The sequence below is a fragment of the Opisthocomus hoazin genome, chromosome 3, assembly GCF_030867145.1.
Source record: "Opisthocomus hoazin isolate bOpiHoa1 chromosome 3, bOpiHoa1.hap1, whole genome shotgun sequence".
In the NCBI taxonomy this organism is placed as follows: Eukaryota; Metazoa; Chordata; class Aves; order Opisthocomiformes; family Opisthocomidae; genus Opisthocomus; species Opisthocomus hoazin.
This window is the reverse complement of record NC_134416.1, coordinates 27,489,375-27,602,811: the sequence shown is the minus strand read 5'-3', so window position 1 is coordinate 27,602,811 and position 113,437 is coordinate 27,489,375. Positions and strand designations below refer to the sequence as shown.

At 45.4% G+C, this 113,437-nt stretch overlaps 1 protein-coding gene and 1 long non-coding RNA gene across 3 annotated transcripts; both read left to right on the top strand.

Annotated features, from left to right (window-relative positions):
* Positions 1-22,957: 22,957 nt before the first annotated feature.
* LOC142360832 (uncharacterized) lies at positions 22,958-34,955 on the top strand. The gene is made up of 3 exons (XR_012763404.1): positions 22,958-23,092; positions 29,735-30,430; positions 31,970-34,955. It is a non-coding gene; the product is annotated as an uncharacterized LOC142360832 (long non-coding RNA).
* Positions 34,956-50,326: 15,371 nt separating this feature from the next.
* SDC2 (syndecan 2) lies at positions 50,327-112,122 on the top strand. Of its 2 annotated transcripts, none has more exons than XM_075415816.1 (5): positions 50,327-50,462; positions 100,462-100,573; positions 107,549-107,682; positions 108,447-108,582; positions 109,848-112,122. In XM_075415816.1, exons 1-5 carry the CDS (start codon positions 50,403-50,405, stop codon positions 110,009-110,011), a joined length of 606 nt encoding a protein of 201 aa, XP_075271931.1. In that variant the 5' UTR covers positions 50,327-50,402; the 3' UTR covers positions 110,012-112,122. The 2 variants fall into 2 exon arrangements, with proteins under 2 accessions (XP_075271931.1, XP_075271930.1); XM_075415815.1 differs by lacking the exon at positions 50,327-50,462 and adding an exon at positions 52,895-52,957.
* The last annotated feature ends 1,315 nt before the right edge of the window (positions 112,123-113,437 follow it).

The window sequence follows — 113,437 nt, the reverse complement described above, 5'->3', positions numbered from 1 at the left end:
AGCCCACTACAAAAAGGAGACGAAGGGACCCATGGCTGCATGAACGTGTCCTTCACCCGCTTTCTTCCAGGACCCGCTAAATCTGAGGCTGTTTTCCTGCTAATATGGTAACCGATATTCAGCATGGGAAAAGATAAGAGACAAACCTTTCTTTCTTTCTTCTCTTGACTGTCCCAAGCTGTAATTCATCTTCCCCAGCTTCTTTCTTCAGGAGCTGGCTGCAGCTGTGAGAAGAGGGTTAAACAATTGCGCGAGGAAGCAGAGAACTTTATCATAGCTAAGAAGGATTAAGGCACTCGTAATCCCCTTACAAAGCCGCTTGCCTTGCAACTCCAGTGCATAAAAATAAAAAAAGGATTGGATCAATGTTATTTTTCTCATATCTAATTCGAGAACAATAGAGCACATTAAGTAATTAAAATGTTCACCTTTAAGGTGCTTAAAAGCAAGGCTGCTGGCAGATATATAATTAGCTCCAGTTAGCTGCTTCTTGTTTACTTCCGTTAATTTACTTAGTGTGGGGTCTTTGGGCTTGGAGCTTGATTTAGAAAATATTTTGTTATTGCATAAGGTAATGCTGTGGATAGGCAGGGACCGAAGACAGTAAAATAGAAAAAATATAATTTACTGAGCCAACATACTAATATAGGACATTTCAGGTCCTCTTTGTTATGCCACCTGCAGATGCTGGTAATGTATCTTCTGTCAGAAGTATAATTCTTATTAGGTTGGGTAAAATCACCCTGAACATGACTATTTTTCACGTAGTTTTTCTTCTGCAGAGGACCCAGACTGCTCTGTCTGTCTCTGCACTTAACACACAAAGCAGTGGCGTTTCTGCTTTCTCTAACAGAAGGGTGACTTACAGGCATGCAGAGCTGCACACACCCAGACCACTGGGCTGCTTTGGAGAGAGGGAACGTATCTGGGCTACTACGTGCACCACTGGATAAAAACCAGCCTTGAACTACGAGGGTTCACTGACTGTTTGTGTTTGGTCCCGTCTGGTTTGTGCACGTGCAGGAGGATGCGTGTGACAGGGTGAAGAGCAGGATTTCGGCCTGGTTTCACACGTCACCTCTGCCAGCCCGCTGCCTGCCTGAAAGCCAGAGGTGCGGGTTGGCAAACTGTGTAGGACAGACAGACAGACTCCTGAGCGGACAGAACGGGAGAGGAGAGAATGGCAGATAGAATCTGCAGGGCCACAAAAATGATCAGAGGGCTGGACACTTCTTCTGTGAGATGAGTTGGGGCTGTTCAGCCTGGAGAAGAGAAGTCTGCGGGGAGACCTTGGAGCAGCCTTCCAGCTCTTAAAGGGGGCTTATAACAAAGATGGGGACAGGCTTTTTAGCAGGGCCTGTTGTGACATGACAAGGGGCAACAGTTTTAAACTAAAAAAGAGTAGATTTAGACTGGATGTCAGGCAGAAATTTTTTATGATGAGGGTGGTGAAGCACTGGAACAGGTTGCCCAGCGAGGTGGTAGATGCCTCACGCCTGCAAACATTCAAGGTCAGGTTGGACAGGGCTCTGAGCGATCTGGTCTAGTTGAAGATGTCCCTGCTCGCTGCAGGGGAGTTGGACTAGATGACTTTTCAAGGTCCCTTCCAGCCCAAACTATTCTATAATGATCAGCTCCCTCACCACGAGCCATAGGCATCGCTGCCCATGGATCAGGACCATTCATTTTGTGTGGGTTTTTTTGAGGTGTCTGAAAAAAGCTAATAGCACTGGGAAAACAAACCATGGGAATGATTTGCAGTTATTTATTGTTCTGATATTACATGTGAATGGGTAAGTCTGCAGAAAAGCCCACAAACCGTTAGCGGTTATGATCTGAATAAGACACATGGAAGGCTGGAGGATAATGACTGACACCGGGGAGGAGGGGGAAATCTCATTATACTGACGTTGTGTGAGCACTGTAGAGGAAGTGAGCCTTTAAAGTGTGAAACCTCCAGCACTTGAAATGATAAGCAGTGCCTACAGAAATCAGCTTGTGCGATCTGTTTCTCCTGCTAAGCTGCCTTTTACAGGTTGGGGGTTTGTTTTGCTTTCAGTTCCCTGGGCGATGAAGTTTTCCCGCCTTTCTAGCCCTGCCCGCTGATCGGAGCTACAGCCCCAGAACTGCAGGCATCTGTATTCCCGTGGCAGGCTATGATAAAGCCCAGTGGTTTTTTTGCATGGTATAAATGATTGAGCTTCCCTGCAGGTCTCGAGTTCAACAGCCACAGCAGACTCAGCCTGTCAGCAAATGAGCCCTTCATGGCTTCTGCTTTCTTACTGAAGTGTTGGTTTCATGGCTCCTGACAAGTGCATCTCAATATGAAAATAATGTGTGCAAGCTGACTTTTCTTCCCTTTTTTTTTCTGTGGAAAATTTTTCTTTGCCTACCTGTGTTTACACTCCTACTTAGAGACCGAGGACTAAACACCTGCCTTGCAGGTCCCTTGCCAGACCCAGGGCTCCACCTTCCCTCCAGAAACTGCACATACTTTCAGCGACCAGTTGATGTTCAAGTGGCCTTGGATGGACTAAAGATCCTGAGAAGCTCCTCCATTCCAGCCTGCTTCAGCCCTTCCCACTGCCACCAAGCTGGAATGAAGTGCGAGAAGCTGCCAGTCGCAGATAAGACCACCAAAGCTGAGGGAGTTTTATGACAGACGGATCCGTGCATCCATTTAAGTGAATCTAAGGCCAAGTTACTCAGGTCACCTATTTACAGCCATGATTTACTAGACAACAACTGAGAACATTGGCTTGTACTGGAGAAAGTCTGGCTACCCATCCCTCTTAAACCTCCATTTCTTACTGGGGGGAGCTGCTTAATGCAAGTCTGACACCTGGACCCTGTGACAGTCGACTGATATCGCAGCTCAGTACCTCCAGCAGTATCAAACCTACCAGCTCAACAGGGATGGCTAAATCAGCTCCCCCAGACTACAGCCCCAGAAATGTCTTTTTCTTGCAGAGCAGCTACTGCCCTCTTAATCCAGCCTGAAAGAGGTGCTTGCCCGGCACATGTACGGAACCTTTAAACTCAACTTGGGAAACAGGCACGGGGGTGGAAAGAGGACAAATTCCAGACATACAGCATTCCCCCTCTTTTCTATCGCCTAATCTTTCCTCCGGTGGCCTGTGTATGACCGCTAGTGAGTCCACATCAGGTAATCAGCTCTCACAGTGTGCCCTGAGTATCTCCAGCGGGTCCCCACCAAACGACAAAGGAAGTTGCAGAGCTTGGACCTCATCAGAGGGACCTCTGGGCTCCTCTTGGCTTCCCTGCGAGCGGAGGGTGGCAGCGAGCAGCACGCTGAGCTGCTCTTGCAGGCAGACATGGTCTACCAAGCCCAGCACATACAGCACCACGTCAGCGATGGGAAGTCCCACTGGGGAGCCCCAGACCAGGCTGGAGTTATTCTCCAAATCTGCCGGAGGCTGCCGGAAAAAGACAGGGTATTGCGTCCACCAAGAAACAGGGTCTTGTGTCCATGAAGCACAGAGCCAGAGACCTCCAGGGATGGGCAGTGATTCTGGGAGTGCTGGATAAGCACAGCTAAGAGCAGCCAAAGAGGACACCAGCTCCAGCAAGGAATGCTTCCGTGAACAGTCAGAACGGAGCAGGAACTTTAAGCCACATCTCCAGACGAGAAACTACAGACCTTGAGAGACTGACTCGGAAATGGGACAAAAGTTAGCAATTGTGTTTGTTTATCATTGTAAAGATCTGCCTCACCCTCTGACTTCACCCTTCCTGTTTCAAATGGGTCACCCTGACCTAATTTTCAGACAACATTTTTGGATTTCACAGAGCCACAATGAAGACTACATAAGGAAGAGCACGGAGGGCTTTCCTGGTAGGTTTGCAAATGCAGATGGGCTTGGATTCAGGTCTAGAGAACAATGTGGTGGAAAAAGTCCCTTTCTCTTGGTCTTGGAGTACAGTGTTTTCTTTACAAACCCCTCCATTTCGGAGGTGGCCAGTGGCAGGTTGCAGTGGTGTGACCAAAAGGGCCAGTACAGGACTGCATGGGGCTGCGGCTGGAGAAATCTGACCAGGGGGTTCCCATTTAAGCTACATCTTTCCCCCCCCAGCAGGGATAAATGTTAACTCTGCCATGCAAACTAACTTATATTCAGCCGCACGTGGCTGTAAACTGTGCTTTTCGTTCCTGACAAATATGAATATGGTGTTTGCTCTGAAAATTCAATGTTTCTCATGCAAACTATTTCCCCTTGTTGTTTCTCTCCAAGATGTTGACAGTGCAGGAGGGTGGCCTTGCAGTGTTGGAAAGCGAGAGTGCCTGAAATACGGGGTATCCTCTTTTCCTCTGAACTGTTGTGCAAGTTTTACTCATTTAATATAGTGAAATGAAAATTAAAAAAAAAAAAACCAAACCAAAAACATTCTTCCAAAGTGCTGAGCGCAAAGGGAAGTCATCCTCCAGTGAAAGGATAGACAGGACTGTGGTGGATACAGCCAGTGACAGAAAACTTGTTTCCAGTCATTTTCCAGCCCGCAGATTGGATTTAAATAAGGGAGCTGTCAGGACTCAGACCTGTTATTCAAAGGCGTAGTGTGTTTTTTCAGCTGCCATTGCTGTGTCTTTGCTCTGGAGGTAAGGGCCTGGCATACAGATTTTCCTAACTAACTGGAAGGAAGGACCCACCTTCACTCGACTGATGGTTGTTACCAAAGAGCACCCATCATGACCAGGGTGTCAGAGGACTCATCGTACAGTTTTTGGTAACATTAAGGGAGGTGTATCAGACACATCTCTCAGTTACTCAGACAACTTTGCCACAGCGTGACAAAGCTAGTTGAAATGGGTCTGTCTCAGTCTGGAAGTCACTCAAAGAAGAATTTTTCAAGGATTTGAAAATTTAGTTTTTAAAAGCTTCCCACTCTCTCCCAAAATCGGCAGGCTCTGGCACCTTCTTTTTCTGGAATCATCATGTCTATCCTGTAAAAACTATGAAATGACCTACATAGTGTCAGTCAGACAAACTGTTCTAAGAACTTTCTGCTTGAGCTTGGGAAATAGTGGAAAAATTCTCCATGTGAATATTTTATGTTGCAATGTCAGAAAATGTAGATGTATATATGTACGTGTGTGTGTATATCTTTGTATGTGAACATTTGCAAATCATTTTCCTTGCTCTGTGAGCTGAGAAAACAACGAAGAAAAACTATTAGATAATATTATGCTGCTGGCCACAGAGCTGTTTTGAGGTTATTAGCCAGCCTATTGCCCTCGGCACAGAAGAGCTGAATTTATGTTCTGCTGTTCCTTAACAAGTCGTGTTAACACTGCACCACAGGCGCAGAACTGAGGCGCAGGGAAGAAATGGAAAAGCCATTCAAGAAACTGGCAGCTGAAAACGGGATCTTGAAAAATTATTTCCTTGATTTCAACAGAATGTCTTCTTCCCTCGCTCCAGACAGGGCTCTGCTAGGAGAAGGCTTGGTCCACTGTGGTTGAGCCAGATGTTGAAATCTCAGCCAGCTTCTGAGTGAGTGAAAAACTAATCAGAAGCTGCCTTCAGCAAGCTCTGCTTTCCTGAGCCCTGCCACCTCCTTGGCCAGACAACGTGCTGCCCATCACCAAACCAATAAGCAGCTTATTCCTGCTTGGGCCTCGAGCAGATGTCTCTGCCTCCTGGCCCCATGCTATGCCCTGATTGCCAGGCCCCTCCACCCCCCCTCACTCAGCACCACACCCATGCCTCCAAAAGTCGTTGTCCCTTAGTGGGAGGACCTTACCACACTGGTAGAATCACACCTACTAGTTTGATAAACCCTATGTGAGATGAGATGATCGAGGGATGTTGGGGGTTTTGTATCAGCATTGTATCAGACTTCAGCAGGTCAACCCTCAAGTTTCTGTTGCAGTGGAGCATCTTTAGGACACACGTCAGGGCTAGACAAAGCACCACAGATATGAGGGGCTCAGCTGGAAAGATGGAGGAGAAGTCTAACCTGAGGGTGCCTCTCCAGGAGTACCTGTATTCAGCCAGGGAAGCTCTCCTGGTGTTGGTACAGCTCTGTTGGAAAAGCTCAGTGGTCTTCTAGGCTAGGAACATGAATGTGAGCCAAGTCATCTACATCAGGGAAACGTTTCTGATGTTCCTTGGTTTACCCACTAGATTTCTGCCAGCACAACACTACTGATCTAGGACATCAACAGCACATCTTTGGCCAAGAGACGAAGGGGCCAGGAGGCAGATCCACCTGCTCCAGGCTTTGATTTGATGTTGGGCAGGGTACTGCCTGGGCAAGGAGCTGGCAGGGCTCAGGAAAGCAGAGGTTGCTGAAGGCAGCTTCTGGTTAGTTTTTAGCTCATTCAGGAGCTGGCTGGGATTTCAAAAGTAGGTTACAAAATCTGTTCAGTAGACCTCAATTCTGCCCACTCCTTTGCCTTAGTGTCAAGTATGGCTGCACACCCCGAAGACCAGCGCAAGCCCCAAGGCAGCCCTGGGTTCAAAGGCTGAGGCAGAATTCAAGCTCTTGAAGCATGGGCTGTCACTCTCATTAGCACTTTCTGGCAATCCATTTCCTGTGTCCTCCTCCTTAATCAAATGTAGGACACTTCAAGGCACTGGGATGACAACGCGTGTTCCCTCTCTGTGCCATTGCTTGCAAGACTGATCTGGATTAAAAGGGACTGGTGTTTTCCTGGTCAGCTGCCCACCCTGGCTCACTGCATGGATGTCCCCACCGTGGTTTTACGCTGAAGTCCTGGCTCTGACATAGCACCCGACATGAGGACACCTGCGGCTGGCACCTCCAGGGTCCTCCTGCCGCAGAGGTGGCCCCAGTTGCAGCCCTGCAGTGGTCCTTCTCACTCACATGTGTTGCAAACTCTTCTCCGATGATTAGATAAGAGGACTTGCCCGTTTACTTTCATTTCAGTTGTGCGTGACTGGATCAAAGAATGTATGCTCTCTTTTCTTCAGTTACGCATTTTGGTCTAATGTAGTCCAGATGGCTATTTCATCTCAGTCTTTATATTTATTCATGGCTTTTCTATTTAACTTTCCTAAAGCAAACACTCACTCATAGGCATATATTAATCCAGGGACAAGAACTGCCTCAATCAATATGTTGAGGTTAAGTTTCTGTACCACAATAGGTCCCATGTACATAATTTCTATTTTTATTACCCCACTGATAGTCTCAAATATATGAGTGATTTCTTTAAAGAGTTTACTTCGGCTTTTTCCTAAATTTAAACAAATTACCTCTTCCATGGTTATTAGATTTACAATATGCAGATGTTCTTTCATTGACCTTTCAGTTAAACCCATCTGCAAACTTCAGCTGAATATTAGTAAAGTTACAAAAATACCAAGAAGCCCAAATATTTGCCAACATGACATTGCACTGCCTCTGACTATGGTTCACACGTCCAGCAGAGGAGAAAATTTGTTGTTGAACTTAAGTGCAATCCTGCAACCAATGTGTGAACGTAAAGAGTGGAATAGCGCAAGAGACCAGCAAGACAAAACACTGAGACTTTTCAGCTTGCATCTACATCGTCTTTTAAACTGGAGCTGAGGGTTGGGTGCTGTGAATCGAGAAGACATGGCTGGTGGGGAGCTGAAGGCAGCGCCCGGCTGGAGGTGTCCAAGGAGGCGCAGCGCCCGGCTCGGGGCTTAGCAGGGAGACGGGCACGCGTGCTGGAGGTGACACAGGAAGTCACTGTTTAATCGGTCCAGCATTTGATTTGGGCTCTTGGTCCTTGTTTAGATAACGAGATTGCAATTCCTCTCGGTACACTTAATAATAAGAACATCTGAAACTCGGCCGCAGCCAGGCAACAGACTTTTATGTCAGGTAATCTGATTTTAGTTTTGGTGATTAGCTGCTCCATTGTCAATGGCCAAATCTAATTGTCATTGTAGTTTCTCTTCTGGAGCCAACACGTCTGTATGTGCTAACATCTTACAAGCAGGATTTTGCTTCACGCCTTCTCTCCTCAAGTAATGTCTCCCAAGGCATTTGCAGACAGAGTGAAGGTAATTTCAGACCTGAGCGTGAGGAAGCTGGTAGCAATCACTGGTCAGTTTTTCTGTTGCATAAAATGGACGCAGTGAGCCACCTTTTAGCATTCTGAGCATTAATATTGGCCTGAAAATCTTATATATATAAAACGATGTATATATTTAACACCCCTAATATAAACATACTTTTCGTCACATATGTTAGATGAAGTTCTCCAGAATCAGATTTTCTGCAGTATTTTACACCCATATGTATGTGTGTGAGTGACTGCTCCAGAAACCAGTGTGAAACTGGGACTAGATGGTCTCCAAGTTTTGCTGGATTTTTTTTTTTTTTTGTAAAACAGTTTCCTCCAGAATTTGTTTGATTTAAAAAAAAAAAACAAAAAAGGGTGAGGAAACAAATTATGACAGCTTTTCCCTCCCCCGCCAATCCTGTTAAATCAAAAAGCCAGTTAGTTAGAAATTTAGAGTTAAATTAGATACAAATCCTTAGCCTGGGAGGAAAAGCAGACAGCAGTGATAGTATCCGGACAAGTTTCTTCTAATGCCACTTTCCTTTGGGTTGTACTTCTGCACTGAAGGAAGCTTTAGGTTTAGATCTGTAGCCCGGCCCCCAGGCCCACTGGCAGCTACTAGGAGAAACTATTCCAGTCTTTTCCTTGGCTAAAAGCAGAAATAAAATACTGTGATGGCTTGGAAGGGAAGATGAAAGACAGCCTGCTCTGTTGCGTGTGGTGGGATAACATTGCGAATGCCACATCTGTACAAAACAGCATCCATACAGCACTGCTCAAGAGCCTTTGGACTCTCTGCCCGTGGAGCTCCCTTTGGGAAACCCTTAAAAGCTGGTTAAAAGTCACTCCCAGTCCGAGCTTCAAAGAAAACCCCGAAAACCCATATGTGAGAAAGCATGCATTTTCCAATGAAATGGCATTGGACTAACTGGAAAAGCGGGAACAGTACGCAATCAGCTACAAGACAGTGGCACAAGAGGTTGCCTCCACAAATTAAAGTCCATCCATCTGTCAATATTTCCTCAGTTTCTAGGCCACCAGCGTACTGGCTTATCCCCAGCTCTGAGCTTTGCCAGATGCCGCAGGCCAGCACACGATGGACAGGGACGGAGGGAGACAGAACCTGCTGGGCTGGGCACCGTCTCCACCAGCCCACTGAAGTTTCTAGGTGGCTGAACCGCTCCTACTCCACCGTTAACGAACCTGAACCATCTTGTTTGTTTATAACGGCATGGGTAGGGCTGCGGCTGCCTCAGGAGCTTGGACCTGGGCAATATTTCCCCAGTCAGCTGGGGACTGCTCCGCTCGGTCCTATTGGTCTCCCATCAGAACTGGCTGCCATGGGCAAGGGACCACCAGTCTTGGTGGCAGCATGTGCAGAGACAGTGTGGGAACAAGAGGGGAAAGAGGAGAGGATATGAGATTTTGAGGGCTTATGAGATAGTCTTTCCAAAAGAAGGACAGGGAGGCTGTTTCACTCCAAAACCCCCATTGGCAAAGGACTCGGTGAACAGCCTTGGCTAGAAATGCAAACTATAGCTTGCCTTCAGAGTCAGTGTGCATATCCTGGCCAGCACAAATACTTTCAGTTGCCGTGGCTATAAGAAGAACTGTTAATTAGTCAATTTTCTGGGTAAACAATAAATACACGTTACGCTAAAATCTGGCCACAAATTTGCTGGTTAGAATTTCAGTCCCTTAAATAATATCTTTGTGAATATGTTTCCCAAATCCCTTCCCAGACTTACCCACACCAAACCACCCGGTACTTTGGAGGGCGTAGGCTCGTGCAGGGCCAGCAGCGCAGGAGGACAGCACGGTGCTTTGGGTTACTCTTACCAGTCCCTTCATTAACAGCTGAAACCTTCTGCAAGAACTGGGATTATAACTATCTGGTGAATCCTGCATACACACCTGTAATGATCCAGTGGAAATTTAATAACTGTTAATGTGCTGGAAAGAGGATCTGGGTTTCTTACTGTTTGCTGTTATGCATATTATCTCAGATTCACTTTCCTTTATTGCTGTGATTTTCTTTCCTCTGTTTTAACTCTGCCCCATGGGCTATCTTTAGCCAGACTACTGACAACTGATTTAATTGGTGTTATAGGGATGAGTTCCGAGAGGGCCTGATGGTAGAACGTGAGCTACCTGGAGCTGGCAAATAGTTGTAATGTACCTCACTTTATTGTCCTTTTTTACTTATTTCCATTTTCCATTGTGTTGAGTGATGATGCTCTTCTTCCTAAGTGGATTGTTTTTGGACAGCAACAGGATGCTACAGAGTTTTGAGAGTTTGTTATTGTTGTTAGTGAACGTCACTGCAGGGCCAGATGGGAATTTAACTCATGGTTGGAAGTCAAGAGGCCGTCAGTCCTACACTCAGCTTGGCTGGACAGGCCAAGTCAATTCTTCTTTTTGGCACCCCTCTGTGGAATAAGAGTGCGAGCACAGTGCTAAGGAGCTGGAGGCAAAGCAGGTCGTTAGGAGCCGTGTGTCGGGTGCTGGGGAGTGGGTTTTGTGCCGGGCAAGCTTGCACCCACGGGCAGGTTTGACTCCTTCTGGCAAGGTGTTGGCTGGGGACAGAGATGTATGCGGGTGGTGCTGAGCCCGTGGTATCACTGGCTCTTCTGGCACGATGTTAGTGTCTAGGAAGCATTAATTTTAGCAACAGAAAGTATCTTTGTGTCAAGAGGAAGTACATAGAGAGTTTTGAGTAAAAGGCATGTGACTACAAAGGAGAGTGATTACTTCCAAATTGTGAAATAAATGAAAGTGTCTTATGTACTGTCTTTCTTCGGTGGTACTTACACACAGCAGTTGTACAGCAGCACTTGAGTTTCCTCTCTGGAAATACACTGCAGACCACAGGAAATGGCTAAGTCTAAATAAACGGGCTTATTAACTAAATAGGAAAGCTACCAAGTCCAGAATCCTTGTGATCACATTTCCCATTACATTCTGGTAACTGTTTGAAACTTGGGCAAAAATACTGAAACTCCAAATAGCTGGAGCCACGTGGACTGTCCCTGACTTCAGCACAGCTGCACAAGGACGTGAAGAGGGACTGAAGCGTTGAGTCACGCAGCCTTACTAATAGATATCTCGCCCAACCTTTGCAGTGTGGGAGCTCAGATGGCTCTGACTAGCCGAAATTTTGGATCACAACTCTTCCATTTCCTTGCCATTTTCTCACTTCCCTTACCTTGTTGTGGAGGCTAACTTCACACTGCGGAGCTAATTGCTGCTGGCAAGCCAGAATGTGGTACTTGTCATGTGCCAGAAATTACTGCAGCCGAGCATGCCTGCTTCTGAGATCCCACCAAAATGACTTGACTCACCTTGGAAACACTGCAGGTAAAGGCAAGAAAGTAATAACTTAATGCTGCCATGAAGGGAAAAACGAATCATAGGGAGGCAGGCACGAGAGGCTGGTAATAGCAACTGCTGCCCACAAGACATATTGGAAAAATATCATGCTGAAAAAATGTTGGTTTAAAGCCATTTGATTCATTGGTTTCCTCCTTGGAAATGGAAAAGAAGTGGAGAAAAATACCCTAGAAATAGAACAGAACTAGGCAATACTCACGTTCGGGAAGAAGGAATCTTTTGCTGCTATAGTTCAGGCAATGATTGACTAAATGACATCATCAAAGGTTAATATCTGAAAACAGCACTGGCCAGCATTCCTGTAGCTCTGCGCCACACGGCTGGAGTCATCTGTTTGATGCTGCCAGCGGTCCTCTGGGAGCACGGCTGGTACTGAGTGGGTGGAAAAACACAGAGTCTATAGCTTCCTAGGAACTTGGGGCTCCCACGTCACTGAGAAGTGCTCCAGCAACTCATTAAAGTCCTTTACAAAATGGATCAATCTCCATCTTAAATCTCGTCGGCTTCTTTTGTCCCCTCTGCCTGGAAGCTGACCCAGAGCCTCCGTGTCCTTGGATGGCTAGAAAAGGACTTACAGACAGCAGTTGCCCAGGCCTTGCTTTGGTAGGCTGGAAGAGACAGCCCCACGCGGTCCTGCCTAGTAAGAGGTGACTGGGGCAGCCAGAAAGCCAGAGGGGTGGGAATGCTCTTCAGGAAGCTCTGAGGTCTCATTCCCCTCTTTAGCCAGCTCAAGGAGCTGCCCAGACCATGCTCCCGGGTTTCACTCCTCCAAAACCCATGGCAGGGACAGGAGGGGTGCATGCTGCCAGCTTCTGCTTTGTGACCAGTTGGGATGCACCTGGCACGTGCATTGAGGCCCAGGAACTGAAGTCCTCCTGGTTTGGACAAGTTAGATGTGGCCTGCTGCTCTTTCCCTGCTCTTTTTCCAGGCTTAGTTCATCCTTTATGACTGCTGGTAGTCAGAATCGAGCACATACCTCTGGGTTACATCCTACCAGAGGCTTGAAAAATAGTATCGACAATTCCCATTTCTACTGGAAAAGTCTCACTACTTACTGCACTGTCTGTCACATTGCCTTGGTGATTTGTAGCCTGACAATGACTGAGGCACTTACATCTTTCCCTTCCTCTGTTCCTTTTAATTCCTGGTTTATTGTAGGAATCCTCATTTCTTATTCCTGAAATCCTCAATTCCCACTTTTCGTTACACTTCTTGAAGTCCCATCTGTTATCTGTGCCTTCAGAAGAGTCACCTTGTTCTCCCCATGCAATATCCCTTCCCTACCTGTCAATATTCTGGAGCTCTGTGTCACAACCAGACTTTTTACAGCAACTTTTGTGTTTTGTGTCAAGTCTATTTGAAGATATAAAAAAAATCAGTTCCCAGTCTAATCTCTTAATTCACCATTCATCCTTTTCCATTACCTATTTCTTTTTCTTTCTCATCGAGATTTATAATTGAGATCCTCCCTTCCCCATTTTAACACGCAATTCCCCTCGTGTCCTCCCATCAGCCGTTTCACTCAAGTCCAGACAGATGAGATCTGTGATCCATAAAACTTCCATCATCCATATGGTCAGCTGCTTATTAAAGAAAAATCTCTATGTCTATGATTTTATCCCATTTTCCTGTTAGCTGCATGCTTGTAAATACCTTTCCCCACAAAATGTGTTTCAAATTGTGCAAAGCCTCCCAGAACTGGACCTCATGGGGTTTAGGGAAATTGTTTTTCCCTAAACCCAGATTGTTTTCCTCTCTGCTCCCTTTTTAAATATAGGGCTTTCATTCTCTTAATTTTCGAGCTGTCCAGCCCTGTTCCTGATGTGAGGGATTTACTACAACTCATCACTATCAAATCTTTGCTTTCGCAGAGCAGGTCTTCGAGGAAAACTTGAGCAGACTGAACTCTCCGAGTATTGCTTCTCCCCTGATAAATCAATATATTTGACAATAACATGGGTGGCTAAATGATGCGAAAGGTGGATTGACTGAGCATCTTGGCGGGGAAGTCTACACCCTGCAGGGAGAAGACAAGGCACAGAGCGGGTGGGAAAGGGCATGGCTCTGTCGGGATGGCAGGGAACCAGCTGAGAGGTTGTCCCAGGTTGCCTTCAAGCATCCACTGCTGCTGCTCATCATTCCAGGCTGAGCTGTGCTGCAGACTGACATGCCCCGCTCTGTGCCGTCCCATGCAGCACATGGCCGTGGAGGGCAGAGCCAAGCCCCGTGTCGCCAGACGAGAGCACTTCTCTGGCTCTGCCAGGGAGGAAATGAGTTCAGGCCTTAAAGACGATAGTGGCAGGTCACTCTTCCTTCACTGAATGGGGCTTTGATGCGCAGCTATCTCTCTGTCCAATTAAGAAGCAAGGCTAACGAGGGAGGTCCTGCCAGAAGGCTGTTGGCCATCGCCCGAGCCGTTGCAGAGTCCCGAAGCGCAGCTCTGGGGAAGACCCCTATGGGACTTGGCTGATGTTCACCTGAACATCCCGTAAACTCCTCTGGAGCTAGCCTCACCAGCAAGAGAGAGCTGGATCTTGACATCATTGATTTCAAAGGCAGTTTGAATCACTTGCAATTTTGTAGTACGGCCATGTTATGCTTGAAGGCAGAAGTGTCCACGAGCATTGTACAAATGCTATTTTTGCTTCTGCAAACAAAGAAGCCCTTGATACCAAATGAGTGACTATATCCTCCAAGTATGCTGGCCTGTCTAAATATGGAGATATTAGTAAGCATTTATTTTCATTGTCCGAAAAAGGAGGAATTACTGTTTCCATTTGTTTCCTAAATTTTAATTGGAAGAGGAAAAAAAAGCCTTTTGGACAAGGACACTTTTTTATTTTCCCAAGAAAAAATACTTCTCTGTGTGCAATATTGGTCTTGTTTCTGCAACAAAAATATTCTTTCAGGATATTTTGATTATGTCTCCTGGGGGGACATCATCATCAGCTGTTTTCCAGATGTTTTAGTCTTTCTTAATCATACTTTCTCACTAGCCACGAGATCTCACTCAAAGCCAAAGAACGTCATTCCATCCGGCACAGCTCTTCTGAGTCCCCAGGAAGTGTTTGGTTTTTGCAGCTTACAGACATGAATTTAATTAAAAGATAAGCTGAAATAAATCTATTTACAGTGTAGTCATACATACAACATGCCATTGGCAGTCTAGAGCTACCAGCATTGCCACTAGGAGATAGATGTTCAGGTGTTTCTCTCATGTATTTTATGCATAGGGCTGAAATTCATAGCTCTGCCCTGGGGAATCCAGGGTGCCTTGCTATCCTGAATACTTGCTACCATCAGAAAATGTTCTCACCTTCCTGCCCACCTTTTGGTCTAGGTCATTTGCAAGTCTATTGAGCAGCAGGTCCCAGCAGAAATTGCAAAAGTCTCTTGGTGACATTCCTCCACTGCAAAAAGCTATGTTTTGTTTCCTCGCTTGTAACCAAGCTTGCAGTTTCCTCAGGGCGCTGGTGAGGAGTTTTGCCAGAAGCCTTTGCTCAAGGAGCTCTGGCAAGGCAGTCTGATTCTCTGCATCTGCTGAGAGTCAGTGCGCAGCAGTTCCTCCAGCAGCTCTACAACACAGGGATCTGCCTTTACCCCAAACACCAGACTTTGGCTTTTACACTGAAGTTCTGCATCAGAAAGACTGTTCTCCCCATTGCCCCACTCTCTGAGTAGTCATTTATTGCTGCAAGTAATAGAGGTAAACTGCTCCTTAATCGAAAGCATCCCCTCCACATCCATTTCATACTGTATAATAACAACTACTCGTTTTATACTTCTGCTCTTAAAACTAAATTGGCTGCACATGTCTCAGGGAGTTTACACAGGGCCATGTTCGGTGGGGTCCAAGCTGTGAATGAGGCCCCTGGGATCCCCCTGAAAGCCTATCGTGCAGACGACAGCCCTTCTGTGTGACTTGGATCGCGTCTGCTGCACACATTGCCATCCTGACATTTTCCTTGCTCCATCGAGGGATGTAGCCCCCAACCAGTAAAACAAAATGTAGGAGATTTTTTGAAACATTGAGCTCTGACTATTTCTAGAAAAGCAGGCAGGGCATTTTATTGAAAAGTAGCTTTTTCCATTATTTTCTGTAAAAATTGAAATATTTTCTTTTCATTGTTCTTACATTATTGCACCAGGAATCTTTGTTTTGACACATAATGGGTTCAGTGAAATTCTGTTGTTTTTACTCATAAAGGACCAAGTCCTACAAACACCTGAGCACGGCAGAGATTTATGGGGAGCGGACACATGCAGCTTTGTACAAGCCCTTACTCTCTCTTAGCTTCCTAGAAACTTATAAGCCAACGTTTTTTTTTTTCTTTTAGAAGGGAGGAGAAAAAGAGATCCTGTTTACGTGGATGTTGAAAATAAATATTTTTTAAATGGATGCCAAATGTTAGGCTAACAACTTTGAGAGCTTGGTCATGCCTCCTAAAAATGCAGATGAAGAAAAAACTCTCAAAGAAGTTTCTTCTTATTTTATTCTGGACTTTCCCAGTTATGAAACTCCTGGGATTTGCAGTTTTGGGAAGAAGGATGTGGCGTGGCCCCTTAGCTTGGCAGAGCCTGAGAGCTCATGAGGTGTCCATTTGCCAGACTGAAGGCAGGATCTATCACCTCCTTCCCACTCCCCCACCCCCTCCGCTGGGCAGAAGACCGCAGAGCGATCAAAAGTCAGGCTGAGGTCATGATACCATCAGCATCCCGGGATAAGCCGAGAAACCCTGGCGCTGGCTGTAAGTACCCATGTGCCTAGGCTGGGGAACTGGCTGGGGAATGTGGTCCTGCTGGGCTGGTCTCAGCTGATGTCGTTGCTCATGTTTCTCTTCGTTTCCTGCACCACATGTAGATGCATGCAAATACCTTCCCAGGCTTGTTACCAGCCTGTTCTGAGCACACACATTGGCAAGGTTTCATCATCCCGGCCATCCCATTGTTTCTTTCTCTTCAAATATATGTTAGCAGCCGGGTGGGACAGCCGGTCTTGTTTGTGTGTCCATACCTCAGCATTTTGCTACCGCACGGGGGTTGTGACCGTACCCATTCTTGCCTTCTCCATGACAGACTCAGAAAGGAGAAAAGACCCCAAACATCATAATTCTCAAAAATAGAAAGGAGGATAATTTTTCTTCTGTCATTTGTTTTTGTTTCCAGTCTACCACTGCCTGGGAGAAGAAGCCCACAGGACTGGACAGCAGAGTAGGTGGATTATGCGAGCCTGCGCATAGTTTGCTTTACCACCGAGCCACCTCCGAGGGCTGCAGAGTCCCGCAGAGTTGCAAAGGGAAGTTTTCCTGACGTGGGAATGTCTGACATTGTTTGGGCACCTGCTCACATACTTCTACAAATCTTGGTTAGGGGCAGGAAGAACCACAAACCGCAGGAAGAAAGCATATATGTTGGAAAGTAAGAATTGCTGGGGTTTTCTTTTTGCTTTTGCAAAGGAAGCAGAGGCAGGTAAGTGAAGAAAGGAACACGGTTTCTAATTTCTTGACATTTGATTATTCAAGTGCATGAGACACAGAGCAAATAAACTAACCTGCAGCTCACCAGAGTGCAATACCATTATCCCATAGGAAGTACAGACCGTCTATTTCTGTGCTATCTCTTTCTGATTTATAACCCACATGTAAACTCTGTGCAGACTTTGAAGAGCAGGACTGTGGCAGGTTCAAGAATTAAGGTCTTTACTGTACAGTTACATTAAAACAAACCTCATATTTGCCAGGGGCAGTCTCCAGTTTGTTCTCATAAAGAGGAAGTGCAGAGAACTTCTTCATGGAGACTTCACTTATGATTTTCCTCATTTTATTTCCCCTTCGTCTTAAAATAGACCTTTTAGGCTGAAAGTTGATGATTCCACTTTGTACATGGAAAGCATAACAGAACAGTGTGAGATGAAATGTAGGAGCCAGTCCAGATGACGCAAGGAAGAATGCAGCTTCAGCTGCAAATGCTGAACCAGTCAGGATGTGAAAAATCATTTCTCTTCTTCAAGCTGGAACAAAAATGTAACTGAAAATATCATTTCTGGGTGGCATGAGCAATAGTCCCGGGATCAGTTGTAAAAAAAGGAAATTGTTTAAATATATGAAGTTTGTGTTAGGATCTGTTGGAGGGCAGGCGAGAAGAAATTATTTGCTAATCTTGCCATGCATTTTAGAGGTTCTCCTCATTTATTCTAGTCACATACATACACACTGTTTCTTTTACTATGAAGAGCTATTTAGCCCACAGAGAACCACATTTCAATGTGCATGCATTGTAAAACCACTATAGGAAGAGTGTTTAGTGAACAGTTAATGACTTCCTTAGAAGGATAATACAGTTAACAGTTGAGAGGATGTACAGCTAAATATGGCCCTTATAAAACTTAGCAGATTCCATTAAAAAACAGACGTGCAGGAAGTGTCTAGCTCCTATTAGAACTGATTGTACACAGTTGCATGGGAAGAAATAAATTTAGTGTACAGAATTTTACATCACATCCTTTGAAAGCACTGAAATTCTCTGGGGTCCCCAAATCTGTGCATCTGGTCCACATACACATACATAAACACACAAACTATGAACCGGCGTGCAGTTACTTTAAAGGAAAACGTGCATCTGAAAGTCAGAGCCTGCACATCCTGAAGCGAATGGCAATGTCCTACTGACTGCAGCAGTCCTGGTTGCACACGAATCTGTAAGTTTGGCTGTCCTCTTGTTGATACCACGCTCACCCGGGGGAACGCCATGTCTGAGCAAAGGAGAGGGAAATCCGTTCCTGTAATTTCTGTCTTAGAAAAGTCCTTCCATTCTCTTCTTTGATCTAATTTTCTGTTTTGGAAATTAAAACGGAGCTAATCCTAAAACTTCCTTAATTAGATTGGTCATTTCTTATGAACAGCAACATTCAGTCTTACTAAAGTTAACCAATTTTGTGGGATTCTGCATGTTTATTTCAAAGGAATTTTCAAGAAAAAGATCTGGAGCCAGAATCACCCAGCACTGAAAGGTTCACGGGAGCCTGAAAAACCTTTCTCAACTGTATTTAAAATGATTTTTTAATTCATTTACAAGGACATCAGAGAATCAATTTGCCTCTAGCCACAGCTCTGACGCCAGCGTGTAAATGACCCAGAGAGCATTCAGACAAATCCCTGATAAAATCCAAGACAAAATTGCCCACCAGCAACCTAAAGAACTGGACTCAGAGGATGTTCATAGACCCAAACCCAAGATTTTTATTCCCCAGAGAAGACTCGCTTCCCATCGACACTCAGCGAAGCTTTGAGCCTGTGCTGTGAGGATGCCCGAGCTGGGCTCAGGACCTTAGAAGGAGGGAGGTTTGAGGCATTTGGGCTGCCTGCAGATGGTGCGGACTTTCACCTTTGAGTGGTCACTTGGGCTGCTCTGCGAGTTGCATGAGGCTTCCTTGCTCCTCACGCCGCCCCGTGGCCTGGGAGCTGAGTCGTCATCAAGGAAAGAAATATTTAAAACCAAATATCCTTGAAGCCTCTTACTCTGCAATATCCAAAACATTCCCCTTCCTTTGGTGCCCAGTCCATCACAGAGAAAGAGGTTAAAAATTCAGATTGACAGAAGAAAGCAGCAGTCATTGTGCTATGGAAAAGTCCTTCTTTGGTAGGCTGATAATGATGTATCTCTGGTAGTGGTTTTTTTTTCCTATTCTAAGAAGCAAATTAGACCAATGTGGCAGACCCATCTGGGCTCGCAGTACCAGTAGTGAGGAGTATCACTATTGCAAAGAAGAAGGTTTAAAAAATGAAAAGAAGAGCACTTTTTCATTGTGAGTTCTGGGGTTTATGTTGTTTTTTTATTACTACAGATGGTTTTGTGTGGAATATGATTGCTATCCTGCTGTGTTGGAAGAATTATGTTCAGTTTAAAAGTCTGAATTTCCAGCCTACAGGTTTTGCAGAAAATAAATAAACAGTTTCACACAGGAAACGAGCAGAAGTCTCTCTGCAGCACACAGCATTTACAAATCATTGATTTGTCGTCTGATATTTAATGGACTACCTTGCATCAAGAATATGGAGACAAAAGTGAAATTAGGTGAATGACACTGTCCAGTACCTGTTGCCAGGGCAGAATTAGGCTTTGCTCTGACCAGAGGTGTCTGTTCCAGCCATACCTTGGCAGTTCCAAAGTCCATTAGCTGGCACACGGAGTTGTTGCCGTTGGCATCTGCTGGCTTTGGTACCAGCCTGCACAGCAAAGCCTCCATGCATGGCACTAGCAGGCATTTCTTTAAAATGATGCTATTTCAAAACTCTGGGAGCATACTATGTTATGGGAACTCAAAGCAGCAGCAGACTATTATTGAACAGCATGCCTAACTCATTGCTTTTACCATGTGGTAAATGTTAAATATTAATAATAAATATTATTATTTACTATGGATTTCAAGGGCCCCTAAGAACCACAGGAAAAGAGTTGTAGCAAGTTTTTTGATGTTATTCCTAACCATTTCCTTACAAAGCCAAAACAATTATCCTGTTTATTACTACCCAGGCAACAGAAATGTTTAGCAACAGGAGTATGTATCATTTTGTAGTGTTGCTTAGAGGACTCCTCAGCTGAGTTTATCAGGCAAGGGCAGGATTTTGCCATGTTGAAAGCATGACCTCCCTACATCAGCTGATCCGCATCGCTTCTTGGGACATTAGTAAATTGGAAAGAAATTTTAGTTTTACCCGTTAACAGCAGCATCAAGCTTTCAAGGAGCAAGCTTGTCTTCACAAACAGCACCAACAACCAGCTTCCTAAGCGCCTGTGCAAAATGAGCGGTGGCCCCAGCATCTCTTGTCACACCCCGTTTCCAACTCTGTGGGAGCGCTTGGGCTAGCAGCCACTCTGCCTGCGACTTTTTCACAGCTTGCCCAGAGCTGGAGTGATACATTTACAAGTTTACACGTATAAAAATACAGGCAGGTTGTAGAGATGTTCTTTAGAAACCTCTTTCAGCAACGGAATAGACAGAGATCTGCTTCTGCTGAGTCTGAGTCGTAACTGCTTAGCATGGGCAGACACAAGCTGCTGCACAAGACAGCAGCTCTTTCTGTGTGTGACTCTTGTAGGCTTCCCAGCCTAACAAAAAGGCCACCAACATTGCTGTTAGCACAACAGAAGTCCTAGCACATATGAAAAACTGTATAATTTGCCATGTTTGCCCAAGCTGTCAGTGCAGGCTGAGGAGTTTCTCGCCTCTTCCTCCCCAACATTGGCATTTCTGGTGTGATTCAGGCTCCTGATCCGAAGGCAGGAGTCACCTGCGAGAGAGGTTTCCCCAGTGTCACAGGGAAGGAGTTTGTTAGCTCTGTTCTGTAACGTCACGTCACATCATGTTCCCAGGTACACGAGTGGCCACGGCTGTCTCTGAAGCCTTCTCAGAGTGGTTGTCTCAGCAGCATTTCCATGCCCTCTCAGGATCTGGAGATGTTGACACTTTGCCCCCCCAATGTGCCATCCTCATGCAGTTTTAGCAAGGTCCCCCAAGCGCTTTCTCCATCGTGGTGGGCTGACCCTGTCTGGATGCCAGGTGCCCACCAGGCCACTCTATTACTCCCCTTCTCAGCATGAGAGTAGGGGGAGAAAATAAGATGGAAAAAACCGTGTGGGTCAAGCTAAAAGCAATTTAATAAAGCAAAAACAAAGGCAGCGCATGGAAGCAAAGGAAAATGTAAGATTTGTTCTCCACTTCCCATTAACAGGCAACGTCCAGCCACTTTCGGGGAAGCAGGGCTTCAGTATGCATAATGGATGCTCCAGAAGACAAATGTCGTAAGAACAAATGCCCCCCTCCTCCTCCTTTATCTTAGGTTTTATTGCTAAGCAGACTTCATATGATATAGAATATCATCTCTTAAGAACAAATCCTTGAGCTGACAGCCTGAATGATCCTTAGGCAAGGTTTAGGATAACCCAAGTGATGTAGTCCTAGGGATATATCAAGCATATCTTCAGGGGAAGGGTATTCTCCAGCAGCCCCAGTAGGTAGCATGGGTGACCACCCCTTTCCCAGACTAATCCACCAAGATTTTGCTGAATCCTCCTGCAACTCACCTGGAGATTGAGGCCACTACCTTATATTTTCAGCATGCCACCACCTGTAGCAGGATTCTTTTACTTGTGGAGATGGGCTATACTTTCTCAGTTATTAATTTGACAAAGATGTGGGACCACAAAACACCTTCCAGAGAGCTATTTTCCTAAGAGAGACTCCAGCAAAGGAAAGACACAGCCAGCCCTCAGCCAGGCTCAGGACACCTATACCCAGCTGGCAGATGCTAGGTGGTAGGCAGGACTGGGAGGGCTTGTAATCATGCCTGGGACCTCCTTGGAACCAACCACAGTCAGTGAAGGTGTTGACTAAAGCAGTTATTGCAAAGCCAACATAAAGTAAACTGCCTCTCTGAGAATACCTGTGAAATGGGACAAGAAGTAGAAGGTGCCAGCCACTGGTGGTGGTTTGTACAGCAGTGGCTGTCCCAGAAGCCCAAGCTCTGGGGCTTGGCTAAGGAGAGGCTGGTAGTGAACCAGAGCCTTTTTGTGTTCCCTGAGGAGCTCCAGGAGGAGGAGAAGAGCAATGTCTGAGGTCTCCCCCAGAGACAGTATCCAAGAGCCAGACCTACATGCCACTATGAGTCTCCACTGGCAGTTTAGTTGAGAAGGAGGTTGGAAACATGGTGCAGCAACAGACCCTGACCCCAGTGGCAGATATGCTGATGGTGCATAAAGTGCGGTCATCTCTGCTGTCTTCATCTTACTTTTATATTCACTCTCTCGATGATAATCCCCGAACAGAGCCAACCTTTGCTAGACTGGGAATATAAACACATATTTTTATGCATATAAATTCAAGGCCAAAGCATGTGGCCATGAAATTTGAGACAAACAGGCCAAACCATCTGAACCAAAGAGATGGGACCCCCACTCAGCTTGTCAGAGGCCACTGGCTCTGGAGGGGACTAATTAGCGGGAGGTGGCACATCCCTCAAGCCACCCTCCGGACGGGCCCCAGGACCAGCAGCAGCAGCAGCCCTCTCCCCAGGGTGGCCGAGGCTCCTCTCTTCGCAGGTGTCTTCAGCCCTGTGCATCCAGCTCCTTGCACCTGAGCGCAGGCAGCAGGAGAAACACTTTGCCTGCATACTTCAGAGCCCAGGCACACACAGGGTGGTGAGGGTCTCCCTCAGGGAACCGCTAACGACAGTAACAGGTGTCTCCATGCAGAAAATAGCTGCAGCAATGCAAATGAGAGGCGGATCTGTCGCTCAGGTGCTGCAGCTGCACCTCCGGGGCTTGTCACCCACAAGGAGTCCCCAGGGAGCACGTCAGCTGCAGTCCTGGTTAATTACTGGTGACATGTGCACTTAACATGGGTCAAGCCCTAGCCCTGCCTTTCTCAAAACAAGCTTAATAATTATTAACTTCAGGCTGGACAAGGAGAAAACAAATGTTAACTAATAACCTTGATTTCCTAAGTATACACAAAACCAGTTGTTTTTTTTAATGCTGGCTCTGCTTGACTTTCTGTTTTCCTGGGAAACGCCGATCTGATGCTTTGACCTCTTCCTGTGGTTTTATACTGAGGGAAGGGCAGAATATCTGGAGTGATGAATCAACGACGCAAAGTGAAGTTGGAGACATGCCCGAATTAGCAGGTACGCGGCCGTGCTGACAGAACCAGGGCTTCTTTTCTTCCCCTTACCTTATGAATTAATTTGTCATCGTGTCAGTTCAATTGTAACTAAGCCAGCTTCTTTTCTTCCTTTTTTTTTTTTTATGATGCACTCTGCAGTGCTTCGTGTAGCCTGAGGGTCTCAAATGGCATGTAAATGGATATTGCCCTGCAAGCTGCATTCTGCCATACAATCGCCACCATCTCCTAAGACTTAAAAGCCAGAGCATGATGTGAATCATAGGCTTTTCTTCTCCATGTGGGGCTCACGCTTATAGTCCTAAATTACGTTTTGTCAGCCTGTTAACAAAGCAAGATAGAAGACCATTAAAAATAAGCTGCAGTTATGTAAGTGTTCATGAGTGTCTAAATATTAATGTCAGGACTCTGCATAATGGAAGTGCTCTAAATAATCCTTTTGAGCCTTAGTAGTTTAATCTTTATTCATATTTTATCCATTAGTTACCTTTAAATAGCATGGTTCTTTTGATAAGTAAGAGGCTGTGAATAACATTCACTGAAATTTCAACATTCTTGTCTTTCACTGCTGCAGTCGAAAATGACTGTGTTCCTGGGGTTGTTTGGTCTTTGGCATTTTAATTGCAAATGAACTACACAACCTGCAGCAGTTTAAACAAAAAAAAAAAAAAAAAAAAGCAAACATCCCAGTGCCCATCTCCTGCCTCTATCTACCGTCTGCAGAGGTATTTGAAATCTCAGCCCACTCACATTATCAGTGCTTAACTCACACTGCTTTTCTACGCGGTGTTATTTATCATCTTCCAAAGCTTACCAATAAAATGCTGCCTCAGTGATGTCAAGGTGATGAGATAAAATGATAAAAGGCAGCAATTAGAAGTTTCCATGCTGTGCCTAAATAGCTGCCAGTGTCCACAACTGATCTATTGTGTCAGTGAATTGCCGAGCTTGGCTGGAGGCCCCAGCGGTAGGCACCAGGTAGGCTGTAGCATCCAGCTGCGGAGAGGAGAGTTTCATTTATTTTATGTGCTTTCGGCACAGTACAATCCCTACCCTACCAAGGCTTTCACCAAAAAAAAAATACATGAGCAATACCTGAATGCAAGCAGTGTAGTATTTGCACATTAAAAAAAGGACGCGAAGTGGTAATTCACCATGTCACGGTAGCAGGCTGGACCTTGTGCATGGGCAGCCAACACACTTGCTTGAGCCCAACAGATCCTTCCCCTCCTGTCCTCCTTATCTGTCAGTACATCAATTTACCTTATGGTAGCTGCTCTGCCATGATGGGGGACATGTGCAGGCTTCATCCTGCTGCATGGGCAAAGCACGTGGCCATCAAAGAGGGTTCCCCCCTGCCCACCACCTGGTGCTCTCCACCACAGCACCCAGAGTCATGCCAAGACCCCTGCTGCTATGCGAGGGTTTCTGGCTTGAGGCTTGGCAGGGCGGATGCGTGGGAAGGAGCAGAGTCAGGACCTGGATGCAGCCAGGGGATGGGTCTAACGGGAGAAGAGCTGAATTTGGCTCACGGCCCCATTTGCAGCCCTTGCTTGCAGTCCCGCGTGGTGAGGACAGAGTCTGTGGGGCAGGGCTGTCCGCAAGTGGCATCAAGTACTCATAGTTTTGGTAAGACAAAACTAAATGCCATAAATATCCTAGCCCTCCATTTCTCAACAAATGCAGCAAGAATCTCATTGCTTCGATGTTTTGTAAATAACTGACTATATCAGTTGGTTACCAAGTTTTGAAATCTTTGTCCAAAATGCTCAGTAATTTGTTTGTTAATTTAGCTTGTACTTACTGAAAGAAAAATAGCCTAGCAAGAGGGATTGAAAAACTGCAAAAGGACTTCCAGCAGGAGAGCTGACACTGTTTAACTCAGTCCATCATCGCTGTTTAGGGCCATGGCCTTTCTTGGGTCCTCCCTGCACTCTGCCTTGTTCTGTTGAGGATTTTGGGCTGTTAACTGAGCCACGCAGCCAGCTGAGAAATAGCTGTCATTAAGGAATTCCTTGCCATTAGATTTATGGACAAGGATATCTTCTAGGATCAGACACAGTCTTGTGTCTGAAGAGCCTATTGTGAAATCTTTGCCATTACATTTGGGTTTCTAAGGAAGTTGTGAGAATGATATGGACTGATGAGAAAGCATTACACGCTGGTGCCGAATGATTCATGGTGTCACACTAGAGCCTGTTGCAGAAATAGCTACTGGTAGCAGAGAGCATCCCAAACTCTGGCCTACAAAGCAGATCCTACAGCGTGAATCACATGGGAGTGATTCTCTCTACTCACTTCCAGCTGCTCAATTGCTTAAAATGTTGCTAAAAATACAACAATTGCTTAATATTACCCTTATATGTAGTCCTTCTGCAATATCATCTTGCAAGCCGTATGGGGAAATCCTCCCACCCATGTGACAAAAATATTTGATAACTCTTCAAAATCTAAATTTTCCAGTGGAGGCATTCACTTTCCCTATTTTAAACACATCCTTCCTAGTTTGGACAAATGAATGTGATCATTAGATCATCAATGAGAGAAAATGGAACTCTGAAAAGAAAACACATCCAAACCTTCGCTTTTTGTTAGCCCTGAAATGTGCTGGTGCAGGGAGGACTTGCAGGGAGGACTCACTGCCAAGCTTTGCTTTTCCACAGCCTTGAAATCCTGCTGGGCACTGGTGCTGCCCAGCCCTTGGTGGGAAGATAGAATCATACAATCATAGACTGGTTTGGGTTGGAAGAGACCTTATAGATCATCTAGTCTTAGGGCAGGGACACCTTCCACCAGACCAGGTTGCTCAAAGCCCCTTCCAGCCTGGACTTGAATACTTCCAGGGAGGGGGCAGCCACAGCTTCCCTGGGCAACCTGCTCCAGTGCCTCAACACCCTCATAGTAAAGATTTTCTTGCTTCTATCTAATATAAATCTATCATCTTTCAGCTTGAAGCCATTACCCCTTGTCCTATCACTCCTTGCCCTTGTAAAAAGTCCCTCTCCAGCTTCCTTGTAGGCCTCTTCAGGTACTGGAAGGCTGCTCTAAGGTCTCTCCGCAGCCTTCTGCAGGCTGAACAGTCCCAACTCTCTCAGCCTTTCCTCACAGGAGAGGTGCTCCATCCCTCACATCATTTTTGTGGCCCTGCTCTGGACCTGCTCGAACAGCTCCATGTCTCTCCTGTGCTGAGGGCTCCAGAGCTGGATGCAGGACTCCAGGTGAGGTCTCAACAGAGCAGAGTAGAGGGGCAGAATCACCTCTCTCGACCTGCTGGCCATGCTCCTCTTGATGCAGCCCAGGACACGGTTGGCCCTCTGGGCTGCCAGCGCACATTGCCAGTTCATGTCCAGCCTTTCGTCTATCAGTACCCCCAAGTCCCTCTCAGCAGAGCTGCTCTCGATCCTTTCATCCCCCAGCCTGTATTGGTACCGGGGATTACCCCGACCCAGGTGTAGGACCTTGCACTTGGCCTTGTTGAACCTCATGAGGTTCACACAGGCCCACCTCTCCAGCTTGTCCAGGTCCCTCTGGATGGCATCCCGTCCTGCTGGTGTCTCAACCGTACCACTCAGCTTGGTGTCATCTGCAGACTTGCTGAGGGTACACTCGATGTCGCTGTCCATGTCATTGATAAATATATTGAACAGCACTGGTCCCAGTACGGACCCCTGTGGGACTCCACTCATCACTGGTCTCCATCCGGACATTGAGCCGTTGACCACTACCCTTTGGCTGCGACCATCCAACCAATTCCTTATCCACCGAACGGTCCATCCATCAAATCCATGGCTCTCCAATTCAGAGAGAAGGATGTTGTGGGGGACCGTGTCAAAGGCTTTACAAAAATCCAGATAGATGACGTCCATTGATTTTCCCTTGTCCACCCTTGTTGTTACACCATCATAGAAAGCCACTAGGTTGGTGAGGCAGGACTTGCCCTTGGTGAAGCCATGCTGGCTGTCTCGAATCACGTCCCTGGCCTCCATGTGCCTTAGCATATCTTCTAGGAGGATCTGTTCCATGATCTTCCCAGGCACAGAGGTGAGGCTCACAGGTCGGTAGTTCCCAGGGTCCTCCTTTCTACCCTTTTTGAAAAGGGGCACAATGTTTCCCTTTTTCCAGTCACTGGGGACTTCCCCTGACTGCCATGACTTTTAAAATATCATGGAGAGTGGCTTGGCAACTATATCAGCCAGTTCCCTCAGGACTCTGGGATGCATCTCATCAGGTCCCATGGACTTCTGTACGTTTAGGTTCTTCAGGAGGTCCCGAACCTGGTCTTCACTTACAGCTGGAGGGATTTTACCCTCCTGGTCTCCTTCATGCCATTCATCGACTTGGGAGGGGTGAGGAGAGAGGTTGCCAGTGAAGACTGAGGCAAAAAAGTTGTTGAGTACCTCAGCTTTCTCCTCATCTGCTGTTGCCAGTTTGCCGGTCTCACTCGTGAGCGGGGGTACGCTTTCTTTGACCATCTTTTTCCGGCTGACTTACCTGTAGAAGCCCTTCTTGTTATTTTTTGCATCCCTTGCCAAGTTCAGCTCCAGCTGTGCCTTGGCCTTCCTGACCCCATCCCTACACAACCGGGCAGCTTCCCTATACTCTTCCCAGGAAGCCAGTCCCTGCTTCCACTGCCTGTGCAGTTCCCTCTTCTTCCTTAGTTTGACCAGCATCTCTTGCCTCAGCCATGCCGGTCTCTTCCCTTCTCTGCCCGACTTCTTACACTTGGGGATCGAGAGCTCTTGCGCTCTGTGGAATACATCCTTAAAGACCTGCCAGCTCTGTTCTGTTCCCCTGTCCCTGAGGACCGTTTCCCAGGGAGTCCTTCTGACTACCATCTCCTCGAAAAGCTGGAAATTTGCCCTCCTAAAATTTAGGGTCCTGACTATGCTCTTCGTTATTCCCATTTCCCTCAGTAGCGTTAGTAAAGCCTGTATCCTTCCATTCCAACACTCCAGTCATAGGAGCCATCCCACCATGTCTCTTTGATGCCAGTGAGATCATAGCCCTGCAGGTGTGTTTATGTCTCCAACTCCTCTTGTTTATTCCCTATGCTGTGTGCGTTTGCATAGAGTCCTTTCAGTTGGGCTCCCAATGAAGCTGACTTACTGTCTGGAGTTCCTTTGTGCTTCCCTTTAGGTGTTCTCCTGCAGACCTGTGACCCTTGTCCAGGCTCTGCGCATCTACTACTGGGTCCGGCATCAAACTGCTAGCAGTGGGATGGATTGAGGTTCCCCTTCCCCGGGGGAAGGGCAACAAGGCTGGTGAGGGGTCTAGAGAACAAGTCTTATGAGGAGCAGCTGAGGGAATTGGCCGTTTAGTCTGGAGAAGAGGAGGCTGAGGGAGGATCTTATTGCTCTCTACAACTGCCTGAAAGGAGGTTGTAGTGAGGCAGGTATTAGTCTCTTCTCCCAACTAATTAACGATAGGACAAGAGGCAATGGCCTCAAGTTGTGTCAGGGGAGGTTTAGAGTAGATATTAGGAAAAACTTCCTTCCTGAAAGAGTGGTCAGACATTGGAACAGGCTGCCCAGGGAGGTGGTAGAGTCACCATCCCTGGAGGTGTTCAAAAAACGTGTAGATGTGGCACTTTGGGATATAGTTTAGCAGGCATGGTGGTGTTGGGTGGATGGTTGGACTTGATGATCTTAGAGTTCTTTTACAACCTATGAGTCTATGATTCTATGATCTTTAGTTTATAGCCCTCCTCACCAGCTTGGCAAGCCTCTGACTGAAGATGCTTTTCCCTTTCCCTGACAGATGGACCCCATCAGCCCCCAGTAGACCAGTTTACTCAAAGCAAGTTCCATGGTCCAAGTAACTAAATCCCTGGCTGTGGCACCGGTCCCTTTCAAACCCCTTCCCTTTGACTGGGAGGGTTGATGAAAAAACTACCCGTGCTCCAGAGTCCCTCACCGCCACTCCCAGGACTCTGTAATCCTTCTTGATACTCAGGCTGCTCCTGGCTGTATCACTGGTGCCCATGAGAAACAACAGTAGTGGATAATAGCCAGTGGGCTGTACAAGGCTTGGTAGTCATGGAGCAGCGAGGGGGCACAGTGCATTGCTGCCCTGCCCCCAGAATACCTGCGATCAATATCACCCTTTTTTGGAAGTATCTCTGTGGATGGCTGGTTTTATGTTACATCGGGGATTCTGTTGACGGTAATAATTTTAAACGACAACATAAATTTTCACTCATTATCCAGGCTCTCCAGAGCACCCCAACGTCTTGAATTAAAGCACAAATAATTAGGTACCATCGCAGTGTCTGAATGTTATTTGATTTTGAACACCAACTTTGAGGAAATCAATGAGAAATAAAAAATCAGCACTCTGCCTTGTTCTGACAAGTATTTTGGGCTGCTAAAAGCACTAAATCAAGGCAGCATAAAGAGATTTTTTTACTTTAATGGGTGACATTAAACATTTCTTCAAACATTGTGGAAGGGTTGAAAAATTATATATTTTCACAGTAAAAGCCTAGAAACTACTTGTGCATACATTATTTGCAGAAGGTTAATGTTTTCTTTTAAAATTTGTGTCTCCGCATGTGCCCCTGCACACATGTGCACACGTATATGCACACATACAAGGCTAGTTGGTGAAAGAAATCTACATTTTTGATATATATTTTTTAATACCCTAGGTTCAGTTTGCTATGAATGGTGGAATTATCTTACTGACGTTTTCATAGTGTTTGGACCACTGTCAGTGCCTACAGAAATCCCACTGAAGTTTGGTGAACTGTAGAAGAAATGTGTCTTCGCAGCAGAAAGGCATTGTTTTCTGTCTGCCATTCTCGCCTCTTCTCTTTAAAATGCTTCAGCCATCTAATCCAGGATCAGAAATGACACTGTGTCGCTTAAATTGCCAGTCGCACAAAGCCAGTCCTCGACAGGGAGCGGCTGAAACAAAAAAAAGTTTGTGCACAACCCGTAATCTGTAAATCATCTGTCCAAGCAATTCAGTGACCGGTTATGAATAACAAATACATGTGAAGAAATTGGAGGAGGCTCACAAACCGACCTGCTCGCCACCGTCCAGGAAGAAGTATACACAACCCTCAGCAACAACCACTTTATTATCATGGAAAAATCAGAATCTGGTACCTAGGAAACACTTCTAGGCAAGTCTGCGGTGGCAAGGCTTTTGTAGTTATCTCCTACGAAGCTCTGATACCTCCTCGATGTGCCCCTCCTTTGGGCAGCAGGCCTGAGGGATAGAGGACTGCTAGCCATGTGCTTCAACGCAGCTGAAAGCAGAGGGATGACGATGCTCACCCCGTGCTTTTGGATGTTTCCAGCACTGGGAAGGAAGTTTTTCCGGGAAATGCTGGCAAAAGGTACCGGAGACATTTGCAGGTGGGATGGGGAGGGATGGTGAGGGAGGAGGGATGCAGAGAGAGGTTCAGTGGCACGGCTGTGCGAGTGACAGCTGTTGTCCAAGGAAGGGCTGAGCCACTTTGCCTTCCATGTGGCTCTAACCCACACCTCAGGGCAAGGAAACTTCTCCCTTTCTGATCATCGTGTCATACACATGGCCTGCAAAAAGCATACATGAACCAGCATGGAGTAGTTAGATTTTCATCAAGTGCTGTATGCATGCCAGAAACAGGCTTTAGTCCTTTGTTGGCTTCCAGTTCGTGTTAATAAAATACCGTGAAAGTTATTGCTGAGCAAAAGCAGAATGAGAGTGAGCCACAGAGGGCTGAGAGACAGAAGAATAAATGGCATCCCTACCCCGCTGCCCAGCGGGAGTGTGGGATGCATGGTACCGCTGGGATCCTAGCAAGTACAATCACTGACCAGGCATCACGTATTTTCCACCTCCCTAACTCAATAAAAAAAATTTTGCTATTTTCTCTTTCAAATTCTTGGAAACTCTGCTAGAATAAACTCTCTAATCCTGTTTGAACAAGTGTGATTTTATATTCTCAGTGTTTGCATTACAAACCCCCATAGCCACTCACTTGGAAAAATGCTTGTGGCTCAAGTAAGTTGAATAGCTAAAAACAAACACTGTTTACTCTTCTGATTGAATTAAAAGCATTTTATTTAAAGTGTTTACAAAATCTTCTACATGTAATAGGAATTCACTGCAAAGTCGGAACAGCGCTTTTAGGGCTTTTTGAAATTGCTGCCGAGTAATCATGCTAATTTGATTATGTTAGCAAGACTGTTTAAATATTCAGGAAATTGGGTCTCTATTCAGTAAAATGAAAATAGGTTGTAGGAAAGAGATACTCGGGCATTAAATGCTACAAGACATTCTGCTGTAAATTGCCAGATGTTCCCATGCAGCGTACTGAACGCAGTGAAGCGTTTTGATTGAGGATTGCAACACGCTGTAGGGAGTCATCAAACCGCCCTCGGGCAGTGGGATGAAACTCCTTGTACCCCGCTGGAAATATCCAGCGCAGCAAGTTCCTGTAATCTCCTGGCTCAGTGCATGGAAGCGGCTCACACAACCGACTCAGTGCACACGTTTAGAGTTTGTCACTTTGGGTTTCATCAGTCTGTGCATATGCTTGGCAATAGGTATCAGTTCTGGACAAACCCTGCTCGTTGGAAGTCTTGTTTATGTGACTGCATGCCCTGTGCCTGGAGTTCATCTTCTGTACCTGCCCTGCCTGTGTGCAGGAGCCGTTTAAAATTAAAATTGCTGCGAAATAAGTCCTGAGGAATTTGGATTTTATTGCATTTTTCACACTTGGGGTGTGTAAAACTGAGGTAGAATTCATCAGCTGGTAGCAACCATAGAACCACATTTCAGGCGCAGCAGCTCCGATGGCTCTGGACGCCTATTTCAGCTTGTTTAACGGTTGGAAGGAATTTTGGCAACATTGCTGGGGTTACACATTCTCTCTTCTTTTTTATTTAAGGAATACCACAGGATTGATCTTTGACCTGGAGGGCTACACAGAGGTGACCTCCACCTCTGACCTCCCTTCCTCCGAAGGACCCAGCTGCGTGATGGTCAGAGCAGCAGCCCGCCAGCCCTGGGCTGCTCTGCGAGTGCCTCCCTCAAGAACAGTGATCTTGGAGCAAATTTTCCCACTTGCCCACACTTCAGCTTTAGCAGCAGATATACTGACACAGGCCAGCCCTTTCTCCTGCAGCTGCCAGAGGTCCCCGGCAGTTTGATCAGGATGCAACAGAAGGATTTTTATGCAATGGGTACAGCTGGAGAAGGTACCCATCACTATGCCCACTGTGGTTTTGGCCACGTTTCCAGCTGGGATAAATAAGAGGGCTTCTGGGAATGCTCTGCGCCTGCGTGGTGTCTGGAGGGGCAGCACAAAGGGAAGGGCAATGTCCAATAGGAGGGATGCGGTGGTTCAGCTGCCCTCTTGAAGACACTCAGGGTCTGGTTTTGGGACTAGAGGGAAAGTGAGGACTACCTGAGCTGGAACACCACTGAAATCTAGAAATCACTAAAAAAAGGTCATTTTTCCCTGTGGCCATGTGCTATCCGGGTGTGCTTTGAATCCTCTTTGCTGGCATCCATTTCCATGGGAGGCTGAACCTTTCTCTCCCCTCAGGTGTACAGATTCCACGAACGTCTGCAGGCAACCCTCCGGTTTCCCTTAAGTCAGCATCCCATCACTTAAACCTTCCTCATGTCTGTCCACCATGCTGCAAGCAGGCGCTTCTGACTCCCAGTGATGCTCACCCACTCTCTCTAATCTCAGTTTCTATCTGTTTATCGCTCACTTTTGGGAAATTTATTGTGAAGCTGATACAAATGCAAACCTCCACCCACTAGGTCATAACTCTGATGAAAATCCCTACACCATTTATACCTCCCAAGGGTTTTTCTTCAAGCACTCTTGTCAGCAGCACATTTGGGTTCAGTTTCAGATTTAAAAGGCATACTTTAAAAAGGCATCCTCCTTGAATGTGAGTTGTCACTATTCAGTACATCTTTCTAATACTCTTCAAAGAGCAGGTCCAGACTTGAAATATGTAATTTTTGAACTATAGTATGTAGAATACCCTTCAACAAATTCACCAGCGAGTTGTATCATGGTGGGGTTACTTCTGTTTATTCCTTTTTGTTGCTGCTGCGACCATAAACCCCAGCAAACTATTGTGAGAGGTACAAAGGCAGGGAGGGCACCCCAGACAAGCAGGCTGGAAATCACCTTGACTGTTTGCATATTCTGCTGCACCATGGACCAAACAATGCCTGGGCATCAAAACCACAGCTACAGGGGCAGTAAAATGCATTTTACAGCAAGAATTTATGAAGATGAGTGCAGCTGCATGTTGCTATTGTAGAGAGCTGAGCTGGGCATGTAGGAAGCTGCTCTTGGACTTTGTTGTGGAGGAAAGCATCACCGTGTGGAGTTAGTGGAGTTCACCTGTCCGCTCTCCTGCCATTGACACCAACCATTCAGCAGGTATAAACTCAAGGTTTGGGAGTCTCTTTAGACAGAAAGGACCCGTAGTAGCCTATGGTGGAGAAGGACTCCCTGTAGAGACCTGCCTGGCCATTGCATGTCAAGTCGGATCCTCAGCCAGCTACAGGTGGAGGGACCTAGTCCATCTTGGTCTCCCTCCTTTCCTGTAGCCTAAACCCAACACTGATCCTGACAGCGACTCATTCTGCACAAAACTCTTCAGCTGCCAGTACCTGAGGGGGGTTGAAATCAGGCTAAAAGTGCTCATTCAGCCTTTTCTTCTCTAGGCAGGGCTGACTGCGGGGGTTGGAGTTGTGCACCGCCGTCGCCCAGCGCTGCGACATTAAGGACTTGGCACTTTACAAAGCCTTTTGAAGGCATCAGTTTTATGGAGCTCCTTGGCCACAGAGCGATGTGCACACAGCTTCTTATTGATGTGATACTGGAGCACCACAAGGCAGAAAATCGAATTTAGCCTCTTAGTAGCATTTATTTAGATTTGCTTTAGTAACAGGCAAGAATAAGGGCCTAAGAGCCCAGAAGACTATAATCCTTTCAGGTACTCATTTTATACACTCAAGCTCCCGAGCAGTGAGGTGAATCTCCAAATGTCATGTAAAAGTTGAGTGACTTGGGACTATGTCCCGACCATAGGAAATGCAGGGAAACCTGTTGCCTCTGAAGGAGGTGAGAGGTTTTTCTCTCCCGGCTTTTGGGTGCTACTAGGCTTAAGAACAGGGGTTACAAAGACAGAGGCTGAACTGATGTGAAAAAGCGAACTTTCTACATATCTCTAACATGCTGTCTCTTTTCCAAAAATTTTGTCAGAAGCAAGGGAAATTTTGCAAAATCCGCACCTTGACTATCAAGGGTAGAAGACGCAGTGCTTTAAGCTGCTGAAAAAGTATCAAACCCTTCAGCAATGGATTTATCAAAATGCTTAAGTGAACTCTTCATAATGTGGAGCTAGTGTCCTTAATAATATGGTTTCTTACCAAGTCAAATAATAAGGTAGCATTTTCGAAGCAAATCAACTCTTGGAGCCTACTACTGTCACTGTGTTTTTTCATCTCAGGAAATTCTGGGGACTGCAACTGGTGAAGATTTATTTCATTGTGTACTTCTGAAGAAAAATCCATGTTAAAAAACAAGGGCTGGAGCTGTGGCAGATGGTGCTTTTCTGGAGAAGAAATTAGTGTTTAATAAAGATTGTAATAGTGTGAACCAGATGTTCATCTCACATTTTATCTTTGAAAAGATTTGGGAGGATGCCAGATAGATACATATGAGCATCATAGATCTTGAAAAAATACACAACTGGATCCCCAGGGGCTCATTAAGGGAGGAGTAACTTTTTGTGAGCCATTAAACTCAACTGAAAAAGCAAGGTCTGTTTAAGCTGTGACTAAGTATCTCCTAGAAACTCCGTTTCACCTTTCACATGGACAGAGCAGCACTCCAGAAGAATAAGGGTAGCAGTAATCCGATTTTCCAAGGAAAATGGTGCCTCAAGTTTCATCATGTATTTTGGAAAATAATACTTAACTAAATAAGGAAAGCTCCTACTGAAACACTGCTCTTATCGGGCTTTGTCTAGCTCTCCATTGGGATGCAGAGGTGAGACCCTAGCAACGCAGCACAACATTTTCAAGTGCCCTGAGTATTGGGCCCTACAGCGAAGCCTGAGCATGGCTGTATTTACTGCATCTGCGTTGTTCCTGCCATGTGACAGCCTCCCGGTCTTCAGTGAGCTGATCCCAATTTCTTCCCGCGTGTTGGAGAAGTTCTCCCACCCCTGCTCTCTCTACCTGCAGCTGAGCTACCCAAAGGCAGAGCAGAGGCGTGAGGTCAGAGCTCCCAGTCTGGTGCTGAGGTCTTGGGACTAGACTATTTTAAACCTCGTGTGCCTGTTTCTCCCCTGCCTGGGCCATGCACACTCTCCCAGGGTGGCTCTTCCCCTCGGCTGCCTGCGAGCAGCAGGACTGTGCCTGTGCCTCTGCTCAGGTACGAGGGCCTCCCTCCACCCGTTCCCCAGGGCTGGCTGGTCTGAGAGTGACTTGGCTGGACGTGACTGTAGAAGATTAATTATCTCAGAAGATCAGTTATCTTGACCTTGTTTCTCTTTTGCACTTAAACAAGTCCTTGATTCCAATCAAGATCTCCTGCCTTACTATCTTCACTTAGCAAAAATATACCTTGCTGTAGTAAAGGAGCCCTGGATGGATAAAAGCCTACAAATGCCTCCCCACTCCATGACTGAGCCACTTGCAGTCCCAAGCCAATGACCTGCCATTGGAGTCTAGGCGTTGGAGGCGATCCCTTCACTTTAGGTGGAGGATCATTCCCAAAAGAACACGCGCAGTAAGTACTGATGATGGCAGCCCTGTTACTGCAGTCAGAGCAGGTGCCTCTCGTAGGATGTAACACTCGCTATCAGCTCCTCTTGTTACTGTAAAAGCTGCGAGTTCCACATGTATGTGTGAAAGGTGAGGTTAATCAATGACCTGTACGCTGGTTATTTAGCATTATCACCTCTGTGTGTGTATATGCGTCTACCTGTCTGGGAAAAATCCGGTTAAAAATGCAGGTGGCAAATATTTCAGCTGCATGCAGCGTTGCAGTGCTGGGAGCAGCATCCCGGGAGCAGGTGGCGGCGGGACAGAGGCACCGGCGCACCCTCTGAAGCGGAGCTACTGCTTTGGGTGGGCTGCAGCCTGGCTCCTCGTGGGGTGGGTGGTGGGTTGACCTTGGCTGGATGGCAGGTCCCCACAGGTGGGGATGATGCGGATGTGATGCCCTGCACCGGGGGCCCAGCAAAATTGGTTTGGGATCAGGCGGAGCCAGGAGCCCTGTGGGAAGAGGTTGCTCCTCCAGCAGCGGCTGCCTGACCGAGTTCCATCTTTCCTGCCGCAGCAGGAGCCATTCTCCATTCCCAGATTTTTTGAACAAGGATTTTGTCATAGCACTAAAATAATAACCGAGGTACTGAGTGTTTCAGTCAGGCCTGCTGTGATTTTTAGCCTCTTTCCTGCAAGCTGATGCAAGACAAAGTGGGCATGTGCAGGAGTGTCTCCACTGCGTTGAGAGAGAACCTCTGAGCTCCTCATGCCCTCCTTTAGCATCTGCAAGCCTTCCGCTGCATCCTTACAAACTCAGAAAGCAAGGATGCTCAAATTATGTGAGGCACATGGGAGTAACACATGGGAAATTCTCCTACCATAAGTCCATGGTGGACACAACTGTCAGGATCTTTTTTCTGGGCATGGCATTCGTACTTCTGGGTGTTGCTGGGGGATTCAACGCCATGGCCATTTTTGCTGTTAGAGCTCAAGATGTGCTATCTGAAGAACTTTGCAATATATTTTGTGTAAACACAAAAACTGCACTAGTTAATAGGATTTTAATTAAGAAGATGTGCTACTTTGTGCACACTTAAATTGCTTTAGAACTGATTTATATCAATTTCTTTGCTATTAGTCAGTTGTAAATCAAATATGTCCACACAGAGGACCTGACTGGCACAAAATGCGAGACAGATTCACAGATCGCCTGTACGTACATTCCAGTTCAAGGTCTCCTCGCAGTGGGGCCAGACAATATCCTGTAAACAACACGCTTATCATTTCCAGCTTATTGTTTTCTTGTGGGTCAGATACAAAACTGAACTACTGTCATTCAGCCGTGGAGGAAATGCTTTAGCTTAAAACTCTCCGGCCAGTGTTCATGCTGAGTTGCCTCACCTTGCAATTAGAGCAGGTGAGGAGTGCACATAGATGGTTATTGACATCTACAGGAGCTCAGCTGATGCAAGGTTACTTAGGTGTCTGCTGGAGCCCTTGAACTAAAATAAAGGTTATTGTCACTAACAACTTAGTGCAAGTAAAAGCACAGGAGAACTCATTAAGGACTTTTTAAAATTCTTAGGAGTCACACCAAACCCCCACTGATGCTAAATGTGTCCTGCCAGAGTTGGAAGCTAATGAATTTAAAATGTTGTTTCTTACAGAAAAGAAGAGGGAAAAATTGTAAGTGTCATCATCTAACTTTAATAAAGAATTTGGAAGGGAAATAAAAGATTTTTTTTTCATTGTCAAGATATTTGCAAGGTTATCCAGCTTTTCTGTGCTACTACAGAAGCATTGCAGCTTGCACTGCCAGTCCAGTCCTACTTCTGTGAAGAATTTCAGAAGAATATTAGGGTAAAAGCAGCTGCGCTCTCTGAAGCAAGGTTCACTTGAGAGAGAGCACACCAATAATCCGAGCCCTCCAGCACAGCTCGGGAACATGGGCTCATTGCCAACCAAGGCACAGCTAGCATTACACCTGGAAATCAGCAACACCATCTACCTAAACCATCTGCGTGTGGTTCTCCTTCTTCATGCCCGTTGCTAACTGTTAACATGGGAAAGTCATACCAGATTTAAACTAACTGTTCAGAACTGTAGAGACATCCCTCTCTGCTCGTTCTAGCCAGCTGCAGTTGTCCATTATCCTTGATCCTTGTTCATGCAATTTCTAAACAGGGAACCTTGTGGGACAGAAGCAACTATTTTCCTTGTGCCTGAAGAGCTGTTGTAGTATTTCAGGCAATGTCTAAGCAGATAATATGAATAGCATGTGTGTTTACAATTTTCTCAGCCACAGAAGACTTCTTCACCTTTGTCCCAGGTTCTGTCTTGCAGGACTCCAACACTGTCCAGTGTCCACTGCACATCAACAAGCTGGCAGGGCCACTTACTGCAAGCCAGCACGCAGAGGAAGTCACTCACAGAGCAATCTCAACAGCAGACACATGGGAATATTCAAGGGACTTCTGTTACTCATATGGGTTGCCGTTAACAAAACTGAGCCTTTATGATAAAGTTCATGACTGTGCCTACCGCCCCACATAAAGAATGGGGGAAGGAAGAAAGCACCCACTGCCTTTGTCAAGGTGCAGGAGAGAATTCCCACTCTAGTGCATGTTAGTCTTTTTTCTCCCCACTGCTTGCACCCTTCTCCCTCCCTCCTACCCTCCCATTTCCTTCCGCTACTACAAAGCCCTTCAAAGATCAAAGTCATCGTTGACCATGAGTTTGCACAATGTTTCTGCTTCGATACTGGCTGGGAGCCAGCTGGCATGTGTTAAAAACCATCATCAGAATCTGTTTAATTACTGTTCCCAATGCAGTATTTTAACAAAACACTGGAAAGGACACAGTCCCAGCAAGCTGATGCCTAGTGATGGGACACTGCAGCAGTGCAGCCATGACTTTGGTGCTGGCTGTTTTAATTCTTTTTTATTTCATAGTATTAATCTACTTCTTGGGTGGCTTTGAAAAGATGTCTTTGCAAACACAGTTAAAGCAGATCTCTAAGATTTTTCCTGATTTATTTACTAAAAGAAGTCCCCTGTAGATTTAGATTTAAAATAAAGTCTCACAAAAAGATGCTCTTTCTGCTAGGGCTCACCCATCTATGACCTACTGCTGCATAAAGACACTCTCCTGGCTAGCCTTGGAGCTGAGGGTTAGCACGATGACCGGCTGCTCCAGGCAGTGCCTACAATTAATCCAGCTGTTAATGAGATAAGCCCATTGCAACTGCTTCTAAACCTTTTCCTGACCTTTGATATATGTCTTGACTTCTGGTCCTGCCCAGAAGCATTGGGTGGTTCCTCTGGCTCACCCCTTCTCTGGATTCTTCCCCGATCCCTGACCACGTCTTCTTGCTGCCTCTGGGTGATTACACACAGCACAGGGCAGGTCAGATGTGCCCCAGGTAGCCAGCAGTGAAGGATGTCATGCTGTACATCTCTCTAGGCAATGGCACACTCTTCCCTGCCACCCACGGTCTCAACCCCCTGCAGTCAGCCAGCCCGGGCACGTGCCACCCTGGTGAGCAACACGGTCTGGCACAGGGGTGCTCACAGCTGCCGCTAGCGTTTTAACAGGACAGCCAAAACCTCTACCCTCCTCACACTGTGCAGCTCAACACCCTTCCGGTCATTCCCTGTTTTGTCTCTAAGACATCGCACCTCTGGTGAGTCTGCCCACACGCCTCTGTGGTCACAAGCACTTGATCAGACTTGATCTCCTTGACTGGAGGAGGAAAGATCAGAAAAACCTGCAGGTGTGTCGTCTGCACTGTTGCCAGAATTACACCACAGGATTGACAGCCACAACACTCCAACCAAGTGCAGCCAAGCCTTGGAAACACAGAGACTACATGGGGCAGGAGAAGACCAAGCTATCTGGTAGCAGAAGAGCATCCAGTCCGATGTGCAAGGGAGAGGCGATAGCCTTGATGTGCCACTCAAGCTGGAAATGCAGCACGATCGACTGAGACACAAGTTTGGGGAAGTTTCTGGCCAATGCACACATCGTCCCTGTTTTGAGGGGTGACGCTGTTATTGTGACCACTTTGACCACAGATAGATACATGTCAATCTTCTTGGCAACCAGGAATCTGAACTGCAAGTGCCCAGGGCTGGATGGGGATGACAAGGCAAGTCCTGCAACCCGAGGAAGTTGCTGTCCTGGTGGATGCATCCTACAGCCAAGGCCATTGCTGTCCTGGCAAAGACATCCTCCTGTGAGCCGGGGAACCACTCCTGCTGCTCTGCAGTGGATGGCCTCTTTGGCAGCTTGAAGGACTGTGAATAATCCTTTTGAGCTCCTGCCACCAGTCCCGAAGTGTGATCAGTACACAATGACGCCAATGACATAGTCTGAACCTTCTCCTGCTTCGAGTGGCTGGGTTTGAACAACAGCGACAAGAAAAAGCCAGGATGTAGGGGACATTCAAAAGAACTCTCCTCCACACAGACCCTGTGACAGGAATGCAGTCATGCCATCAGATCACAGGTCAGTGTTGCACACAAGTCATGTGTTAGGCACATATTGTCCTGGCATCCCCACCTTGCCCCTGGCTCATGTGACAAGTGCATCTTCTTGTCCTGCTTCCCACGTCCCATCACACAGCCTGACATGGACCTCAGCCCCGAGACGCCTGACTCCCGGTGTCTTGCTGCAGGGCTTTTGCCCACGCCCAAAGCAAAAGGCAGATGAGGCAATCGCTCATCCTGCTCATCACTGCTAAATCCTGGGGCAAAAATGTGCTTTCAGGATCTCCAGGATGCTGGACTGGAAGCCTCAGCATCCAGGGTCCCCCAGCAAAACACGGCACGTGCTGAGGCTGGGGCACACAGTACGGTGTCCTGTGACATGGTCCTGTTTTCAGTTCTCACCTGTAACTCCTCTGCTGTTTTTGCTTGTATATTAATAAGCTTCATCTCCTCCATGGTAGATTTAATGGAGGGTTACCTGCTCGGAGCTTTTATTCGAAAAGACATCAGAAGCTTCAAATACTTGGTCACTCTAGCTCAGCGACTGGGGTCTGCAAAACTAGCTGGGGATTGTCCTGAGGATGAGGGTAAAATCTTGCCTTTGGAGAGGTCAAATGAGAATGCTATCATAGATTTTACCACATCCCTGGGGTTGCGATTTACCCCAGTGAGATTTCTAGCACTTGAACTGGGTGTCCACTTAGAAAGACCGCACATGATGCTGTCAGACTGATGTTTAGCTTTTCTGCTTCCAAGCCTGGCTTGACCTAAGAGGAGAGCTGGGAGTGGAGGGGAGGAAGGGAGACAGGCTGGGCAGGAAACAGCATCCAGTGAACTTTTACAAACCTTAAACAACTGCAGTTGGCTGAGATTCAGTGTGCGAGATGGACCAAGGTTCAGGGTGATTTATTTTATCTGGAACTGTTTCACATCTCTGGACGTAACGTGTGGGGTTGGCTCCCCCTCCAAAAGAAAGTATGCCTTCCGAAGAAGGCTTTCAAAATGATCATCCATTTATCTGTAGTGCAGCATTCTCTTTCTCTGCATTCACAAATTTGGAACTAATTCCCTGTACGACGTAGCATTTAATGAGTTTGTCTCCTGAGTTCTGCAAAGCATTTAAAATCCTTTTGATGGCATTTTCTCTTTAGTAATTAATGTCTTATCAGTGAGTTTTGCAGAGAACAATGGCCTGATTCTCCTCCGATGCCATTTTACATCTCTGTAGCTTCACTGACTACAAACGAGTTACTCCTTCTTCGCACAGTGTGAGGGGAGAATTAAGACCTTAAGCCTACCACTATTTAATCACATGCTTTGAACTCATTTTCTCTCATTCAGAATTTGTCCTTTGCTTGCAGCCCTGCATAATTCCCATCTTACTATCATTAGGAAGCCAGTCATTATCGAGAATGCGTGTACTACCCTTTGATTTTGCGGAGAGGGACCTGGGTGTCCTGGTGGATGACAGGTTAACCATGAGCCAGCAGTGTGCCCTGGCTGCCAAGAAAGCCAATGGGATCCTGGGGTGCATCAAGAAGAGTGTGGCCAGCAGGACAAGGGAGGTTCTCCTTCCCCTCTACACTGCCCTGGTGAGGCCTCATCTGGAGTACTGTGTCCAGTTCTGGGCTCCCCAGTTCAAGAAGGATGAAGAGCTACTGGAGAGAATCCAGCGGAGGGCTACAAGGATGGTGAGGGGACTGGAGCATCTCCACTACGAGGAGAGGTTGAGGGAACTGGGCTTGTTCAGCCTGAAGAAGAGAAGGCTGCGAGGGGACCTTATAAATGCCTACAAATATCTGAAGGGTGGGTGTCAGGGGGATGGGGCCAAGCTCTTTTCAGTGGTGCCCAGTGACAGGACAAGGGGCAATGGGCACAAACTGAGGCACAGGAAGTTCCAGCTGAACATGAGGAGGAACTTCTTCTCTCTGAGGGTGACGGAGCACTGGAACAGGCTACCCAGGGAGGTTGTGGAGTCTCCTTCTCTGGAGATATTCAAGACCCGCCTGGACAAGATCCTGTGCAGCCTACTGTAGGTGACCCTGCTTCGGCAGGGGGGTTGGACTAGATGACCCACAGAGGTCCCTTCCAACCCCTACTATTCTGTGATTCTGTGATTTCAGAAACCCCAAGTGAGGGATGTTCCACCCAAGGGAAGCCCCACACCACATTGTTTTGTGGTGGTAGGTGGTGGCTCTTCTCCTTACCTGGGTGTCACCTCCCTCAGGGACTGCTCTACAAGCACTGAGGGACACTGGTCATTATTTCATTTCACCCCTAATAAGCAGCCTCTTCTACATACCTGATGAGTTTGCAATTACAGTCAAAAAAAAGAGAAGCTTGTAATATGAAAATGAAGTTTTTCTCTGGCAAGAAAAGTCCAGCTGCATTTTCTCTTTAGAAACAGTCAGACCACAGACTCTCCTTGTACTGCAGACTAATTTGTTTTGATGCTCACAGGATGTATATCCTGAGATTGAAATAAATATGCTGAAACATGCATGACCTGGACACATCTTTATTTTATTCTTTTGGCTCCAGATCCAGTTTCATCCTGAGAAGGTAAAAACACCACCAACAGAGAGAAAAGCAGAAATGCAAAAAACTCAGATAGCTGTGATAAGGCTTGACATAGACAGATGCTCACTTGCTGTTGGTATATATGTTTATTTTAAATACATTTATATATTTATATCTGAACAAAGTATGACCAGGCAAGAGGTAGCAGATACTGTTTTAAAATACTTTCATCAATCGTACACAGATCTGGACTAACTTTAGCATGCTCAGCATATTATGTGGGCAAGTCCTGCAGTATCTGTTTACTCTCATAAGTGAGGAGGTGATAAGTGGTGTCAATTAATTCCAGTGATTTTTTCATGTGTGCAGGCACTACTCGTATGGGTACAGATTTCCAGGGCCAAACAACAGAAATCAGTTAACGCAAGTGTGACATGTTGTGCATTATATTTTAAGAGTAACATTAAGAAAACCTTTGCCATAAAAACATTTAAGCTACAAAGCAAAGTGCTCAGAGTTGAGAAACATCAGAATAAGGAAAGAGGTCTACACGTTAGCTGTCCTTGCAGCTAATGCCTTATGATACCATCTTTACTTACAGTCGTCTTTGCCATTGTCTCTGCATCTTTCAACTTCTTCAACAAAACGCTGCATGGATCTTAGTGACAACATTATCTCTCACTACACAGCCTATTATTTATGCTGATCAGCCAGCATGGAGTGCTGGGGCAGACAGACATCTTCCCATTGCTGTTTGCTGACAGCAGGGGAAGATGGAGCCTTACGCCCAGCAGAGGTAATTTGGAGGTCTGGAGGACAACGCAGCTGCCCGATGATGGGCAATTATCACCTTGTCTTTGGCAGGACCGCCTCTCTCCCCTTCTTCTCGCGGCCACCCCAGGCACTGCCTTGCCCTACTGTCCTCTCTTGCTGCCCCTGTGGGTATCACATCCCGAGGGTGTGATGCCTGGCACTTGCCCCTCTGTGCCAACGCCTTCCTCCACTCTCACTCTTGTCCCTCTCCCACCGTGCTGCTCCCTCCCCATATCCCCCCTCTTCCTCCCCACTCTCCACCTCTTACAACCACTGCTCTTCTCTTTATTCCTCCACGAGTAAATCCCATTCCCTTCTCTTCACCCTCGCTGCGCAGGCGTGCACAGCAGACCTTGTCTTGCAAGGGCAGAGAGGACACCTACAGCCAGTCCTTTTCTGTGGAGACCAACCGCAGAGAGATTTCTGTGGCTCTGAGCTGGAACGTGCCCAGGCTAGAGGGGATTTTTAGGTGTCAGAATTTAACAAGTCTCTACCGAGCATATACAAACTGCAAAGACAGTAATATTTCGACATGGTCCAAATCTGGGAATAATTTCCCAAATGTGTTGAAGAGCAAATTTCTGGTGTTTGGTTGACTCTTTTTGCCAATTTTTTGCTTTTTGCTTCCATGCATGGAGGTAAAACATCTTCTCAGAGAAATGTTTGAAGGAATTTGGCTCACCATAGACAAAATAACATACTTTCTCCTAGCCTTGCTCTGGGATACAGATGCATCATTCTTGATAAAACTTGCAAAACAAAAATAAAATGAAACAAATAAAGTCAGCTGGAGGCTGATACCCAGCATAGGAAATTTCAGCTTGGTGCATTAAACTTTGGCAAATGTATAAGCAACTGACAACAAGATATAATAATGAAAAAGTGTTGGGCAATCTCTGCACCTATAATTCATAACTCCTACACATTTTAAGATAATGGAAATTACTCATGTTCATCAGGAATTGAATAGATGCCTCTGTTATTACTTGTATTATTCAGTTAGCAATGGCAGCCAAATGCATGTCTAACTGACTTTCATTAACTTCAGCAGTATACCTGGCAGAATTAAAATCTATTCCAATTCAACCCTTCCGTATATTTCTCCTGATGTACCGCATACAAACCTTAACCACGATACCATCTTTTGGGATAATAAACTAAATCAACAATGCATTTCATTTGCAGAGATCGTCACATAAGAGACGCTTCCAGGTATGCAAATGTCTCAGGCAAATATTGAGCCATGGCTCTAAATGAAACTTTCAGAGATAAAGAATTATCTTTTGTGTTTTAAAGGTACATTTTGTCTTGGCTAGAATGGCAGAATAGTAAATTTTACCCTATTCCAGAGGCCAGCCTGAAGTGACAAGGAAATTCTTACGGCAGTTAACATCCAGAGCCAAAGCTGGGAACAAAACGTTTCTTTGGCTAAGTTTCACAGTTTTTCGGTGGCCCTAGCTGTCAGTATTGCATCATTCACTTTGCTTTTGGTGCTTCGTAGCCATCTCCCCTGGAAAAGAGAGCCCCAAACCAGCAAGGCACTCGAGACACGTATTTTACATTTAAAAGTTTCAGCCACTTGCTGGACAGCAGAGAATGCGACCAGCTTTAGGAGCGCTGCCAAAGCCGGACTTTAATTCCGCATGTAAAGGCCATCTTTGAGTCTGGACGAGTGACTGGCCGAGACGTCCCCCTCCAGGCGGGGTCACGACCCTTTGAGCGTAACTCTTCTGGAAAGCTCGCCAACGCCATTCCCACTGAGCAGGAGCTAACTCCAGATGCCCCCCTGCCTACGGCATCCCCCTCTGCAGCCATCGCTGGAGCGAAGCCCCCAGCCCAAGTTATCTCTGTGTCCTTCTGCCTCGAGGCTCCTTTTATTCCACATTGACAAACACAAACGTGCTTCATCTCCAGGCTGCTCCTGGCCCACTCCACCCTGCCCACCATCTCCTACGAGGCTGTGCTCTGCGCGTAATGCCAGCCTTTCTCTTCCGTTTGATTTTCTTCCAGACCGTTCCTCATGCAGGGGAAGAACGTGTGGTCTTCACCATCCTTCACCTCCCTCCCTCCCACTGTTCTTTTCCACAGAAAAGGAACAAACATATTTTGTTTGCTGAAAGTTTTCTGCTGTCAGTTGCTGCCCAGCTAAGTTGCAGGCCAAGCTCAGACTTTCTGCTGCATTTGCATAAAGCCCAGCATTATAAACTACGTTCTAAGCCACACGGAGTCCACCCGTATGGCCCCGGCAGTGCCACAGCAGACACAACAAGCACTGGTTGCTTAATGGTGTCCTTAGCTCCTGCTCTGCTGTTGTTTCAGCTATCGGGGAGCGCCTGGTTATGTGCAGACATATTTTGTATTCCATATCTAACCAAAATAAACAGATGGAATAAAAAATAAATAACCTGGATAAGTGTGTAATTTAGAAGCTGCTTTGCAGAAGAGGTCTTTGAGTCACAGGAAAACAAAGATGTTCCCGGGTATTTTGGGGATGCTTAGAAGAGGTACCCTTGGAACAAGAGTCTTTTGAAGAAGGATACATGTTCATATAAATGCACTGTTAACAACTGGTGCAGAAAAGAATCATTCAGTGATGTGTTACCAAAAAGTGCTACCACCTCTCCTGTGGTTCAACGGTCCCTTGAGCAACAGCCCCATCCTACCACATCCCTGAATTCAGATAATTAGAATACAGAACTGAACACAACTACACTTCAGACTTCTTTACAAAAGAGATGGGTAATTGTATTGTTAAATTTCTAAATTAAAATTTGGGGATGTAGTAATAAATCTCACTGTGAACTGTCCTACCAACATATTTTAGCAAGTTTATTTCAGGTCATTGCTGGCACAGGTTCAAACAGATTTAATGTCAGCTGCTTTATTCCTTTTCACAGGTTCTGCTCCTCTTCGAATAAGTTATTCAGGAAAATTTGCCACCTCTTGTGAATTTTGAATGATGACACGCCAAGGGTATCCTGTCCTGGACAAAAATACAGCCACCAACCATTTATGCAACAAACGTCTGCTCCAGCCAACGCCGCCTCATCACCCACTTGACTGCAGCCAAGGGTTTTGCTGCATTCGCTGGTGCTTTGGGCCAAGCGTTCTCAATCACCCCTTGTACTATTGGCCAAATCTTAATGGAGAAACGGCATTATTAGGAGCTCTCCTCCCCATGTAGACCTCTTTCCTTAGCCCTGCTGGTTGTGCAAGTCACCTGAAGGACTTGGCCACGCAGAAACGAATGCTTGGGAAGCACTCGGGAACTTGTTAAGGACACTCCTCCTTAAGGGTGCCTTGGCAGCCATAGGCCTGAAATCTTTTTCCCAAGATTCCCAGACTTGCCTTCTGCATGGATCCCATCTCTTTCTAACCACGACTCTTCCCTAAAACTCCAGTAACTCCATGGCACATCCCACTGAAAGGGTCCTGCAAAGCCCCGTCTGTGCTCTTACTCCTGCCTTTAGAAAAGTTTGGGTTTGTGTGGAGTCCCTCAGCGCTTTGACTGCACAGTGCAAATGAGCCAGAGCCGAGAGCACAGGCCACAAATCCAGAAAGTTGATGTTCCCGTAGGAGAGACCCAGAGCTGAACTTTCAGATTTGGTGGACATTTGGGTTATAGTTGGGGCTTTTCTGTAGTTGCCATCACATTGCACACGCTACACGCGAGGTCCTTTTGCGTCCTTCTAGCACACAACGCACCTTGTAAAAAGTGGCCTTTGGTGGAGTTTGTCCTTTAATCGCACCCCAGCCCAGTTTGACTTGACTTGACTTTGACTTGGGGTTGCAATCGGGTGGCCAGTGCCCGTCGGAGGGCTGGGGGGACTCAGGGTGGCACAAAGGCAGCACGGTGATTGCTGCCTGACAGACCGCATCAGAAACACCCAGGCCTGCAGCTTCCTCCTGGTAGCTCTGTCTCACTGCCTGGCTCCAATTACCTACTCACTGCAGTTCTTATTACACAATTCCTTTGGGTTAAAAACATTTGGTTTCAGCTTCTTGCTGGGCTTTCTGCTTGCCTCTGTCCCTATAAAATCAGGGTGACAGGAGGAGCAGGTGCCGGAGCTCTTGGCTGCGATAAGGTAGCACAGCCGTTCTCCATGGGACCACACATGGAAATGCCGCCAGCCGGAGGGGTCACGAGTGTGGGGAGGCAGCAAGCTGGTCCCAACACAATCTTTTGTTATTTCTGTGACCTACAAGGGTTATTTTTTTTCTTGTCTTTCCTCCTCACGCTCATTTCTATCTTTCCGAATCATCTGCCTGGCTTCTGGTCTTCAGTTCTGCTCCTTCCAGTAGCAGTGCACGTGCTTATCTTCGTGCCTGGCATCAGAGATTGTCTCTGCCCAGGTTTAAGCATGTGTGTAGGCATTTGGAGGTTTTGCAGGTCTTAGCCCCGAGTCCTGCATAGGCAGTTCCCGTATGGACGTGCGTGGTCCATGAGGACTCCGTTAGCTGCTGTTGTCTTTGCCTCAGGAAGGCCTTCCCTTCGCTGGTTGCAGATGACATTTTGCTCTTTGACAGACTCTACCAAGTACATAAATCCCTGATAACTGTGGATTGTAACATGAAAGAAAAGGTGAGCTTGGTTTATTTATTAAAGACTTGCCTGCAAGGTCTGAATGCTAAAAAAATACCCTGCTGTAGTAAATCACCTGCCCCTTGGTGTCTGACAATCCTTAGGATGCTTCCTGTACTCAGCTTTTCTGTCTTCACATTTGCTCTTTTATGTTATTTGTTTCTAATGTGGCGTTCTGTTTTCCTGCTGTTAAGCATCCTGCCGGCGTAAGGAATGCTATTTCTGGTTTCCGCTTTGACTCAGGGCAAGTTGCAACCCCTTTATCTCTCCCATCCCCGCAGACGGGGCTGCCTGTAAGACCCTGTGCCTATGTGGGGTCCTACAGATTTGGCCCAACTGGAGTTTTCCTCCCTCGGCTTCACCGCGCTTCACTCACCCACATCAAACAGCGCTGAAACTGTTGCTTGGTTGGATTGCAACCCTGCTGCCTACCGAGGAAGAGCATACACAGAATTGGGTCCTAAGTATTCGCAACATACTTTGAAGGGGAAGGATTAAACAATCTGTTTAATATACGGAATATATTAAACAATCTGTCTGTGATGCCCACAAGGAGCAGACTACTGAAAAATCCGTTAAGATTTCAGTGGGGAATTGCAGCCTAAGAAATCAACGACGCAGCATGTCCAGAAGGTGGATCTAGAAATAGCAAGTGTGGTAACTGTCGAGAGGTATCACGTTCCTGGGACCGGGTCGCACGCAGCCAGAGTGCTCCAGGCACGGCCACCTACCCCTTTGGGGACAAGGCTCCTGCCGCTTCCCAGCGCCCAGCCAGCTGCTGCGCCCACGCAGCGCAGGGGTCTCCAGGGGTGCACGTCTGCCCAGGAGAGGCCCGGAAGGTGATGTGATTGTTTGTGCCAAATCAGCTTCATTTTACTTTTTTACATGGTGTTCCTGTTCTGATAGGAAGGCAACCAGAGTGGGAACCGAAGGTGGCTGGGATCTCACCACCACTGATCGGCCGAAGCGCTCCACAGAGCACACAGCAAGCAAGGCGAAGGGCATGGAAAAACATCTGCCTGGGAAGAACATCTGCCTGGGGAATCTCCCTGGGCTCTTCTTGCTCCCTCTGGGGCTGCAGGGAGTGGTGGTGGTGGTGGATTTTGCTAGAACAAGAGAGACCATTACAGTCCTTGTGACCATTTGGCTCGGGCTATAAAATGCTGCCTGCAGCCTTCCGAATCAAATCACAAGTGGCAGTTTGCAAGTGAGACGGATACATTTTGCTCTCTCGGTTATCGCTCCTTCCCCCGTGTCCGATGACCGAGGTAATATACGGACACGTTCAGGGGTGGAAACATGCTGGCGTAGGCGAGCGGCTCGGGCTGAGGCTCCTGAGCTCTGCAAACCCACCATTTTCCCCAGCTGAGAAGTACCACGGACTAGTCGCAGCCAGACTTCTTGCTCTGGCTTCTGGAGCACGCATTCTCGGGGCTGTCATTTCTTGCGATACCTATTTCGAAGTCACAGCTCCGGGTCCACAGGACTGGGCGCAGAGCGCAGCCCTCTCTCGCTTGCCACCCTCTCGCCCTAAAAAGTTTGCCGTCTTCTTGTCGACGGGGAAGAAAAAAAGAAAGAAAGTCGGAAAAATCGAACCGTGGAGCAGAAAGCCAAGCAGCCTTATCCACGTCCCGAATCCGAGGGAGGATTTTCACTTCCCCCCCATCCCCCGGTGACACCCGCTCGCTCGGGCCGCGGCGCTGCCCGCCTTTTCCACTGGGGGGGAGGACGAGCGAGGGGAGCCCGCGGCGGAGGAGGAGGAGGAGGAGGAGGAAGCAGGGCGGAGTGTGGTGGGGAGGGGGGGGGAAAGTTGCTTGAATTTGCGAGGGGCGAGAGCCGGCGCCGCGCCGCCTCCTTCCACTGGCTGGGGGAGCTGCCAATCCGTGCTGTAATCCTGCAGGAATTTCTGCGGGGTTTAACCGGGAGCCGCGCCGCCGCCGCCGCGCACTCCGGGCCGGCGGACGCAGGGCAGGGAAGGACGGGCAGGGCAGGAGGGCGGCGGAGCCCGCAGCAGCGGGGAGCGGAGCGGACGGCCCCCGCGGCCCTGCCCCGCGCCCCCCCGGGCGCTGCCCAACGCCGCCGCCGCCGCCTCTCTCCCCCCCCCCCCCCCCCCCCCGGCTTCTCCTTTGTGCCCGGCCCCAGGCGGCCGCCGCGCCGGCTCCTCGGGAATAATGCGGGGCGTGTGGCTAGCGCTCACCGTCAGCTTCGTGGCCTGCGCCTCCGGGCAGCCGGTGAGTGCCGGGGCGGGGGGGGGGACGGGGCGGGACTCCGCGGGTCCGCGTGCCGAGCGCGGCACCGCCGCCCGCCGGGGCAGCGAGCTGGGCCGTGGGGCATCCGCGTGTTCGTCTGCTGGTGGCTGAGCGCGCTGCAAACAGCAGAACACCCCCAAAAAAGGAGGACACCCCCCCCCCCCCCCCGCCAAAAAGCCCCGCGGAGCCGGGCGGAGCAGCCCGCCGCCCTCCAGCGAGCCTCACCCCAAGTTTGCCGCGACCACCCAGCCCCGGAGCCCGCTCCGGTGCCTCTTTCCCTGCCGCCCCGGGTGTGTGTGTGTGTGTGTGTGGGGCTGCCCTTCACTCCGCGGCTCAGGGACAACCTCCCCCCCCCCCAAAAAAAAAAAACAAAAACAAACCCTCCCGGCACGGCGCGCCTCCTGCGCGTCTTCTTGTGCGGGCGCGCTGCGCTGCGCGCCTCCCGGCCGGCCGCCTGCTCGTCCCGGTGCCGGCCCCGCGGAGCCCGGGCCTGCGGGCTGGCTCCGGTAACGCCACTGTAGCGTTCGCTGTGCCGGTGACCTCTGCGTCGCGCCGTGGGAGTGGGCTGCCGGGGCTGGAGCGGAGGAGAAGCCTCCCGCCGGGGCAGGGAGCCGGGGGGGGGGAGGGCGGCTTTAGGCTTTTCCTGAAATCGGGGGGTCCGAGACTGTCCCGAGGGGAGGGGGTGCGCGAATGGCACTGTGTTTGGGCAAATGTTAGGAGATCGTAAACTGAGGTTTGAGTGTGAAATTAAAAAAACCGTGACGATTTAATCCAATTAAAATGAGCTGCTCCGCTGAAGTAAGTCGTGTCGCTGGCTTGGGGTAACTTTTGAAGTTGTCTGGCTGTTGTGTAAATTCGCCCGGTCACAGCCTTCGCGAAAGCTGGCTCGAAGATCGGATACAACTGCAAAGCACTTTGCTTAAGGACTGATTGAAAAAGGGGCTGTGTAGAGCACCGACTCCTGTTTCCGCTACGCGTAACTGCGCTGCAGAAACACCCTTCGTCAATGAGGCAAAATATACTTTAATTCTGTAGAAACGCAGTTATCGCAAAGTTCTCTGATGGTGTAGTAACTGTGAAACTGCCACAGTAATTAGTAAAGTATTAAGCTTTGTGGGTTTTTTGCCGTGGGATGAACGCGCTGGGGCAGCATGAGGCGGCTTCTCAGGGTGTTCGGGGGGGCAGAGTGAGGCGGGGGGAGCCTGCCGGGTCCTGCTGCTACAGCCCCCTGGCCGCTGCCAGAAAGTTGTGGAGAGATGGAAAAGGAAGGTGGTTTTTTTTCCCTTTTTCTTTTTTTTTTTTTTTTTCCTTCACCCTTCCACTGTGTCTGGCAGCAGCTACGTGGTCCCCTAAGGTGGGATTTTGTAGATCGGTCTCTGGGAAAAGATAGCTGCCAAATCTGTTGTCTCTGCTCCAGAGGCTGTCCGTGGTCATAAGAGAAATTTTATATGGATGCTTGAAAAAGCCCTGCTGGCTCTCCTGAGCACTGTCGATCGGTTTTAGCTCTAAATTTCTCCCCCTTTGTTTGATTCTGCTATTTATTGTTAGTACCTAGGCAAAGCTGTGAGGTAGAAATCTTGTTTCTGATGAAGAAAATTATCCAGGAGTTTTTGAGCAGAGGAGGGGAAGGCAGCAGGGATTTTGTTTCCTAAAGCAACGAGTTCCCTGTGTTTTCTTCCCGTAACCAACAAACCTCTTTAGCTGGGTGGGCCAAGCAGATGTCAGAAAATATACTGGGAGGGAGAGCTGCCGCTGAACCTGGGAGTGGTTTGTCCGTGCTGGGTGCACACTTCGTGTCGCGCCACGGACGCACTCCGTGCCACCTCCTGTGTGGGGACGCGGTGGGGACGCCGGGGGGTGAGGGGGAGCCTGACATTTTGGTGCCAGCCTGCGTGTGGTGGCAAGCGTTGCCCGCACCAAAGCTGGTGGGTCGCAGCCAGGGCTCGCGGGGCGGTTTGCTGCCGTCAGCGCAGCGCGCGGCGAGACGTCAGGGTGGAGTGGGGTCTGGTAACCCTGGCAGGCTGGGAAGGACGTGGGGCATTCACCCAGGCTTGGCTGAATGACAAAAAAATGTGCTTTTTGGCTACCTTGAAGGTTTCCTGGTTTGCTTTTAGGAGAGGGAAAGCAAGCAACGTGAAACCGCTGGAAAGAAAAGGCAAACTCTGTGAGTGAGAGGCCTGATGTGCCCGTTAAAAGGTTGGGTCCGTTCCTGACGATAGCGGGAGGCAGCTCTTGCTGATTTTAATAGCACCAGAGAGCAGCGCCAAGTGTCCAGCCGTACTTGTCAGCTCCCATTCGGAAGAGGCAGATAAACCGTTCCATTTCATCCTGGTTCGCGGCAGCGGGACGAATGGTTTTCCAGAGCTGGTGCGATGGTCTCGCCCTCTCTGCGAGCCCAAGCGTGTGTTGGGAAACTTTGCTGGGCAGCGGGTTGTGGCATGGACCGCAGCGTTACAGCGCTGCTGTCCTGTCAGAAGGTCAGTCACGGCTCTCCTCTTGCTCAGTGAGGTTGCTGGAGACTTTGCTTCACATCAGCAGTGCATGTGTGTGGGGGGGTTGGTTTTTAGGCTTTTGGTGAAATAGAGCACTGGGGCATCAACATCAACTGGGTGGTCTTTCTGGTTGTCGTATAAGCATCAGAGCAGTGATTTTCTGGCATAAATGTAGTTATTGAAGGATGATCCAAGGGTAATATTTTGGTATTTTTTTCAGAAGTATTTAGTATTTTAGAACCATGATGTTATACTTTTCCTGCGTTTGCTTCTAATGGTTACTCTGCTTTTGGAATTTGGATAATTAATAGTGTGTTGGAGAGGAGGAATGCTGTTTTTTTGAAAAATGCAGCTAAGACTTTGGAGAAGGTAATTAGAGAAGAGAGAAGGGCTGAAGAGATAGGTGGCATTTCAGATTTATATACCCCGTGTGTCTCTCAAGCGTATTAAATCTGAATTGCCAAGTAAGTTCCAAAGAAAGGTAGGAAGCTTTTTTTAGTCTTGATTTATTTCCACCCTTCCCAACTCACGCGAGCTTTTTATTCTCACTGTAGACTTAATAAATACCCGTCCATTGCTTTCTGTGGCTTGGCAGCGCCTGGAATCAGCCAGCAGCGTCTGCTACAGCTGCTTCCCTCGCTCTGGCTGAACATCGGGGTGCTCCCATCCGGCTGATGCCTGCACTGCCGTGCACTGGAAATTCAGGGGAGCTCTGGTTTTTGCCGCCAGTCTTGGGCATCACGATTCTGGCGCTGCGATGAAGCTGCCCCTTAGCTGGATGTTCTCAGGAGCCACTTTTTGGGAATAGGATTCCCTTCCAGGTTAGCTTATCTTCTAAAAATTAAAGAACAGATGATTCTTGACCCAAGATCAAAAACTGAAACAGTTTCTCTTTTTAATATCTTAGCCCTGAGGTCTGCATTGGAACTGACTTAATATTCAGGCCTAAAGTGCAGAGAGATTTTCTCTGCATTTTTTTCTAGATCCTTATCGAGGGAGTAGATGAGAGCCTCGTCTTTAGGAGCAAGTCAGGACAAATATCTCGGGGTTTGAAGTTGGGTGCTGGGATTGTGGTTGTGGGCGGATGATACCTCTGTGGTAGGTTTGAGGCAATTGCTGCAGCTAATGGGATAAAGATGGTCGACTTTGGAGAATGAGCTGTGAGCCTTGGGTTTGCTTGAAGTTTTGATGAATCTAAGTCTCTGTGGTCCTTATCTTAAGTGTAATCTCAGGATGACCAGATCGAGGCCTAATTTCTTGACTAGCAGAGGTGCGAGTTATGAAAAGCCCCACTTCAAACACACAGCTACGATCCAGTGCCTCCAGAGAGGACGGTGGAGAGCTACCTGCCCTCCTTGGTGGGGAACATGGTATTTTGGCAGGGAATCCTGAGCCTGGAGAAGAGCTTGTTCCTCCCTGCAGTAGCTGAGCTCCCCCTGGAGCAGCCGGTCGTTTGCAGAGCGCTCCATTTGCCCTGCTCTTCATGGCCAATTGTCTTGATAAAACACCAAGTAGAGGCATATGGATGGCATTTATTAATTACATTATCTCACCAAATTGACCTTTGCCATTGAACAGTTTAAACATTTTCCTTATGGCAAAGAATTAGAGGCTTTAGTAAGGCTCAGTGGCTGAACAAAGGACTCTTGTCTGGTTACGGAAAAGTACTCTTTTGTCTTCTGAATAGATTTGACTGGCTATGAATTTTAACAGAAATGTTGTGTTTGAGGCTGGCAAGCTTATTCGAGGCCCTGTGTAAGACCCTACTTGAATGCAAGTCATAAAGATGCCCTCTGTGCTGCTGCGTTTGAGAGCGGACGGACAAGTCACGAGCAAGCAATTTGGTGCATGTTCAAGTTGCTGTGCTCTCTGTGCTGTAGCAAGCATGAGAGAATTACTGTAGGCTGTTCTGCGAACAGCTTGTTTGGTTATCTTCGGTTCATGCTTGCAAGACAATAATAAACTGCTATCTATAATCTCTTCAGGACTAGTAATTTATTCATAGGTTACATGGCACTATTCAGTGATTTGGGAACAAGATTTCTCTTGCTCACATTGAAGTATGATTTGTGGTCTCTGGAGTAAAGACTGCATTAGAGTTTGACCCTGTAATAATGACAGTTCTCTGTATGTATGTTGTTTTCTTGATTAGCTCAGCCCTGAGGGATGCTTTCAAAAGCTCACTAGATGTTTAGGCAGAAATACAAAATACATGTAATCCTCGAAAGTATTGGAAAACTGATTGCAGTAGGAGAAAAAATAGCGTTTAACAGCCGTTTGCAACATGTACTTTTGCACTGAACAAATGATTTTTGTTGACATCTCAAATAGGGGGTTCATTTAAAGTGAAATAATGACTAATGGGGCAGTGATGAGTCTGCAGAACTTGGCCTTGTCTGTAGATAGGCTATTAGTGTGTCACGTAAGCCATGCTTAACTGAAGCCTGAGCTGGACACTCTGTCCGAAATCACTGTTTTTAGTTTATATATAAACAACTTCTTCAGAAATCTCCTTTCAAAGTTAAATTGTTTTGTTCCAAAGGTGAATTGATTTGGGAAAGTTCAGATAAAAACCTGTTTGGCTGTGTTTGAGTTGTGAGTGTGAAGATAAATACATACTTTGTACTGTTTTTAAAGGTAAGAAGACAAAGGCTCTTGCAGAAGGTCAAACAGCCTGTGGTATACACAGGAACTGGATCAAAATGTTCTGAAACCAGCACTGTCATTAACAACCAGAATGTGTTGTTTGTATTTAAATATTATGTTGTCAGACATGTGTTGCTCCTGCTTGATTAACCATAGTAAAGCATATTTTTTCTCTAGTGGTGCTTCCACGCTAATGGAGGTCTCTTGTCACCTTTCAGACTGGTGTGAAGTGGCCCATCCTTATTTTTTGAACAGTATTTCAGAAGTGGGACTGTAGTGGTCTCGCAGAGCTGTGGAAAACAGTGCTGCTAAAGCAGTATAGCCTGGGAAGTGAAGTACGTCTTGGGGAGCAGTTGGGTGCATGACTGGTGTGGCCTCAAGACTGAGGATACTTTGAGAGAAGAAAAAATGTAATATCCTTGCTGCCACATGAGTGAATAACCTGACAGGGTCCTCCATCTCTCCTGCCTTCCCGAGGATCCTCTTAGGTATGGCCGCTCATGTGCCTCTGTTAGTTATACAAATAGAAGTAAGCTTCTCCCAACTAACTAGTGATAGGACGAGAGACAATGGCCTCAAGTTGCATCAGGGGAGGTTTAGATTAGATACTAGGAAAAATTTCTTTAATGAAAGAGTGGTCAGACATTGAAACAGGCTGCCCAGGGAAGTGGTGGAGTCACCATCCCTGGAGGTGTTTAAAAAACATGTAGATGTGGCACTTCAGGACATGGTTTAGCAGGCATGGTGGTGTTGGGGTGAAAGTTGGACTTGATAATCTTAGAGTTCTTTTACAACCTATGAGTCTATGATTCTTTCCTCTTTCTCTGGGTTGAGCTGCATCAATTCCAGCTGTGGTGACTCTGTGGTACGTGCAGGAACAGCTGGGTGGACACAGCAGCTGGAGGGCACAGGTGTGATCAGCCAAGCCCCACGCGCTGTGGCTTTAAGAGCTGAGTCTTGTTTGCTTTTTGGACTGGGGTCTGTAGGGTAAGGCTAATAACGGGTTTGAATACATGGCGTGTCTTGCAGCCTGCGGAGAGGAGAGATGTTGAGGAGACAGGTTATTCCTTTGCTGGGTTGTTTATCCGTGCTCGCTCTGGATATGGAGATGCCAGAATCAGTGTGTCACTTAAACTGATTACTAGGTGAAAGCCTCCACAAAGCCTTTCCTCTTAAATCCCTATCAATTGTGGTGCGGTTCCGCGTTCAAATATGCAGGCGCAGAGGTGTGACATTGGTGGTGTTCTTGTTATTTAAAATGGCAACCTGCAAGGAAAGCAAAGCGGAAAGGTGAAGATAGTTCAAAGTAGTGGAAATGCATCATCACTGGGACATCTGAAAATCGAGCTTCCGTTGAATATAAATTTCTGACGTTGCATAAATAAAAATAGCATTATCCCTATAAATAATAATACTGTATAATTCCTGCAGCAAGGATGGGCATAAAATAATGTTGCTGGGAAGCAAGATTCTGAGTTTTCTGTGGAAGGGGGGTTGCAGAACATCCAGGTCCCGTCCTGGCGGTGGGAATCCCAGTTTCTCCTCCCAGTTGGGAGCTCCGGCACTCGGTGCTTGCCACTGGTGGCAGTGCAAGCACGGTGAATGGAAGTGTGCATGCAGCAAGGAGAAGGAGCACACAGGGTGTGTGCAAGTGGGTGATGTTGGTGGCTGACTTGCGTAAGTCTCATTGTAGGAAGGTGAGAAGTTCTCAAGAACTCCTGTGGCAGCATACAATGTCAAGAGATTAATGCTTCAGGATCATTAGTGACTTAAGCATCTGTAGCATGTGTAACTCGCAAATCTCTTTCTCCATGGTAGAACAAGAAAGATGACTGGTACTGGAGATAGATAGGAAAAGTTACTAAAATGCCATGTACATCTTCTAAATTCTTGGTTTTGGTAGAGTTGCTTGCAATTTTCCAGTCACGTGCTTTTTGATTATTTCTCATCTGCAAAGGCTGATTTTTTTTGTTGAATGCAACATCTAAAGTGGTGTGAAACGAAACTTCTTGGAATATGTCTGAAATTAGGTATGCACAGAGACTGTCTTCCACAGAGCGTTTCAGCACTGAGCGCTCTGCAGCTTTTGCACTTCTACCTTGGAAGTTCCATGAAACTCTTTTGTGTGTTTTTCATATAGATCTTTATTCTGTACAGATCTCTGTTTTACATGTATTTTTGTGTTGTGTAGTTTTGTGTGTCTATGTTTCATGAAAGGCAGTGTGTCTTTCAAGTGTTAGGAGAAGAAAAGCCCCACAGAACGTGAGAAGGACTACAAGTTAAATAAACAGAACAGAATTGCTCGCAAAATTGTCTTAATAATTCTCTTGGCCTGAATTAGGGTGGGAAGAACAGCTTCTCTGACCCTACTTACAAGGAAAAAAAGGCTTAAACAGAAGGTGGTCTTTACAAATGGTTTTCCTCTTGTTTCTTCACCTGTGATTTAATAGAGCAATTTCATAACAGTTTTCCTCCCTAAGTGTGATTTGATCCTCCCTAGCTCCCACAGCTGCTTTTGGTTTGATTTTCCAGCACAGCATTCCATCTGCCCTCAAAGTCCTGGTAAGGGGACGGGCATCGTCATTGCTGCAAAATGTCAATGGGTTGGAAAAATTTTGTTCTAAAGAGAATAACTGGGAATAGTTAGCGTAGGTCTGTACCTGACCTGGCCAGCCTGGGAGGTCGCACCAGAGCTATTGTGACTCACATGGACTCCTGGCTCGCCTGAAATTATCTGTCCGTATTGCAGCTTGGGCAAACTGAATTTGCCTTTTCCTCCCTTTTTGACCAAAACGCTTTGGTGGACGTGTCTGCTGCGTGCAAATGTGCTGGAGGTCTCCAGAAGTTTCCAGGGAGTTTGGCAGTGAGCAGGAGGTGGGTGAGGAAGCCCTGTGGAAAACCATGAGATGGTTTCTGCTCTGCTGGTAGGAGCTGTGGTCCTCCCCGCAGAGTGGCACAGAGCATCTGTCGGGGTGCGGAGGGGAGCGATGACATGAGGGCATTGAAGAATCGGCAACTCTGAAAACTGACTATAGAAAGATACATTGATACCACCTAACAGCCTTATCTCCAACATTGAATAATGATTGGAAACCTCATTGCGGCTTGATAGCCTGGCTGTGCAGGGCTGGAGGAGTGAGGAAACTAAGTACCATGGCCACCTGTTAAAAACAGATTTACCTTCTTAAAGCACAGGTACAATGGTTACTGGAGAAGGCAGGACGTTGAGTGTGACTGAGTGGGTCTCGAGTTGTGTTGCGCATCAGAAATGCTTTTCTCTCTGGTGGCATTTAGCCCAAGCAGCCATGCCAAGTCGAAGAGTAGGGTTATGTTCTGCAAGGGGGGATCTCTGTGCCTTTGCCAAGGCTCAGGCTCAGTAATATTTCTGCTGGGGTGGGGAGGCAGAGGTGTGCCTGTGCCACCATGCTCGGGTTCCCTGGATGGAGGGAACTTCTGACCTCTGCGTAACGCAAGAGCGTGGGGTCTAAAATGGTTTGAGACAGTACTCTTAATAGCATTGCTGTGCTGAAAATGCCGCTTCTTGTCTGTTTTGTAACTGTGGGGCATTAGAAAGGGGAAGTGACTTTTCTTTCCTTTTGTTCCAGTTCTTACCGTGATTCAAATCCTGAAAAGCTTATTCTGTCCTCAGCTGGTTTGGGGTTTTGTGCTTTCACTAATGCTGCTTTCTTGACCTTATCTCTCCCGCTTAACCAAGATCTGGTGACTTGGTATCTTGATGGAGGTCTCTTCTGGTGGACATCTTTAATTGGTCTTCTACCTGGTGGCATAGATTGTCATATAACAAAAGCCAGATAAACTTAATAGTGGTGAAGCTTTTCTGACGGGGTTTTTTTGAGAACTGTGAATCTTGTCTGTGTGTTAAACAAGTCTTTTGGGCTTGTGAAGATTTAGTAATGCTACCAAGGTCATGTGCCTATCATTTTATTTTTTATTTTTCTGACCTTCTCTATGTGCACTGGAAGATTTAGGCAGCTTTGGGTTATGACAGAGAAAATCTTAGCTTGGGGTAAAAAATGTGGTGCTTCTATAATATACAATAGGAGTGTCTGTGATCCATTTTCACCATGTTCCTTCTTGCTGTCTCATATAACATTTGAGGAAGTTATCTCCACTGGTTTAAATGTGTAAAGCTGTTTGACTTGAGAAACCTGAGGAAGACTGAGGAGAAAACTTCTTCTGGCAGACGCTGTCAATCTCAGAAAAAAGTAGGTGGCATCCCTTGTCATGAAGGTTGTAGCTGTACGGGCAGTCAGGGCTGGCACAGTTCCACGTAGTAGAGTAGCTCACATGGCAGTTCGGTATTTGAGAACAGAGCTGAAGGGGTCCTAAGGGAGGACTAGCAAAAGTATTTTTTGGAATTGCTCTGTGGCTTCCTAAAGATGCACAGAAAAAGCTAATCTCTCTCTTTCTCTCTCTCTCTCTCATTATTTAATTCAGCTAACCTAATTGGAAAACCTCCTTAGAGCAGTCTCTGGCAGCTAGCTGTAGCAGCTGTACGATTAGTAGTGTCACCTAACGGGACAGCGAAACAAGGAGCAGTAGGAAACTGGAGGTGGATGTTTCTGTGTATCTTAACAACCCTCCCAACAGCCAAGCTTTCTAGAGTGAACTGGGCTGTGAATTTTAAGAGCTTGAAAAAAAAAGAAAACAAAAAGATAAGTCTGAATTTTTAAAGACTTCAAATTCTAGATGCCTCGATTTTTTTTTTCCGCCACTCTTGTCATGCTGTTAAGCTCCACAAAACTTGTATTTGACCCCAGAATTACTGTTTTGGCTCTGTAACCTCCTCTTACTTCTTGAAGCATTCAGTTTTGGAGTTTGGGCATTGTTGTAGTTAATTTACAGATTAATTTATTAATGAAATTTTACACAAACATGACTGGATGTGGGGGCTGGTGGGCTCTGTTGCCTGTTCCTTGGGGTATAAGCAGTCAACCTGGGTGGGGAAGAGGCATATAATTAACTGCTTTATATATCTGGGGACAGTTCTTCTGCCTTTGCCCTCCCAGTGTGGCTACGGGAGTGTGCTTTATTTGGAGATAGACCTGAAGCCCATTCCGAGCTGGAGCTGGTGTGGAGGAGAACATCAACCCCACGGCTGACTGTGCTGTAGCAGGGCAGGAGGTGACAGAGCCGGTGGCAGTGATGCTCCCTGGCCATGTGGTTCAGAGCTGTACGTAGGCACCGGAGGGCAGAGACAGGTTTGCATTTGAATCGCCAACTTGGCACTTTGCAGCTCCATAGCATCAATTACTGGGACACCGATGTCATTTAGCCACACATGTATATTCAAGGAGCGTTTAGTTTAGTTACGAGTATGTGTGAGGCAAGTCATAATTTCCCAATCTGTGCGGAGTTATGTGGTCGTCATGTTTGAAATGTGTGACTCATGGTTGTAAAGGATAGGTTTTGGAAGTGTTATTAGCTGAGCGGCATATGTCGGGGACTGGAAAATGTAGGCTATTTATAATTATCCACAGGTGGAGAGGGAAGCAGCAATGCACAGTACTAGTAATAATTATCAGCAGTGTAGAAGTTCATCTCTTGAGCCATTGGGTCTAATGCAGTAAAAAGTATTTGATCTGAAGTCTGGCACAGCCTTCGGCTGGAGCCGTTCAAAAGCGTCCTGACCTGATTTTGCAGCGGAAGTGTGTGAGCCTTCCTCATTCCCCTCATTTCTTGCAGAAGATTTTAATGCTAAAGTCTTCATCCCCTACAAGTGCATATATTTTACCGCAGAGCATTTGAATAAAAGCAGCCATTAGAAGCCAGGTGGTAAATATAGCATGCAGCTTAACAGAAATGACCTTCAATTAAGCAGAGGCGGGCCTTTCTCCTGCACTTTGCAGTTGTCAATTAGCTTTCCTGAAGCCTTTTTTTGTATTTGCTGGGTCCTTTTGTGACTAATTGCAAAGCCTGAAGTGCAGTGCTGGCTCTGAGTGTACGAGTAAAGACTTCGTGTTACACCGAACTCCTAATTCGGTGAGCATCTCAAAAATGTAAAGCGGCTTATAAATAGAAGTTTGCTGTCTTTTACAGTCAAATAAATCATTAAATTATAAAACATTGTCCACAGAGCTACGTGCATTTATAAGTTAAAGCATATGGCATAAGTGCTTTGACTTTCCTTTGGATAAATCAAAGCAGATGTAATGATATTATAATCTTAATGGGCTTTTGTCTTCAGAAGAAAATGAGGAAAAAAGGAGTCTTATTTTCCAGCGAGGGCACAATAGAGCGTACTGCAGGGATGGGTAATGCTCTGTGTTATTGTCTGTGTAGGTGTAGACTGTTTTTATCTTCTGATAAAAACAAACAAAGCAACCTGAACTGAGGGCTTTTAAGTTCTGTCTAAGCTGTCACTTGTACGTTTTCTCATGCCATTATCACCGCAGTGGTGGTGTACAACTGCTGGTTTCCTACCAGAAATGTGGCTTTTTGTTCAGTGTGGGGTTTTTTTGACTTCTGCTAATGGTATTTCTGAACAATACTGCACAGGGCATGGTAACTATAGTGCACTTAATTGTAATTTGTATCTTAAGTTCTTTATTTGCTCTTTTTCTCTGCGATCTCTTGTGCTTCCAACCTCATTAGACTGATTTTTTTTTTTCTTTTTTTTTTTTTTTTTTCTTCTGCTTTCCCCCTCCCTGCTGCTTTTGTGCTGTCAGGCAAGCCAGGTAACTGTTAGCATTGGCACCACTCTTCAGTCTTGTGTTGCAAGTCCAAGATCCAAGAGCAGAAGAAAAGGTGGATGAGGAACTGGGCCCGCTCTGGTCCTTTGCCCACCCTCAGAAATCCTTCTGCTCGCTCAGCTTGCAGCAGTGAAAAGGGGGGAGCAGGGAGGGGATGGTTGGGAGTGATCAATGTCCCGGCAGAGCTGTTGGCTGGGAGGGGATGCTGGGCTGCTGACACATCATGACCAGACCATAATTCAAGGAAAAACCTAGAGGTGACTGCTCTTGGGTGGAAAAGAGTTGCTGTATCAGGGGTACTGGCTCCATCTTTGACTTGTCAGCTGTGGCTGTGTGACAGTGCTGGAGCACGCGTACCAAGTGTTTAAGCAGACGTGGATGATTTGAGCACCACATCCCTCATCCCTATGGCTTTTTGGAAAGTGAGTGTGTGGAGCCAAACTTTGCAGCTTGGCATTTCTCTCTGCTCTTCAGGCTTTCTTGGAAGCCTTTGTATTCTCCTGTTGGTCTGGGGGAGGACAGGAGTGGTGGGTGCAAGGTACTGATGAAGCTGGTGCTCCTCCTCTGACCTACAGCATCACTTCAAAACTTGGTTTTGTGCAAATCACCGTCTGACTGTTTAAGTGATCAGTAACTGCTCGCTCAAATGGAGGGGGAGCCGGCCGAAGTCGGGATTAGTTGGAGAAGTATCAGGTTGCTGAGGGCACTGTAATCAAGGTGACAGCTGCTTTCCTTATGCTATACTGAAACAAAATATCCCAAACTGCTCGACAGAGCCTCACCAAATACATTAACCTCAGTGCTTTTACTCTTTCCACAAGTTGCTGGAATACTTGGCACTGTTGGCTAATGAAATCTCGGAGTGCTAATCTCTTTCCATGGATACCAGAGGGAAAATGTTGAGGATTGCTACCCTGAGAGCATAAGCGTATGCGTGTGCTGATGGACATTCTCAAGGCAGGCAGCGGAGGGGGGACGTAGTTTCTCCCCGGGGTGCTTTTGCACCCACTGCAGGTGCTGAGCGTGGCAGGGTGGGAAGACGAAGGGTGGGCTCCAGCATGCCCGGGGGGAATTATCTGGGGCTCGGCAGCTGCTAACTGGGTGCTCGCTTCTCCGTAGCCTGCATGGCGAGCAACCTGTTAATACAACCTTTTTTCCCTCCCACCCCTTCTGAGGTATTTACACTTGCCTTTAAATAACTATTTCTTTCTTTGGCTGCTTAAGCTGATATACTTTGCAAGATACTCGGGAGTGAAAACTGGGAGGTGCTACTTGAAATAGCCTTGATGCGCCGTTTGGGAGAAACGTGTTTGAGGAGCAGGCTGTGAGAGTCATCTCTGAGCTCTACTTATACCTCCCTTCCAATAACACTGGTTGATTTGATTTGATTTTTAAACAAAATCTTCTGTGGGTGTCTTAGCCACAGAAAAACACAGAAGTGCCTTGCTGGGTTTTGGGTGCAGTTTGTTTCCAATGATGAAGGACAAGCATGCATGGGGAAGAGGTTTATGTGAAAGAATGAGCTAAATGAAGACCACGAGAAATTAGTCGTCCTGGGCTTTATTGTGGGACCGTGAGTAAAGTTTTTGGAATTGTGGTCTGCCACAAAGTCTTTTCTTAATAGGATGCTCTTCAGAGAAAACTAGTCTTGAGCTTGGTTGTTTTGGATTGCCAGAGGCTTGCTCGCAGAGCAGTTGGAGGGCCGTAGGCCCTGGTTTCCTTCAAGGCAGAGGGATCCTTTCCCAGGCCACTGTGGAAGGGTCTGCTGCAACAGCCGGCATCCATAAAACGGAGGTTGGACTGGGAAGCCTGAATCTGTAAAGACAGCAGGGATGAGAGACTTAAAAATTGCGTTCAGGAAAGGCAAAAGTAATCTAATTGCTGAGCTTCACTGTATGGAAAGCGTAGCTTTAGCTGTTATGCGCTGACTGCCACATTCCCTTTCTGGTTAGGAAAGGTGAGAACAAGGAGTGAAAAGGCTCTGAGAAAATCCTCTGGATTAAACTGGACTCGCACAGGTCTGGTAAAACGCACAAGATGTTTCACTCGAGTGCGTTTTGAGGGTTGGCTGTGAAAGCCCGAGGCAGTGGGGCTGCGGCGGGAGGGAAGGTGGGCAGTCTGCGGCTGCGGGGTCTGCGGGAGCCCCCCTCCACACAGCCCTCCTGTTCCACCGGGCCACCAGTGCGACTGGAAACCTCCCCTTTCCCTGGCCACAGAGCCTTCTCTGGCTTATGGAACAGCACGTCTGTATCACTTCATTTGTGGTCAATGGCATGAAGTGTTTCCAGAGTTCAGAGTGTGCGTGGAGCAGCGCTGATACTCTGTCAGGGCAGAGAAATGGGGTGAGAACTAAGGTATTGGTAGAATATGGACTCCGTATTTCCTAGCTTGCGGTCGCTTGGTTATTTCAAAGCACAAAGTTTAGCCTTTTATCTTCTCCGAGTCGCACCTAACTGGGGCGAAGCCTGTGCTGTGCAGAGACTGTGTTGGAAGATGTGTGTTTTGAATTGGAGAAACTGCTCAATAGTGAGGAAGCATGAATATCTGACAAACAGCTTTAGCACCTCATGATTTTTACTCTTAGGAGGTCTGTGGAGCGCGAGGTGCCCCAATAACAAATCTCCCATGAGCAGAAGACAAAGCAGTGTAGGCCACGAGAGCCCCGGTTGCATCCAGGCTTTCCCAGGGGGACCAGTTAACCTAAACCCTTGCAGGAGGATGACTGGGCTGTGCCAAGTCCCCACTTGTGCAGCAAAGATGCTCCATGGCTCTATTTTCAAAATTCTTGAGGGTTTTTTTTTTTCCTTACAATGCAGTTAGAGGTTGAAGCTGTAAGGCTGACCTCTTGCATGAGGTGACAACTTCGTCCAAGGGAGACAAACAAACTCCAAGGAAATTAAAGGGAGAAGTGTTCCAACAAAATTTTTTAGGGCAATTTTGTTTTCTTTTTCCATAATTATTTTTAGTCTTCTCCTGCTGGCAGTGCAAGAGGCATCAGAAGAAGACAGTGTGTTCATTAGGTGTGGTGCAGGACCTGTGAAGCCTGACCAAAATGAACAGGCTTCATTGGATGGTCATTGACTACACGCTCTGGAAATAGCTCCTTCATTTTCTCTTGGGGTTTGGGAGATGAAGGGGGACTGTTCTTTCAGCCCTTCTACTTATTAAAATAATATGCTAGCATGCCAACCAGAGCAGGATTTATTTTTCCTGATGCTGGGAGAAGCAGCTCATGATTAAGAAACTCTGGCGGTTTGTGACTCTTAGTTTATTTTCTTGATTTTTTGATGCTTGTGTTTGTATGCTAAGGTGTTCACAAATGCATAAGACAGTGTATTTTTGGGAAAGTTGTGAAATGTATGACATTTTCCAAAAGCACAGTGTGTCTCTTTTGGCAGCGTCATGGTCAAACAAGTAAATATGTGTTTTGGTAAGGACCCTAATTTTGAAAACATCTATGGATCTGTCCCATCATACCCTCCTTAATGTGTCTGCAATTCCAGGCAGTCTTGGAAACACCACACATATAAAATCTAAGTATTTTGTTGTGGTTTTTTTTTGTTTTGGGTTGGTTTTTTCATATTTCATGAATTTAAAATTACTTTTTAATGGTATGATAAAGGTCTGGATTACTGCACAGTAAGTACATTGGATTTGTGGTATAATTAGCACAAGTTAGGGATGAAGTAGTCCAGAAGTCCAGTAGTAGTGTCTCAGCACTTTCTGTGGAGGAAAAGGTAGCTGAGTACCAACTTCTGTTTATTTTTTACCTCTCATCTGAAACCGTTGCTAACACAGTTTATTTGGACATTTGTATATCCGCTGTGAAGGGATCTGCCCTCAACTAATGAAAAGTGTCAAGCTTTCCTCTGTTGAGAATTTGGTGGAGGGGGATGGAGTAATGCTGCACTGCTGCTGCTGATTTCTTGTGGGTACGGAGGCCATAGGGAAAGTCAGATGGAGTGACACAGGGGAAGAAGAGAGAAGAGCCACAGTGTGACTTTGCATGCTGAAAATCCTCCTGTGATTGCTCACAACCAAGTAACACCATTCCAGAAACTTAAGCGTGCATTGGAAGTGGCTGCAGCAGTGCATGGGACAGAGGCAGCTTTCCCTGAAAAGGAGGAAAAAACCCAAGAAAACCCGCTTGCTGTAGCTTTTGATTCCTTCTACTTTTGTTTTTGTTGGTTTTTGGTTTTCTTTCGTTACAGCGAGGAACTGACTGTAGTCACATCCTCCATGAGAGACGAGGGCGAAGGTAATGGTGGATTTGTTTGTGGGACTCTGGGGAAGTGGAGGTGCTCTTGTGCAGCTCTTCTGAAAGCAGAGGACCACTTTCACTAGGACAACTGGGACAGAGTGGCAGGTTGGAACTGATTATTTGGGTGGAAAAAACCCAAATACCGCTTGTAGTATTTCACATCTGAACTGATGTGAAAATACACAAACTGATATGGCTGTTATGTCAATAATTCAGCATAATGTAAGAAATTTCTGCCGCCTACTGTGACACCAGCAAATCAGTTACTGCTTTCTTACTATCTTACGTATGAAGTAAAGTATCGGTATTTTATCAGTTTATCTTTGGAAATACGTATGATTCATGACTTTCAGCATATGAATTAACAAAGTTAAGGGTTATGCATCACAGTGCATATGGTTATAATGTTCTTACTTATATGATGAAAATTAGCTAATATTTTATATGAGCTATTAGAACTTATTTAGCTTTTACCTAATAAATATTTATTAGCTGTTAAATATCCGTCATTCATGCCTGATAAACGAGGTTCTCCAGGAGGCAGCTTCAGCTGGGAAGGCATCACTCTCTGGCCCTCTCTGCTCAGTTCTACATTAAGAGATGTCTTTCCCACCTGCCGCTTTTTGCCTGCAGTTGGAATGTCCCTTTTCAGTGCTTGTGACTGAGTCGGGATGGAGATGTGGGTATCTTGCACTTCTCTGCCCTCAGAAAGGGGCCAGTTCTCCAGGACAAATCCTCTTAGAGATGTGAACTGGTTTGCTTTGCAGGGAGGATTGAAATAGATCATCTACTCATGCGATGCTGTGATTTCTCCTTGGGAATTTAGGTAGATATTATGCGTGTCACACAGCTGAGTTTCTGAACACATTTTTCATTTTAAAATCTGCCTTTAAATGTCAATATACTTATGTCTTAAGCTTGAGCATCCAGAATTGACAGGTGTTTTTTTTAGGACTAGACAGTCTTTGTGGAGAGGCACGTGGGAAGGCAGTGCTAAAATAAAGCATTAGGCTATTTAGGATTGCTGGTTCAGCTTTAGCATCAGGGGATGACAAGTCTGGGTCTACTAAGGATGCCATTTTCCAGGACAAGGTGGGCCACGCCTGTAGAGTTTGGAGTGGAGGGGGCAGGATTTTCTACGGGACAGGAAAACAGTAATGCATCTGTATGTGTTATGGCTGCTTGATGGCGAGGGCAAATCTCTGCACATGAAAGCATTGTATGTTGCAAGGCAGGGGGAAAGGCAGGACAGGGGGTACTGAAAAAGAACTGGCCAGATTTGTATCGATTTGTTTGTTAAGAAGCGACAGACTAGCTGCAAACACACTGAAAGAAAAGATCCACCCCAAAGCTGAACTGATTTTACCACGATCAGTGACTGCCTAGCAGTCTAGCCTCAAGCACCAGTTTGGGATGTGCTGCTGGGTCTTTTCAAAAGAAATGATTGGTAAGTGGTATTTGTCCTACGCATTAAGTGGCAGTTTACTACAGAATTACCTTGGGGAGTCAAAACAAGTTAGGGACTTTACTTTTTCACATGTAAAGTTTCTGTTGTCTAGCAGTTCAGGGATTTCCACGCATCAGCATGATCTGCCTGGATTAGGGAGCTGGATTTAATTATATGCTTGTACTATTTGAAAAAGTCAACACTTTGTAGCAATTTTATATAAGGAACACTAGATTCTCTATTAATTTCCATTTTAGTCTCTGTGTTCTGTGTGAGGGTTGTTTTTTTGTTGTTTTTTGTGGTTTTTTTTAGAGTCACCACAGCATATGAAACTTTGAGGATTAAAAGTAACTTTCAAGGGTGTAATTACAACACAGTTGTTGCTGCATTACACTTGTTTTGTAAACTGTTGCTATGCTGCTGAATTTACCCTTTGAATGAAGCCTTATGTACCACCAGAGTTAATATTTAAACCAAACCACCCGCTTAAAATTGGCCACCCATTACCCCAGTTACATTAAATTAGAAACCCCGGTAACAAAGTGAAAAGATTCTTGTTTTATAGCATGATCCACTTTCCCACCCTCAGGCAGCAAACTTATTTTAAGTCTCTTGCTCTGAAGAAAATAGTGTTCAGTCCTCCAGCTGCACATGGCCGTCTCAGCGCCGTGAAAATAGAAACCGGTGCTATCCCCAGTGCATAAATCATCCTGTAGCTAGCAGGCGTTCATGCAATCCAGTAAATGGCGGTGGCTGCTTTGAGTGTGCCCCAGGCGAGCTGCGGTGCCTGCCCTCGCGTGCCCGTTCCCGGCTCGGCCTCTTCCGTCCCGCGCCCGGTGGGAAGGGTGCCCTTGGGGACGGCACAGGCAGCCTGGCAGCCTTGCCGGGGCACCTGGGGACCCTTCTGCTTTGGGTGAAGTAAAGGCTGACCTTGCAGCCACTTCAGCTGTGGGGAAGCTTAGCCTGATGTTGTTTCGATTGAATGAGAAGCAGAGAGCTGGAGAAATGAACAGGTCTCAACTTTGCTGGTATCCTTTGGATGAAAATATATTGCTTCAAGCCTTACAGAAAATTACTATGTTCTGAATTTGTGTAGGAAAAAGCAGTTTTGTAAACTATGTAACTGCTGTGTGGTGTATTTTTCTTCCTTTCTTCTCTCCCACAAACCAGTACTTGTTTCTTCCTCTCCATCACATCGTTATTTGTTACTGCCACCAAAAATGGAGAATTGGGGTCAAGATGTGTTCGCTGTTGGACATTCAAGAAGTACACCATGAAGTAGCTAGTGTTAATAGCAAACTTTTCCTTGTCTGCTTCTGAGCAAAATTTTCTAGAGCATTTCTTAATTTCCATTAAGTAATTTGAGATACTCTTGCTTTTGCTCTTGGTTGTATCTGAGCAAATGCCATTGACTTGAGTAAAGATTGTGTTGTAGCAGTTGGAGATCTTACTCCAGCATACAAAATAAGAAAAAAAAAAAAAGCTGTAGTTCTGGAGACACTGAAGGATGGAATAATTTCAGATAGAAAGGGGAATACAGACAGATGGTGTTGTTTTTCTTACAGAGTGAAAGCATGACAGAGATAGCTGACCTGCTACTTGTTTTGATAATAGATACATACACATCTATTTCTCTAGTACTTTGATTTTTAGAGAAATAAGCATTGAGCAATGAAAATAAATACAGTATGTCAGAGAAAGGTAGAAGTTTAGGTGGCTTCTCAGCAAAGAGAGGAAATGCTTTGAAGTCTGTTCTGTAAAGGTGCGGAGTGACAAGCACACAAAATTTCATTCATTATGACGCCTTTCAGAAGAGATTTTTTTTAATAGGCTCATGGCTTTCTTCACCCCTGTTCCAAGCCATTTTTGTTGCTGTATGTGTGTGCACGTGGGATGTAGATTTGGCAGAGCTTCATTTATCTGGGAAAGTACTTTGGTCATGCTAGGTGTCCATCAGTGACTCTGATGGATGCATAGAAGTGTTGACCATTTCACAGTTACGGCTTGAGGAAATTAATCCCCAAATTAAGTGGATGCTTGAACCTGTGGAAGAATGGCATTCAGAGAAGCGTGGCCTGCTTGATCTCCCAAGTATGTCGCGAGTGCCAGCAGTGGGGTAGGCAGCCCTGCTGCCTGAGCCCCGCTGCTGGCTCCCTGTGGGGCTGGTGTCCCAAGCCCCCCGTGGCACCTCTGCAGAGGTGGAGGAGGGCTGGGGTTGCTTGGAGGCTCCCTGGCTCTGCTCCCAGCTGTGTCCTTGCTGGGGAGCAGATGGGCTGGGCGCACAGCTGGGAGCCCCATGCTGGCCCACGGTCCCTGTTTGATTGCCCCACCGACCCTTTCCTCCTCCTGTGGCTGAGGGTCCGGGCTGCCCTGCCGTTGCTGCGTGATGGCCATGTGGGATGAGTGCTGCCGGGATCCAGGCCATGGCTTGGCCACGTGGCCTCACTACCTGAAGCCAAGCTATATCAGGAGGCTTGAGGATTTCAGTCATCAAGGGAGAGAGCTCAAGCTGGCAGCAATTCCTTGTTGCAGCAGTCAACATCTGTTAGTGCTGTGCTATGCTCTGCTCTCTGCTGGGTAATGGCCTTTTTTGTTCTTTTTTTTTTTTTTTTTTCTGGGATTTAGGACAACCTCAGTTTCTGCTTACGACTAGCTGGTGCTGCAGAAAGTGTTTTGGTTGCATAACACTAAATAGTGGTTGATCCATCGCCTCACTTGGCTCTCTCCAGCTTCTGGTGATTTTCACCCTGTAAATAAAACTTTGTGTGACTGCGATACAGTTTCTGTTGTAGCGGGCATACGCTGGGCTCCAGCTGGACCTCATGTGTTACATTTGTGCAATAGATGCTGTCTGGGGAGGCTGGTGGCAATGTTCAGGTTAGACGAATCCCACACGTTACTCTTTGTTTCTCTTGCATCTACCTCATTTTTTAGGACCTCTTAATTGTTAGTAGTGCCAAATAAAAAGATTGTAGGGGTTTAAAGTATAATCACATACTTGTATGGTGTCCTAAAGTATTTCAGAGTTGCGGATAAGTAAATAAAAGAAAACAATAGGAGAACTTTTATTTTCAGAGCAGTTCTTTACAGCATGAGTTTAAAAAAAAAAAAAAAAGAAAAAAACCAAATTGGATGCACTCCGCAGTTTAAGCATATGCTCAAAGTTAAGGACGCTGAGCAAGCCCCAGTGGCGTCCCTGGTGGGACTCCTCATAGTGCATGAAGTGAGGCATGCATGGGAGCATGCAGTGGAGGTTCAAGCTCAGAGTTGCAGGTTGTGGGCAAGCCCTAATCCAAAAGTGCTAGCAGGGCACCGGGCTAAAATTGACCCAGCGTGTTCCTTGGAGGGTTTGTTGGCTCTGTTGAAGTGCTTCACAAAGGGGTTTCATGCTTTTGGATTGGTCAAAGACAGGCCAGAGCATGCTCTTGTCTGCTGGAGATCTGCTTATTTATAAACTTACAAAATAATGTAGTCAATATTAGTGCCCTGGAGGGAGGAGAGAATGGTACAAAATTTGGTATAAGCATAAAGGCACCTATGCTTAGACTAACACTGCGCAGGTCGCTTTGTTCAGTAGCGTGCCTCAGTGAAAAGACTGTGAAGGAAGCAAACCCCAGCAACTGCGGTGTTGGGAGGAGCAGCCTGCGTAGCCCAGGCTGAGCTGGAGGAGCTGACAAATGCAGAGAAGAGGCAGCCGGCTGCTTTGCAAGTTTGTCCTAGGAACCGTTGCTTCTTTTAAAAAACAAAAAATGAATCAAATTATATATACCGAGGGCACTTTGTGTGCTGTGTTTGGCAATTGAAGTTAGGAATGCAGCTGAAAGGGGGATGCAGACCACTGCAGACAAGCGTGGAATTGTCTCAGTGGAAAAGATGAGTAACTCCAGAAGAGCCTCCTGTACAAGCAGCTCACTTATTTTGGTCAGCCCTTCAGAGAGGGAATTGAAATGACAGAATTCTGTGAGTCTTGACAAGTTTCCACCATGCTAACTGCAAGAAAGGATGTTTCTTCTGTGCCTCACGTGAAGGAAAACAGTGGTTGTCATTGCCTGTGTAATTCTATTACCCGTCGTTCCTAAGTGTGACTGAAGCACAACACGTGTGCGATGTCCTGCTTTCAGTTAAGTAATACTTTCCATCCCAGGCTGTTCTCGCAGACCTGTTTGTGAAGCACTCATTTTTCTTACTTGGTAATCGGGAGTTGCCTGCTCTTCTCTTCTTCCAAATCCTCACCCTGCCCAAACTCAAACTACTAAGCAGTGTAGGGGTAAACCCGTGGCATCTTGCCTGTCTCTGGAGCTGCAGCCCAGGCCTGGCTGAAGCCTCAGCTGTTGGAGCAAGGTGGTGACCATCCTGCTTGAGGATACTCTGCACGGCAGAAGCAGCGGAGATTTGCAAGGGCTGGAACAGCACTGCAGTGCCTGGGAATCTGCAGGTGTAGACTTTGGTCTAGTGTTGAGTTGGTCAACTCATACCAGGTGTAGGCACTGGTCTAGGTGAGGTTCTGCACGTGAACCTCAGCCACGTTGCAGAGTTGGGTCCTCCAGAGTTGATGCCACATGTCACACGTGAATTGAGGCTGTGAGTCTGTTCTTACATACGCAGCCATCCCTCGAAGTCATTTATATTTCTGATTCTGTTCTTTGTTTCCTGCCGGAGAAGCTTTGATGTTATGTCCCATATAGACCAGGCAGAGATGAGGTCTGGTTTGTTGGGGTACTTTGCTGGAAACTGCGCTCACTCCTGTGTCCCTCCGAAGCTGGTTGCTCTGCCCCTGGACTGGGGAACTGGCAGGATTTGTAGGCATGTACCCTGTGGTGAGTGCAGTAAGGTCGTACCTCCGAAGCCCTTAGTCAGTTCTGCTGCATTCCAGAGGGTTTTGCTTTGCCAAATCCTTCCCGCTCGGCCGTTAGGCCTGGCAGATAAATGTGATTAAAAATAGATCTGGCCGCTAACTGTTTGAATTCCCAGGTGGCTGAATTTCCGTGTAATAGGACTTTCGCCATAATTTGTCCGCTAGGGGTGTGTTAGCGATGAAAAGCCACCTTTCTGCGATCAGCTTTATTCATCATGTTTTGTTTCTGCAGTTGCTCAGCCTTTACATCACTTCTCTTTGCTAGTAGGTGGCTTTTGCTACTGTAAAATTTGACGTACTCTATTGAAGAGGAGCTATACTGGGAATTTACACCTTTCTACACCTGCCCTATAGATCCTTTCCTTCCTTTCTTTCTCTCTCCATCTTTCTCATACCTCTTCAGCCTCAGAGCTCAGCTGATGAGACCCTCTTTGCTCCCTGCTAGTGAGGCCTTCCTCCCATTTGAGGAGCAGCTGGCAGGCAGGGACCTGCACCTGGATGTTCGCACGTTGCATGGCAGACCCCAGCCTGGGTGTGCGAGGTGCTTGCTGTGGTGTCTGCTTCTCCCGTGGGCAGGTCTGTCTGGTGATGGACAGCTGGTCTCCTCTGGAGGCTGCCTCGCTCGCAGCCGAGGGAGGGTGGTGTCTTGGATAGTGGCAGAAACCGGTGTGGGCTGCATGGCAAAGTGGGTTTTCTTTTTGGTGGCTCTCTTATTTGACTGAAATTCCAGCAGCCGTGCATCGTGCGTGACCCCTGGGGAAGCGGGTTTCCAAAGCGTTTTGGTGCGGTGACTTGGCTGGTGCCAGCAGTCGATATGAGCTGCATTTGCCCCTCAAGGTGTGTGACACCTGCTTGTGTAATGTTGAGAAAAGTGAAATACGCAGAGGAAGTTTTTCCCCCTCCCCTTTTCCAAGTGAAGCTTCAGCTTTGGACCTCTCTGCTCTCAGATATGCCAAGGGAGTACACCTCAGAAAAGGTGTGGTGTGAGTTTGAAAGCACAGTACAATCTGCAGTGTGGGGTTTCTTCTAACACGTCACCTCACCCTGCTTCACTGGCCTTTTGAAAAACTTGACAAGGGAAGTATAATTTATAGTTCATGACATGTTTATACCGAATCTGTATTTTTCACTTTCTTCCCATAACTCACTTTAAACTGCTCAATTTTAGAAAAGTATGCATTAGAAAGTTATTTTTTCTGGTTTTATAACCTTGACGTGTGTTCTTTGGGAAGTTTTTATAAAAATACACTTTTTTTATGTCGTTAGCTTCCTATGTCATTTTCTTCAGTGTTGTGTGGTAGTGAATGAACATTCCTCTTGTTTCTTGAAGCATCTTGCCTTTGTTAGTGTACAATGTTTCTGCAATTCATTAAGCTTTACAAGAGTTTCTTCGTAGTGAATGAGAAGAATTGCAGGTATTTCAGGAATCTATGAATAGCTATTTCATAATAAAAGGCTAATAAGAGGGGAGCGTTTTTTTGCTGGTAATCTGAGTTTGAAGAGAGGTGAGTACTAAGAGTTGAGTGTTACAGCCTCCTTGCTAAAACTCGGTACTTCAGTTGTACAAAAGGAAGCTGTAGTCCTCAGTGAGATTGTGGAGAGATAAAAATACAGATCCATGCTGTGTCAGAGTATTTCTTGTCACAGCACTGAGCGAGCACTGAGGTCTCTTTATCTAAACCACAGATGACAGCAGTGTTGCCTTCAGCACGGCCGAGAGCTAAGGTAGAAGGAGGGTAACTGGATAACAAGTCCCATTTGAGCGCCTGTAAAAAGTAAATAACGAAATTACTTGCAAATTCTATAGTATGCTACAAGCCTGTCTGTGGTAAGGAGCATTCAATAATTCTGATTTGGAATGACATCTCGAGATGACCATTTTACCTGTTAGAAAAGTAATTCTGCTAATTTGCTTTGCTCTGTGTAGTGAATTGCGGTGGCTGCTGCGAGAGCCCTTCAACCTTAATGCCTTCCTTTTAGGAAGTGGTCTTGCTAATGGGAAGTTGTACAGATTAGGTTATATCAGTGCCTGGTTTCTATCAAACAGCTTGGCAGGAATTGCTGCATTCTCTGCTAATAGATTCGGTCCTCTAATGGTATATCTTTCTAAACGCGATCTCGGAAGAGATGCTGTAGTACGACTTTTGTTTCATGACTGTCGTTAAGAGCATTGCCTTTAAATCATGAAGGCTTATTGTGCTTCAGTTTACTTATCTTTAATTTTTAAGGAAAGATTCCCTTGAGCTAGGTACTCAGTTTTACTTAAGGCACCTGATAAGGTAAGTATCAGATATGGATGATTGTTTAACAGCCATGGATTTTCACAGTATAATTAAGGTTAATGTTTTCCTAAACTTATTTGGTTTTCTATCTTTTTCAATTAGTGTCCAATATAAAAGATAAGTTTGTAGGCTACCTCTGCTCTAACTGTTTTTTTCCTAATGTGATTTAATTATTTCTGAGGGGGGAAAAAACCTCTCTGGTTGGGCTGCAGTGTTTCAGCAATCTGTAATCTTAGAAGAATATGCTAAAGCCTGAATTTGGCTAAACTTTTCTTTCTCATAAGTAATGATCAGGAACAGGTTTCCATAGTTTAAGGCTGCTTCCAAGGGTGGTGATACTATCTGTGCTGTGGGTTCAGCCACACAAGGTGGCTTTCATTACAGGTGCTAAAGAGGCAACGTCTCTCAGTCAGGAGTTACAACAAAATAAATATCTTTTTTCCTGTTGTCAGAAGCAGCCTTAGGATTTTGCTACTGGGGAAAGTTACCCCAAAAGAAGTAAGCTGAAATTTACTCTTATGCTGTATCAATTTTGGAAATAATGCTTGTTCCTTCCAATAGTAAGAGACATTTGATTTACTACTACTGTTTCAAGGTATATTGTCTTTATCAGCAAAACACAGACAAATCCTGCCTGTGTATTTGAAAGGAGTAGAAACATTTAGATGGTGTCTCGCTTCACACAGGAAAAGATTTAGCCCCAGAAGATAGAGTTCATTGAGCAAGTTTAAACTAGGAATGTGTTTTCTGCTTTAGAAGTACAGAACATGTACAGGGTATGCAGCTTCCTAATGACTGCTGGTTAGCTGTGACTGTTGTTATTGCAGCAGCTATGCTTCATGTGAAAATCAAGGGAATTTAGAAGTATATGCAAGTTTTCTAAACCAGATAAAGATTAAAAAAAAAACCTCTCTGTCCCCCACAGGCCGTGTTCTGATCCTCAACCTGTCGTGAGGAGCTTGTGTATTGTTTTCTGTTCCTCACAAGAGGTACTTGTGTTTAACAGAAATTAAAAGTCCCTGTGGGAATGCCTGTTCTGTAGGAAGCTGTCAAGGCTTTCTAGTTATATATGCAGTAAAGCTTACGTGTTCTTTGCACAAAAGTTAATTGCTCCTGTGTTTAACTTAATCACAGACCTTGAGCATATGAAGGAATTAAAATCTGGGACTTGCCCTTCCTTGGTAGTGGCTGGATTTTGTGAGGGATTTTTGCGTGTGTATTATGTATAGAGCTTTATTTTTTTATAAAATTGTCCTTTTATCCCCTTTAGAATTATTACAGTAAAGCAAAATGACTATTTTTATTAGAAGTGAGTGCAGTATGGAGTACAGTCTTCCTTTTTTTTTGTGACTGCCTGTACAAATTGCATTCTACATACCATGCTGCAGTGTGTTAGTAGGCAGTCTAATTTATTTTTGAAGAAAAATACTTTTGCTAGTGTGTTTGAGAGCCTGAGAAGGAAGGAAATGCTTGGCCTTCAGTCAAGAGAACAAAACCCCTGTTGTTCGTTTATGAGGTTTTGGGGTGTGCCTACACCCTGAAAATGTTGTAATAGCATTTATTTTGGAAGCTTTATTTGGAGCTTTCATCAACACCTTGATGAGGAGGAGAGAGCTACCATCAACCCCCATGCCTGGCCAAATTGTGGCTTAATCCAGCCGAGAGGGAAACGATAATACATCAGCCTTGGCAAATCCTGCCTGGACCTGTCTTTATGGCCTTGAAGAAGGAATGAGATGTTCACCAAGATTTTTCTGCTAATCTCTATATAGATATTGCTGGTGATCTGTACAGTGAGGAACTCTGGAAGTAGAAGATCTACAGGTGTTTTAACAAAGCCAGCTGGTAGCGCTTCATTTTGTTGTCTTCAGCTGCCCATCTAATATAGGATCTGGTTCAGGATTGCAACCTGCAAGTCCTTTTTAAAGTCCTTTGAAGACTTGGCTTGGTTTTGTGAAGGGACCAGGTGGCTGTGAACTGATGAAAAGCTGCATGTAAATCTGTGCAAATCACCTTGTAGCTATGTGCACTGCAATGATAGTAAAGCTGGCTCCAAATCAGAATATATTCTCCAGATCTTATGCTATAAGTGCGACTAATGTGACATTTTTTGATGTCATGTCTGTGTCTACAGGCATAAGACTGAGAATGATTTTATGTGTAGTGGAGCCCAGGGCTGGTGAAAATGCTGACCTCTCACTGTGGAGCCAGGACAGCACAAGCCTCCTCTTTCCCACCGTGCCCTCATTAGCTTTTCACTGTGGCAAAGGAGAGAAGGATTGTTCCTTCCAAAGAAGCCATGGCTGCTGTGGCACCCTGTGGTCCCACAGCCTCTGCCATGGATGTGTCGGAGGCGGCAGGGGATGAGGGGAGCTTAGCGATCTGTAGGAGAGCTCAGCAGGGTGCTGCACAGCTTAGACGTGCTCCTTCACTGGTGCAGGAGCTATTGCTGGTTCTCAGGGGCTTTACCACAGCAGCAAGGGGAACCAGTTTAAGCAATTCTGAGTTGCGGTGAGGAAGGCAAAGATTTGGGTTCTTCGTTTTCTAGTTATTAGAAAAATTGTCTAATAGATTTGTGTTACAAGGACTTTAGTGTTCTTCTCACTTCTGTACACAACAGGTTATTTAAATTCGCTTTGAAGGTTTGGAAAATTTATTTTTCTGTGCTTGGAATTTTTTTAATTAAAAAAGGCAACCTGAGAGAAAAAATTCTTTAGTGTAGTTCTCCTATCCTGTATAATCATATTGCATACATGGGATATGGAAGTCTGCATTGACATCTGCTGTTGTGAGGAGCATCCGGGGGTTGGCCTGGACCTTGTAATCTGAGGAGTTTCTAGGTGGCATAAGTGGACTCCAAAAGACTTGTTGGGTGACACCCTGGAGCACCCTCCAAAGCTTGCCCTGATGTGTGGAATTACTGTCCCTGAAGGGTGGTAAGCCAGGCTTCGCTCATGTTGTATTCAATACCTGTGTATAGGGAGTGTGTGCTGGGGTTACAAAACTGAGTGTTCCAGAAGTGTTTCTGACGTCTGCGCAACCTTCATTCGGGGTCCTTTGTCTTGTATGCCACAGACCGGTCCCTGATTCAGAGACAGCCTCCTCCTCCTGCCTGCAACTCCTGCCCTCCCAGCGTGGGACAGAGAAGACAAATGATTTTTAACTTTTCGTGCCATTTGAGAGACCTTCTGGCAGTGGGAGGTCCGCACAGTCCTGGAAGGTGTGACGGGACCTGCAGGAGGCTGGTGTCCTTCTGGAGCAGGAGCTGGGGACCAGGCGGGTGCCTGGGGCATCCCAAGCGGTGTGATGTGCCTGTGTTTAGTGAGCTCTGCAGGGATCCCCTGGCTGCAGTGACTAGATTTCCATTGATTAAAATAGGATTTTGGACACTGAGCTCAAGGCAAATGCCTGCCTTAAAGTAGGTGTCTTTGCAGCTGAATCCCTTGCTTTAAGTCTGGCCCTCTGGGCCGTTGGGGCTCTCCAGGAATGGATTTTAAATTCTCCGTGCTTGTTTGTGCTTTTTCCTCTTTTCCTTTTCCCCTATCGCTGACAAACAGCGATGGTACTTCAGCTTGCGGCCAGGAAGCACGCCGATATCCTGTAATTGCCTCCCAGACATTAGCTGGGAAGTTGCTTTTGTATAATTGTCTTGTTTTGTTCTCGGCTTGTTTGTTCCCACAGCCTCCTATTACATTAGGACAACATGTCCCTCTCGGAAGGTTTTCTGCTCCACTGTAAGGTAATTTCATCTCGCTGACCAGGACACTATTGTCTGTAAGTGCATTATGTGCAGGTATCCTTAGGGGGTTTTCATTCTGTGTGGGCATTTATCAATAGCCTGGCTTGAAAGAGAAGAAGGTGACACAGGAATAGGAACTGGAGTGCTGTCTTATGCTGAGGGAGTAGGTCCTTATTGTCCATAGGTAGAATAGGTGTATAATTACCAGAAATTTCAAGCACTTTTTAACACAAGCACACCTCACATTTACAGGTTGGCCTTAGGTCAATTTTTCTGCTATTCTGTAATTGATAGGTATACAGAGCTCTTATCGAAAAGCATTACATATACTTATGGTCCATGAAGGATTTAGTAGGTAAAATGTTGCTAAAATGATAATCATCATGTTTAACAGCAGCAGTTTCCTGCCATGCAATTCAGGGTTGATTCTTTTCACCGCTAGCAAACTCCATTAGTTTCTCATTTCACACCTGGGAGATTTCTGACACTAACTGTGGCAGAATTTTGAGAGCCTGTCTCACTTGTGTCTGGATGCTGGTCTTACTGCCTCTGTTGATTTTAGGAATGAAACTAAATTTACATAGAAAAGAACTCTGAATTTTGAACTGGCTTGACTGGTTTCTGTGTCATTGCACGATTGACTGGGATGTTTAATTCTGAGCCTTAAGAGATTACACTTCATTCTCATTGTGCATGAGAAAATAAAGTAAAATATACAGTCTGCAGGTTTTACAAACCATTGCATCCTTGTGAGATACACAACTATTCAGGCTTGCGCTATCTTGTGGATTTTGATTACTGTATTGCAATGCAGGTGCTCCTTTGGTTTCCATTCCTCGAAGCGGCACACGGAAAATCTTATTTCTAAAGCTTTATGTTCAGTGTGCGTTTTCCTGTACACACTGGATGGCATTGAGAAAGGTTCTGATCTATGTTACCATTCATTTAATGACTGTACAGGGTAGAATGAACAACTAGAGGAGAGTTGCAACACTCCAAATGTGGACCAATATAACTTTCATGGCAGTCATCAAGCGACTATAAGCAGCATAAGAAGAGGTAAAAAGTTTACCTGGAAGAATTTTTTTGGCACATAGTGCTGTGCTAATTAGCCAGCAGAATTGTGTTGTGGTTTTTTTTTTTTTTATATAATCAGTTCCGCACGCTTGGTTGCATGGCAGTGATGTCTGGGTGCTTGTATACTGCAGAGCTGAAATAGCTGCTGTTGTACATGGCCAGAGAAATACAGGGGCTTCTTGCTGAAAGAACTCTGCAGTCAGGAATTGGGCTGTGGTTACTTTTTTTTTTTCCCCCCTTCCTTATAAAGCATCCAGAGAAATGAGTACCCGCTGTCCCAGTCCAGGGACGAGTCACCTACTTGGTTGGGTTACACTGTGTCATTACAGATAAACAGAGGTCTCTTATTGGAACCATCAGCTGCAAAAGTATGGGTCTGCAGCCTGAAGCATGGGGTTTGGGGTTTTTTTTTTTCAGCGCAGCTTATGGCAGCACCGAGATGCTGAGGTTTCTTTCCGAGTCTCGTAAATGGGCTGTTGTCACAGTAATTGCTCCCTTGGAAAATGCAGATCTGCTGGCTTTGCAATGTACCCCTCTACTGTTTTATTCCAAAACTCACTCAGACCTACTGGAACCTGACTTTATAGGTACCGTTTCAGTCAAGAGATTGACTCCCTTGCTTAACATGTGTTGGGAGGACTGTTCGGCTGTTAACTGTTAGCTGAGGAGTCTGAATTCAGATGCAGAGTATCAGGGCTGTGACCAGCCCTCTGGAGAATCATACGTCTCTCCATTGATCTGTAGAAGGACCTTTTGGTCCTAAATTTAGCTACTTGGAATTGAAGGAAAGTTAGGTGCCTTAAATACATTGTGACTTTCTGTCTTGCCATCTCTGTAGTCTCATCTGAGAGTGCCGCTCTATTAAAGCCCTGAATTGGATAATCCAGTGTGAGCCCTGTGGGTTAAAAATTGCAAGTGAAATCTATTTGTAGTGATTATGCTAATTGTGTAGAGATATTGAGAGGAGAGGAATGTGCACGTGACTCTTTGGGGACTCACTTTGATCCTTTGCCTCCCTGTGCCAAGCAGAGAGGGACACAAAGAATAGGAGTAGATGCAGATAATGTTGGAAAAATACTTTAGGTTTCATCCAAGGCTGATGTTGCATTTTAAGGCATTGCACTTTACATCAGGCCAGCTGAAAGTCCCAACCCATGGAGGAGGCACCGTCGAGGTTGGGTGGCTGCAGTTGGCAGCAGAGCTGAGCACCGATGCTGTGAGGAGCAGAGCCCAGTGCTGGGCTCCTTGTCCTGACCAGCTGCTGTGCCGAGAGCTTGCTGGAAACTCAGAATTTACTGATGAATAGACAAGTGGGGTGGGAGCTGCCTTTAATTAGTTGTCAGCTGAGAGGTGTGAGATCAGGGACTGATATCCCTGTTATGGTGAACTGATGTCACTTTTGCCACGTCTAAATTGAATGACATAACTTTTGCCTTTGTGAGACAGCCTGTCTGCCCACGCCAGATAAAGCAAGGGGCTCTGCCATGTGAAATCCTGGCGTTGGGGAGGGGATGAAGTGACAAACAGGTCATGGATGTTAGTCACATGCTTTATATACCGTGTCAGAGAGCACTGTGCAACAACCTATGCGCAACAGAATAAAGCAGCATGATTCAGCATTAATCCACTCTGGAAACCATCTGCAGCTGGGAGAAGTAGGGTAAGCCGGGTGTGACCCTATCACAAGGTGCACCGAGCCTCTGGGAGCTACCTGGCTTTAGCTCTGTTCTTGCTCCAACCGAAGTCCCATGGCTGGGCTGGAGTGCTGCATCTCCTCGGCCTTCCACGGCTTAAAGGGAAACAGCTTTAGTTTTCTTGAGTAGAGACATCAGCTGGAGGTGTGCGTAGCTTCTGCTGGCAGGGTTCACATAGCTCTGAGGGCGAGGGACACTTAGATCTCAACCAAAACGTGTCAACACAGATTACGTTGTTAAAAGAAGTAAGCCTTTGAATCCCCAACACGACAGTCGTAATCCCATAGTCATTACAACATCAAGCAACAAGTCTGAAAAAGACGTCGAGTTTGATGCTGTTGCTTGGGACGGCTTCAGGCTGGAGCAGCTGAGCTCCATGGGTGGCATGGGACCGCAGTTGCCTCCTGCGCTCTCGTCTGAGGTGCTGAGGCTTCAAAGAGCAGCAGGGTGAGGGCTCTCGGGGTATTTATGGCAATAACGCATTCAGAGGGGAAGTAACATGGCAAGTAGCTGCCATAACTGGAGGTTTCATGGAAACTTCTGTGCTTTGCTTTGGAAATATAAGCCTGAGTCTTGACGTGTTCCAGGATCACTGTGAATGCAGACTGAATCTGTGTTTAATTCCTCTCTAACGCTGGGATATAAACAAGGAGTATATGCTCTGGAAATTTTTCCAGCTGCTTGCAGAGAAGCAGTAATGGAAGCTCAGCATTGAGATTGATTGATTACTCACAGATTATGGAGCAGCAATTGCAGACAGTTTTACTGTTTAAACACTGCTTGGTATTAAACCACTTTTATAGCAGACTGGAAAGGCAGATGTCCATTTAATCTGTTTGGCTTCTTCAGCGCTGCATAATGTCGTGAATGACAACCTTTGTCAGCAAAATGGAAACCTTCAGCTGTGTGATCCAGTGGAGGAAGCTTGGAAGTGAGGGAGAAGCTTGTTCCTCTTACTGACTCCTTCGGTGAACGTTAGCTTTAACTTTCAGATGATAGGGCTGATTATAAATAGATAACAGGTTATGATATATCCTAGGACATATAGGATACTATATATCCTGTTTATAAATCAATGATAGGATATTAAGTTGATTTCCTAAGATAGTGTAAGGTGGAGAAGCGGTGTGAGGTATCCTAAACTGTCCCTTTATTTGAATCTTGTGTATTGGCTTAAAAAAGAAAAGACAAAAAAGCAGTACTATTGCAGCCTGTCCCTCAGCATACAGACTGTATGTGCTGAGGTTTTCTGGTCAAATCTTTAAGTGCCACTTTTATACTTTGCTTCAGCAAATGCCAGAGGACTGCAGTTGGCTGTTACAAACCCGAGCACTTTCCAGGCTGTGAATTGCAGCTGTAATAAGCACATAGAGGAGAATAGCACAACCCCCTTTTATCCCCGCAAAACGGGGTTTTGAAAAGCGGGGCCCTGCTGGGTAGTCGGCGCTAGCTGGGCTTGCTGCGGAGCTGGCACGAGGCGGGCTGGGGGGTTAATGTCCAGCAGGCACGTGCCTGGGGACGGCTTGCTGGAAACTTCTCCTCAGCTTTGTGGTGGCAAAATGAGGTTTTTCTCTCTGAATGCAAATGGTGTGCCACTCCAAACCGGCCCTACCGGGAAAGTAATGGAGACACCACCACGTTGCCTGTAAAGGCAAGCCGCGGCTTGCCCAGAGGGTCGCCTTTGGCTCCGGCAGCGTTTGCTGCCTGCCCGACGCCGGTGGCTGCCGAGCTGGTGCGTGTGGCGAGCGACAGCGTCACTGCCGAGCTGGTGCGTGTGGCGAGCCACAGCGTCACGGGCCCGGTGGCTGCTGCCACCATGGGCAACGGGGCCGGCGGGACAGAGCCGTCCCTCTCCCTGCCCCTCCACGACCCCTGCGGCAGAAGGTGGAGTGACGTCCAAAGCAGATTTAAAGAATATTAGACTTGCAGAGCGTGGCCTGGCCTTTCCTTTTAAAAACTGTGAACAGGCTCAAGAAGGAAATGTTGTTTGAGCAGAAAATAAAAAGTGAGTCCCGGCTTCTTGTCAGACTTCATGGCAGACAGGGCTCTTGGCAAAGCCTCCTGACTGCGCTCACCCCGGTCACTGAAAACTGAGGCGTTATCCCGCAGCTTTGCACTGTGTTTTGAGGGGTTTATGTCACTTTTTTGGTGTTCTTCCTCAGGACCGTTCATTTCTTTCCCCTTCAAACTCATTTTAAAAGAATGAAATGGAGACTTGTTAAGCCTCTCGGTTGCATAACGTGCTGTATCTGAGCTGTAAGCCAGCAGTAATCTGCTTGCCCAGCCTGTCGGAGGCTTCCCTGAGGGCCTGCGTGTGTGCACACGTCGTTAATGGAGGAAGGGCAGCCCCTGCCAGGAGCTGGACCGGGCCTTCCATCTCCAGGAGGGCCTGTCCTCTTCAGTGAGCAGTTTCAGCACAACAAACCCTTGGAGTGCCAGTTTATCTCAACAAGGCAATTTTTCTGCGAGTGAAGGGCAGCTGTGTGTTTCACTGGACAAGTGTCATTAATTTTCGTGGGATGTGCCTGTTATGAATTCATTTTTTTCTAAAGAAATTAAGTGAGCTGGTGACTGCTTTATCAAAATACCAGGAGCTGTTGCATTCTTCTACCTAATGGTCTTTGTTTATCGTGGTGTTATGAAGTCGAATGAACTTCTGAGTGACTTTTAAGAAGAGATGTCAGCTACTGACATGAACTGAGTTTCTCAAATGTTTCGTGGTCATTGTCTGCCTTCATACAGTTACTCTCCCCTAAAATGGCATTTCTTTCTAGAAAATCTATTCTGTCTCTTCAAAGTGAGTAATCAAATGCTGCTTGCTGTGTTGTAACATGTTGCAATTGCCTCCTTGCAGTTGTCTTCGCCAACACACCGCAAACAGCAGCCTCCATTTATATCATTTAAAGAATTGTATTTATCGACAAGTTCTTGATCTAATTTGCTCATGTATGTTTATCAGAAAACCTTATTTTGACACTTCATGCGTGCCTTGTGAAAAGAGGTTTATTCCTGATCAAAGTGTCTAATTTGAGAAGAACTTAACTACAATATTCTTGTGTGACACAAAGCTTCTCTACACTTTCTTTGAAAACCATGTTACAGGCGCATTGTTCTATCTAGCTGTATAGATGCATCAGTTAAAATGTTCCTTTGCGTTGCATTGTTCTCATTTGAAACACACTCCTTGACCACTCTATTTTCTATATACATGTGCAAGTGTACTATTAATGTTGCTAAAACTATTCTGTGTTGTCTTGCTGTGGCAGATGTGAATGTCTTGCCGTATGGTCTCCCTAAGCAAAGTCTTTATACCTCCCCTCTTTGTCCTCGGATTTTTTTTTTAAGCTTCCAGAACCTAGGGAGGTGAGCAGGTTTGTGAGAGGTCAGGTCTATTAAGCAGCCGACATCCGTAACACTTAGACTGATGAAACCCCCTTCTGCTTGTTCCATTTCCAAGTGCCGAGTGACCCTTTTACTGAAGCAAACAGAAACAAGAACTAAGAAGCTTTCTAATGCCATCAGTGTAGCAACCTTTTTTATTGCATGCAGAGAAAAACCTGTGGTTTGAATTAATCTTTTGTTATTAATCTGGGTTAGCCTTGTAAAGTGCAATTGCTTTGGGACATATCTGCAATGAAGCCTTAAGAGAATTTGTCCATTTGATTGACAGCTATATGGATCAGATTACGTGCTGTATTTTTGAAGCAGGGCTGTCGGAAATAAGGTGCAGATAATTGGAACACATTCGTGCTTTATCTAGCATATCTCAGGGTTGACAGGTTACTTATCCGTTGTGTCCAATATTTTTGCCATTTCTTAACCGTGTTAAGTAGCATATAGATGCAGGTGCTGAATTATTTGCTTCCGTAAAACATGACTTAAAAGGTGTTCTTGTGATACTTGAAAACTTTACCGAATTGATAATTTAGAAAATATCTGTTCTTTCCATTCACTCCACAAGGTACGGGTTTAACAAGGAAATAGGAAAGTTGATCTAACATCCAGAAATAAAACATCACTAGCAGAGATTCTGTGGAGTCAATTTATGTCAGTTTAAATCTCCTTCTCTCTGGGCAGCTTCCTCTGCATGTCTTTGCCCTCATCTGAGAGTCTAGTTATCAGGTGTGATAAGGAAGCTGGTATCAAATCTAAATTTCTCCGTGCTTGTGTAGGCTGTCAGTTGAGTACATTTTACAGCGTGCATTTGAATTAAAACAGGGTAGGTCTTAGTAGTTCTGATGACACCAAGGAGTAGTATGGGCCACTGGCCACACAAGCTTTCAAGATATGAAACTTCGAAGTAAAAGGACGAGCAAGAGTTGCACCCCATAAATATTTTTCATAAATAGGAAAGTAGAAGCAGCGTGGATGTGGCTGCTTGACTGTGGCTATTCATAAGTCACAATCCAAGGAAGACTGCTGTGCTGGTACTGGCCTTCTCAGTTGATACCTCCAGGCGTGAGCTTGCAGAAGACCATGAGATTGCTTTTTGGTGTGTGCTGATATGCGTCTGGTTGAAGTTTGCTTTTTCTGCCCTGCCACAGAAATATGGTCCTCAAGCTGGAGAACTTTATCTGATAAGGGATTTAAGAATAAAGCAGAGTGTTTGTGTTTTGAGTCTGAAGTATGAGAAATTTACCTTTCTTTTTTTTTTCTTCCCTTCCTCACCTACCTCCCAAGCCATATGATGTGTTTTCTTAACTCGGTAGGTAAACATAGTTACTAGCTTCTGTTTCTCTGTGAGATATATGTATATATATAAAAGTGTCAACAAGGCAGAGGAAAGTGTGCAAGTTAAATAACATGGCCCTGAGAATATGTGGATTTGTCTTTTTGTCTGCTGTGCATTCATGTTGCTCCCTCTCAGAAGGTGGCTTAGGTGTGTAGCCAGATTCCTGGCAGCAGGGCAGTGATCTGTAGGATATTAGAAGCATATCAGGAAAGTGGAGAAAAAAACAAAAAAGTGAAAAGTGAACTTGACAGACCCCTTTCTGGTTTCTGCTAAGTACCTCTCCGTTTTGTGCTGTATTGTAAACAGTGCTTTAGCAATAATACAGACAAAGGCTAACAAAGAGACTTGCTTGCTGGCAGAAAGTTGCTTAAAATAACTTACTGAGGATAAAGAGGCTGCCCAGGTCAATAATGCTGTGAAATCCTCAGTGTGTAACAGCTCCAGCAGGTTTTGTAGGCATATGGATTTTTAAAAGCTTTAGACCGTTGATGAGGCAGTAAAGATTGTAGAGTGCTGCTAACCTTGTATTGATGGTGCTGGGACAGTTTTATTAAGATTCGGAGTTTGGCTTTAGAAATACTGAAATCTTTGTTCCCTTCAGCAGAACTCTGATTTAAACTATGAATGCTGGAAAGAAAGGGTTGTTCTTTGTTAACAGACATTTAATACCATTAAGACTCTTTGTTGTATTTCACTCTTCAGTCAGATCTATGACTGTTAAAAATGCTGTCAAACACCTTAGCTGTCTTGCTTTCCTTTAAATCAAGAGAAGCTAATTTATCAAATACAGTGTAATTTATTCCTACCTTCATTATGAATGTAATTCTTTTGGTTCTAGTTTTGTGTAGCATTATTTTTAAAACATCAGCTGAAGGTAATCAGTATGAAGCTTATTTCAGTCAGGTAGCGACTCATGATAACTGGGAGAGACTATGTTATCAGTTCACTAATCCTTCAATTAAAGCAGCAGCTTTCTTGACCATGCTTTGAACCAAATAATTGCAACGTGATCTTTGAAAGTGGTCCCTTACATAATTCCAGTTGAAACTTTTATTTTGAGAAATTCCTACGTGCTCATCTTCAGAGCTGTGTGATCCATGTTCTGCCACATCCATGTGCACAGCTTGCAGGGAGGGAGTAGCACAGGGGAAGGAGGCAGGAGCAGGGGTTGCGGTGTGGAGAGGAATCTCTATAGAAAATCAGGTGTCAGCCTTTCCACTGCTTGTGGAGTAACTTTTATTTTAGTGTACCTTATACTATGCGGTTTCAGCTTGATGCTTTATATGTGTGTTTTGCGGTTTTGTTTTTTTTAAGAGCAGGTATATGGTCCTTCTCAGGAATATGAGTGCATGTTAATTGTTACAGTGTGTGGTAGTGTCTTACAGCAGGTATGGAGGGTCACAGCAGATAGCCTCACCAAGGCTCTGCTTCCTCTTCTCTTGCTATGCAGTCAGTATGGGGTCAGCCAGCTGCAAAACCGTGTGGGGAGAAATTCCTAACAATATAGTTCAAATTCTCTTTTAGCCGTTCTGCTCAGTATATCGGCCTAGTTTCTGAATGCAGTCCTGGGCTGTATTTGTCTTCAGAAGAAATTGTCCCCTTGGTTCACTTGCCCACTCCAAAGCCGCACTGCAAACCCAAATCAAAGATGAAGGAAGGGCAGGAGGGAAAATCCTTCCTTCTTGCCTCGGTCCCACCTGGCTGGGAACTTGGCTGGTGCTTGTACAGCCCCAGATCAAAGTGCTGCAAGCGGGACGCTGTGTGCCCCCCCAGCCCAACCTGTCTGTCGCCTTTGGCTGGGGAGTTGGGCGGGCTTGCGTTGGGGATGCACCGGTTCCCTCTGCCTGCTGGAGGGAGGGGAGTCATGCCTGAAGGGCAGCATACCAGACAGAAGGCTGCTCCTCAAGCAACGTAGCCTGCACAAGCTGCCGTATCTCTGATTTCACTCAACTTCTTTTATAGTAGAAGTTGTTAGAGTGATGTTTTATCCCATCTGAAGTAAACTCGTTTCTTATCCTCTTTGATGCATGTGAAGATATGAACATCAAGCCTTTGTAGCAAAAATTCAGTTAAGTAAGACGTGATCAGAGTGCCGAATCCAACTACTTAATCTTGTAGACCAGTGAGATGAGTGGGTGTTAGACTAGTTGGCACCTGGAAACAGCAGTAAAGCCATCTTTGTTGTCTTGCTGCTTGGGGATCTGGGATACGAAGAGGTATCTCACAAGCATGTACCTGGTCCCTCAGTGCTTTCAGTGTTGCTGTCTCTTGTCGGAGAAGTCTGTACTGGAGAGCAGCTCTGCGGAGAAGGACCTGGGTGTGCTGGTGGTTGACAAGTTGACCATGAGCCAGCAGTGTGCCCTTGTTGCCAAGAAGGCCAATGGGATCCTCGGTTGCATTAAGAGGAGTGTGGCCAGCAGGTCAAGGGAGGTTCTCCCCCCCTCTACTCTGCCCTAGTGAGGCCCCATCTGGAGTACTGCATCCAGTTCTGGGCTCCCCAGTTCAAGAAAGATGAGGAGCTACTGGAGAGAGTCCAGCAGAGAGCTACGAGAATGATGAGGGGACTGGAGCGTCCTATGAGGAAAGGCTGAGGGAGCTGGGCTTGTTTAGCCTGGAGAAGAGAAGGCTGCGAGGGGACCTAATAAATGCTTATAAATATCTGAAGGGTGGGTGTCAGGAGGATGGGGTCAGACTCTTTTTAGTGGTGCCCAGCGACAGGACAAGGGGCAACGGGCACAAACTGAAGCATAGGAAGTTCCGTCTGAACACGAGGAATAACTTCCCTCTGAGGGTGATGGAGCACTGGAACAGGTTGCCAGAGAGGTGGTGGAGTCTTCTTCTCTGGAGATACTCAAGACCTGCCTGGACAAGGTCCTGTGCAGCCTGCTGTAGGTGACCCTGCTTCGGCAGGAGGGTTGGACTTGATGGCCCACAGAGGTCCCTTCCAACCCCTACCATTCTGTGATTCTGTACCAGTGGAAAGAGGAGCAGGGATACCCTTTGTCCTTTTGGCTGCAGAGATCATGGCTTCTCAAGTTTGACTCATCAAGTTTTGGATTTACCAGTGCTTTTCCTGCCGGAAGACAAACTGATCCCCTAGTTCTGTGCTTCCAGCCACCACCCAACAAGTTGGAAGTAGTCATCAAACTAGACGAAGTTGTGATCATTTCTGTGGACTGGAGAAAGAAGTCGGCACATGCAGCACGTTCTGCAGCCTAACACAAAGTTCACATTGATCTGCAGCTCAGTTTGCATTTTGCATCATTAGACAGCACCAGTTTGGAGGAGATCATCTCGTCTGTCATCACTCAAAGTAGCATGAAGATGACGATTTGGGGTTTTTCTTTGTTTTGTTTTGGTTTGTTTGTTTTTTTAAGATACTTGTTTAAAGGGTGAGTCTTTCATGTTGAGTGCACAGCCTGCATATTCAGTTGTAATGAGACTGAGCGCCTTGGTACAAAGGTGTTTCATTTAAGCATGCTTAAAACTTAATTTGAGCTCTGCTTTCCTTAAGTAAGAATCTGGTGAATTTGGGATATGAATGTGTTACCACCAACATTCATCTCGGTTCTAGAGGATCTGGGATTTCGCTTCGTTTAGAGCGATTTGTGACCATTTTCTGAAATAAGTTGCATGTGTTTGTGGAAGGGAGGGAAGTTCCTTCAGCTAATCACTATGATAGCACACAATTTTAGAAAGATCAAACAGATTTCGGATCTGACAGTGGCTGTTTTTCCAACTGCGGGGAGCTTTGGTGACATGTCACCAGGAGTCTGCTGACTGCAGGTGGCGAGCAGAAGTGTCCACTGAGAGCTTGGCAGACATTGTTGTTCAACGAGTAAGTCCTTACTGAGTAATAGAGTCTGCATTCAAGAACTGGAAATGCTCACTTAAGCATGTGAACTCTGATACCTACTCACCTTTGACAAACTTTATTTGCCATACATAACCTTTGCAAGTAATACTTAATTGGTGCTTAATGTAACTTTAATAATGTAGTTGTTTTATATGTAATTTCCCTGTTTATGCGAAAGGAATGTAATTGATTGAGACAGTTTATTGCCAATTCTGGCTACTAATGGCAAAAATATCTTAATTTAGATTGATTTCATGTTAGTTGTCTCTGGGTTCCTCACATGGGGTTATTTTGTTGAAATCCATGGACTGGAAAGGAATCAATATGGGTCTTTTGAAACTGGTGGAGGTTTGCAGTGCTCCCACTACGACTGATTACAGGGCTTTAAAAAGAACAATCTGTATTAAAAGCATCATTCTTTGGTATGAGCTCGAACAGCTCCTCGTAGGTTTCCATGGGGGCTGCCCTGCAATTTGACCACTTCAGGGGATTGCAGTAATCACCAGTGGGCCAGGGCAGCGAGGCAGAGGAAAGGCTATTAGGTGGGGAGTTATTGGCATGCATGCCAAAGAGGTTACCCTGGCAGCTTTAATCATTCATCCACACTCTCAAGAGGAGAGAGGAAAATGTAAGTGTTAGTTCTTCTGATTGATCAGGAAAAAGGATCAGTAAAGCATGAAAGGAGAGGGGAGGTGTGTGTGGAAGAGGCAGTATGCGTTAGATTTGAAAGCGCAGACTGGGGCAGGGACATGGAGTTATGACCTCTATACCAAAAGCTACCTGCACCTCCTGTTACTGTTAGGCTTCTGACTGGTGATTTAAAGACAGACTAACCTCTTCATTCACTACTTTCCCAGGAGCACATTTAGATTCTTGGTCACGGCTGTGCCTTAAATTTAACCTGTCTGCACATGGGCTGATGTGTCCTTAAAAAACTGATCAGCATTTTGAGCGGTGACAATGATTTGCATGGTGATTTTGATCCTATTTTTGGTGAAGCCAATGGGTGCTTTTTGGAAAATGTGCAGAAAATTGCTGTGCTAATTGAGATAAATCAATCTGTGATGCACATTGCTGGCTGCTGCTTCTGATGCTGTTTCGCCTGCACATTGCCCTTTAATATTTCAGTCTGGAGTGGCGCTTGGGAAGCTGATTCAGCTGGAGCCCTTCTAAAATAGTTTCCCTGTTGTATCGTGCCTGCGTCAAAGGCAGAGTTGAAGAATAAACTGTTCTTTGCACCGATTGATGGCTTGGCATGAAATCTAAAAGGGCTTTGAGTCCTTTAATTTTGGGATTCCCAGAGAAACTTTGGTATTAAACTTCTGCTTTTACATGGGAAAAGAGAATTACTGTGTACTGCACCCTGTCTGTTAAGCAGTCTTGAGGTTTTCAAGGTAAAGGAGACAACTAAACTGCAGTGTTCAATTCTGGGTTTCACGTGTAAGGGAGAGAAAGACCTGTTGGTGCAGAGTCAGGGCATGTGATATAAAGTCAAATCATGGGGTTCACATAAACAGCACAGTAGCATTGTTTGCTTGGGTTGGTGTATCAGATTTGCCCTGCCCCTCTATCATTCCTAAGGAACCACTTTTGAGTTGGAGTAAGTCTGTGTGGTCATTGGGTTAGGAAGGTCCCTTGGTCCTAACCTGTAGCTTGTGTGGAGATGATCTGACCGCGCAGCTCCCCGCCTGTAGGTCTGGGGAAGGACCAGTGGGGCTGGTCCCTTCTCGAGCATGGGCTGAATGCTGCATGAATTGCTGTAGAACCACAGGAAACTTTCATTGCTGGAGGAAAAAAAATAAAACGCTGTGATCCTGTGGTCCAGGTACCTTTTACTTGCTGAGTGGTGAGATGAGGCTGTGGGACTTCTGAGGAGACTCTGCCCAGGTGAAGAATTGCTCTTCACTGAGGTATAGCGGTGTCAGAGATCCACAGAGATAAAGGTTTGTTGCTCCAGAAAATTCTGCATACCTGATTGAAAATGTAGGTATCTTCTGCAGGGTAGATGATGAAGGCATCTTTTGTAGGGGCAGACCCACCTGGGCTTGAGCCTAGTTGGATAGCCTAGGAGGGCTGTTTGGGTAACTGATGAGGATCTCTTCTTGTTCATTTACTAAATATCTGTTGTAGCTGGAGAGCATGGAGCAAGTTGTTTGATCTGTCCTGCATCAAAAATTGTGCTGTTGGTATTTGTGCATAAGGATAGAAAGCTCTGCCTGATCTTGTGGCTGTGCTTGCTTGCCTTCCTCCTGCATCTTCATACAGCAACCTCTGTCCCACCCTAAGCAACGCAGTTTCTGGACAAGGAATTAGGTTAATAGACTGAAGTTTGATCTCTGTGTGCATCTAGTACGTAAATGATGCACAGCTGGCAATCAGACTCTGTGAAAAGAACTGGAAAGATAGAAACTTATTCCATTGAAACTGTACCTCAAACAGGCAAAATCTTTAGAGGACATTTATCTTTCTCCTCAAGGCAGCACAAGCCTCAGCTCCAAAACTGTAAGCAGGCCAAGGACCCACTACACAGATCTGTGAGCCTGCATAATGGGAAGAAAAACATTTTCAAATAAGCTTGAACAAGTTTTCCTGTTATCGTTTTAAGTTCTGTTATCACATAATGTACCATACGGCATGTAATTACACATTACGGAGTATTTCTAAAGGCACAGATGAGTGTTAGAAAACAGACACATGAGTTTCTATGACTTTGTCAAGAGTGTGAACTTAAATCTATCAGCTGCAGCACAGTAATTTCTTTGGTGCGTGGCCGTAAGTGAACAGTAGCTGACGTGGTGGTGGCTTGTTGGTGTCTCCTTACCCTGGGGGTCTCTTTGCCTTGGAGCATTTCCCTGTGAGCACCATGGCTGCGGTGTGTTTTCTTTAGCGCGAGCCATGACACAGACTGCTGAAATGCCTGACACCGGCAATTGTTGTTTTATTAATGCTGCCCCTGTCAAATACGCCTCCGTTTTGGTAATTAGTCTGGCGTAACAGACTGCGCACATCTTAAAAGCCAGTGTATTTTGACTCTTGGCTCTGACATGAGGCAATCTCTGTAAATCAGCTCTTTTGGTAGACTCCGTTATTGTTGAATGCTAGCAGTAGTAGAAGCGGTTTGCAGTGCTTGTGTTTATTTTGGGCTCTCTGCCTTTCCACAAGTGGTCAAACCCTTTCTTTATCTGTTGCGAGGGATTGGAGGCCTAAAGCTATTGTTTTGTGCAGCATCAGGAAGCTCTTCTACATGAGGTACAAGGAGCGTGAATAATCTTTCTGGCATGTGCTCTGGCCACGGTAGCGGCTCTGTGCCGCACCAGACAGGGTCTCAGCCTGCCGCGCCGCTGCCGGCACCGACGCCGTCCCCACAGGCAAACACCCGACGTACGGCGCTAGTAGGGACGCCTGCACCAAGCCGATTCCCTCTTCCACCCTTACCTGAAGAATGACAGCAAACGTCTCCTAAGGTATTTTTAAAAATACCTTTGGAAACGAGCCCTCCAGAATGAGCCACGGCAATCAAAGCTTGTTATTTAATTGGCCAAAGGCAGCGATGGGGGGAGGCGGTGGCTTTCGCAAATTCAGTCCAGGCAGTTCCCATCGCAAGGCTGGTTTTCGCATTGGGCATGCGGATGAGCGGGAGGGCTGGCACGGAAAGGCAGCAGCCGTGGGGAGTGCTTGGAGGGCTGCAAGCTGTGCCGAGGTAGAACTAAGAGACGGTAACTGTGTCAAAATGATTCGGGGGGAAATGAGCAATGCAGATGTTGGCGTCTGTATGAAGCCCTTGCTCTCAAACTTGCAGAATTCAATTGGAGGCCTGTTGTTATGGAAAGAAGATTTTTGCTGTGATCACAGTTACCCAGACCGTGGTGTAGGGCAGCCTTCCTGTACCAGTACCCACTCCACTAACAGCACCGTTGTGCAGGCAGTGCGGTTTCTCCAAGGAAGAAAGTGGGGAGTCCTTGGAGTGTTGTGCTTAAATTATGTCACTAATTATCAGCATCTTGTTTCTCAAAAAAACCCCACAACCGTCCACCACCATGCCTCCCACCACTGCTTCTGCCGAAGGCCCCATCGCAGTTGGCATAGTGCGGTGAAGTGGGGTTTGCTGGGAAGAGTTTGGCCTGTGAGTCCTTAAAAGTGGCCATCACCGCCTTGGAAGGATATGGTAGGAACTGCTTCTTTCCTTCACTTCTCTGCTGTGCCAAGCTGTAGGACACACCAGTGAAAGGAAAGAAAGGTATCTGTAATAAGACAGTTAGTGGTAAACAAGTCTCGTGACATAAAATCCTACTTCAAAATGACATGTCTGTAGCAGGGCACACATGGGCAGTGTGGGGATGCACAGGCTGAAGGAGGTTGGTGAACGCTGCTGGAGCCAGCAGATGCTCTACTCTGCAAACCAGTAACACAACGGGAAATGGAGGGTGGATGCTCTTCTGGTTAGCACGTTCCTCTGGGAAAACCTAGTGCTTTGAGGTGTAAATCTGATTTTCAAGTTTTGCACTTTATAGAGTTTTTTTTTGCCTGAAGTCATGCCTTTCATTCCTGGACAAGGTTAACAAGGTTTTAAGGTGACAGTGTCACCAGTGAAAGAGCTTTCCTGGTGTGATGAGGGAAGGCAAAGAAATGGCGAACAATGATAGCAAGATGCCTGCTGGCTTCAGGGTCGGCAATGCTGAGGTCCGTTAGGACTAACTCCTGTTGGGTGGCACATCATAGTTCCTTTTGTGCGAAGCCTAGGGGGAAGTACAGCTTCTCCTTCACACAGCTGCCTTTTCTCCTGCCTTCAGTGGGACTCTCTGTAATGGCCCTTGGGCTTTAGATGAATGCATTCAGGTAGTTAGCGTTCCAAAAATGGAGTGTATACGAATCACTGCAGTGAACTCGGACTCGCCAGCTGAAAATGCTTTTATACAAGCACTAATAGAACAGCACGATCTGTTAATAGAAGAGGAAAATCTGTCTTCTTTCTCCTTCTTACGTACAAGATGTCCACCTAATCAACAGCTGTAGCGCTTGCAAATTTTCAGAGCCTTCTGGCTTAGATATTTGGGATATAACATCACTTTTAAAATATTAGTCTCTGGTTCTGTGCATACTAAGCAGGTTACATCTAAAAGACTTCCATCTGGGGAAAAAGGGAGGCAATGTACCATTAATAACCCAGCTGCAAACCTCAAATTCTCTGTCCCATACATATACCCAAAAAGGCAGAGAACAGAAATTTGAGTGCATCTGTAAGTAATAAAATGTTTCCTTCCATATGTCAGTTACTCATCGCTCTTCCGTCTGAGTTTCAAACAGCCATGATAGACGTTACTTCTTTGCTGCTCCTCACACCAGCTTTCTTGGCTTCATCCACGTGGCAGAAAAGTCTTTAATGTCTTACTCCTAAATCATCCCCACGTAATGGGAGGACTGACTGTCACAGCAGCGCTGGAAAAGGGAATGCCTATTGCAGGGCACTTGGTACTTTTTTTTTGTTAAATGAAATGCACCATCCTTTTCCAACTGTCCTATTATCTGAAAATTGTTTTCAAGTTTTTGCCATTGTAATTATGATGAATAGCTTATGCCTTTCATGAGATGATGAGTCAGAAAAAGGTTTTTCTACTTTGTTTACTCTCTCATTTAATGTCGGAATGAGAGCTTTTTTCTATTAAATATATGCTGGATGATCTAAATGTATTAAATTACAAATCATTAAAAATGTAAGCTTTAGTAAAAGAAAGACTTGAGATTTCAAATTCAACATATAACTGGTATGGGAATAGCTTTTTATCTAGGACTTAATGGGTGCTAATCTACACCACATTTATGAGATTTAGATTATGCCAGGACAGTCAATAACCAGACAAGAGTCAGTGATCAGTGGCATGTAGCATGTGAAGTATTTAGGTCGCAGGATTTTGCAGTAATATAAAAAAATAAAAACCTAAGTGGGATAACAATGATGGACGAGGATGCAATCTCTGTCAAGAGGTAACGAGCAGTTTTTGTGGCTGCAGGGCCAGATTAAAGGACTGACAACAGACATATCCTTGCCTGGTGTTCTTGCTGTTTTAACAGATCTGAAAACAAGGTTGTTACATAAAAGTGATATGAGAGCCCTCATTTAATTTGTTATCCACAGGAAATAGTCCCTTAAATATTAGACCTTTGTAATAACTAAAAATAGATTTATGGAGTTAGAATTTGCAAACTTTTTAGTTTTTCCTTCTAAGTGTCTGAAAGTGCTAGTACAGACCTTTCTCTGTCCAAGCTTACTGACAACAGACCTTTTTTTCCAGCTTATCTTTTGTGAACACCCTGGAAGTAGTCCACAGGCCCCCATGGATTCCCAGCTGACAAGCGAGAAAACATTTCTAGAGCAAATATTAAATCAAATTTATTTTTACATAGCATGAAATTGCAAAGCTAGCTTCAGTGCTTGATACTCACTTAAGCACCATGAAGTATTCTTTTATCTTCATTAACTGTCTCTCATTTTCCTTAGTTTAATCTTCATGGAATTATTTTTAATGGTTGTGCATTTTTGTTAACAGTTGGGCTTTTCTTTTTATTCTCAATCTTAAAGCGGCTTTTATTCCAAGTGGACTAAGTCAGCTACATGCTTCTGAGCAGCTGGGAAAAGAGGTGCAAGCTGTGGGTGTAGAGGGGGTGCCCCTACTGCAAGTCAGCAGCCAGTTTGCAAAGAGACTTTGTCTGGGGACAGTGCAGTGCATTTGCCTGCACAAATGCCTGGCGTTTTAAAGCCAGGGTGTGCTTCTTTCTGCCTTTGGTTTGAGAGGGTGCTTGTGTCCTGCTGAAGTTCCACTAAGGGAGAATCGTTTGTACTGGAAGCAAGCGGAAGCAAGGTGCTCTGGCCAGAGCAGCTGCAGAGCATCTTCCTCAGATGGAGCTCGGTGTCTGATCTGAATGCGTTTGGGGTTCACTTGTTTCTCCCTATAGTAAATATTGTGGATGTGCATGCCCCATCCCTGGAAGTGTTCAAGGCCAGGCTGGATGGGACTTGCAATCTAGTGTAGTGGAAGGTGGCCCTGCCCATGGCAGGGGGGTTGGAACTAGATGATCTTTAATGTCCCTTCCAACCTAAAGCATTCTGTGATTCTTTTGTACTGGATCTCTAAGACTGTGGAGAATAGTTTTGTCATTCTGATGTAGTTGTGCCATCCACAATACTAGATATTAAAAAATGTTTCACATTATATCATTTGCATCCCCAGAATAAAATGCAGTGGATGCTCAAATTGCTACTGAACACTGATCAGGCTTTTCTTGCATTTCTGTTCCTCTGTTTTCAGCTGATTTAAATCTTGAGAACATCTCAGCATAGCTAGAAATGAAAGCTTTTGGCAGATGAAAAGTCATAATTCATCGAAAGAAAGGAGTGAATATGATGGTGGGGAGCCTGGCTGACCAGGCGCTTGCTTGCAGCTTGGGCTGTATTGGGTTAGCTGCTCAGATGTCTTACAAAAACTGAACCTTTAGACGAACTGTCAAGGATCATTTCTGTCTTCTCTGACTCCTGTGAGGCTGGAAAGAGCAAAAAACCAGGGTAGTTTGTTTTGAAGGGGGCCATTGCTCTGGGGTTTTGTTTGTTTTTTGAATTGTACAAAGTTTGTTTCTGATACAGACAGAAGTGGGAAATGGCCTAGGGAATAAATTGTTTGGTAAGTTCATATTTTTATTCAACACTAAAAATTCTGGGCACAGCTGTGTGATGCTTCTGTTCTCATGCAGACTGATCTTCATTCACTAACATTTAGAAATTCAAGCTGTTTCTCAGCTGTTGCCAAATGCTATTGACAGTTCCTGTTGTCAGGTAACGTCTCCAGGTAGGTCTTAAAATTTTTTTTCCCCCAGCATGGGGTTGGGTAATATTTACTACCTCTGATACCCTTTGAGTATTGTGTGCCTTCTCTATACTTGTGGGCAGCCACCTGCATTTCCTTTTAAATATGTTTTGTTTTTTCCTGCCTGATATTGAGGAGTGGGCTGTTTTGTACCACGATTGTGGCTGAAAGTGAAATGGGGCAAAGTGGCTTGGTCCATTGTGGCAGCCCGATCAACAGCAGGATATTTGTCCCATGACAGGGAGTCGTTTTCCTAGACGGAAACAGTCTCAGCTGCGTCTTAATTACAATACCACCTGTACACCTACCGAGCCACTTCAGGCTTTCCTTTGGAGACATCTTTTAAAGGAATTAAGTCATTTGGTGCTGACCAGACATCATCTTGAATTTCTGCTTTGGGCTGCAGCCAGTTCCAGGCAGACCGTGTGAACTAGCAGCAGCAGATGAGAGCAGGCCTTTTATAAACCTCTCTTAAAAACAGGGTTGATGTTTTCTCCCTCCCCCCCCATATCCCACAGGTAAAAGCTACCGTAGCAAGAGTAGATGTTGACCAAGTATCATGTTGGTTTTCTTTTCCTCTTTAGAAGAAAAACAGGGTAACACTGTTTCCATTCGGAGGATTTCAGAAAAGTGTGAAGTACCCCCAGTGTGAAGGTCTTTCACTCTGAGATACTCTAGTAATCAGGATGACCTTTCTGATTTCCATGAGGAATATATTTTTTTTTTATTTTAATCAAACTGAAGAGCAATTTTCTGCTGTGAAGAAGCTTAGAAGGTTGGAACAGGAGTCCATTGCCAAAAGCCTCCTAAAAAAAAAAAGTCACAAATATCTTCAACAATATTTTTTACACTTCTGTGAAAAAATTTAGCTCAGAAAGTCAGATGTGGGTCTTTGCATACAGGAGTTACCCCTTTCACGGTTTGGTACCCCTTTAGGAAAACTACACTGAACGTTGGGTGGAATAAAATGGGCAATAAATGCCATACAGTAGAAAGTAAGGTAGAAATCCTGGAGACTTAGAGCAGCAAGTTTGGGTGATTATATGAGATAAAGAAAAGACTCAATTTGCTGTAGATTGCTTTTTGACTTAAAACTCCATTCATAACTGTCATACTTTTTTCAATAAGTCATAGAAAATGGGTGTTCACAGAAATGCTGGTCAAAGTAATAGTAGTAATAGTGGCAGGTACCTTCTCAGTCAATACTCAGTCAATGACTGCTGTAAGGAAGTTTATGCTCTGTTGAGAAAGCACAAGCTACTGTGGAGGAAGACAATTTCTAGTATTTCAAAGACTGAATTGTCAATCTGAAAGGATGACTGATACCTTCACAGAATCACAGAATCACAGAATAGTAGGGGTTGGAAGGGACCTCTGTGGGTCATCTAGTCCAACCCCCCCGCCGAAGCAGGGTCACCTACAGCAGGCTGCACAGGACCTTGTCCAGGCGGGTCTTGAATATCTCCAGAGAAGGAGACTCCACAACCTCCCTGGGCAGCCTGTTCCAGTGCTCCGTCACCCTCAGAGAGAAGAAGTTCCTCCTCATGTTCAGAAGTTAGGTATAGTTCATACCTTGTTCTGTTATCAGCTCATTTTAGCAGAATCTGTTTTCAGTGGGGAAATACTTGCAGACATAAAAATGTGGTGAAAGTTACCAGAAGCCAACTTTGTGGCCTGTTGAAGCTATACCTAAATTTTAGGAGAGATGTGTTCATTTAGGAATTGGAGCCTGACCAGAATTCTGGAGAGGTGCTGTCTGATCCAGCTGGAAATGTCATAATCCTTAATCAACAGCACTGTCTTGGAAACATTTGTATTTTGCAGTCCCAGTTGTTTGCTCTAACTTGTAAAGAGTTTTATGATGTTTGGCTTGATGTACATCTGAGATGGTTTTTGATATGTGCTCTTGTTGTTTCCCATTTGAGATCAAATGACAGACTTCACGTGACAGCCTATAGATTTGTGTATCTGAGATCTTGACAGAGGGCTGCCATCCTGGGATTTGCTTCTCTCTTGTTACAGGAGCTCTGCAGAGTGTATTGCAAATCCTGTTTATTCATTCAAGCATATAATGAGATGAAGTGTGATTTGAAGGGGGCTTGCTTCCTAAAGATTGGGTGGTTTCTTAGTTTTCATTGTGCAGCCTTGGATTTTGTATGTGTTCTAATTTTACAAATTTCTTTGATGTCTAAGATGAATGTGTTGCATAAATTGAAAGTAGAAACTGTTCAGTGTGCCATCATCAACTTCAGAAATAGGAGCGAAGATTAAGAGACCGCTACGCTGGAGAACTGTTATCTTTTTAACCATTCCCTCTTATCTGTTTTCCAGAGAGCAGATGTGACCTCTGATAAAGATTTATACCTTGACAACAGCTCTGTTGAAGAAGCATCAGGCGTCTATCCAATTGATGATGATGATTATTCTTCTGGGTCAGGTTCAGGTGAGACAACGTGTCACAATTTGATTTTAAAAAGTGTAAGAAGTAATGCAATTATTTGAGGAAGAGCTGTGCAGTTTTCCTTTAGAAGCTGGAGATGATACTTTCAGGGAGTACCATAAGTGCTTGGCGCTCTATTTACAGAGCACTGAGCATCCCTGCGGCCTGGGTTTTAAATATTAACTTTCTGCTCTTACTCCTTAGTTGCATCATTTCACTGTGGTATTTTCTCTCTTCTGTCCCTCTGGTTTCTGTGTAGATCTCTCTGGAGTTTAGAAATAAGGGTTAGAGAAGGCTTAGTTCTCCCGTAGCATAGTGCTAATTTAGTAGTCTGTAAGAAAACATAGCAGCAGCAAACTTGTTTTATCTTATAGGCATTCAGGTTGACATAAACATAATGTCCACTTCTTTTTTTGTTGTTGTTGTTTTGAATTTGGAAGTCTAGATACTGCCAAAAACATGACTCTTTTCTCTGAGTTAATTACATCCATATAGTGAATAAAGAAATTCATAAACATAATATACTGAGTTCTCAGACTTAAGCACTCATTAGAGGCATGTAGCTAGCTCATCATTTTTCAAAAAACTGTCAGTGAAACCTCATTAATCATGAAATTATGAATTAAAAAGCCTCTTTGTAGAGTGTCTTCTAGGCTAGCTGCGAGGCTCCCACCATTGAAAGTTAAGTGCAGGTGTTTATGGTAGTTGTGGAAGAGAAATTTCCTTATTGTTGTGAGCATTTGCTGAGCTGTTGTGAAAATCCCATTTATTTTCCAAGTGTGTTTGTTACTGCACTTTTGTAATCTGATGTTTCTATATACTTGTGAATTTTTAAAAGGTGAGCCCTTCTTGTAGCACCTTGTCTTTGTTACCTTCTAAGCCATAGCTGAGACATTTCAGATGGATTTTTGTCATTCCTTTCTTTTGGAGGTTCAAAAATACATTAAAATGAAGTCTACAGAAGTCTGATTGTGCTGCCAGGCAAATCCTGGCCCATCGGTCATTGGCACCTGGGTAATACCCTGCATTTTGGGAGTGCTCCACAGGGGCAGTTTGACGTTCCAGTGTGATCAGAGGCTTAATTGGACATCCTTGCTGTAGACATCTTTGAAATTTAACATGAAAATTTAACGGGAAATTTAACGTTTCACCTGGGGGGAAAAAAAACCTTCAGATGCTGGTGACTTTGTAAGCTTCAGGAAGGGAGACAGGCTGACAATAAGTAGCAGTATGGGGAATGGTCTGTTTTGTTTTAATTTCATCTCTCTCTGAAGTTTGGCTGTTTCTAATGATTCAATATGCAGCCATGCTTTTGCAGTGGAAGAGACCATACAAGAACCAGCTTCAGATTTTATTAACCCATCCCAGTGGTAAAGGTGGAGCCAGAAGAACAGAAAGTACCTCTGGACTTCACCAACAGTAACACCTTAGCTTTCTCGTCTCTCTTTTGCTGTGCTGAGCCTTGAGCCATGGGTGAGAGATGCAGTACATAACACATACTCATGCTACCTCTGGCAGTCTCTTTCTTTGCTACAAGAAAGCAGGAAAAGTCTCGTAGACTGAGACTACGTGGATACCCCTCCAGAGAGCTCATGTGACGGTACCAAAATTCAATTCTTTTGAACAAAGGAAGAAGTCTAAGTTCAAATAATCTTCTAAGCAGTCTGTGAGCCCAGTTTTATTCACTTAAAAAAATCTCAAGAGGGAAGCATATCAGCATCCTCTCCGCCCTGCTCATCCTATACTTACTGCTGTCTCCATTCTATGCAGTAGAAAGTGTCCTGCAGATGTACTGATGATCAATTTTCCTCACATTATGTTGAATATGTCTCTCTTTACTTGATACTCAGTGATGTAGCATTCGTAGCAGGAATTTCCCACTCAATTTTCCCACTCAAGAGTGGTTTTCTTGCTATGTAATTCCACTCCAAGCAAACAGATCCAAGATGACAACATGCTGACTCCTTTCCTTGGTATGAAAATTGTTAGCTGCCACCAGGCCTATGGAGATAAACAGGAATTGTCAGCACCACCATTAATGCCCTTGCAGGTCTGCAAGCAGCGTTAACATGGACAAATGTCACTAAGCGTGACACATTTCGAACTAGAAATTGGCTGAGGGCTTTTTCTAAGGAGGAAAAAAGGTGATGGTGTTGGGTTTTTTTCTTTCCTTTCATAGCCTCTTTAGTCTTCATGTACATTCAGTTACCGATGTTCGTCTGCCCAAGTGTTCAGTCCGAATCCTTTGGTCAACACTTTCTGAAGGGGCCGTGCCTGCTTCCTGATTGTCCTGTATCAACATCAGAAGGTCCATAGTGAATTCATTAGTCCGTTGTTTCCTTCTTGCAGTCTCCATCTCTGAGGCGATGCCTCAGTCTGTCCACATTCTTTTTAGTGTAGGTGTTTGTATATTGCATAATAATGAAAGAGTAAAAATAAGATTTCCTGCTTATATACAACTTGAAATACTTTTCTAACTACTGTTGCTTTTTCCTCTGGCATAAAAGATCTTAACCTGGTCTTGCAGGTACCTGGAGGTAGCTGCTAAGCAACATGACTACCCGTATGTTAAGGAAAGCCATCATGTCTATTAGATTCATCTACACATTCTTTGGAAAACTGTCTGATTCTTGTGTCTTCCCTTAAGTTACTCCTGATAGACAAGCCTATGCAATATATATCAGAATCTGATAGAGATACTCCTTCCCCTTCTTCTCTTCCTCCAACCTAATATTTCTCAGTCAATAGCAGCTGGAGTTAAGAAGGTCAGCTCAGGATAAACTATGTCTAGACTGACATTGCAACTCGGGACTGTTCTTGGAGGAAAGTTATGGTGGTGGGGCTGGAGCTTCTCCAAGAAACACAAGAGCAGATCTGCTTTGGCTCTTGACCTAATGGGAAGCAGAAGTTACACTCCAAGTCCGATGGCAGTGTGGTGTGGGGCTGGGTGACAGGTGGTGGCTGGGCCGGGACGCCATGGCTCTGGGCGAGAGGCATGGGCGCTCTCCCAAGAGCTGAATGGGAGCTGGCACGGGGGCCGTGGCTGACAGTGGATCTCCTGGGCCTGGTGACAGCATGCCCCAGGCACTCAGGTGGGGCAACACACCCTCTTCTGGTGTGCTTCCCATTCTGTGGTGCAGGCAACACATAAAGTATTCATTTGTCTACTTCCTAAGGTCCCACTCATACGTGGCTTTCAGATTGGCTTGGAGCAAGGGATTCTTCTGTCTACCTGCTGCACCAGCCCCGAGCATGCTTCATGAAATTGGCTGCCTGGTTCTCCTAGTCCTTTAACATAAAAACCTACTGTGATACTGTTTGAAAGTGTGTTTTTCTTGTGCTGGACAGAATCTTCAGTATACTTAAGTATAGTTAGGACTGTTTCTTTTATTTTCTTCAGGTTTTCTTGGAGTCTTTTTTCCCTCCGCAGGTGAGAATTACCAGAGACACAACATCCTTGTACTATCCCCATTTATTTCAGCTGCAGTTCCCTGATAGGGCCCTAGTGTTATGTTTACAGTGTCATCTCTGGTTGCCTTCTAATGCTGTGTTAATTAAGGGTTGTGCTGAGGGCTTTTCATGTGAATGGGGGCGAGATAAGCCAGCTAAAAATGTGTCATTCTGGTATGTGCCACATTGATGATAGAGATGGAAGGTGGTGTGAAAGAGATGGTGGGTGGGTGCGTGCCCACCTTATGACAAGTTTGCTTGTGGTGGTAGTACTCCTAGAGTGCGATGTGCAACAGCAAGTAAACGTGGTGCCAAAAGATAGGGTGAAATGATTGGATTTGTTTGGTAGGAAGAGTTAATCACAGGCTGCTTTGCAAGTAAGAGTGCTAACTACCGTGGGCTTTTTGTAGTATACAATGATTTAAGCTGGCACAGTCTTGATTTCCTGACAAGTTTCCTCAAGCACTAAGAGGGTGAAAAAGCATTTGTGTTCATGTCATCCAAGGGGCAGCTAACAGACACATCACTGAGGGCGATATTAGATATTTCCAATACTACAGCACAATTTAGAGCTATTTTGACCACTGTGAAGACAGTAGTTGGGCATCCTGAAGAAGCTGCAGTTGCTTAAAGATGGTGTGTGACGGTTGAGAGCTCTCAACTCTTTACTACAGAGATGGCTATGGGTTTAATTACTGCAAGGTTTTTGTGGTGCCTTCACTAAGAGGGCAGTATCTATTTGTAGAGGGTCTCAAGGCAGTTAAGACCCAGCACCATCGCCCAAGCTGGCCAAATCCAGAAACCTTCTAAAGAGACAGTGATTATATTAAAGAGGAAGAAGTAAGCTTTTATACTGCAACCATTTCACAATATTCCTCGTAACAACCTAGTTGAAAGACATGCTCATGACACTCTGTAGGTTTTTTCTTTCCTGTCCTATTTGTATTCAGTGATGGTGGTGGTTCTCTTCTTTTTTGCCTTTTAGGAAAGATGATACTGTGTAAAATGCTATTGTTATGTTCTCGAGAGCATTAGAGAGGTTTTTTTGATCCCTCAGTCCTATTTACTGGTAATTCTGAGAATAATACTGCCACTTTAGTAAGGGAAATACCTTCCCCTTGTTTAGAGCTACTCCATGCCAGGCAGAGACCTGTCTGGATAAAGCTAATTAGAAAGCAGGAACCATGGGGATGTGTCTGAGCTGGTACCTATGTCAGGCCTAAACAATAGGTGCCCCAATGTTTTTGGTATTGTCAGGATTCACCTGAGGCCATACAGAAGAGTATTTGGGTACTTTTGTTGCAAATCGAGTGACTATTCAAGGAGTTAGTTCAGTCACCCGTTTGTTGAGAGACCAGAGATCTGCACCCTCCGTAGCTGGAGAGGTTCAGACCTGTAACGCTCGCCATTTTATCTGGCAGACACAGCTATTGCCTGAAGCGAAAGTGGCATTTAAGGATTTGGAGGAGCAGTTGTGATTAAATGGGACTTATCGTTTCATAAAAAGAAGAAAATAAAGTTCTGTACTCTCAAAGTGTGTTTTGTCAGATCTCTAATCTGATCATCAATTTTAATTTCCTTGACTGTGAAAGTCTTGTGTAATTTGGAGGAACTTTGGAAGGTAAAGCAGGCTGAGCTATTCATTGGGCCCTTATATCTCAACGCAAACTCTTGAGGCAAAACCAGAAAAATTTTCCTGTTGGATGCCTTTCCTCATCTCTGTTTTGAAGCAAGATGATGGTTTTTTGATCTTTGAATAGCATTTCAGGAAAATACCTGATTCTTGCTGTGAGGTCTTTATTCCGGAGGTTGCACTGTAATTTTGGTATCTCTGAAGGTTTTTCCAGTATTATTCTGTGCAGATAACTTGAATGTAGTACTTTTTTTAATGATTCCAAATTTTCTTTTCTACAGTGCAGAAGTTGTTTTAGTTATTGTCTTGTTAACGCCCTTCTTTTCAATGCCAGATGTATATAGTTCTTGATCGTGAGTGCAGAGCTACTTTATTGCACTCATATTTTCAGTCTGTTTTCTTTCTCTACAAAAAGAAGACAAGAAGTCAGTTTGGAATGAGTGAGTCATACTATTCTGTTGTCAGAGGATATATTTTTATTTGTTAGGAATTGCTTTTATGCATATTTGCTGGATTTATTACTCAGTAGTTACTTGGGTAACCGGTGTCTGTAATGAGCAGAACACATTGAGATTCCTAAGGAGCGGTCCAAGAATAGGTTGATTCTTTTCCTCTTTCAGGCCTTGCAATAATTTAGTCTCATGTCTGTGTCTTCTTCCTTCCAGTATCACTAAAGGATATTTATTAGACATGTCCATTATCTTATTCTAAAGGAGCCTTCATACTCCAGCAGGGCTTTGGATGTGGAGGAAATTAAATTTAAGGTAATCTTTAGGGAGTTTTTTGTCCTCTTGCTCTTTGTTTCAAAAGAAAAAGACTTCTGAATTATGTGGAGTTTAAAGACATGTGAATTCCTAGTGACTGAAACATAAAGTAATAGCTGTCTTCCTGTAGATAGAAACTGCTTGGGGTTTTATATTTGAGGGCTTAACAGATTTGCTGTAGAGGAGAGATTTTGATGTTGAAGCAGTATGTTATAGGGGAAAATTGTTCAGTTCATGTGCTTTAAGTCAGGATAAAGAAGTTTATTGATTGAGTTATTTATGATATGCAATTAACTGGCAATCATTGAACTATAGGTTTGACATCAGCAATACAACAGATAACCACAATACCAGCCACTTAAAAAATGGTAACATGCAACTATGACTTCCCTCCCACCCCCTTTTGTAACTGATCCCAGCGTCTGCCACATGCACACACGAGCTTGTGTGCACACACGCACCCCTCTCGTGGGCTGTGGGGTGTGCAGGCTCCCTCTCTCTAGGCGTGCGGGACCCCCTGCCTGCACACCCTCGCTGTGGGAGACGCGGGTGCCCCCAGCCCCATGTCATCCTGGGGCCCCACCACCTCCTGCTACCCCCAGGAGGTGACCCCACACCCCCGGGGCACGGGTTCTGGGGGTGCCCCCGTGGTGGCTGTGGGAGAGCTGGGGGTGGCTGCTGGGGGCACCCACAGGGTGGGGGATGAAGCTGCCAAGCCCCAGCAGAGCCCCTGGGGCCACAGGGCCACATCAGGCGGGGTCACACCAGCCCTGACGCCTGCTGCTTCCACTCCAGGGTTTCTCCCCCCGTTACAGTTGTTCATGGTTTTTGCATACTTCTTTTCAGGCTGGTTCCTTCTTTTTCAGAAATACTGTGGTAATTTCCTGGTGCTGCTTAATCTGGCTGATGGCCTCCATTCCTCTCTCCTGGGATTACTTGGGGCAAAATATCCCTCTGACAGCTTTGGGCACTCTGTTTGCACTCACATCTTTATCTTTGCAGGCATTGTCGTCTAGGCCATTTGCCTAGGGTGAGCTGTGCAAGCACCCCTGCCTTGGTGTCATAATAAAAAGTGTAACTGACCTGGAAGAATTTCACAGGTGAATCAAGTGTCACCTCTTTTGTCTCCAGGTGCTGAAGAAGATGAGGATAGTGCAGCGATAACAACATCCAGAACACTTCCAAAGTTACCGACAGCTAGTGATGCATCTAGGGCTGAGACCACCACGGTGAAAATGCAGACCAAGGTGCCTGCACAAACAAAGGTGCGTGGCTGGAGAGCAACACCATTTAAAATGGTTTTGCTGTACCCCATTGATGCCTTGATGTTAACTTTGTTTGATTTATATGGGTGAAAAAGCCCCCACAAACTTTATGTAAAGCTACTGCAGCCTGTTCAATGAATACAGAGCTGTTCAGTTTCATTCCTACTAGAAAAATCATGTAGGGACGTCTGGATTTCACATGAAAGAAAAGAGAGATGCAAAAAAGAATATCTCATGATACACAAGACAGTTTCTCATGATACCTTGGAGTCCGAGCTGTACCTTTTTTACATCTCTGAGTTATTAAAAAATTCTGCGTGGAACTTCCTTCTCAAAGGAGAATGTTTTGTGGTTTGGCTGTCGTTTGAACACTTGCCAGCTTCCATTTAGTATTCCAGTGTTTCCTTCTCCCACCATAGGTAATACGGTCTAAGTTACCCTCAAAGGTGTGCTGAACATGACATACCTGATGTGTTAATTTCAGAATTGTTATTTAATTCAGAGGCTGTTATTCTGATAAACACAGGCAATATTTAACAGCTGTTTGCTAAATGTACTTTTGGGGATAGTGTGTTTCATTCCAACATCGTGAACCAGTTACAATGTCTAGCACAGCTTTCTATGGTCACAAAGCTTCCCATGTGTTGTATCGTGGAGTACATACGTACCACAGCTTCGTGTCTGCCCATGACGGGCAGTGACTGTGCCGACTTGCGGTGCGCCCTGTCTGTAAGCGATGCTCTGTTTTCCTTTTTCTGCCATAGTCACCTGAAGAAATCGATAAAGAGGAAAGGCCCGACGTGGATGCCAAGAAAAAAAGTGATGAGCCAGGGGATGACACCGACGTGTTCACCGAGAAGCATTCAGAAAACCTCTTCCAGAGAACAGAAGTTCTGGCAGGTGAGGCATCATTTGCCAAGCTCCATCTCGCCCGAAATACCACAGAGAAGAGAGGGGTTCTGTATCAAATAATGCAAACTCAATATTTCTGTTTTCTTGATAGATTCTTAAATGCATTCCCAGGGGGTAGCCAGTGGTTGATCTGATGAGAATGAGACAGGCATCTTCTCGAGTTATTTAATAGCGAAGTCTGTTGCTAGTTGATTGGACACCCACAAGCTGAATACTGCCTACTGAATATCTGGAGCTTCCACAACTCAGAAAGGGAGTTGCAATTTGGATTAATGCTTGCGGTGCAGACATTTATGTCTCACCCACGCTCCCAAGAGCACATCGCTGTCTGGTCCGTCTAGTGCAGATGGACACTGCCTGGGAGGAGCTCACAGTGGGGGTGGGTGGATGGAGGGAGATGGATGAGCGCTGTCCTTGGGATACAGTGGGTCTGTTTCTATGTATAACCCAGGGAGCTGCAGGCTGGCCACCAGTGTTTTCATGTGGCTGTCCTACAGATGAGGGTTCTTTGGTGTAAGAACAGTGTTTACAGGTGTACTTTTCCACCTTGTCTTCAGTGGAGGTGTTGGGAGCCATGAAGGTTACACAGTTTTGGACCGCACCTTCCTCTGAGCATCAAAATGTGCAATAGCCTGACTGTCCACATCAGTGGAAGCATATGGGTTTGCTCTTGGAGTCTGGCTGGAGTTGATACTTTCTACACACTCGCAAGTGCATGATGATTGTAACGCCTCTGTTCCTACAGCTCCCAAAAATGTTCTCTTCTATTACTCAACAGTAGGAAATCCATTTCAGTCTAGAGTCAGCGTGAAAACTGATGGAGAAAAGGGAGAACCTATTTCTTAGCTAGCGCAACAAAGTAGTTCTTTTCAGGCTGAAAGCGTTAACTGCTGAAAAATAAGTTTGAAAAAGACTTAAATGTTATTATAAATGAAAGTAATTTTATGCTCTGTCAGTATGAGTGGCTTTCTTAATTGAGGTTTTGGAGAATTTTTAATAACTTTTTTAAAACTGTGGGTTGTTGGATCGCTTACTTGCAGGTGGAATGTCCTCTTAATTGATTGCTTTTCATAAACACAAACAGGCTTTCTGAGAATATAATGTGAGATGCTAATAATCAGGACAGTCGCATAATGGGAGCACTTTTCTGTAATTCGAAAGTATTGGCAAACTCATCGTGTGAGATGAAAAAGAAACATGGTGCGAAACTTGTTTTTCTGGCACATTGTGAATCTCTGTTTCTTTGATTACAGCTGTTATTGCTGGCGGAGTTATCGGTTTTCTTTTCGCAATCTTCCTTATCCTGCTGCTGGTATATCGCATGAGAAAGAAGGACGAAGGCAGTTACGACCTTGGTGAACGCAAACCATCCTGTGCTGCCTATCAAAAGGCACCTACTAAGGAGTTTTATGCATAAAATTCCGATTTAGTGTCTCTATTTATGAGATCACTGAACTTTTTTAAATAAAGCTTTTGCATAGAATAATGAAGATTTTTTTTTTTTTTCATTAAAGAGCCGTTACGGCACCTTTATGATAAAATCCCATTGTATTTAAAACTTTCAATGTATTCCTTTAAAAATGTAAAATTAAAACTTAACATTTGCAGTGTTCTGTGAATAACAGTGGCAAAGCATTATTTTATAAAACCATTGATGTTCACTGAATCATTTTTAAAACTTTATGCATAAATATAAAAGAATGAAAATGATTGTTTTATCCTATGGTTCAATGAAAGTTGTTTAATTTTTGTCGGCATGTCTCAGATTGGTCTTACAAGTTAGTTTTTATTTCGTTAATTTATCTGTTTCCAAAAAATGCCTTTTTGTAGTTGTCATGGTGCAATTTGTCTTCAGATAATTCAGATAACAGTAACTTTTAGTGTAAATGTAATTTTTCAGCTATGTAAACTTTAACCTCCACTTTGTATAAATTTAAGTGTCAGAATATCAATTTTACACTTTGCATTGTTTCTCAGCATACCTGTAGCTTCAGTGAGATTTGTAACAGCAAATTAATGTGTAAAATTGGATTGTTACTACAAACTGTATCGTCATATTCTTACTAAACAAATCTCCTGTAAGGAAGATTTGGAGTAAGCTACTGACAAACCTAAGCAAACCCAAAGACTCTAACAGTATTTTGAGAAGTTGCTGCAGATTTCTATGGCCACTGTATTTGTTAATTATTTGCAATTTAAAGGTACAAGTAGGGGTTTAAATTTTTGTTCTTTAAAAATTCATTTAAGTTGTAAACGTCTTTTAAAGCCTTTGAAGTGCCTATGATTACATGTAACTCGTCGCAGGCCTGTGTTAATGAGTATATAACAGTAAAAGAAAATGTTGGTATTTTATAAGCACAGACAATTCTAATGGTAACTTTTGTAGTCTTACATGAATAGACATAATTGTAATTTGGGAACATAAACACTACTGAATAAATCATGTGGCCTAATACTGAGAATTCCATTGTGATATACTTTTGTACGCTTTTCATTTTATGTCTGCTTGCTGATGTTTTAATGTCACAGAGTACATCTAGTAGATCTTAAAAATCCAGACCAAAAAAAAATAAAAGGCGGTTGATCAGGCTGATCCTCGGACCAGATTTATTGCTGAGAAAAGTGGGAATGTTGCAGTCCTGCATCTGGTGTATGAGTCATTCGACCTCTGCATTATATTTAATGGCAGTATTGCCACAGACCTGTTCTTCCTGCAAAAATGTTGGCTTTCCGTACTCTAAAATTCAAAGAGTACCCAGTTTCATTTATTATGTATATCGGCTTTTGATTTGTTTTTCTGGTTTTTTTGGGTTTTTTTTTCTGGTTTATTTTCCCCTGGCTTTTTGGAGAATTTTGGCCGATTCTGCTCGGACTCCAGCAGAAGAGTTGAGACAAGTGGAGTATCTTCATAAGAGAAGAAAGAAATATTCCAAGTAGAAGAGAAAAAGCTCTGTTGCTTAGACCACAGATAGGTGTTGGATAGAGGGGCACGTGGAGAAGACGGTAGTCTGCCTTCTTTATATTATGCTTTGTAACAGACAAATGGCTTCGTCTTCTGCTCTGTTAACCTCCTCATTTTTCATTTTTGGAGATTTCCAAAATATAGGTGTTCAGGACGTCAAGCTGAACTGCTTCTCGGAAATGGCAATGTATTGTAAATAAGATCTGGTAGCTCTTCACATGAGAGTTGCGTAACTTGTATTTCTTGCTGTCCCAAGTTCAGTGGTCATTTAGGAACTAACGAACGCTATCCTGTGCTTAAAATATTTAATATATTGCTTTTTAAGTTACTTATACTTACTGGCAAGTTTTTCAAAGCCATACAAGTTCAACAAGTAAAAACAGGGTAAGAATTTAACAGGTATATCTTATTGTGCAATATTTAGTGAAATTCAATTAGTAAAATAACTGCTTGAAGTAACTGTGCCAAGAAAAGGAAATTTCTGGCAAATGCTGTGCCACTGCTGTAAAATAAAGCATTTGTTAAAGTGCCAAAATAAAGTCTACTATGCCTAAACTAATACTTTATTTGTATAGTCTGGCATCCAGTTTTTTGAAGCCCACTTTGCTTAAGGTAGTAGATCTGAATTTGCTTTAAGGGTGCAATGAATATCGCTGTAAGTATAGTTATAAATATTAAACACCAGCTAAATTGTCTCCTCCTTTATAACCAAATTGATATTAAGAAGCTGTTTTATTTATAAATATTAGACTCTGCCTGTATACCTAATGCACAGGACACTTCAGCCAGCATAGACGTCTGTTGTAATTCTGCAGCATACCAAATATTATGCTTGTCGGGTTCCTCCTGCATCTGCTTACAAGCAGAAGCAGTAGGAGAGTTTCAGCTCTGTTTCACCACTCGCCTTTTTTTCCCCTGCCCATCCAAGATCCACTCTGTTATGTGCGGAAGAGGTTTAACGCTTCAGCTGTGTACACAGACTCAAAGTGTCGCAGTCCTCCCGCCCTCCCTGACAAAAACCTGAAACTTCTTCAACGTGCAGTAGGCATGACAGTAGCGTTTATCACCTCGCGATCTTTTTGCCTTTCTCTTTTCAGTGCCAAACCATACTGTTAGGGAGAATTTCTGACAGAGCGATCATCTCGAGCATAAACATGGGTTCAGTTCTCACCTGGCTGAGAACCAGGCCTCTGCGGACACCCGGCTTCCAGCAGCGCTGTTTGGAAGAAGTGGGCAGCTGAATGCGCCTCTCTTGCGCTGAGCCTTCCTAGCGTGAGCTGGCCTTTGGTTTTTCTTCCCTTTTGTTCTCCCCTTCCTGGATGTGTTTCTAGCAATGCTCTGGCTACTCGTGGACGTTGCTGGGCAGCTGGGAGTCCCGGTGCCAGGCGGTGGATGCTGCGGCGCATGCCCGCAGCTAGCAGCAGCATCTGTACCTCTGCGGTGGCTTTTCCAAAAGACCCTTGGCTCTTCTCTGCTGGAGCTGCTGTGGCAGCTCTGAAATTCCTCAGCAACATGATCCGGTGCCTCCTTGTGATTGATAGGCTCTAGTGTTTATCCAAATGCCATTCTGCTTTTATTTACCCTGGGTTATAAATGGTTACTTCCTCTTCGAATCTTTGCAGATGAAGACTGATGCAAGTAATGCAAAGCTGAGGTTAAAAGAAGTCGCTTGCCTTTGCTTTATTTGTGGAAAAATCACTTCAGAAGTTGAGTTCCTTGTTCTGCTTGCCAGCTTTAAAAGTGAATTGTAGCTCATGTTTACAGGCTGCGTCGCTATTTTTTTTCTTCACTTTGAGCATTGCACTTCATCGAAACAGGATAAATTAAAATCAAAATTGTTCTCTTGTATCACCTAACAAGAGAATAGCATATTTGTAACTT

Excerpts from the sequence above, each read along its gene's own strand:
- SDC2 (XM_075415816.1), top strand. The coding sequence starts at position 50,403 with ATGCGGGGCGTGTGGCTAGCGCTCACCGTCAGCTTCGTGGCCTGCGCC. Across the intron at positions 100,574-107,548 it reads TTCTTCTGGGTCAGGTTCAG|GTGCTGAAGAAGATGAGGAT; the intron begins GTGAGACAACGT and ends TTTTGTCTCCAG. Across the intron at positions 108,583-109,847 it reads GAGAACAGAAGTTCTGGCAG|CTGTTATTGCTGGCGGAGTT; the intron begins GTGAGGCATCAT and ends CTTTGATTACAG.